Consider the following 144179-nt stretch of genomic DNA (forward strand, 5'->3'; position numbering starts at 1 on the left):
GAGTTCCCAATGGGACATGCTTGTATGAGTTTGCTTTTCAATATCGAGCAACATTTTAAGGAACGGAATCCAATATCATGGTGAATTGAGTAGGTTCACAGTAGGATTCGCATGTAATAAGTTTGTTATTCAAGATAGAGCAACGTTTTAACGAACTGAAACACTGTTTCTTTGTGAATTCAGTTAGTTCCTAGTAGCCTGCTCTTGTAATATGTGTACTTTTAAAGATTTATAAAAATTTGGAGAGCCGAATCTGAGTAACATGGTGAATTCGGTTAGTTCCCAATAGGCGGCAGTAGTAATAAGTGGACTGTTCGGGATATAGACTAATTTTCACGAATGGAATCAAAATTTCTAGGCGAGTTTGGTGAGTTCCCAATGGGACATGCTTGTATGAGTTTGCTTTTCAATATCGAGCAACATTTTAAGGAACGGAATCCAAGTATTATGGTGAATTGAGTAGGTTCCCAATAGGATTCGCATGTAATAAGCTTGTATTTCAAGATAGAGCAACTTTATAACGAACTGAAACACTGTTTCTTTGTGAATTCAGTTAGTTCCTAGTAGCCTGCTCTTGTAACATTTGTACTTTTAAAGATTTATAAAAATTTGGAGAGCCGAATCTGAGTAACATGGTGAATTCGGTTATTTCCCAATAGGCCGCAGTAGTAATAAGTGGACTGTTCGGGATATAGAAAAATTTTCACGAATGGAATCAAAATTTCTAGGGGAATTCAGTGAGTTCCCAATGGGACATGCTTGTATGAGTTTGCTTTTCATTATCGAGCAACATTTTAAGGAACGGACTCTAAGTATCATGGTGAATTGAGTAGGTTCCCAATAGGATTCGCATGTAATAAGCTTGTTATTCAAGATACAGCAACGTTTTAACGAACTGAAACACTGTTTCTTTGTGAATTCAGTTAGTTCCTAGTAGCCTGCTCTTGTAATATGTGTACTTTTAAAGATTTATAAAAATTTGGTGAGCCGAATCTGAGTATCATGGTGGATTCGATTAGTTCCCAATAGGCGGCGGTAGTAATAAGTGGACTGTTCGGGATATAGAAAAATTTTCACGAATGGAATCAAAATTTCTAGGCGAATTCAGTGAGTTCCCAATGGGACATGCTTGTATGAGTTTGCTTTTCAATATCGAGCAACATTTTAAGGAACAGAATCTAAGTACCATGGTGAATTGAGTAGGTTCCCAGTAGGATTCGCATGTAATAAGTTTGTTATTCAAGATAGAGCAACGTTTTAACGAACTGAAACACTGTTTCTTTGTGAATTCAGTTAGTTCCTAGTAGCCTGCTCTTGTAATATGTGTACTTTTAAAGATTTATAAAAATTTGGTGAGCCGAATCTGAGTAACATGGTGAATTCGGTTAGTTCCCAATAGGCCGCAGTAGTAATAAGTGGACTGTTCGGGATATAGAAAAATTTTCACGAATGGAATCAAAATTTCTAGGCGAATTCAGTGAGTTCCCAATGGGACATGCTTGTTTGAGTTTGCTTTTCAATATCGAGCAACATTTTAAGGAACGAGATCCAAGTATCATGGTGAATTGAGTAGGTTCCCAATAGGATTCGCATGTAATAAGCTTGTTATTCAAGATAGAGCAACGTTTTAACGAACTGAAACACTGTTTCTTTGTGAATTCAGTTAGTTCCTAGTAGCCTGCTCTTGTAATATGTGTACTTTTAAAGATTTATAAAAATTTGGTGAGCCGAATCTGAGTAACATGGTGAACTCGGTTAGTTCCCAATAGGCCGCAGTAGTAATAAGTGGACTGTTCGGGATATAGAAAAATTTTCACGAATGGAATCAAAATTTCTAGGCGAATTCAGTGAGTTCCCAATGGGACATGCTTGTATGAGTATGCTTTTCAATATCGAGCAACATTTTAAGGAACGGAATCCAAGTATCATGGTGAATTGAGTAGGTTCCCAGTAGGATTCGCATGTAATAAGCTTGTTATTCAAGATACAGCAACGTTTTAACGAACTGAAACACTGTTTCTTTGTGAATTCAGTTAGTTCCTAGTAGCCTGCTCTTGTAATATGTGTACTTTTAAAGATTTATAAAAATTTGGTGAGCCGAATCTGAGTAACATGGTGAATTCGGTTAGTTCCCAATAGGCGGCAGTAGTAATAAGTGGACTGTTCGGGATATAGACTAATTTTCACGAATGGAATCAAAATTTCTAGGCGAGTTTGGTGAGTTCCCAATGGGACATGCTTGTATGAGTTTGCTTTTCAATATCGACCAACATTTTAAGGAACGGAATCCAAGTATAATGGTGAATTGAGTAGGTTCCCAACAGGATTCGCATGTAATAAGCTTGTTATTCAAGATAGAGCAACGTTTTAACGAACTGTAACACTGTTTCTTTGTGAATTCAGTTAGTTCCTAGTAGCCTGCTCTTGTAATATGTGTACTTTTAAAGATTTATAAAAATTTGGAGATCCGAATCTGAGTAACATGGTGAATTCGGTTAGTTCCCAATAGGCCGCATTAGTAATAAGTGGACTGTTCGGGATATAGAAAAATTTTCACGAATGGAATCAAAATTTCTAGGCGAATTCAGTGAGTTCCCAATGGGACATGCTTGTATGAGTTTGCTTTTCATTATCGAGCAACATTTTAAGGAACGGAATCTAAGTATCATGGTGAATTGAGTAGGTTCCCAATAGGATTTGCATGTAATAAGCTTGTTATTCAAGATACAGCAACGTTTTAACGAACTGAAACACTGTTTCTTTGTGAATTCAGTTAGTTCCTAGTAGCCTGCTCTTGTAATATGTGTACTTTTAAAGATTTATAAAAATTTGGTGAGCAGAATCTGAGTAACATGGTGAATTCGGTTAGTTCCCAATAGGCCGCAGTAGTAATAAGTGGACTGTTCGGGATATAGAAAAATTTTCACGAATGGAATCAAAATTTCTAGGCGAATTCAGTGAGTTCCCAATGGGACATGCTTGTTTGAGTTTGCTTTTCAATATCGAGCAACATTTTAAGGAACGGAATCCAAGTATAATGGTGAATTGAGTAGGTTCCCAACAGGATTTGCATGTAATAAGCTTGTTATTCAAGATAGAGCAACGTTTTAACGAACTGTAACACTGTTTCTTTGTGAATTCAGTTAGTTCCTAGTAGCCTGCTCTTGTAATATGTGTACTTTTAAAGATTTATAAAAATTTGGAGATCCGAATCTGAGTAACATGGTGAATTCGGTTAGTTCCCAATAGGCCGCAGTAGTAATAAGTGGACTGTTCGGGATATAGAAAAATTTTCACGAATGGAATCAAAATTTCTAGGCGAATTCAGTGAGTTCCCAATGGGACATGCTTGTATGAGTTTGCTTTTCATTATCGAGCAACATTTTAAGGAACGGAATCTAAGTATCATGGTGAATTGAGTAGGTTCCCAATAGGATTCGCATGTAATAAGCTTGTTATTCAAGATACAGCAACGTTTTAACGAACTGAAACACTGTTTCTTTGTGAATTCAGATAGTTCCTAGTAGCCTGCTCTTGTAATATGTGTACTTTTAAAGATTTATAAAAATTTGGTGAGCCGAATCTGAGTAACATGGTGAATTCGGTTAGTTCCCAATAGGCCGCAGTAGTAATAAGTGGACTGTTCGGGATATAGAAAAATTTTCACGAATGGAATCAAAATTTCTAGGCGAATTCAGTGAGTTCCCAATGGGACATGCTTGTTTGAGTTTGCTTTTCAATATCGAGCAACATTTTAAGGAACGAGATCCAAGTATCATGGTGAATTGAGTAGGTTCCCAATAGGATTCGCATGTAATAAGCTTGTTATTCAAGATAGAGCAACGTTTTAACGAACTGAAACACTGTTTCTTTGTGAATTCAGTTAGTTCCTAGTAGCCTGCTCTTGTAATATGTGTACTTTTAAAGATTTATAAAAATTTGGAGAGCCGAATCTGAGTAACATGGTGAATTCGGTTAGTTCCCAATAGGCGGCAGTAGTAATAAGTGGAGTGTTCGGGATATAGACTAATTTTCACGAATGGAATCAAAATTTCTAGGCGAGTTTGGTGAGTTCCCAATGGGACATGCTTGTATGAGTTTGCTTTTCAATATCGACCAACATTTTAAGGAACGGAATCCAAGTATTATGGTGAATTGAGTAGGTTCCCAATAGGATTCGCATGTAATAAGCTTGTAATTCAAGATAGAGCAACTTTATAACGAACTGAAACACTGTTTCTTTGTGAATGCAGTTAGTTCCTAGTAGCCTGCTCTTGTAATATGTGTACTTTTAAAGATTTATAAAAATTTGGAGAGCCGAATCTGAGTAACATGGTGAATTCGGTTAGTTCCCAATAGGCCGCAGTAGTAATAAGTGGACTGTTCGGGATATAGACTAATTTTCACGAATGGAATCAAAATTTCTAGGCGAGTTTGGTGAGTTCCCAATGGGACATGCTTGTATGAGTTTGCTTTTCAATATCGACCAACATTTTAAGGAACGGAATCCAAGTATAATGGTGAATTGAGTAGGTTCCCAACAGGATTCGCATGTAATAAGCTTGTTATTCAAGATAGAGCAACGTTTTAACGAACTGTAACACTGTTTCTTTGTGAATTCAGTTAGTTCCTAGTAGCCTGCTCTTGTAATATGTGTACTTTTAAAGATTTATAAAAATTTGGAGATCCGAATCTGAGTAACATGGTGAATTCGGTTAGTTCCCAATAGGCCGCAGTAGTAATAAGTGGACTGTTCGGGATATAGAAAAATTTTCACGAATGGAATCAAAATTTCTAGGCGAATTCAGTGAGTTCCCAATGGGACATGCTTGTATGAGTTTGCTTTTCATTATCGAGCAACATTTTAAGGAACGGAATCTAAGTATCATGGTGAATTGAGTAGGTTCCCAATAGGATTCGCATGTAATAAGCTTGTTATTCAAGATACAGCAACGTTTTAACGAACTGAAACACTGTTTCTTTGTGAATTCAGATAGTTCCTAGTAGCCTGCTCTTGTAATATGTGTACTTTTAAAGATTTATAAAAATTTGGTGAGCCAAATCTGAGTAACATGGTGAATTCGGTTAGTTCCCAATAGGCCGCAGTAGTAATAAGTGGACTGTTCGGGATATAGAAAAATTTTCAAGAATGGAATCAAAATTTCTAGGCGAATTCAGTGAGTTCCCAATGGGACATGCTTGTTTGAGTTTGCTTTTCAATATCGAGCAACATTTTAAGGAACGAGATCCAAGTATCATGGTGAATTGAGTAGGTTCCCAATAGGATTCGCATGTAATAAGCTTGTTATTCAAGATAGAGCAACGTTTTAACGAACTGAAACACTGTTTCTTTGTGAATTCAGTTAGTTCCTAGTAGCCTGCTCTTGTAATATGTGTACTTTTAAAGATTTATAAAAATTTGGTGAGCCGAATCTGAGTAACATGGTGAATTCGGTTAGTTCCCAATAGGCCGCAGTAGTAATAAGTGGACTGTTCAGGATATAGAAAAATTTTCACGAATGGAATCAAAATTTCTAGGCGAATTCAGTGAGTTCCCAATGGGACATGCTTGTATGAGTTTGCTTTTCAATATCGAGCAACATTTTAAGGAACGGAATCCAATATCATGGTGAATTGAGTAGGTTCACAGTAGGATTCGCATGTAATAAGTTTGTTATTCAAGATAGAGCAACGTTTTAACGAACTGAAACACTGTTTCTTTGTGAATTCAGTTAGTTCCTAGTAGCCTGCTCTTGTAATATGTGTACTTTTAAAGATTTATAAAAATTTGGAGAGCCGAATCTGAGTAACATGGTGAATTCGGTTAGTTCCCAATAGGCGGCAGTAGTAATAAGTGGACTGTTCGGGATATAGACTAATTTTCACGAATGGAATCAAAATTTCTAGGCGAGTTTGGTGAGTTCCCAATGGGACATGCTTGTATGAGTTTGCTTTTCAATATCGAGCAACATTTTAAGGAACGGAATCCAAGTATTATGGTGAATTGAGTAGGTTCCCAATAGGATTCGCATGTAATAAGCTTGTATTTCAAGATAGAGCAACTTTATAACGAACTGAAACACTGTTTCTTTGTGAATTCAGTTAGTTCCTAGTAGCCTGCTCTTGTAACATTTGTACTTTTAAAGATTTATAAAAATTTGGAGAGCCGAATCTGAGTAACATGGTGAATTCGGTTATTTCCCAATAGGCCGCAGTAGTAATAAGTGGACTGTTCGGGATATAGAAAAATTTTCACGAATGGAATCAAAATTTCTAGGGGAATTCAGTGAGTTCCCAATGGGACATGCTTGTATGAGTTTGCTTTTCATTATCGAGCAACATTTTAAGGAACGGACTCTAAGTATCATGGTGAATTGAGTAGGTTCCCAATAGGATTCGCATGTAATAAGCTTGTTATTCAAGATACAGCAACGTTTTAACGAACTGAAACACTGTTTCTTTGTGAATTCAGTTAGTTCCTAGTAGCCTGCTCTTGTAATATGTGTACTTTTAAAGATTTATAAAAATTTGGTGAGCCGAATCTGAGTATCATGGTGGATTCGATTAGTTCCCAATAGGCGGCGGTAGTAATAAGTGGACTGTTCGGGATATAGAAAAATTTTCACGAATGGAATCAAAATTTCTAGGCGAATTCAGTGAGTTCCCAATGGGACATGCTTGTATGAGTTTGCTTTTCAATATCGAGCAACATTTTAAGGAACAGAATCTAAGTACCATGGTGAATTGAGTAGGTTCCCAGTAGGATTCGCATGTAATAAGTTTGTTATTCAAGATAGAGCAACGTTTTAACGAACTGAAACACTGTTTCTTTGTGAATTCAGTTAGTTCCTAGTAGCCTGCTCTTGTAATATGTGTACTTTTAAAGATTTATAAAAATTTGGTGAGCCGAATCTGAGTAACATGGTGAATTCGGTTAGTTCCCAATAGGCCGCAGTAGTAATAAGTGGACTGTTCGGGATATAGAAAAATTTTCACGAATGGAATCAAAATTTCTAGGCGAATTCAGTGAGTTCCCAATGGGACATGCTTGTTTGAGTTTGCTTTTCAATATCGAGCAACATTTTAAGGAACGAGATCCAAGTATCATGGTGAATTGAGTAGGTTCCCAATAGGATTCGCATGTAATAAGCTTGTTATTCAAGATAGAGCAACGTTTTAACGAACTGAAACACTGTTTCTTTGTGAATTCAGTTAGTTCCTAGTAGCCTGCTCTTGTAATATGTGTACTTTTAAAGATTTATAAAAATTTGGTGAGCCGAATCTGAGTAACATGGTGAACTCGGTTAGTTCCCAATAGGCCGCAGTAGTAATAAGTGGACTGTTCGGGATATAGAAAAATTTTCACGAATGGAATCAAAATTTCTAGGCGAATTCAGTGAGTTCCCAATGGGACATGCTTGTATGAGTATGCTTTTCAATATCGAGCAACATTTTAAGGAACGGAATCCAAGTATCATGGTGAATTGAGTAGGTTCCCAGTAGGATTCGCATGTAATAAGCTTGTTATTCAAGATACAGCAACGTTTTAACGAACTGAAACACTGTTTCTTTGTGAATTCAGTTAGTTCCTAGTAGCCTGCTCTTGTAATATGTGTACTTTTAAAGATTTATAAAAATTTGGTGAGCCGAATCTGAGTAACATGGTGAATTCGGTTAGTTCCCAATAGGCGGCAGTAGTAATAAGTGGACTGTTCGGGATATAGACTAATTTTCACGAATGGAATCAAAATTTCTAGGCGAGTTTGGTGAGTTCCCAATGGGACATGCTTGTATGAGTTTGCTTTTCAATATCGACCAACATTTTAAGGAACGGAATCCAAGTATAATGGTGAATTGAGTAGGTTCCCAACAGGATTCGCATGTAATAAGCTTGTTATTCAAGATAGAGCAACGTTTTAACGAACTGTAACACTGTTTCTTTGTGAATTCAGTTAGTTCCTAGTAGCCTGCTCTTGTAATATGTGTACTTTTAAAGATTTATAAAAATTTGGAGATCCGAATCTGAGTAACATGGTGAATTCGGTTAGTTCCCAATAGGCCGCATTAGTAATAAGTGGACTGTTCGGGATATAGAAAAATTTTCACGAATGGAATCAAAATTTCTAGGCGAATTCAGTGAGTTCCCAATGGGACATGCTTGTATGAGTTTGCTTTTCATTATCGAGCAACATTTTAAGGAACGGAATCTAAGTATCATGGTGAATTGAGTAGGTTCCCAATAGGATTTGCATGTAATAAGCTTGTTATTCAAGATACAGCAACGTTTTAACGAACTGAAACACTGTTTCTTTGTGAATTCAGTTAGTTCCTAGTAGCCTGCTCTTGTAATATGTGTACTTTTAAAGATTTATAAAAATTTGGTGAGCAGAATCTGAGTAACATGGTGAATTCGGTTAGTTCCCAATAGGCCGCAGTAGTAATAAGTGGACTGTTCGGGATATAGAAAAATTTTCACGAATGGAATCAAAATTTCTAGGCGAATTCAGTGAGTTCCCAATGGGACATGCTTGTTTGAGTTTGCTTTTCAATATCGAGCAACATTTTAAGGAACGGAATCCAAGTATAATGGTGAATTGAGTAGGTTCCCAACAGGATTTGCATGTAATAAGCTTGTTATTCAAGATAGAGCAACGTTTTAACGAACTGTAACACTGTTTCTTTGTGAATTCAGTTAGTTCCTAGTAGCCTGCTCTTGTAATATGTGTACTTTTAAAGATTTATAAAAATTTGGAGATCCGAATCTGAGTAACATGGTGAATTCGGTTAGTTCCCAATAGGCCGCAGTAGTAATAAGTGGACTGTTCGGGATATAGAAAAATTTTCACGAATGGAATCAAAATTTCTAGGCGAATTCAGTGAGTTCCCAATGGGACATGCTTGTATGAGTTTGCTTTTCATTATCGAGCAACATTTTAAGGAACGGAATCTAAGTATCATGGTGAATTGAGTAGGTTCCCAATAGGATTCGCATGTAATAAGCTTGTTATTCAAGATACAGCAACGTTTTAACGAACTGAAACACTGTTTCTTTGTGAATTCAGATAGTTCCTAGTAGCCTGCTCTTGTAATATGTGTACTTTTAAAGATTTATAAAAATTTGGTGAGCCGAATCTGAGTAACATGGTGAATTCGGTTAGTTCCCAATAGGCCGCAGTAGTAATAAGTGGACTGTTCGGGATATAGAAAAATTTTCACGAATGGAATCAAAATTTCTAGGCGAATTCAGTGAGTTCCCAATGGGACATGCTTGTTTGAGTTTGCTTTTCAATATCGAGCAACATTTTAAGGAACGAGATCCAAGTATCATGGTGAATTGAGTAGGTTCCCAATAGGATTCGCATGTAATAAGCTTGTTATTCAAGATAGAGCAACGTTTTAACGAACTGAAACACTGTTTCTTTGTGAATTCAGTTAGTTCCTAGTAGCCTGCTCTTGTAATATGTGTACTTTTAAAGATTTATAAAAATTTGGAGAGCCGAATCTGAGTAACATGGTGAATTCGGTTAGTTCCCAATAGGCGGCAGTAGTAATAAGTGGAGTGTTCGGGATATAGACTAATTTTCACGAATGGAATCAAAATTTCTAGGCGAGTTTGGTGAGTTCCCAATGGGACATGCTTGTATGAGTTTGCTTTTCAATATCGACCAACATTTTAAGGAACGGAATCCAAGTATTATGGTGAATTGAGTAGGTTCCCAATAGGATTCGCATGTAATAAGCTTGTAATTCAAGATAGAGCAACTTTATAACGAACTGAAACACTGTTTCTTTGTGAATGCAGTTAGTTCCTAGTAGCCTGCTCTTGTAATATGTGTACTTTTAAAGATTTATAAAAATTTGGAGAGCCGAATCTGAGTAACATGGTGAATTCGGTTAGTTCCCAATAGGCCGCAGTAGTAATAAGTGGACTGTTCGGGATATAGAAAAATTTTCACGAATGGAATCAAAATTTCTAGGCGAATTCAGTGAGTTCCCAATGGGACATGCTTGTATGAGTTTGCTTTTCATTATCGAGCAACATTTTAAGGAACGGACTATAAGTATCATGGTGAATTGAGTAGGTTCCCAATAGGATTCGCATGTAATAAGCTTGTTATTCAAGATACAGCAACGTTTTAACGAACTGAAACACTGTTTCTTTGTGAATTCAGTTAGTTCCTAGTAGCCTGCTCTTGTAATATGTGTACTTTTAAAGGTTTATAAAAATTTGGTGGGCCGAATCTGAGTAACATGGTGGATTCGATTAGTTCCCAATAGGCGGCGGTAGTAATAAGTGGACTGTTCGGGATATAGAAAAATTTTCACGAATGGAATCAAAATTTCTAGGCGAATTCAGTGAGTTCCCAATGGGACATGCTTGTATGAGTTTGCTTTTCAATATCGAGCAACATTTTAAGGAACAGAATCTAAGTACCATGGTGAATTGAGTAGGTTCCCAGTAGGATTCGCATGTAATAAGTTTGTTATTCAAGATAGAGCAACGTTTTAACGAACTGAAACACTGTTTCTTTGTGAATTCAGTTAGTTCCTAGTAGCCTGCTCTTGTAATATGTGTACTTTTAAAGATTTATAAAAATTTGGTGAGCCGAATCTGAGTAACATGGTGAATTCGGTTAGTTCACAATAGGCCGCAGTGGTAATAAGTGGACTGTTCGGGATATAGAAAAATTTTCACGAATGGAATCAAAATTTCTAGGCGAATTCAGTGAGTTCCCAATGGGACATGCTTGTTTGAGTTTGCTTTTCAATATCGAGCAACATTTTAAGGAACGAGATCCAAGTATCATGGTGAATTGAGTAGGTTCCCAATAGGATTCGCATGTAATAAGCTTGTTATTCAAGATAGAGCAACGTTTTAACGAACTGAAACACTGTTTCTTTGTGAATTCAGTTAGTTCCTAGTAGCCTGCTCTTGTAATATGTGTACTTTTAAAGATTTATAAAAATTTGGTGTGCCGAATCTGAGTAACATGGTGAATTCGGTTAGTTCACAATAGGCCGCAGTAGTAATAAGTGGACTGTTCGGGATATAGAAAAATTTTCACGAATGGAATCAAAATTTCTAGGCGAATTCAGTGAGTTCCCAATGGGACATGCTTGTTTGAGTTTGCTTTTCAATATCGAGCAACATTTTAAGGAACGAGATCCAAGTATCATGGTGAATTGAGTAGGTTCCCAATAGGATTCGCATGTAATAAGCTTGTTATTCAAGATAGAGCAACGTTTTAACGAACTGAAACACTGTTTCTTTGTGAATTCAGTTAGTTCCTAGTAGCCTGCTCTTGTAATATGTGTACTTTTAAAGATTTATAAAAATTTGGTGAGCCGAATCTGAGTAACATGGTGAATTCGGTTAGTTCCCAATAGGCCGCAGTAGTAATAAGTGGACTGTTCGGGATATAGAAAAATTTTCACGAATGGAATCAAAATTTCTAGGCGAATTCAGTGAGTTCCCAATGGGACATGCTTGTATGAGTTTGCTTTTCAATATCGAGCAACATTTTAAGGAACGGAATCCAAGTATCATGGTGAATTGAGTAGGTTCCCAGTAGGATTCGCATGTAATAAGTTTGTTATTCAAGATAGAGCAACGTTTTAACGAACTGAAACACTGTTTCTTTGTGAATTCAGTTAGTTCCTAGTAGCCTGCTCTTGTAATATGTGTACTTTTAAAGATTTATAAAAATTTGGAGAGCCGAATCTGAGTAACATGGTGAATTCGGTTAGTTCCCAATAGGCGGCAGTAGTAATAAGTGGACTGTTCGGGATATAGACTAATTTTCACGAATGGAATCAAAATTTCTAGGCGAGTTTGGTGAGTTCCCAATGGGACATGCTTGTATGAGTTTGCTTTTCAATATCGACCAACATTTTAAGGAACGGAATCCAAGTATTATGGTGAATTGAGTAGGTTCCCAATAGGATTCGCATGTAATAAGCTTGTAATTCAAGATAGAGCAACTTTATAACGAACTGAAACACTGTTTCTTTGTGAATTCAGTTAGTTCCTAGTAGCCTGCTCTTGTAATATGTGTACTTTAAAAGATTTATAAAAATTTGGAGAGCCGAATCTGAGTAACATGGTGAATTCGGTTAGTTCCCAATAGGCCGCAGTATATATAAGTGGACTGTTCGGGATATAGAAAAATTTTCACGAATGGAATCAAAATTTCTAGGCGAATTCAGTGAGTTCCCAATGGGACATGCTTGTATGAGTTTGCTTTTCATTATCGAGCAACATTTTAAGGAACGGACTCTAAGTATCATGGTGAATTGAGTAGGTTCCCAATAGGATTCGCATGTAATAAGCTTGTTATTCAAGATAGAGCAACGTTTTAACGAACTGAAACACTGTTTCTTTGTGAATTCAGTTAGTTCCTAGTAGCCTGCTCTTGTCATATGTGTACTTTTAAAGATTTATAAAAATTTGGAGATCCGAATCTGAGTAACATGGTGGATTCGATTAGTTCCCAATAGGCGGCGGTAGTAATAAGTGGACTGTTCGGGATATAGAAAAATTTTCACGAATGGAATCAAAATTTCTAGGCGAATTCAGTGAGTTCCCAATGGGACATGCTTGTATGAGTTTGCTTTTCAATATCGAGCAACATTTTAAGGAACAGAATCTAAGTACCATGGTGAATTGAGTAGGTTCCCAGTAGGATTCGCATGTAATAAGTTTGTTATTCAAGATAGAGCAACGTTTTAACGAACTGAAACACTGTTTCTTTGTGAATTCAGATAGTTCCTAGTAGCCTGCTCTTGTAATATGTGTACTTTTAAAGATTTATAAAAATTTGTTGAGCCGAATCTGAGTAACATGGTGAATTCGGTTAGTTACCAATAGGCCGCAGTAGTAATAAGTGGACTGTTCGGGATATAGAAAAATTTTCACGAATGGAATCAAAATTTCTAGGCGAATTCAGTGAGTTCCCAATGGGACATGCTTGTTTGAGTTTGCTTTTCAATATCGAGCAACATTTTAAGGAACGAGATCCAAGTATCATGGTGAATTGAGTAGGTTCCCAATAGGATTCGCATGTAATAAGCTTGTTATTCAAGATAGAGCAACGTTTTAACGAACTGAAACACTGTTTCTTTGTGAATTCAGTTAGTTCCTAGTAGCCTGCTCTTGTAATATGTGTACTTTTAAAGATTTATAAAAATTTGGAGAGCCGAATCTGAGTAACATGGTGAATTCGGTTAGTTCCCAATAGGCGGCAGTAGTAATAAGTGGACTGTTCGGGATATAGACTAATTTTCACGAATGGAATCAAAATTTCTAGGCGAGTTTGGTGAGTTCCCAATGGGACATGCTTGTATGAGTTTGCTTTTCAATATCGACCAACATTTTAAGGAACGGAATCCAAGTATTATGGTGAATTGAGTAGGTTCCCAATAGGATTCGCATGTAATAAGCTTGTAATTCAAGATAGAGCAACTTTATAACGAACTGAAACACTGTTTCTTTGTGAATGCAGTTAGTTCCTAGTAGCCTGCTCTTGTAATATGTGTACTTTTAAAGATTTATAAAAATTTGGAGAGCCGAATCTGAGTAACATGGTGAATTCGGTTAGTTCCCAATAGGCCGCAGTAGTAATAAGTGGACTGTTCGGGATATAGAAAAATTTTCACGAATGGAATCAAAATTTCTAGGCGAATTCAGTGAGTTCCCAATGGGACATGCTTGTATGAGTTTGCTTTTCATTATCGAGCAACATTTTAAGGAACGGACTATAAGTATTCTGGTGAATTGAGTAGGTTCCCAATAGGATTCGCATGTAATAAGCTTGTTATTCAAGATACAGCAACGTTTTAACGAACTGAAACACTGTTTCTTTGTGAATTCAGTTAGTTCCTAGTAGCCTGCTCTTGTAATATGTGTACTTTTAAAGATTTATAAAAATTTGGTGGGCCGAATCTGAGTAACATGGTGGATTCGATTAGTTCCCAATAGGCGGCGGTAGTAATAAGTGGACTGTTCGGGATATAGAAAAATTTTCACGAATGGAATCAAAATTTCTAGGCGAATTCAGTGAGTTCCCAATGGGACATGCTTGTATGAGTTTGCTTTTCAATATCGAGCAACATTTTAAGGAACAGAATCTAAGTACCATGGTGAATTGAGTAGGTTCCCAGTAGGATTCGCATGTAATAAGTTTGTTATTCAAGATAGAGCAACGTTTTAACGAACTGAAACACTGTTTCTTTGTGAATTCAGTTAGTTCCTAGTAGCCTGCTCTTGTAATATGTGTACTTTTAAAGATTTATAAAAATTTGGTGAGCCGAATCTGAGTAACATGGTGAATTCGGTTAGTTCACAATAGGCCGCAGTAGTAATAAGTGGACTGTTCGGGATATAGAAAAATTTTCACGAATGGAAACAAAATTTCTAGGCGAATTCAGTGAGTTCCCAATGGGACATGCTTGTTTGAGTTTGCTTTTCAATATCGAGCAACATTTTAAGGAACGAGATCCAAGTATCATGGTGAATTGAGTAGGTTCCCAATAGGATTCGCATGTAATAAGCTTGTTATTCAAGATAGAGCAACGTTTTAACGAACTGAAACACTGTTTCTTTGTGAATTCAGTTAGTTCCTAGTAGCCTGCTCTTGTAATATGTGTACTTTTAAAGATTTATAAAAATTTGGTGAGCCGAATCTGAGTAACATGGTGAATTCGGTTAGTTCCCAATAGGCCGCAGTAGTAATAAGTGGACTGTTCGGGATATAGAAAAATTTTCACGAATGGAATCAAAATTTCTAGGCGAATTCAGTGAGTTCCCAATGGGACATGCTTGTATGAGTTTGCTTTTCAATATCGAGCAACATTTTAAGGAACGGAATCCAAGTATCATGGTGAATTGAGTAGGTTCCCAGTTGGATTCGCATGTAATAAGTTTGTTATTCAAGATAGAGCAACGTTTTAACGAACTGAAACACTGTTTCTTTGTGAATTCAGTTAGTTCCTAAGACTGCTCTTGTAATATGGGTACTTTTAAAGATTTATAAAAATTTGGTGAGCCGAATCTGAGTAACATGGTGAATTCGGTTAGTTCCCAATAGGCGGCAGTAGTAATAAGTGGACTGTTCGGGATATAGACTAATTTTCACGAATGGAATCAAAATTTCTAGGCGAGTTTGGTGAGTTCCCAATGGGACATGCTTGTATGAGTTTGCTTTTCAATATCGACCAACATTTTAAGGAACGGAATCCAAGTATAATGGTGAATTGAGTAGGTTCCCAATAGGATTCGCATGTAATAAGCTTGTAATTCAAGATAGAGCAACTTTATAACGAATTGAAACACTGTTTCTTCATGAATTCAGTTAGTTCCTAGTAGCCTGCTCTTGTAATATGTGTACTTTTAAAGATTTATAAAAATTTGGTGAGCCGAATCTGAGTAACATGGTGAATTCGGTTAGTTCCCAAAAGGCCGCAGTAGTAATAAGTGGACTGTTCGGGATATAGAAAAATTTTCACGAATGGAATCAAAATTTCTAGGCGAATTCAGTGAGTTCCCAATGGGACATGCTTGTTTGAGTTTGCTTTTCAATATCGAGCAACATTTTAAGGAACGAGATCCAAGTATCATGGTGAATTGAGTAGGTTCCCAATAGGATTCGCATGTAATAAGCTTGTTATTCAAGATAGAGCAACGTTTTAACGAACTGAAACACTGTTTCTTTGTGAATTCAGTTAGTTCCTAGTAGCCTGCTCTTGTAATATGTGTACTTTTAAAGATTTATAAAAATTTGGTGAGCCGAATCTGAGTAACATGGTGAATTCGGTTAGTTCCCAATAGGCCGCAGTAGTAATAAGTGGACTGTTCGGGATATAGAAAAAATTTCACGAATGGAATCAAAATTTCTAGGCGAATTCAGTGAGTTCCCAATGGGACATGCTTGTATGAGTTTGCTTTTCAATATCGAGCAACATTTTAAGGAACGGAATCCAAGTATCATGGTGAATTGAGTAGGTTCCCAGTAGGATTCGCATGTAATAAGTTTGTTATTCAAGATAGAGCAACGTTTTAACGAACTGAAACACTGTTTCTTTGTGAATTCAGTTAGTTCCTAGTAGCCTGCTCTTGTAATATGGGTACTTTTAAAGATTTATAAAAATTTGGTGAGCCGAATCTGAGTAACATGGTGAATTCGGTTAGTTCCCAATAGGCGGCAGTAGTAATAAGGGGACTGTTCGGGATATAGACTAATTTTCACGAATGGAATCAAAATTTCTAGGTGAGTTTGGTGAGTTCCCAATGGGACATGCTTGTATGAGTTTGCTTTTCAATATCGAGCAACATTTTAAGGAACAGAATCTAAGTACCATGGTGAATTGAGTAGGTTCCCAGTAGGATTCGCATGTAATAAGTTTGTTATTCAAGATAGAGCAACGTTTTAACGAACTGAAACACTGTTTCTTTGTGAATTCAGTTAGTTCCTAGTAGCCTGCTCTTGTAATATGTGTATTTTTAAAGATTTATAAAAATTTGGTGAGCCGAATCTGAGTAACATGGTGAATTCGGTTAGTTCACAATAGGCCGCTGTAGTAATAAGTGGACCGTTCGGGATATAGAAAAATTTTCACGAATGGAATCAAAATTTCTAGTCGAATTCAGTGAGTTCCCAATGGGACATGCTTGTTTGAGTTTGCTTTTCAATATCGAGCAACATTTTAAGGAACGAGATCCAAGTATCATGGTGAATTGAGTAGGTTCCCAATAGGATTCGCATGTAATAAGCTTGTTATTCAAGATAGAGCAACGTTTTAACGAACTGAAACACTGTTTCTTTGTGAATTCAGTTAGTTCCTAGTAGCCTGCTCTTGTAATATGTGTACTTTTAAAGATTTATAAAAATTTGGTGAGCCGAATCTGAGTAACATGGTGAATTCGGTTAGTTCCCAATAGGCCGCAGTAGTAATAAGTGGACTGTTCGGGATATAGAAAAATTTTCACGAATGGAATCAAAATTTCTAGGCGAATTCAGTGAGTTCCCAATGGGACATGCTTGTATGAGTTTGCTTTTCAATATCGAGCAACATTTTAAGGAACGGAATCCAAGTATCATGGTGAATTGAGTAGGTTCCCAGTAGGATTCGCATGTAATAAGTTTGTTATTCAAGATAGAGCAACGTTTTAACGAACTGAAACACTGTTTCTTTGTGAATTCAGTTAGTTCCTAGTAGCCTGCTCTTGTAATATGTGTACTTTTAAAGATTTATAAAAATTTGGTGAGCCGAATCTGAGTAACATGGTGAATTCGGTTAGTTCCCAATAGGCGGCAGTAGTAATAAGTGGACTGTTCGGGATATAGACTAATTTTCACGAATGGAATCAAAATTTCTAGGCGAGTTTGGTGAGTTCCCAATGGGACATGCTTGTATGAGTTTGCTTTTCAATATCGACCAACATTTTAAGGAACGGAATCCAAGTATAATGGTGAATTGAGTAGGTTCCCAATAGGATTCGCATGTAATAAGCTTGTAATTCAAGATAGAGCAACTTTATAACGAATTGAAACACTGTTTCTTCGTGAATTCAGTTAGTTCCTAGTAGCCTGCTCTTGTAATATGTGTACTTTTAAAGATTTATAAAAATTTGGAGAGCCGAATCTGAGTAACATGGTGAATTCGGTTAGTTCCCAATAGGCCGCAGTAGTAATAAGTGGACTGTTCGGGATATAGAAAAATTTTCACGAATGGAATCAAAATTTCTAGGCGAATTCAGTGAGTTCCCAATGGGACATGCTTGTATGAGTTTGCTTTTCAATATCGAGCAACATTTTAAGGAACGGAATCCAAGTATCATGGTGAATTGAGTAGGTTCCCAGTAGGATTCGCATGTAATAAGTTTGTTATTCAAGATAGAGCAACGTTTTAACGAACTGAAACACTGTTTCTTTGTGAATTCAGTTAGTTCCTAGTAGCCTGCTCTTGTAATATGTGTACTTTTAAAGATTTATAAAAATTTGGTGAGCCGAATCTGAGTAACATGGTGGATTCGATTAGTTCCCAATAGGCCGCAGTAGTAATAAGTGGACTGTTCGGGATATAGAAAAATTTTCACGAATGGAATCAAAATTTCTAGGCGAATTCAGTGAGTTCCCAATGGGACATGCTTGTTTGAGTTTGCTTTTCAATATCGAGCAACATTTTAAGGAACGGGATCCAAGTATCATTGTGAATTGAGTAGGTTCCAAATAGGATTCGCATGTAATAAGCTTGTTATTCAAGATAGAGCAACGTTTTAACGAACTGAAACACTGTTTCTTTGTGAATTCAGTTAGTTCCTAGTAGCCTGCTCTTGTAATATGTGTACTTTTAAAGATTTATAAAAATTTGCTGAGCCGAATCTGAGTAACATGGTGAATTCGGTTAGTTCCCAATAGGCCGCAGTAGTAATAAGTGGACTGTTCGGGATATAGAAAAATTTTCACGAATGGAATCAAAATTTCTAGGCGAATTCAGTGAGTTCCCAATGGGACATGCTTGTATGAGTTTGCTTTTCAATATCGAGCAACATTTTAAGGAACGGAATCCAAGTATCATGGTGAATTGAGTAGTTTCCCAGTAGGATTCGCATGTAATAAGTTTGTTATTCAAGATAGAGCAACGTTTTAACGAACTGTAACACTGTTTCTTTGTGAATTCAGTTAGTTCCTAGTAGCCTGCTCTTGTAATATGTGTACTTTTAAAGATTTATAAAAATTTGGAGAGCCGAATCTGAGTAACATGGTGAATTCGGTTAGTTCCCAATAGGCGGCAGTAGTAATAAGTGGACTGTTCGGGATATAGACTAATTTTCACGAATGGAATCAAAATTTCTAGGCGAATTCAGTGAGTTCCCAATGGGACATGCTTGTATGAGTTTGCTTTTCATTATCGAGCAACATTTTAAGGAACGGACTCTAAGTATCATGGTGAATTGAGTAGGTTCCCAATAGGATTCGCATGTAATAAGCTTGTTATTCAAGATACAGCAACGTTTTAACGAACTGAAACACTGTTTCTTTGTGAATTCAGTTAGTTCCTAGTAGCCTGCTCTTGTAATATGTGTACTTTTAAAGATTTATAAAAATTTGGTGAGCCGAATCTGAGTAACATGGTGGATTCGATTAGTTCCCAATAGGCGGCGGTAGTAATAAGTGGACTGTTCGGGATATAGAAAAATTTTCACGAATGGAATCAAAATTTCTAGGCGAATTCAGTGAGTTCCCAATGGGACATGCTTGTATGAGTTTGCTTTTCAATATCGAGCAACATTTTAAGGAACAGAATCTAAGTACCATGGTGAATTGAGTAGGTTCCCAGTAGGATTCGCATGTAATAAGTTTGTTATTCAAGATAGAGCAACGTTTTAACGAACTGAAACACTGTTTCTTTGTGAATTCAATTAGTTCCTAGTAGCCTGCTCTTGTAATATGTGTACTTTTAAAGATTTATAAAAATTTGGTGAGCCGAATCTGAGTAACATGGTGAATTCGGTTAGTTCACAATAGGCCGCAGTAGTAATAAGTGGACTGTTCGGGATATAGAAAAATTTTCACGAATGGAATCAAAATTTCTAGGCGAATTCAGTGAGTTCCCAATGGGACATGCTTGTTTGAGTTTGCTTTTCAATATCGAGCAACATTTTAAGGAACGAGATCCAAGTATCATGGTGAATTGAGTAGGTTCCCAATCGGAATCGCATGTAATAAGCTTGTTATTCAAGATAGAGCAACGTTTTAACGAACTGAAACACTGTTTCTTTGTGAATTCAGTTAGTTCCTAGTAGCCTGCTCTTGTAATATGTGTACTTTTAAAGATTTATAAAAATTTGGTGAGCCGAATCTAAGTAACATGGTGAATTCGGTTAGTTCCCAATAGGCCGCAGTAGTAATAAGTGGACTGTTCGGGATATAGAAAAATTTTCACGAATGGAATCAAAATTTCTAGGCGAATTCAGTGAGTTCCCAATGGGACATGCTTGTATGAGTTTGCTTTTCAATATCGAGCAACATTTTAAGGAACGGAATCCAAGTATCATGGTGAATTGAGTAGGTTCCCAGTAGGATTCGCATGTAATAAGTTTGTTATTCAAGATAGAGCAACGTTTTAACGAACTGAAACACTGTTTCTTTGTGAATTCAGTTAGTTCCTAGTAGCCTGCTCTTGTAATATGGGTACTTTTAAAGATTTATAAAAATTTGGTGAGCCGAATCTGAGTAACAAGGTGAATTCGGTTAGTTCCCAATAGGCGGCAGTAGTAATAAGTGGACTGTTCGGGATATAGACTAATTTTCACGAATGGAATCAAAATTTCTAGGCGAGTTTGGTGAGTTCCCAATGGGACATGCTTGTATGAGTTTGCTTTTCAATATCGAGCAACATTTTAAGGAACAGAATCTAAGTACCATGGTGAATTGAGTAGGTTCCTAGTAGGATTCGCATGTAATAAGTTTGTTATTCAAGATAGAGCAAGGTTTTAACGAACTGAAACACTGTTTCTTTGTGAATTCAGTTAGTTCCTAGTAGCCTGCTCTTGTAATATGTGTATTTTTAAAGATTTATAAAAATTTGGTGAGCCGAATCTGAGTAACATGGTGAATTCGGTTAGTTCACAATAGGCCGCTGTAGTAATAAGTGGACTGTTCGGGATATAGAAAAATTTTCACGAATGGAATCAAAATTTCTAGGCGAATTCAGTGAGTTCCCAATGGGACATGCTTGTTTGAGTTTGCTTTTCAATATCGAGCAACATTTTAAGGAACGAGATCCAAGTATCATGGTGAATTGAGTAGGTTCCCAATAGGATTCGCATGTAATAAGCTTGTTATTCAAGATAGAGCAACGTTTTAACGAACTGAAACACTGTTTCTTTGTGAATTCAGTTAGTTCCTATTAACCTGCTCTTGTAATATGTGTACTTTTAAAGATTTATAAAAATTTGGTGAGCCGAATCTGAGTAACATGGTGAATTCGGTTAGTTCCCAATAGGCCGCAGTAGTAATAAGTGGACTGTTTGGGATATAGAAAAATTTTCACGAATGGAATCAAAATTTCTAGGCGAATTCAGTGAGTTCCCAATGGGACATGCTTGTATGAGTTTGCTTTTCAATATCGAGCAACATTTTAAGGAACGGAATCCAAGTATCATGGTGAATTGAGTAGGTTCCCAGTAGGATTCGCATGTAATAAGTTTGTTATTCAAGATAGAGCAACGTTTTAACGAACTGAAACACTGTTTCTTTGTGAATTCAGTTAGTTCCTAGTAGCCTGCTCTTGTAATATGTGTACTTTTAAAGATTTATAAAAATTTGGTGAGCCGAATCTGAGTAACATGGTGAATTCGGTTAGTTCCCAATAGGCCGCAGTAGTAATAAGTGGACTGTTCGGGATATAGACTAATTTTCACGAATGGAATCAAAATTTCTAGGCGAGTTTGGTGAGTTCCCAATGGGACATGCTTGTATGAGTTTGCTTTTCATATCGACCAACATTTTAAGGAACGGAATCCAAGTATAATGGTGAATTGAGTAGGTTCCCAATAGGATTCGCATGTAATAAGCTTGTAATTCAAGATAGAGCAACTTTATAACGAACTGAAACACTGTTTCTTCGTGAATTCAGTTAGTTCCTAGTAGCCTGCTCTTGTAATATGTGTACTTTTAAAGATTTATAAAAATTTGGAGAGCCGAATCTGAGTAACATGGTGAATTCGGTTAGTTCCCAATAGGCCGCAGTAGTAATAAGTGGACTGTTCGGGATATAGAAAAATTTTCACGAATGGAATCAAAATTTCTAGGCGAATTCAGTGAGTTCCCAATGGGACATGCTTGTATGAGTTTGCTTTTCAATATCGAGCAACATTTTAAGGAACGGAATCCAAGTATCATGGTGAATTGAGTAGGTTCCCAGTAGGATTCGCATGTAATAAGTTTGTTATTCAAGATAGAGCAACGTTTTAACGAACTGAAACACTGTTTCTTTGTGAATTCAGTTAGTTCCTAGTAGTCTGCTCTTGTAATATGTGTACTTTTAAAGATTTATAAAAATTTGGTGAGCCGAATCTGAGTAACATGGTGGATTCGATTAGTTCCCAATAGGCGGCAGTAGTAATAAGTGGACTGTTCGGGATATAGAAAAATTTTCACGAATGGAATCAAACTTTCTAGGCGAATTCAGTGAGTTCCCAATGGGACATGCTTGTTTGAGTTTGCTTTTCATTATCGAGCAACATTTTAAGGAACGGACTCTAAGTATCATGGTGAATTGAGTAGGTTCCCAATAGGATTCGCATGTAATAAGCTTGTTATTCAAGATAGAGCAACGTTTTAACGAACTGAAACACTGTTTCTTTGTGAATTCAGATAGTTCCTAGTATCCTGCTCTTGTAATATGTGTACTTTTAAAGATTTATAAAAATTTGGTGAGCCGAATCTGAGTAACATGGTGAATTCGGTTAGTTCCCAATAGGCAGCAGTAGTAATAAGTGGACTGTTCGGGATATAGACTAATTTTCACGAATGGAATCAAAATTTCTAGGCGAGTTTGGTGAGTTCCCAATGGGACATGCTTGTATGAGTTTGCTTTTCAATATCGACCAACATTTTAAGGAACGGAATCCAAGTATAATGGTGAATTGAGTAGGTTCCCAATAGGATTCGCATGTAATAAGCTTGTAATTCAAGATAGAGCAACTTTATAACGAACTGAAACACTGTTTCTTTGTGAATTCAGTTAGTTCCTAGTAGCCTGCTCTTGTAATATGTGTACTTTTAAAGATGTATAAAAATTTGGAGAGCCGAATCTGAGTAACATGGTGAATTCGGTTAGTTCCCAATAGGCCGCAGTAGTAATAAGTGGACTGTTCGGGATATAGAAAAATTTTCACGAATGGAATCAAAATTTCTAGGCGAATTCAGTGAGTTCCCAATGGGACATGCTTGTATGAGTTTGCTTTTCAATATCGAGCAACATTTTAAGGAACGGAATCCAAGTATCATGGTGAATTGAGTAGGTTCCCAGTAGGATTCGCATGTAATAAGTTTGTTATTCAAGATAGAGCAACGTTTTAACGAACTGAAACACTGTTTCTTTGTGAATTCAGTTAGTTCCTAGTAGCCTGCTCTTGTAATATGTGTACTTTTAAAGATTTATAAAAATTTGGTGAGCCGAATCTGAGTAACATGGTGGATTCGATTAGTTCCCAATAGGCCGCAGTAGTAATAAGTGGACTGTTCGGGATATAGAAAAATTTTCACGAATGGAATCAAAATTTCTAGGCGAATTCAGTGAGTTCCCAATGGGACATACTTGTTTGAGTTTGCTTTTCAATATCGAGCAACATTTTAAGGAACGAGATCCAAGTATCATGGTGAATTGAGTAGGTTCCCAATAGGATTCGCATGTAATAAGCTTGTTATTCAAGATAGAGCAACGTTTTAACGAACTGAAACACTGTTTCTTTGTGAATTCAGTTAGTTCCTAGTAGCCTGCTCTTGTAATATGTGTACTTTTAAAGATTTATAAAAATTTGGTGAGCCGAATCTGAGTAACATGGTGAATTTGGTTAGTTCCCAATAGGCCGCAGTAGTAATAAGTGGACTGTTCGGGATATAGAAAAATTTTCACGAATGGAATCAAAATTTCTAGGCGAATTCAGTGAGTTCCCAATGGGATATGCTTGTATGAGTTTGCTTTTCAAAATCGAGCAACATTTTAAGGAACGGAATCCAAGTATCATGGTGAATTGAGTAGGTTCCCAATAGGATTCGCATGTAATAAGTTTGTTATTCAAGATAGAGCAACGTTTTAACGAACTGAAACACTGTTTCTTTGTGAATTCAGTTAGTTCCTAGTAGCCTGCTCTTGTAATATGTGTACTTTTAAAGATTTATAAAAATTTGGAGAGCCGAATCTGAGTAACATGGTGAATTCGGTTAGTTCCCAATAGGCGGCAGTAGTAATAAGTGGACTGTTCGGGATACAGACTAATTTTCAAGAATGGAATCAAAATTTCTAGGCGAGTTTGGTGAGTTCCCAATGGGACATGCTTGTATGAGTTTGCTTTTCAATATCGAGCAACATTTTAAGGAACGGAATCCAAGTATTATGGTGAATTGAGTAGGTTCCCAATAGGATTCGCATGTAATAAGCTTGTTATTCAAGATAGAGCAACTTTATAACGAACTGAAACACTGTTTCTTTGTGAATTCAGTTAGTTCCTAGTAGCCTGCTCTTGTAATATGTGTACTTTTAAAGATTTATAAAAATTTGGTGAGCCGAATCTGAGTAACATGGTGAATTCGGTTAGTTCCCAATAGGCCGCAGTAGTAATAAGTGGACTGTTCGGGATATAGAAAAATTTTCACGAATGGAATCAAAATTTCTAGGCGAATTCAGTGAGTTCCCAATGGGACATGCTTGTATGAGTTTGCTTTTCAATATCGAGCAACATTTTAAGGAACGGAATCTAAGTACCATGGTGAATTGCGTAGGTTCCCAGTAGGATTCGCATGTAATAAGTTTGTTATTCAAGATAGAGCAACGTTTTAACGAACTGAAACACTGTTTCTTTGTGAATTCAGTTAGTTCCTAGTAGCCTGCTCTTGTAATATGTGTACTTTTAAAGATTTATAAAAATTTGGTGAGCCGAATCTGAGTAACATGGTGAATTCGGTTAGTTCCCAATAGGCCGCAGTAGTAATAAGTGGACTGTTCGGGATATAGAAAAATTTTCACGAATGGAATCAAAATTTCTAGGCGAATTCAGTGAGTTCCCAATGGGACATGCTTGTATGAGTTTGCTTTTCAATATCGAGCAACATTTTAAGGAACAGAATCTAAGTACCATGGTGAATTGAGTAGGTTCCCAGTAGGATTCGCATGTAATAAGTTTGTTATTCAAGATAGAGCAACGTTTTAACGAACTGAAACACTGTTTCTTTGTGAATTCAGTTAGTTCCTAGTAGCCTGCTCTTGTAATATGTGTACTTTTAAAGATTTATAAAAATTTGGTGAGCCGAATCTGAGTAACATGGTGGATTCGGTTAGTTCCCAATAGGCGGCAGTAGTAATAAGTGGACTGTTCGGGATATAGAAAAATTTTCACGAATGGAATCAAAATTTCTAGGCGAATTCAGTGAGTTCCCAATGGGACATGCTTGTATGAGTTTGCTTTTCAATATCGAGCAACATTTTAAGGAACGGAATCCAAGTATCATGGTGAATTGAGTAGGTTCCCAGTAGGATTCGCATGTAATAAGTTTGTTATTCAAGATAGAGCAACGTTTTAACGAACTGAAACACTGTTTCTTTGTGAATTCAGTTAGTTCCTAGTAGCCTGCTCTTGTAATATGTGTACTTTTAAAGATTTATAAAAATTTGGTGAGCCGAATCTGAGTAACATGGTGAATTTGGTTAGTTCCCAATAGGCGGCAGTAGTAATAAGTGGACTGTTCGGGATATAGACTAATTTTCACGAATGGAATCAAAATTTCTAGGCGAGTTTGGTGAGTTCCCAATGGGACATGCTTGTATGAGTTTGCTTTTCAATATCGACCAACATTTTAAGGAACGGAATCCAAGTATAATGGTGAATTGAGTAGGTTCCCAATAGGATTCGCATGTAATAAGCTTGTAATTCAAGATAGAGCAACTTTATAACGAACTGAAACACTGTTTCTTTGTGAATTCAGTTAGTTCCTAGTAGCCTGCTCTTGTTATATGTGTACTTTTAAAGATTTATAAAAATTTGGAGAGCCGAATCTGAGTAACATGGTGAATTCGGTTAGTTCCCAATAGGCCGCAGTAGTAATAAGTGGACTGTTCGGGATATAGAAAAATTTTCACGAATGGAATCAAAATTTCTAGGTGAGTTTGGTGAGTTCCCAATGGGACATGCTTGTATGAGTTTGCTTTTCATTATCGAGCAACATTTTAAGGAACGGACTCTAAGTATCATGGTGAATTGAGTAGGTTCCCAATAGGATTCGCATGTAATAAGCTTGTTATTCAAGATACAGCAACGTTTTAAGGAACTGAAACACTGTTTCTTTGTGAATTCAGTTAGTTCCTAGTAGCCTGCTCTTGTAATATGTGTACTTTTAAAGATTTATAGAAATTTGGTGAGCCGAATCTGAGTAACATGGTGGATTCGATTAGTTCCCAATAGGCGGCGGTAGTAATAAGTGGACTGTTCGGGATATAGAAAAATTTTCACGAATGGAATCAAAATTTCTAGGCGAATTCAGTGAGTTCCCAATGGGACATGCTTGTATGAGTTTGCTTTTCAATATCGAGCAACATTTTAAGGAACAGAATCTAAGTACCATGGTGAATTGAGTAGGTTCCCAGTAAGATTCGCATGTAATAAGTTTGCTATTCAAGATAGAGCAACGTTTTCACGAACTGAAACACTGTTTCTTTGTGAATTCAGTTAGTTCCTAGTAGCCTGCTCTTGTAATATGTGTACTTTTAAAGATTTATAAAAATTTGGTGAGCCGAATCTGAGTAACATGGTGGATTCGGTTAGTTCCCAATAGGCGGCAGTAGTAATAAGTGGACTGTTCGGGATATAGAAAAATTTTCACGAATGGAATCAAAATTTCTAGGCGAATTCAGTGAGTTCCCAAAGGGACATGCTTGTTTGAGTTTGCTTTTCAATATCGAGCAACATTTTAAGGAACGAGATCCAAGTATCATGGTGAATTGAGTAGCTTCCCAATAGGATTCGCATGTAATAAGCTTGTTATTCAAGATAGAGCAACGTTTTAACGAACTGAAACACTGTTTCTTTGTGAATCCAGTTAGTTCCTAGTAGCCTGCTCTTGTAATATGTGTACTTTTAAAGATTTATAAAAATTTGGTGAGCCGAATCTGAGTAACATGGTGAATTCGGTTAGTTCCCAATAGGCCGCAGTAGTAATAAGTGGACTGTTCGGGATATAGAAAAATTTTCACGAATGGAATCAAAATTTCTAGGCGAATTCAGTGAGTTCCCAATGGGACATGCTTGTATGAGTTTGCTTTTCAATATCGAGCAACATTTTAAGGAACGGAATCCAAGTATCATGGTGAATTGAGTAGGTTCCCAGTAGGATTCGCATGTAATAAGTTTGTTATTCAAGATAGAGCAACGTTTTAACGAACTGAAACACTGTTTCTTTGTGAATTCAGTTAGTTCCAAGTAGCCTGCTCTTGTAATATGTGTACTTTTAAAGATTTATAAAAATTTGGAGAGCCGAATCTGAGTAACATGGTGAATTCGGTTAGTTCCCAATAGGCGGCAGTAGTAATAAGTGGACTGTTCGGGATATAGACTAATTTTCACGAATGGAATCAAAATTTCTAGGTGAGTTTGGTGAGTTCCCAATGGGACATGCTTGTATGAGTTTGCTTTTCAATATCGACCAACATTTTAAGGAACGGAATCCAAGTATTATGGTGAATTGAGTAGGTTCCCAATAGGATTCGCATGTAATAAGCTTGTAATTCAAGATAGAGCAACTTTATAACGAACTGAAACACTGTTTCTTTGTGAATTCAGTTAGTTCCTAGTAGCCTGCTCTTGTAATATGTGTACTTTTAAAGATTTATAAAAATTTGGAGAGCCGAATCTGAGTAACATGGTGAATTCGGTTAGTTCCCAATAGGCCGCAGTAGTAATAAGTGGACTGTTCGGGATATAGAAAAATTTTCACGAATGGAATCAAAATTTCTTGGCGAATTCAGTGAGTTCCCAATGGGACATGCTTGTATGAGTTTGCTTTTCAATATCGAGCAACATTTTAAGGAACGGAATCTAAGTACCATGGTGAATTGAGTAGGTTCCCAGTAGGATTCGCATGTAATAAGTTTGTTATTCAAGATAGAGCAACGTTTTAACGAACTGAAACACTGTTTCTTTGTGAATTCAGTTAGTTCCTAGTAGCCTGCTCTTGTAATATGTGTACTTTTAAAGATTTATAAAAATTTGGTGAGCCGAATCTGAGTAACATGGTGAATTCGGTTAGTTCCCAATAGGCCGCAGTAGTAATAAGTGGACTGTTCGGGATATAGAAAAATTTTCACGAATGGAATCAAAATTTCTTGGCGAATTCAGTGAGTTCCCAATGGGACATGCTTGTATGAGTTTGCTTTTCAATATCGACCAACATTTTAAGGAACGGAATCCAAGTATAATGGTGAATTGAGTAGGTTCCCAATAGGATTCGCATGTAATAAGCTTGTAATTCAAGATAGAGCAACTTTATAACGAACTGAAACACTGTTTCTTTGTGAATTCAGTTAGTTCCTAGTAGCCTGCTCTTGTAATATGTGTACTTTTAAAGATTTATAAAAATTTGGAGAGCCGAATCTGAGTAACATGGTGAATTCGGTTAGTTCCCAATAGGCCGCAGTAGTAATAAGTGGACTGTTCGGGATATAGAAAAATTTTCACGAATGGAATCAAAATTTCTAGGTGAGTTTGGTGAGTTCCCAATGGGACATGCTTGTATGAGTTTGCTTTTCATTATCGAGCAACATTTTAAGGAACGGACTCTAAGTATCATGGTGAATTGAGTAGGTTCCCAATAGGATTCGCATGTAATAAGCTTGTTATTCAAGATACAGCAACATTTTAAGGAACTGAAACACTGTTTCTTTGTGAATTCAGTTAGTTCCTAGTAGCCTGCTCTTGTAATATGTGTACTTTTAAAGATTTATAGAAATTTGGTGAGCCGAATCTGAGTAACATGGTGGATTCGATTAGTTCCCAATAGACGGCGGTAGTAATAAGTGGACTGTTCGGGATATAGAAAAATTTTCACGAATGGAATCAAAATTTCTAGGCGAATTCAGTGAGTTCCCAATGGGACATGCTTGTATGAGTTTGCTTTTCAATATCGAGCAACATTTTAAGGAACAGAATCAAAGTACCATGGTGAATTGAGTAGGTTCCCAGTAAGATTCGCATGTAATAAGTTTGTTATTCAAGATAGAGCAATGTTTTCACGAACTGAAACACTGTTTCTTTGTGAATTCAGTTAGTTCCTAGTAGCCTGCTCTTGTAATATGTGTACTTTTAAAGATTTATAAAAATTTGGTGAGCCGAATCTGAGTAACATGGTGGATTCGGTTAGTTCCCAATAGGCGGCAGTAGTAATAAGTGGACTGTTCGGGATATAGAAAAATTTTCACGAATGGAATCAAAATTTCTAGGCGAATTCAGTGAGTTCCCAAAGGGACATGCTTGTTTGAGTTTGCTTTTCAATATCGAGCAACATTTTAAGGAACGAGATCCAAGTATCATGGTGAATTGAGTAGCTTCCCAATAGGATTCGCATGTAATAAGCTTGTTATTCAAGATAGAGCAACGTTTTAACGAACTGAAACACTGTTTCTTTGTGAATCCAGTTAGTTCCTAGTAGCCTGCTCTTGTAATATGTGTACTTTTAAAGATTTATAAAAATTTGGTGAGACGAATCTGAGTAACATGGTGAATTCGGTTAGTTCCCAATAGGCCGCAGTAGTAATAAGTGGACTGTTCGGGATATAGACTAATTTTCACGAATGGAATCAAAATTTCTAGGTGAGTTTGGTGAGTTCCCAATGGGACATGCTTGTATGAGTTTGCTTTTCAATATCGAGCAACATTTTAAGGAACAGAATCTAAGTACCATGGTGAATTGAGTAGGTTCCCAGTAGGATTCGCATGTAATAAGTTTGTTATTCAAGATAGAGCAACGTTTTAACGAACTGAAACACTGTTTCTTTGTGAATTCAGTTAGTTCCTAGTAGCCTGCTCTTGTAATATGTGTACTTTTAAAGATTTATAAAAATTTGGTGAGCCGAATCTGAGTAACATGGTGAATTCGGTTAGTTCCCAATAGGCCGCAGTAGTAATAAGTGGACTGTTCAGGATATAGAAAAATTTTCACGAATGGAATCAAAATTTCTTGGCGAATTCAGTGAGTTCCCAATGGGACATGCTTGTATGAGTTTGCTTTTCAATATCGACCAACATTTTAAGGAACGGAATCCAAGTATAATGGTGAATTGAGTAGGTTCCCAATAGGATTCGCATGTAATAAGCTTGTAATTCAAGATAGAGCAACTTTATAACGAACTGAAACACTGTTTCTTTGTGAATTCAGTTAGTTCCTAGTAGCCTGCTCTTGTAATATGTGTACTTTTAAAGATTTATAAAAATTTGGAGAGCCGAATCTGAGTAACATGGTGAATTCGGTTAGTTCCCAATAGGCCGCAGTAGTAATAAGTGGACTGTTCGGGATATAGAAAAATTTTCACGAATGGAATCAAAATTTCTAGGTGAGTTTGGTGAGTTCCCAATGGGACATGCTTGTATGAGTTTGCTTTTCATTATCGAGCAACATTTTAAGGAACGGACTCTAAGTATCATGGTGAATTGAGTAGGTTCCCAATAGGATTCGCATGTAATAAGCTTGTTATTCAAGATACAGCAACATTTTAAGGAACTGAAACACTGTTTCTTTGTGAATTCAGTTAGTTCCTAGTAGCCTGCTCTTGTAATATGTGTACTTTTAAAGATTTATAGAAATTTGGTGAGCCGAATCTGAGTAACATGGTGGATTCGATTAGTTCCCAATAGACGGCGGTAGTAATAAGTGGACTGTTCGGGATATAGAAAAATTTTCACGAATGGAATCAAAATTTCTAGGCGAATTCAGTGAGTTCCCAATGGGACATGCTTGTATGAGTTTGCTTTTCAATATCGAGCAACATTTTAAGGAACAGAATCAAAGTACCATGGTGAATTGAGTAGGTTCCCAGTAAGATTCGCATGTAATAAGTTTGTTATTCAAGATAGAGCAACGTTTTCACGAACTGAAACACTGTTTCTTTGTGAATTCAGTTAGTTCCTAGTAGCCTGCTCTTGTAATATGTGTACTTTTAAAGATTTATAAAAATTTGGTGAGCCGAATCTGAGTAACATGGTGGATTCGGTTAGTTCCCAATAGGCGGCAGTAGTAATAAGTGGACTGTTCGGGATATAGAAAAATTTTCACGAATGGAATCAAAATTTCTAGGCGAATTCAGTGAGTTCCCAAAGGGACATGCTTGTTTGAGTTTGCTTTTCAATATCGAGCAACATTTTAAGGAACGAGATCCAAGTATCATGGTGAATTGAGTAGCTTCCCAATAGGATTCGCATGTAATAAGCTTGTTATTCAAGATAGAGCAACGTTTTAACGAACTGAAACACTGTTTCTTTGTGAATCCAGTTAGTTCCTAGTAGCCTGCTCTTGTAATATGTGTACTTTTAAAGATTTATAAAAATTTGGTGAGACGAATCTGAGTAACATGGTGAATTCGGTTAGTTCCCAATAGGCCGCAGTAGTAATAAGTGGACTGTTCGGGATATAGACTAATTTTCACGAATGGAATCAAAATTTCTAGGTGAGTTTGGTGAGTTCCCAATGGGACATGCTTGTATGAGTTTGCTTTTCAATATCGAGCAACATTTTAAGGAACAGAATCTAAGTACCATGGTGAATTGAGTAGGTTCCCAGTAGGATTCGCATGTAATAAGTTTGTTATTCAAGATAGAGCAACGTTTTAACGAACTGAAACACTGTTTCTTTGTGAATTCAGTTAGTTCCTAGTAGCCTGCTCTTGTAATATGTGTACTTTTAAAGATTTATAAACATTTGGTGAGCCGAATCTGAGTAACATGGTGAATTTGGTTAGTTCCCAATAGGCGGCAGTAGTAATAAGTGGACTGTTCGGGATATAGACTAATTTTCACGAATGGAATCAAAATTTCTAGGCGAGTTTGGTGAGTTCCCAATGGGACATGCTTGTATGAGTTTGCTTTTCAATATCGACCAACATTTTAAGGAACGGAATCCAAGTATAATGGTGAATTGAGTAGGTTCCCAATAGGATTCGCATGTAATAAGCTTGTAATTCAAGATAGAGCAACTTTATAACGAACTGAAACACTGTTTCTTTGTGAATTCAGTTTGTTCCTAGTAGCCTGCTCTTGTAATATGTGTACTTTTAAAGATTTATAAAAATTTGGAGAGCCGAATCTGAGTAACATGGTGAATTCGGTTAGTTCCCAATAGGCCGCAGTAGTAATAAGTGGACTGTTCGGGATATAGAAAAATTTTCACGAATGGAATCAAAATTTCTAGGCGAATTCAGTGAGTTCCCAATGGGACATGCTTGTATGAGTTTGCTTTTCATTATCGAGCAACATTTTAAGGAACGGACTCTAAGTATCATGGTGAAATGAGTAGGTTCCCAATAGGAATCGCATATAATAAGCTTGTTATTCAAGATACAGCAACCTTTTAACGAACTGAAACACTGTTTCTTTGTGAATTCAGTTAGTTCCTAGTAGCCTGCTCTTGTAATATGTGTACTTTTAAAGATTTATAAAAATTTGGTGAGCCGAATCTGAGTAACATGGTGGATTCGGTTAGTTCCCAATAGGCGGCAGTAGTAATAAGTGGACTGTTCGGGATATAGAAAAATTTTCACGAATGGAATCAAAATTTCTAGGCGAATTCAGTGAGTTCCCAATGGGACATGCTTGTATGAGTTTGCTTTTCAATATCGAGCAACATTTTAAGGAACAGAATCTAAGAACCATGGTGAATTGAGTAGGTTCCCAGTAGGATTCGCATGTAATAAGTTTGTTATTCAAGATAGAGCAACGTTTTAACGAACTGAAACACTGTTTCTTTGTGAATTCAGTTAGTTCCTAGTATCCTGCTCTTGTAATATGTGTACTTTTAAAGATTTATAAAAATTTGGTGAGCCGAATCTGAGTAACATGGTGAATTCGGTTAGTTCCCAATAGGCGGCAGTAGTAATAAGTGGACTGTTCGGGATATAGACTAATTTTCACGAATGGAATCAAAATTTCTAGGTGAGTTTGGTGAGTTCCCAATGGGACATGCTTGTATGAGTTTGCTTTTCAATATCGACCAACATTTTAAGGAACGGAATCCAAGTATTATGGTGAATTGAGTAGGTTCCCAATAGGATTCGCATGTAATAAGCTTGTAATTCAAGATAGAGCAACTTTATAACGAACTGAAACACTGTTTCTTTGTGAATTCAGTTAGTTCCTAGTAGCCTGCTCTTGTAATATGTGTACTTTTAAAGATTTATAAAAATTTGGAGAGCCGAATCTGAGTAACATGGTGAATTCGGTTAGTTCCCAATAGGCCGCAGTAGTAATAAGTGGACTGTTCGGGATATAGAAAAATTTTCACGAATGGAATCAAAATTTCTTGGCGAATTCAGTGAGTTCCCAATGGGACATGCTTGTATGAGTTTGCTTTTCAATATCGAGCAACATTTTAAGGAACGGAATCTAAGTACCATGGTGAATTGAGTAGGTTCCCAGTAGGATTCGCATGTAATAAGTTTGTTATTCAAGATAGAGCAACGTTTTAACGAACTGAAACACTGTTTCTTTGTGAATTCAGTTAGTTCCTAGTAGCCTGCTCTTGTAATATGTGTACTTTTAAAGATTTATAAAAATTTGGTGAGCCGAATCTGAGTAACATGGTGAATTCGGTTAGTTCCCAATAGGCCGCAGTAGTAATAAGTGGACTGTTCGGGATATAGAAAAATTTTCACGAATGGAATCAAAATTTCTTGGCGAATTCAGTGAGTTCCCAATGGGACATGCTTGTATGAGTTTGCTTTTCAATATCGACCAACATTTTAAGGAACGGAATCCAAGTATAATGGTGAATTGAGTAGGTTCCCAATAGGATTCGCATGTAATAAGCTTGTAATTCAAGATAGAGCAACTTTATAACGAACTGAAACACTGTTTCTTTGTGAATTCAGTTAGTTCCTAGTAGCCTGCTCTTGTAATATGTGTACTTTTAAAGATTTATAAAAATTTGGAGAGCCGAATCTGAGTAACATGGTGAATTCGGTTAGTTCCCAATAGGCCGCAGTAGTAATAAGTGGACTGTTCGGGATATAGAAAAATTTTCACGAATGGAATCAAAATTTCTAGGTGAGTTTGGTGAGTTCCCAATGGGACATGCTTGTATGAGTTTGCTTTTCATTATCGAGCAACATTTTAAGGAACGGACTCTAAGTATCATGGTGAATTGAGTAGGTTCCCAATAGGATTCGCATGTAATAAGCTTGTTATTCAAGATACAGCAACATTTTAAGGAACTGAAACACTGTTTCTTTGTGAATTCAGTTAGTTCCTAGTAGCCTGCTCTTGTAATATGTGTACTTTTAAAGATTTATAGAAATTTGGTGAGCCGAATCTGAGTAACATGGTGGATTCGATTAGTTCCCAATAGACGGCGGTAGTAATAAGTGGACTGTTCGGGATATAGAAAAATTTTCACGAATGGAATCAAAATTTCTAGGCGAATTCAGTGAGTTCCCAATGGGACATGCTTGTATGAGTTTGCTTTTCAATATCGAGCAACATTTTAAGGAACAGAATCAAAGTACCATGGTGAATTGAGTAGGTTCCCAGTAAGATTCGCATGTAATAAGTTTGTTATTCAAGATAGAGCAACGTTTTCACGAACTGAAACACTGTTTCTTTGTGAATTCAGTTAGTTCCTAGTAGCCTGCTCTTGTAATATGTGTACTTTTAAAGATTTATAAAAATTTGGTGAGCCGAATCTGAGTAACATGGTGGATTCGGTTAGTTCCCAATAGGCGGCAGTAGTAATAAGTGGACTGTTCGGGATATAGAAAAATTTTCACGAATGGAATCAAAATTTCTAGGCGAATTCAGTGAGTTCCCAAAGGGACATGCTTGTTTGAGTTTGCTTTTCAATATCGAGCAACATTTTAAGGAACGAGATCCAAGTATCATGGTGAATTGAGTAGCTTCCCAATAGGATTCGCATGTAATAAGCTTGTTATTCAAGATAGAGCAACGTTTTAACGAACTGAAACACTGTTTCTTTGTGAATCCAGTTAGTTCCTAGTAGCCTGCTCTTGTAATATGTGTACTTTTAAAGATTTATAAAAATTTGGTGAGACGAATCTGAGTAACATGGTGAATTCGGTTAGTTCCCAATAGGCCGCAGTAGTAATAAGTGGACTGTTCGGGATATAGACTAATTTTCACGAATGGAATCAAAATTTCTAGGTGAGTTTGGTGAGTTCCCAATGGGACATGCTTGTATGAGTTTGCTTTTCAATATCGAGCAACATTTTAAGGAACAGAATCTAAGTACCATGGTGAATTGAGTAGGTTCCCAGTAGGATTCGCATGTAATAAGTTTGTTATTCAAGATAGAGCAACGTTTTAACGAACTGAAACACTGTTTCTTTGTGAATTCAGTTAGTTCCTAGTAGCCTGCTCTTGTAATATGTGTACTTTTAAAGATTTATAAAAATTTGGTGAGCCGAATCTGAGTAACATGGTGAATTCGGTTAGTTCCCAATAGGCCGCAGTAGTAATAAGTGGACTGTTCAGGATATAGAAAAATTTTCACGAATGGAATCAAAATTTCTTGGCGAATTCAGTGAGTTCCCAATGGGACATGCTTGTATGAGTTTGCTTTTCAATATCGACCAACATTTTAAGGAACGGAATCCAAGTATAATGGTGAATTGAGTAGGTTCCCAATAGGATTCGCATGTAATAAGCTTGTAATTCAAGATAGAGCAACTTTATAACGAACTGAAACACTGTTTCTTTGTGAATTCAGTTAGTTCCTAGTAGCCTGCTCTTGTAATATGTGTACTTTTAAAGATTTATAAAAATTTGGAGAGCCGAATCTGAGTAACATGGTGAATTCGGTTAGTTCCCAATAGGCCGCAGTAGTAATAAGTGGACTGTTCGGGATATAGAAAAATTTTCACGAATGGAATCAAAATTTCTAGGTGAGTTTGGTGAGTTCCCAATGGGACATGCTTGTATGAGTTTGCTTTTCATTATCGAGCAACATTTTAAGGAACGGACTCTAAGTATCATGGTGAATTGAGTAGGTTCCCAATAGGATTCGCATGTAATAAGCTTGTTATTCAAGATACAGCAACATTTTAAGGAACTGAAACACTGTTTCTTTGTGAATTCAGTTAGTTCCTAGTAGCCTGCTCTTGTAATATGTGTACTTTTAAAGATTTATAGAAATTTGGTGAGCCGAATCTGAGTAACATGGTGGATTCGATTAGTTCCCAATAGACGGCGGTAGTAATAAGTGGACTGTTCGGGATATAGAAAAATTTTCACGAATGGAATCAAAATTTCTAGGCGAATTCAGTGAGTTCCCAATGGGACATGCTTGTATGAGTTTGCTTTTCAATATCGAGCAACATTTTAAGGAACAGAATCAAAGTACCATGGTGAATTGAGTAGGTTCCCAGTAAGATTCGCATGTAATAAGTTTGTTATTCAAGATAGAGCAACGTTTTCACGAACTGAAACACTGTTTCTTTGTGAATTCAGTTAGTTCCTAGTAGCCTGCTCTTGTAATATGTGTACTTTTAAAGATTTATAAAAATTTGGTGAGCCGAATCTGAGTAACATGGTGGATTCGGTTAGTTCCCAATAGGCGGCAGTAGTAATAAGTGGACTGTTCGGGATATAGAAAAATTTTCACGAATGGAATCAAAATTTCTAGGCGAATTCAGTGAGTTCCCAAAGGGACATGCTTGTTTGAGTTTGCTTTTCAATATCGAGCAACATTTTAAGGAACGAGATCCAAGTATCATGGTGAATTGAGTAGCTTCCCAATAGGATTCGCATGTAATAAGCTTGTTATTCAAGATAGAGCAACGTTTTAACGAACTGAAACACTGTTTCTTTGTGAATCCAGTTAGTTCCTAGTAGCCTGCTCTTGTAATATGTGTACTTTTAAAGATTTATAAAAATTTGGTGAGACGAATCTGAGTAACATGGTGAATTCGGTTAGTTCCCAATAGGCCGCAGTAGTAATAAGTGGACTGTTCGGGATATAGACTAATTTTCACGAATGGAATCAAAATTTCTAGGTGAGTTTGGTGAGTTCCCAATGGGACATGCTTGTATGAGTTTGCTTTTCAATATCGAGCAACATTTTAAGGAACAGAATCTAAGTACCATGGTGAATTGAGTAGGTTCCCAGTAGGATTCGCATGTAATAAGTTTGTTATTCAAGATAGAGCAACGTTTTAACGAACTGAAACACTGTTTCTTTGTGAATTCAGTTAGTTCCTAGTAGCCTGCTCTTGTAATATGTGTACTTTTAAAGATTTATAAACATTTGGTGAGCCGAATCTGAGTAACATGGTGAATTTGGTTAGTTCCCAATAGGCGGCAGTAGTAATAAGTGGACTGTTCGGGATATAGACTAATTTTCACGAATGGAATCAAAATTTCTAGGCGAGTTTGGTGAGTTCCCAATGGGACATGCTTGTATGAGTTTGCTTTTCAATATCGACCAACATTTTAAGGAACGGAATCCAAGTATAATGGTGAATTGAGTAGGTTCCCAATAGGATTCGCATGTAATAAGCTTGTAATTCAAGATAGAGCAACTTTATAACGAACTGAAACACTGTTTCTTTGTGAATTCAGTTTGTTCCTAGTAGCCTGCTCTTGTAATATGTGTACTTTTAAAGATTTATAAAAATTTGGAGAGCCGAATCTGAGTAACATGGTGAATTCGGTTAGTTCCCAATAGGCCGCAGTAGTAATAAGTGGACTGTTCGGGATATAGAAAAATTTTCACGAATGGAATCAAAATTTCTAGGCGAATTCAGTGAGTTCCCAATGGGACATGCTTGTATGAGTTTGCTTTTCATTATCGAGCAACATTTTAAGGAACGGACTCTAAGTATCATGGTGAAATGAGTAGGTTCCCAATAGGAATCGCATATAATAAGCTTGTTATTCAAGATACAGCAACCTTTTAACGAACTGAAACACTGTTTCTTTGTGAATTCAGTTAGTTCCTAGTAGCCTGCTCTTGTAATATGTGTACTTTTAAAGATTTATAAAAATTTGGTGAGCCGAATCTGAGTAACATGGTGGATTCGGTTAGTTCCCAATAGGCGGCAGTAGTAATAAGTGGACTGTTCGGGATATAGAAAAATTTTCACGAATGGAATCAAAATTTCTAGGCGAATTCAGTGAGTTCCCAATGGGACATGCTTGTATGAGTTTGCTTTTCAATATCGAGCAACATTTTAAGGAACAGAATCTAAGAACCATGGTGAATTGAGTAGGTTCCCAGTAGGATTCGCATGTAATAAGTTTGTTATTCAAGATAGAGCAACGTTTTAACGAACTGAAACACTGTTTCTTTGTGAATTCAGTTAGTTCCTAGTATCCTGCTCTTGTAATATGTGTACTTTTAAAGATTTATAAAAATTTGGTGAGCCGAATCTGAGTAACATGGTGAATTCGGTTAGTTCCCAATAGGCGGCAGTAGTAATAAGTGGACTGTTCGGGATATAGACTAATTTTCACGAATGGAATCAAAATTTCTAGGTGAGTTTGGTGAGTTCCCAATGGGACATGCTTGTATGAGTTTGCTTTTCAATATCGACCAACATTTTAAGGAACGGAATCCAAGTATTATGGTGAATTGAGTAGGTTCCCAATAGGATTCGCATGTAATAAGCTTGTAATTCAAGATAGAGCAACTTTATAACGAACTGAAACACTGTTTCTTTGTGAATTCAGTTAGTTCCTAGTAGCCTGCTCTTGTAATATGTGTACTTTTAAAGATTTATAAAAATTTGGAGAGCCGAATCTGAGTAACATGGTGAATTCGGTTAGTTCCCAATAGGCCGCAGTAGTAATAAGTGGACTGTTCGGGATATAGAAAAATTTTCACGAATGGAATCAAAATTTCTTGGCGAATTCAGTGAGTTCCCAATGGGACATGCTTGTATGAGTTTGCTTTTCAATATCGAGCAACATTTTAAGGAACGGAATCTAAGTACCATGGTGAATTGAGTAGGTTCCCAGTAGGATTCGCATGTAATAAGTTTGTTATTCAAGATAGAGCAACGTTTTAACGAACTGAAACACTGTTTCTTTGTGAATTCAGTTAGTTCCTAGTAGCCTGCTCTTGTAATATGTGTACTTTTAAAGATTTATAAAAATTTGGTGAGCCGAATCTGAGTAACATGGTGAATTCGGTTAGTTCCCAATAGGCCGCAGTAGTAATAAGTGGACTGTTCGGGATATAGAAAAATTTTCACGAATGGAATCAAAATTTCTTGGCGAATTCAGTGAGTTCCCAATGGGACATGCTTGTATGAGTTTGCTTTTCAATATCGACCAACATTTTAAGGAACGGAATCCAAGTATAATGGTGAATTGAGTAGGTTCCCAATAGGATTCGCATGTAATAAGCTTGTAATTCAAGATAGAGCAACTTTATAACGAACTGAAACACTGTTTCTTTGTGAATTCAGTTAGTTCCTAGTAGCCTGCTCTTGTAATATGTGTACTTTTAAAGATTTATAAAAATTTGGAGAGCCGAATCTGAGTAACATGGTGAATTCGGTTAGTTCCCAATAGGCCGCAGTAGTAATAAGTGGACTGTTCGGGATATAGAAAAATTTTCACGAATGGAATCAAAATTTCTAGGTGAGTTTGGTGAGTTCCCAATGGGACATGCTTGTATGAGTTTGCTTTTCATTATCGAGCAACATTTTAAGGAACGGACTCTAAGTATCATGGTGAATTGAGTAGGTTCCCAATAGGATTCGCATGTAATAAGCTTGTTATTCAAGATACAGCAACATTTTAAGGAACTGAAACACTGTTTCTTTGTGAATTCAGTTAGTTCCTAGTAGCCTGCTCTTGTAATATGTGTACTTTTAAAGATTTATAGAAATTTGGTGAGCCGAATCTGAGTAACATGGTGGATTCGATTAGTTCCCAATAGACGGCGGTAGTAATAAGTGGACTGTTCGGGATATAGAAAAATTTTCACGAATGGAATCAAAATTTCTAGGCGAATTCAGTGAGTTCCCAATGGGACATGCTTGTATGAGTTTGCTTTTCAATATCGAGCAACATTTTAAGGAACGGAATCCAAGTATCATGGTGAATTGAGTAGGTTCCCAGTAGGATTCGCATGTAATAAGTTTGTTATTCAAGATAGAGCAACGTTTTAACGAACTGAAACACTGTTTCTTTGTGAATTCAGTTAGTTCCTGGTAGCCTGCTCTTGTAATATGTGTACTTTTAAAGATTTATAAAAATTTGGTGAGCCGAATCTGAGTAACATGGTGAATTCGGTTAGTTCCCAATAGGCGGCAGTAGTAATAAGTGGACTGTTCGGGATATAGACTAATTTTCACGAATGGAATCAAAATTTCTAGGCGAGTTTGGTGAGTTCCCAATGGGACATGCTTGTATGAGTTTGCTTTTCAATATCGACCAACATTTTAAGGAACGGAATCCAAGTACAATGGTGAATTGAGTAGGTTCCCAATAGGATTCGCATGTAATAAGCTTGTAATTCAAGATAGAGCAACTTTATAACGAACTGAAACACTGTTTCTTTGTGAATTCAGTTAGTTCCTAGTAGCCTGCTCTTGTAATATGTGTACTTTTAAAGATTTATAAAAATTTGGAGAGCCGAATCTGAGTAACATGGTGAATTCGGTTAGTTCCCAATAGGCCGCAGTAGTAATAAGTGGACTGTTCGGGATATAGAAAAATTTTCACGAATGGAATCAAAATTTCTAGGCGAATTCAGTGAGTTCCCAATGGGACATGCTTGTATGAGTTTGCTTTTCATTATCGAGCAACATTTTAAGGAACGGACTCTAAGTATCATGGTGAATTGAGTAGGTTCCCAATAGGATTCGCATGTAATAAGCTTGTTTTTCAAGATACAGCAACGTTTTAACGAACTGAAACACTGTTTCTTTGTGAATCCAGTTAGTTCCTAGTAGCCTGCTCTTGTAATATGTGTACTTTTAAAGATTTATAAAAATTTGGTGAGCCGAATCTGACTAACATGGTGGATTCGTTTAGTTCCCAATAGGCCGCAGTAGTAATAAGTGGACTGTTCGGGATATAGAAAAATTTTCACGAATGGAATCAAAATTTCTAGGCGAATTCAGTGAGTTCCCAATGGGACATGCTTGTATGAGTTTGCTTTTCAATATCGAGCAACATTTTAAGGAACAGAATCTAAGTACCATGGTGAATTGAGTAGGTTCCCAGTAGGATTCGCATGTAATAAGTTTGTTATTCAAGATAGAGCAACGTTTTAAAGAACTGAAACACTGATTTTTTGTGAATTCAGTTAGTTCCTAGTAGCCTGCTCTTGTAATATGTGTACTTTTAAAGATTTATAAAAATTTGGTGAGCCGAATCTGAGTAACATGGTGAATTCGGTTAGTTCCCTATAGGCCGCAGTAGTAATAAGTGGACTGTTCGGGATATAGAAAAATTTTCACGAATGGAATCAAAATTTCTAGGCGTATTCAGTGAGTTCCCAATGGGACATGCTTGTATGAGTTTGCTATTCAATATCGAGCACCATTTTAAGGAACAGAATCTAAGTACCATGGTGAATTGAGTAGGTTCCCAGTAGGATTCGCATGTAATAAGTTTGTTATTCAAGATAGAGCAACGTTTTAACGAACTGAAACACTATTTCTTTGTGAATTCAGTTAGTTCCTAGTAGCCTGCTCTTGTAATATGTGTACTTTTAAAGATTTATAAAAATTTGGTGAGCCGAATCTGAGTAACATGGTGAATTCGGTTAGTTCACAATAGGCCGCAGTAGTAATAAGTGGACTGTTCGGGATATAGAAAAATTTTCACGAATGGAATCAAAATTTCCAGGCGAATTCAGTGAGTTCCCAATGGGACATGCTTGTTTGAGTTTGCTTTTCAATATCGAGCTACATTTTAAGGAACGGAAATCAAGTATCATGGTGAATTGAGTAGGTTCCCAATAGGATTCGCATGTAATAAGCTTGTTATTCAAGATAGAGCAACGTTTTAACGAACTGAAACACTGTTTCTTTGTGAATTCAGTTAGTTCCTAGTAGCCTGCTCTTGTAATATGTGTACTTTTAAAGATTTATAAAAATTTGGTGAGCCGAATCTGAGTAACATGGTGAATTCGGTTAGTTCCCAATAGGCCGCAGTAGTAATAAGTTGACTGTTCGGGATATAGAAAAATTTTCACGAATGGAATCAAAATTTCTAGGCGAATTCACTGAGTTCCCAATGGGACATGCTTGTATGAGTTTGCTTTTCAATATCGAGCAACATTTTAAGGAACGGAATCCAAGTATCATGGTGAATTGAGTAGGTTCCCAATAGGATTCGCATGTAATAAGTTTGTTATTCAAGATAGAGCAACGTTTTAACGAACTGAAACACTGTTTCTTTGTGAATTCAGTTAGTTCCTAGTAGCCTGCTCTTGTAATATGTGTACTTTTAAAGATTTATAAAAATTTGGTGAGCCGAATCTGAGTAACATGGTGAATTTGGTTAGTTCCCAATAGGCGGCAGTAGTAATAAGTGGACTGTTCGGGATATAGACTAATTTTCACGAATGGAATCAAAATTTCTAGGCGAGTTTGGTGAGTTCCCAATGGGACATGCTTGTATGAGTTTGCTTTTCAATATCGAGCAACATTTTAAGGAACAGAATCTAAGTACCATGGTGAATTGAGTAGGTTCCCAGTAGGATTCGCATGTAATAAGTTTGTTATTCAAGATAGAGCAACGTTTTAACGAACTGAAACACTGTTTCTTTGTGAATTCAGTTAGTTCCTAGTATCCTGCTCTTGTAATATGTGTACTTTTAAAGATTTATAAAAATTTGGTGAGCCGAATCTGAGTAACATGTTGAATTCGGTTAGTTCCCAATAGGCCGCAGTAGTAATAAGTGGACTCTTCGGGATATAGAAAAATTTTCACGAATGGAATCAAAATTTCTAGGCGAATTCAGTGAGTTCCCAATGGGACATGCTTGTATGAGTTTGCTCTTCAATATCGAGCAACATTTTAAGGAACGGAAATCAAGTATCATGGTGAATTGAGTAGGGTTCCCAATAGGATTCGCATGTAATAAGCTTGTTATTCAAGATAGAGCAACGTTTTAACGAACTGAAACACTGTTTCTTTGTGAATTCAGTTAGTTCCTAGTAGCCTTTCTTGTAATATGTGTACTTTTAAAGATTTATAAAAATTTGGTGAGCCGAATCTGAGTAACATGGTGAATTCGGTTAGTTCCCAATAGGCCGCCGTAGTAATAAGTGGACTGTTCGGGATATAGAAAAATTTTCACGAATGGAATCAAAATTTCTAGGCGAATTCAGTGAGTTCCCAATGGGACATGCTTGTATGAGTTTGCTTTTCAATATCGACCAACATTTTATGGAACGGAATCCAAGTACAATGGTGAATTGAGTAGGTTCCCAATAGGATTCGCATGTAATAAGCTTGTAATTCAAGATAGAGCAACTTTACAACGAACTGAAACACTGTTTCTTTGTGAATTCAGTTAGTTCCTAGTAGCCTGCTCTTGTAATATGTGTACTTTTAAAGATTTATAAAAATTTGGAGAGCCGAATCTGAGTAACATGGTGAATTCGGTTAGTTCCCAATAGGCCGCAGTAGTAATAAGTGGACTGTTCGGGATATAGAAAAATTTTCACGAATGGAATCAAAATTTCTAGGCGAATTCAGTGAGTTCCCAATGGGACATGCTTGTATGAGTTTGCTTTTCATTATCGAGCAACATTTTAAGGAACGGACTCTAAGTATCATGATGAATTGAGTAGGTTCCCAATAGGATTCGCATGTAATAAGCTTGTTTTTCAAGATACAGCAACGTTTTAACGAACTGAAACACTGTTTCTTTGTGAATTCAGTTAGTTCCTAGTAGCCTGCTCTTGTAATATGTGTACTTTTAAAGATTTATAAAAATTTGGTGAGCCGAATCTGAGTAACATGGTGGATTCGGTTAGTTCCCAATAGGCCGCAGTAGTAATAAGTGGACTGTTCGGGATATAGAAAAATTTTCACGAATGGAATCAAAATTTCTAGGCGAATTCAGTGAGTTCCCAATGGGACATGCTTGTATGAGTTTGCTTTTCAATATCGAGCAACATTTTAAGGAACATAATCTAAGTACCATGGTGAATTGAGTAGGTTCCCAGTAGGATTCGCATGTAATAAGTTTGTTATTCAAGATAGAGCAACGTTTTAACGAACTGAAACACTGTTTCTTTGTGAATTCAGTTAGTTCCTAGTAGCCTGCTCTTGTAATATTGTACTTTTAAAGATTTATAAAAATTTGGTGAGCCGAATCTGAGTAACATGGTGAATTCGGTTAGTTCCCAATAGGCGGCAGTAGTAATAAGTGGACTGTTCGGGATATAGACTAATTTTCACGAATGGAATCAAAATTTCTAGGCGAGTTTGGTGAGTTCCCAATGGGACATGCTTGTATGAGTTTGCTTTTCAATATCGACCAACATTTTAAGGAACGGATTCCAAGTATAATGGTGAATTGAGTAGGTTCCCAATAGGATTCGCATGTAATAAGCTTGTAATTCAAGATAGAGCAACTTTATAACGAACTGAAACACTGTTTCTTTGTGAATTCAGTTAGTTCCTAGTAGCCTGCTCTTGTAATATGTGTACTTTTAAAGATTTATAAAAATTTGGAGAGCCGAATCTGAGTAACATGGTGAATTCGGTTAGTTCCCAATAGGCCGCAGTAGTAATAAGTGGACTGTTCGGGATATAGAAAAATTTTCACGAATGGAATCAAAATTTCTAGGTGAATTCAGTGAGTTCCCAATGGGACATGCTTGTATGAGTTTGCTTTTCATTATCGAGCAACATTTTAAGGAACGGACTCTAAGTATCATGGTGAATTGAGTAGGTTCCCAATAGGATTCGCATGTAATAAGCTTGTTATTCAAGATACAGCAACGTTTTAACGAACTGAAACACTGTTTCTTTGTGAATTCAGTTAGTTCCTAGTAGCCTGCTCTTGTAATATGTGTACTTTTAAAGATTTATAAAAATTTGGTGAGCCGAATCTGAGTAACATGGTGGATTCGGTTAGTTCCCAATAGGCGGCAGTAGTAATAAGTGGACTGTTCGGGATATAGAAAAATTTTCACGAATGGAATCAAAATTTCTAGGCGAATTCAGTGAGTTCCCAATGGGACATGCTTGTATGAGTTTGCTTTTCAATATCGAGCAACATTTTTAGGAACAGAATCTAAGTACCATGGTGAATTGAGTAGGTTCCCAGTAGGATTCGCATGTAATAAGTTTGTTATTCAAGATAGAGCAACGTTTTAACGAACTGAAACACTGTTTCTTTGTGAATTCAGTTAGTTCCTAGTATCCTGCTCTTGTAATATGTGTACTTTTAAAGATTTATAAAAATTTGGTGAGCCGAATCTGAGTAACATTGTGAATTCGGTTAGTTCCCAATAGGCCGCAGTAGTAATAAGTGGACTCTTCGGGATATAGAAAAATTTTCACGAATGGAATCAAAATTTCTAGGCGAATTCAGTGAGTTCCCAATGGGACATGCTTGTATGAGTTTGCTCTTCAATATCGAGCAACATTTTAAGGAAGGGAATCCAAGTATCATGGTGAATTGAGTAGGTTCCCAATAGGATTCGCATGTAAGAAGCTTGTTATTCAAGATAGAGCAACGTTTTAACGAACTGAAACACTGTTTCTGTGTGAATTCAGTTAGTTCCTAGTAGCCTTTATTGTAATATGTGTACTTTTAAAGATTTATAAAAATTTGGTGAGACGAATCTGAGTAACAGGGTGGATTCGGTTAGTTCCCAATAGGCGGCAGTAGTAATAAGTGGACTGTTCGGGATATAGAAAAATTTTCACGAATGGAATCAAAATTTCTAGGCGAATTCAGTGAGTTCCCAATGGGACATGCTTGTATGAGTTTGATTTTCAATATCGAGCAACATTTTAAGGAACAGAATCTAAGTACCATTGTGAATTGAGTAGGTTCCCAGTAGGATTCGCATGTAATAAGTTTGTTATTCAAGATAGAGCAACGTTTTAACGAACTGAAACACTGTTTCTTTGTGAATTCAGTTAGTTCCTAGTAGCCTGCTCTTGTAATATGTGTACTTTTAAAGATTTATAAAAATTTGGTGAGCCGAATCTGAGTAACATGGTGAATTCGGTTAGTTCCCAATAGGCCGCAGTAGTAATAACTGGACTGTTCGGGATATAGAAAAATTTTCACGAATGGAATCAATATTATTAGGCGAATTCAGTGAGTTCCCAATGGGACATGCTTGTGTAAGTTTGCTCTTCAATATCGAGCAACATTTTAAGGAACGGAATCCAAGTATCATGGTGAATTGAGTAGGTTCCCAATAGGATTCGCATGTAATAAGCTTGTTATTCAAGATACAGCAACGTTTTAACGAACTGAAACACTGTTTCTTTGTGAATTCATTTAGTTCCTAGTAGCCTGCTCTTGTAATATGTGTACTTTTAAATATTTATAAAAATTTGGTTAGCCGAATCTGAGTAACATGGTGGATTCGGTTAGTTCCCAATAGGCGGCAGTAGTAATAAGTGGACTGTTCGGGATATAGAAAAATTTTCACGAATGGAATCAAAATCTCTAGGCGAATTCAGTGAGTTCCCAATGGGACATGCTTGTATGAGTTTGCTTTTCAATATCGAGCAACATTTTAAGGAACAGAATCTAAGTACCATGGTGAATTGAGTAGGTTCCCAGTAGGATTCGCATGTAATAAGTTTGTTATTCAAGATAGAGCAACGTTTTAACGAACTGAAACACTGTTTCTTTGTGAATTCAGTTAGTTCCTAGTAGCCTGCTCTTGTAATATGTGTACTTTTAAAGATTTATAAAAATTTGGTGAGCCGAATCTGAGTAACATGGTGAATTCGGTTAGTTCCCAATAGGCCGCAGTAGTAATAAGTGTACTGTTCGGGACATAGAAAAATTTTCACGAATGGAATCAAAAGTTCTAGGCGAATTCAGTGAGTTCCCAATGGGACATGCTTGTATGAGTTTGCTTTTCAATATCGACCAACATTTTAAGGAACGGAATCCAAGTATAATGGTGAATTGAGTAGGTTCCCAATAGGATTCGCATGTAATAAGCTTGTAATACAAGATAGAGCAACTTTATAACGAACTGAAACACTGTTTCTTTGTGAATTCAGTTAGTTCCTAGTATCCTGCTCTTGTAATATGTGTACTTTTAAAGATTTATAAAAATTTGGAGAGCCGAATCTGAGTAACATGGTGAATTCGGTTAGTTCCCAATAGGCCGCAGTAGTAATAAGTGGACTGTTCGGGATATAGAAAAATTTTCACGAATGGAATCAAAATTTCTAGGCGAATTCAGTGAGTTCCCAATGGGACATGCTTGTATGAGTTTGCTTTTCATTATCGAGCAACATTTTAAGGAACGGACTCTAAGTATCATGGTGAATTGAGTAGGTTCCCAATAGGATTCGCATGTAATAAGCTTGTTATTCAAGATACAGCAACGTTTTAACGAACTGAAACACTGTTTCTTTGTGAATTCAGTTAGTTCCTAGTAGCCTGCTCTTGTAATATGTGTACTTTTAAAGATTTATAAAAATTTGGTGAGCCGAATCTGAGTAACATGGTGGATTCGGGTAGTTCCCAATAGGCGGCAGTAGTAATAAGTGGACTGTTCGGGATATAGAAAAATTTTCACGAATGGAATCAAAATTTCTAGGCGAATTCAGTGAGTTCCCAATGGGACATGCTTGTATGAGTTTGCTTTTCAATATCGAGCAACATTTTAAGGAACAGAATCTGAGTAACATGGTGGATTCGGTTAGTTCCCAATAGGCGGCAGTAGTAATAAGTGGACTGTTCGGGATATAGAAAAATTTTCACGAATGGAATCAAAATTTCTAGGCGAATTCAGTGAGTTCCCAATGGGACATGCTTGTATGAGTTTGCTTTTCAATATCGAGCAACATTTTAAGGAACAGAATCTAAGTACCATGGTGAATTGAGTAGGTTCCCAGTAGGATTCGCATGTAATAAGTTTGTTATTCAAGATAGAGCAACGTTTTAACGAACTGAAACACTGTTTCTTTGTGAATTCAGTTAGTTCCTAGTAGCCTGCTCTTGTAATATGTGTACTTTTAAAGATTTATAAAAATTTGGTGAGCCGAATCTGAGTAACATGGTGAATTCGGTTAGTTCCCAATAGGCCGCAGTAGTAATAAGTGGACTGTTCGGGATATAGAAAAATTTTCACGAATGGAATCAAAATTTCCAGGCGAATTCAGTGAGTTCCCAATGGGACATGCTTGTTTGAGTTTGCTTTTCAATATCGAGCTACATTTTAAGGAACGGAAATCAAGTATCATGGTGAATTGAGTAGGTTCCCAATAGGATTCGCATGTAATAAGCTTGTTATTCAAGATAGAGCAACGTTTTAACGAACTGAAACACTGTTTCTTTGTGAATTCAGTTAGTTCCTAGTAGCCTGCTCTTGTAATATGTGTACTTTTAAAGATTTATAAAAATTTGGTGAGCCGAATCTGAGTAACATGGTGAATTCGGTTAGTTCCCAATAGGCCGCAGTAGTAATAAGTTGACTGTTCGGGATATAGAAAAATTTTCACGAATGGAATCAAAATTTCTAGGCGAATTCACTGAGTTCCCAATGGGACATGCTTGTATGAGTTTGCTTTTCAATATCGAGCAACATTTTAAGGAACGGAATCCAAGTATCATGGTGAATTGAGTAGGTTCCCAATAGGATTCGCATGTAATAAGTTTGTTATTCAAGATAGAGCAACGTTTTAACGAACTGAAACACTGTTTCTTTGTGAATTCAGTTAGTTCCTAGTAGCCTGCTCTTGTAATATGTGTACTTTTAAAGATTTATAAAAATTTGGTGAGCCGAATCTGAGTAACATGGTGAATTTGGTTAGTTCCCAATAGGCGGCAGTAGTAATAAGTGGACTGTTCGGGATATAGACTAATTTTCACGAATGGAATCAAAATTTCTAGGCGAGTTTGGTGAGTTCCCAATGGGACATGCTTGTATGAGTTTGCTTTTCAATATCGAGCAACATTTTAAGGAACAGAATCTAAGTACCATGGTGAATTGAGTAGGTTCCCAGTAGGATTCGCATGTAATAAGTTTGTTATTCAAGATAGAGCAACGTTTTAACGAACTGAAACACTGTTTCTTTGTGAATTCAGTTAGTTCCTAGTATCCTGCTCTTGTAATATGTGTACTTTTAAAGATTTATAAAAATTTGGTGAGCCGAATCTGAGTAACATGTTGAATTCGGTTAGTTCCCAATAGGCCGCAGTAGTAATAAGTGGACTCTTCGGGATATAGAAAAATTTTCACGAATGGAATCAAAATTTCTAGGCGAATTCAGTGAGTTCCCAATGGGACATGCTTGTATGAGTTTGCTCTTCAATATCGAGCAACATTTTAAGGAACGGAAATCAAGTATCATGGTGAATTGAGTAGGGTTCCCAATAGGATTCGCATGTAATAAGCTTGTTATTCAAGATAGAGCAACGTTTTAACGAACTGAAACACTGTTTCTTTGTGAATTCAGTTAGTTCCTAGTAGCCTTTCTTGTAATATGTGTACTTTTAAAGATTTATAAAAATTTGGTGAGCCGAATCTGAGTAACATGGTGAATTCGGTTAGTTCCCAATAGGCCGCCGTAGTAATAAGTGGACTGTTCGGGATATAGAAAAATTTTCACGAATGGAATCAAAATTTCTAGGCGAATTCAGTGAGTTCCCAATGGGACATGCTTGTATGAGTTTGCTTTTCAATATCGACCAACATTTTATGGAACGGAATCCAAGTACAATGGTGAATTGAGTAGGTTCCCAATAGGATTCGCATGTAATAAGCTTGTAATTCAAGATAGAGCAACTTTATAACGAACTGAAACACTGTTTCTTTGTGAATTCAGTTAGTTCCTAGTAGCCTGCTCTTGTAATTTGTGTACTTTTAAAGATTTATAAAAATTTGGAGAGCCGAATCTGAGTAACATGGTGAATTCGGTTAGTTCCCAATAGGCCGCAGTAGTAATAAGTGGACTGTTCGGGATATAGAAAAATTTTCACGAATGGAATCAAAATTTCTAGGCGAATTCAGTGAGTTCCCAATGGGACATGCTTGTATGAGTTTGCTTTTCATTATCGAGCAACATTTTAAGGAACGGACTCTAAGTATCATGATGAATTGAGTAGGTTCCCAATAGGATTCGCATGTAATAAGCTTGTTTTTCAAGATACAGCAACGTTTTAACGAACTGAAACACTGTTTCTTTGTGAATTCAGTTAGTTCCTAGTAGCCTGCTCTTGTAATATGTGTACTTTTAAAGATTTATAAAAATTTGGTGAGCCGAATCTGAGTAACATGGTGGATTCGGTTAGTTCCCAATAGGCCGCAGTAGTAATAAGTGGACTGTTCGGGATATAGAAAAATTTTCACGAATGGAATCAAAATTTCTAGGCGAATTCAGTGAGTTCCCAATGGGACATGCTTGTATGAGTTTGCTTTTCAATATCGAGCAACATTTTAAGGAACATAATCTAAGTACCATGGTGAATTGAGTAGGTTCCCAGTAGGATTCGCATGTAATAAGTTTGTTATTCAAGATAGAGCAACGTTTTAACGAACTGAAACACTGTTTCTTTGTGAATTCAGTTAGTTCCTAGTAGCCTGCTCTTGTAATATTGTACTTTTAAAGATTTATAAAAATTTGGTGAGCCGAATCTGAGTAACATGGTGAATTCGGTTAGTTCCCAATAGGCGGCAGTAGTAATAAGTGGACTGTTCGGGATATAGACTAATTTTCACGAATGGAATCAAAATTTCTAGGCGAGTTTGGTGAGTTCCCAATGGGACATGCTTGTATGAGTTTGCTTTTCAATATCGACCAACATTTTAAGGAACGGATTCCAAGTATAATGGTGAATTGAGTAGGTTCCCAATAGGATTCGCATGTAATAAGCTTGTAATTCAAGATAGAGCAACTTTATAACGAACTGAAACACTGTTTCTTTGTGAATTCAGTTAGTTCCTAGTAGCCTGCTCTTGTAATATGTGTACTTTTAAAGATTTATAAAAATTTGGAGAGCCGAATCTGAGTAACATGGTGAATTCGGTTAGTTCCCAATAGGCCGCAGTAGTAATAAGTGGACTGTTCGGGATATAGAAAAATTTTCACGAATGGAATCAAAATTTCTAGGTGAATTCAGTGAGTTCCCAATGGGACATGCTTGTATGAGTTTGCTTTTCATTATCGAGCAACATTTTAAGGAACGGACTCTAAGTATCATGGTGAATTGAGTAGGTTCCCAATAGGATTCGCATGTAATAAGCTTGTTATTCAAGATACAGCAACGTTTTAACGAACTGAAACACTGTTTCTTTGTGAATTCAGTTAGTTCCTAGTAGCCTGCTCTTGTAATATGTGTACTTTTAAAGATTTATAAAAATTTGGTGAGCCGAATCTGAGTAACATGGTGGATTCGGTTAGTTCCCAATAGGCGGCAGTAGTAATAAGTGGACTGTTCGGGATATAGAAAAATTTTCACGAATGGAATCAAAATTTCTAGGCGAATTCAGTGAGTTCCCAATGGGACATGCTTGTATGAGTTTGCTTTTCAATATCGAGCAACATTTTTAGGAACAGAATCTAAGTACCATGGTGAATTGAGTAGGTTCCCAGTAGGATTCGCATGTAATAAGTTTGTTATTCAAGATAGAGCAACGTTTTAACGAACTGAAACACTGTTTCTTTGTGAATTCAGTTAGTTCCTAGTATCCTGCTCTTGTAATATGTGTACTTTTAAAGATTTATAAAAATTTGGTGAGCCGAATCTGAGTAACATTGTGAATTCGGTTAGTTCCCAATAGGCCGCAGTAGTAATAAGTGGACTCTTCGGGATATAGAAAAATTTTCACGAATGGAATCAAAATTTCTAGGCGAATTCAGTGAGTTCCCAATGGGACATGCTTGTATGAGTTTGCTCTTCAATATCGAGCAACATTTTAAGGAAGGGAATCCAAATATCATGGTGAATTGAGTAGGTTCCCAATAGGATTCGCATGTAAGAAGCTTGTTATTCAAGATAGAGCAACGTTTTAACGAACTGAAACACTGTTTCTGTGTGAATTCAGTTAGTTCCTAGTAGCCTTTATTGTAATATGTGTACTTTTAAAGATTTATAAAAATTTGGTGAGACGAATCTGAGTAACAGGGTGGATTCGGTTAGTTCCCAATAGGCGGCAGTAGTAATAAGTGGACTGTTCGGGATATAGAAAAATTTTCACGAATGGAATCAAAATTTCTAGGCGAATTCAGTGAGTTCCCAATGGGACATGCTTGTATGAGTTTGATTTTCAATATCGAGCAACATTTTAAGGAACAGAATCTAAGTACCATTGTGAATTGAGTAGGTTCCCAGTAGGATTCGCATGTAATAAGTTTGTTATTCAAGATAGAGCAACGTTTTAACGAACTGAAACACTGTTTCTTTGTGAATTCAGTTAGTTCCTAGTAGCCTGCTCTTGTAATATGTGTACTTTTAAAGATTTATAAAAATTTGGTGAGCCGAATCTGAGTAACATGGTGAATTCGGTTAGTTCCCAATAGGCCGCAGTAGTAATAACTGGACTGTTCGGGATATAGAAAAATTTTCACGAATGGAATCAATATTATTAGGCGAATTCAGTGAGTTCCCAATGGGACATGCTTGTGTAAGTTTGCTCTTCAATATCGAGCAACATTTTAAGGAACGGAATCCAAGTATCATGGTGAATTGAGTAGGTTCCCAATAGGATTCGCATGTAATAAGCTTGTTATTCAAGATACAGCAACGTTTTAACGAACTGAAACACTGTTTCTTTGTGAATTCATTTAGTTCCTAGTAGCCTGCTCTTGTAATATGTGTACTTTTAAATATTTATAAAAATTTGGTTAGCCGAATCTGAGTAACATGGTGGATTCGGTTAGTTCCCAATAGGCGGCAGTAGTAATAAGTGGACTGTTCGGGATATAGAAAAATTTTCACGAATGGAATCAAAATCTCTAGGCGAATTCAGTGAGTTCCCAATGGGACATGCTTGTATGAGTTTGCTTTTCAATATCGAGCAACATTTTAAGGAACAGAATCTAAGTACCATGGTGAATTGAGTAGGTTCCCAGTAGGATTCGCATGTAATAAGTTTGTTATTCAAGATAGAGCAACGTTTTAACGAACTGAAACACTGTTTCTTTGTGAATTCAGTTAGTTCCTAGTAGCCTGCTCTTGTAATATGTGTACTTTTAAAGATTTATAAAAATTTGGTGAGCCGAATCTGAGTAACATGGTGAATTCGGTTAGTTCCCAATAGGCCGCAGTAGTAATAAGTGGACTGTTCGGGACATAGAAAAATTTTCACGAATGGAATCAAAAGTTCTAGGCGAATTCAGTGAGTTCCCAATGGGACATGCTTGTATGAGTTTGCTTTTCAATATCGACCAACATTTTAAGGAACGGAATCCAAGTATAATGGTGAATTGAGTAGGTTCCCAATAGGATTCGCATGTAATAAGCTTGTAATACAAGATAGAGCAACTTTATAACGAACTGAAACACTGTTTCTTTGTGAATTCAGTTAGTTCCTAGTATCCTGCTCTTGTAATATGTGTACTTTTAAAGATTTATAAAAATTTGGAGAGCCGAATCTGAGTAACATGGTGAATTCGGTTAGTTCCCAATAGGCCGCAGTAGTAATAAGTGGACTGTTCGGGATATAGAAAAATTTTCACGAATGGAATCAAAATTTCTAGGCGAATTCAGTGAGTTCCCAATGGGACATGCTTGTATGAGTTTGCTTTTCATTATCGAGCAACATTTTAAGGAACGGACTCTAAGTATCATGGTGAATTGAGTAGGTTCCCAATAGGATTCGCATGTAATAAGCTTGTTATTCAAGATACAGCAACGTTTTAACGAACTGAAACACTGTTTCTTTGTGAATTCAGTTAGTTCCTAGTAGCCTGCTCTTGTAATATGTGTACTTTTAAAGATTTATAAAAATTTGGTGAGCCGAATCTGAGTAACATGGTGGATTCGGTTAGTTCCCAATAGGCGGCAGTAGTAATAAGTGGACTGTTCGGGATATAGAAAAATTTTCACGAATGGAATCAAAATTTCTAGGCGAATTCAGTGAGTTCCCAATGGGACATGCTTGTATGAGTTTGCTTTTCAATATCGAGCAACATTTTAAGGAACAGAATCTAAGTACCATGGTGAATTGAGTAGGTTCCCAGTAGGATTCGCATGTAATAAGTTTGTTATTTAAGATAGAGCAACGTTTTAACGAACTGAAACACTGTTTCTTTGTGAATTCAGTTAGTTCCTAGTATCCTGCTCTTGTAATATGTGTACTTTTAAAGATTTATAAAAATTTGGTGAGCCGAATCTGAGTAACATGGTGAATTCGGTTAGTTCCCAATAGGCCGCAGTAGTAATAAGTGGACTCTTCGGGATATAGAAAAATTTTCACGAATGGAATCAAAATTTCTAGGCGAATTCAGTGAGTTCCCAATGGGACATGCTTGTATGAGTTTGCTCTTCAATATCGAGCAACATTTTAAGGAACGGAATCCAAGTATCATGGTGAATTGAGTAGGTTCCCAATAGGATTCGCATGTAATAAGCTTGTTATTCAAGATACAGCAAAGTTTTAACGAACTGAAACACTGTTTCTTTGTGAATTCAGTTAGTTCCTAGTAGCCTGCTCTTGTAATATGTGTACTTTTAAAGATTTATAAAAATTTGGTGAGCCGAATCTGAGCAACATGGTGAATTCGGTTAGTTCCCAATAGGCCGCCGTAGTAATAAGTGGACTGTTCGGGATATAGAAAAATTTTCACGAATGGAATCAAAATTTCTAGGCGAATTCAGTGAGTTCCCAATGGGACATGCTTGTATGAGTTTGCTTTCAATATCGAGCAACATTTTAAGGAACGGAATCCAAGTATCATGGTGAATTGAGTAGGTTCCCAGTAGGATTCGCATGTAATAAGTTTGTTATTCAAGATAGAGCAACGTTTTAACGAACTGAAACACTGTTTCTTTGTGAATTCAGTTAGTTCCTAGTATCCTGCTCTTGTAATATGTGTACTTTTAAAGATTTATAAAAATTTGGTGAGCCGATTCTGAGTAACATGGTGAATTCGGTTAGTTCCCAATAGGCGGTAGTAGTAATAAGTGGACTGTTCGTGATATAGACTAATTTTCACGAATGGAATCAAAATTTCTAGGCGAGTTTGGTGAGTTCCCAATGGGACATGCTTGTATGAGTTTGCTTTTCAATATCGACCAACATTTTAAGGAACGGAATCCAAGTATAATGGTGAATTGAGTAGGTTCCCAATAGGATTCGCATGTAATAAGCTTGTAATTCAAGATAGAGCAACTTTATAACGAACTGAAACACTGTTTCTTTGTGAATTCAGTTAGTTCCTAGTAGCCTGCTCTTGTAATATGTGTACTTTTAAAGATTTATAAAAATTTGGAGAGCCGAATCTGAGTAACATGGTGAATTCGGTTAGTTCCCAATAGGCCGCAGTAGTAATAAGTGGACTGTTCGGGATATAGAAAAATTTTCACGAATGGAATCAAAATTTCTAGGCGAATTCAGTGAGTTCCCAATGGGACATGCTTGTATGAGTTTGCTTTTCATTATCGAGCAACATTTTAAGGAACGGACTCTAAGTATCATGGTGAATTGAGTAGGTTCCCAATAGGATTCGCATGTAATAAGCTTGTTATTCAAGATACAGCAACGTTTTAACGAACTGAAACACTGTTTCTTTGTGAATTCAGTTAGTTCCTAGTAGCCTGCTCTTGTAATATGTGTACTTTTAAAGATTTATAAAAATTTTGTGAGCCGAATCTGAGTAACATGGTGAATTCGGTTAGTTCCCAATAGGCGGCAGTAGTAATAAGTGGACTGTTCGGGATATAGAAAAATTTTCACGAATGGAATCAAAATTTCTAGGCGAATTCAGTGAGTTCCAAATGGGACATGCTTGTATGAGTTTGCTTTTCAATATCGAGCAACATTTTAAGGAACGAGATCCAAGTATCATGATGAATTGAGTAGGTTCCCAATAGGATTCGCATGTAATAAGCTTGTTATTCAAGATAGAGCAACGTTTTAACGAACTGAAACACTGTTTCTTTGTGAATTCAGTTAGTTCCTAGTAGCCTGCTCTTGTAATATGTGTACTTTTAAAGATTTATAAAAATTTGGTGAGCCGAATCTGAGTAACATGGTGAATTCGGTTAGTTCCCAATAGGCGGCAGTAGTAATAAGTGGACTGTTCGGGATATAGACTAATTTTCACGAATGGAATCAAAATTTCTAGGCGAGTTTGGTGAGTTCCCAATGGGACATGCTTGTATGAGTTTGCTTTTCAATATCGACCAACATTTTAAGGAACGGAATCAGAGTATCATGGTGAATTGAGTAGGTTCCCAATAGGATTCGCATGTAATAAGCTTGTAATTCAAGATAGAGCAACTTTATAACGAACTGAAACACTGTTTCTTTGTGAATTCAGTTAGTTCCTAGTAGCCTGCTCTTGTAATATGTGTACTTTTAAAGATTTATAAAAATTTGGTGAGCCGAATCTGAGTAACATGGTGGATTTGGTTAGTTCCCAATAGGCGGCAGTAGTAATAAGTGGACTGTTCGGGATATAGAAAAATTTTCACGAATGGAATAAAAATTTCTAGGCGAATTCAGTGAGTTCCCAATGGGACATGCTTGTATGAGTTTGCTTTTCAATATCGAGCAACATTTTAAGGAACAGAATCTAAGTACCATGGTGAATTGAGTAGGTTCCCAGTAGGATTCGCATGTAATAAGTTTGTTATTCAAGATAGAGCAACGTTTTAACGAACTGAAACACTGTTTCTTTGTGAATTCAGTTAGTTCCTAGTAGCCTGCTCTTGTAATATGTGTACTTTTAAAGATTTATAAAAATTTGGTGAGCCGAATCTAAGTAACATGGTGAATTCGGTTAGTTCCCAATAGGCCGCAGTAGTAATAAGTGGACTGTTCGGGATATAGAAAAATTTTCACGAATGGAATCAAAATTTCTAGGCGAATTCAGTGAGTTCCCAATGGGACATGCTTGTATGAGTTTGCTTTTCAATATCGAGCAACATTTTAAGGAACAGAATCTAAGTACCATGGTGAATTGAGTAGGTTCCCAGTAGGATTCGCATGTAATAAGTTTGTTATTCAAGATAGAGCAACGTTTTAACGAACTGAAACACTGTTTCTTTGTGAATTCAGTTAGTTCCTAGTAGCCTGCTCTTGTAATATGTGTACTTTTAAAGATTTATAAAAATTTGGTGAGCCGAATCTGAGTTACATGGTGAATTCGGTTAGTTCACAATAGGCCGCAGTAGTAATAAGTGGACTGTTCGGGATATAGAAAAATTTTCACGAATGGAATCAAAATTTCTAGGCGAATTCAGTGAGTTCCCAATGGGACATGCTTGTATGAGTTTGCTTTTCATTATCGAGCAACATTTTAAGGAACGGACTCTAAGTATCATGGTGAATTGAGTAGGTTCCCAGTAGGATTCGCATGTAATAAGCTTGTTATTCAAGATACAGCAACGTTTTAACGAACTGAAACACTGTTTCTTTGTGAATTCAGTTAGTTCCTAGTAGCCTGCTCTTGTAATATGTGTACTTTTAAAGATTTATAAAAATTTGGTGGGACGAATCTGAGTAACAGGGTGGATTCGGTTAGTTCCCAATAGGCGGCAGTAGTAATAAGTGGACTGTTCGGGATATAGAAAAATTTTCACGAATGGAATCAAAATTTCTAGGCGAATTCAGTGAGTTCCCAATGGGACATGCTTGTATGAGTTTGCTTTTCAATATCGAGCAACATTTTAAGGAACAGAATCTAAGTACCATGGTGAATTGAGTAGGTTCCCAGTAGGATTCGCATGTAATAAGTTTATTATTCAAGATAGAGCAACGTTTTAACGAACTGAAACACTGTTTCTTTGTGAATTCAGTTAGTTCCTAGTAGCCTGCTCTTGTAATATGTGTACTTTTAAAGATTTATAAAAATTTGGTGAGCCGAATCTGAGTAACATGGTGAATTCGGTTAGTTCCCAATAGGCCGCAGTAGTAATAAGTGGACTCTTCGGGATATAGAAAAATTTTCACGAATGGAATCAAAATTATTAGGCGAATTCAGTGAGTTCCCAATGGGACATGCTTGTATAAGTTTGCTCTTCAATATCGAGCAACATTTTAAGGAACGGAATCCAAGTATCATGGTGAATTGAGTAGGTTCCCAATAGGATTCGCATGTAATAAGCTTGTTATTCAAGATACAGCAACGTTTTAACGAACTGAAACACTGTTTCTTTGTGAATTCAGTTAGTTCCTAGTAGCCTGCTCTTGTAATATGTGTACTTTTAAAGATTTATAAAAATTTGGTGAGCCGAATCTGAGTAACATTGTGGATTCGGTTAGTTCCCAATAGGCGGCAGTAGTAATAAGTGGACTGTTCGGGATATAGAAAAATTTTCACGAATGGAATCAAAATTTCTAGGCGAATTCAGTGAGTTCTCAATGGGACATGCTTGTATGAGTTTGCTTTTCATTATCGAGCAACATTTTAAGGAACGGACTCTAAGTATCATGGTGAATTGAGTAGGTTCCCAATAGGATTCGCATGTAATAAGTTTGTTATTCAAGATACAGCAACGTTTTAACGAACTGAAACACTGTTTCTTTGTGAATTCAGTTAGTTCCTAGTAGCCTGCTCTTGTAATATGTGTACTTTTAAAGATTTATAAAAATTTGGTGAGCCGAATCTGAGTAACATGGTGGATTTGGTTAGTTCCCAATAGGCGGCAGTAGTAATAAGTGGACTGTTCGGGATATAGAAAAATTTTCACGAATGGAATAAAAATTTCTAGGCGAATTCAGTGAGTTCCCAATGGGACATGCTTGTATGAGTTTGCTTTTCAATATCGAGCAACATTTTAAGGAACAGAATCTAAGTACCATGGTGAATTGAGTAGGTTCCCAGTAGGATTCGCATGTAATAAGTTTATTATTCAAGATAGAGCAACGTTTTAACGAACTGAAACACTGTTTCTTTGTGAATTCAGTTAGTTCCTAGTAGCCTGCTCTTGTAATATGTGTACTTTTAAAGATTTATAAAAATTTGGTGAGCCGAATCTGAGTAACATGGTGAATTCGGTTAGTTCCCAATAGGCCACAGTAGTAATAAGTGGACTGTTCGGGATATAGAAAAATTTTCACGAATGGAAACAAAATTTCTAGGCGAATTCAGTGAGTTCCCAATGGGACATGCTTGTATGAGTTTGCTTTTCAATATCGAGCAACATTTTAAGGAACAGAATCTAAGTACCATGGTGAATTGAGTAGGTTCCCAGTAGGATTCGCATGTAATAAGTTTGTTATTCAAGATAGAGCAACGTTTTAACGAACTGAAACACTGTTTCTTTGTGAATTCAGTTAGTTCCTAGTAGCCTGCTCTTGTAATATGTGTACTTTTAAAGATTTATAAAAATTTGGTGAGCCGAATCTGAGTAACATGGTGAATTCGGTTAGTTCACAATAGGCCGCAGTAGTAATAAGTGCACTGTTCGGGATATAGAAAAATTTTCACGAATGGAATCAAAATTTCTAGGCGAATTCAGTGAGTTCCCAATGGGACATGCTTGTATGAGTTTGCTTTTCATTATCGAGCAACATTTTAAGGAACGGACTCTAAGTATCATGGTGAATGAGTAGGTTCCCAGTAGGATTCGCATGTAATAAGCTTGTTATTCAAGATACAGCAACGTTTTAACGAACTGAAACACTGTTTCTTTGTGAATTCAGTTAGTTCCTAGTAGCCTGCTCTTGTAATATGTGTACTTTTAAAGATTTATAAAAATTTGGTGAGACGAATCTGAGTAACAGGGTGGATTCGGTTAGTTCCCAATAGGCGGCAGTAGTAATAAGTGGACTGTTCGGGATATAGAAAAATTTTCACGAATGGAATCAAAATTTCTAGGCGAATTCAGTGAGTTCCCAATGGGACATGCTTGTATGAGTTTGCTTTTCAATATCGAGCAACATTTTAAGGAACAGAATCTAAGTACCATGGTGAATTGAGTAGGTTCCCAGTAGGATTCGCATGTAATAAGTTTATTATTCAAGATAGAGCAACGTTTTAACGAACTGAAACACTGTTTCTTTGTGAATTCAGTTAGTTCCTAGAGGCCTGCTCTTGTAATATGTGTACTTTTAAAGATTTATAAAAATTTGGTGAGCCGAATCTGAGTAACATGGTGAATTCGGTTAGTTCCCAATAGGCCGCAGTAGCAATAAGTGGACTGTTCGGGATATAGAAAAATTTTCACGAATGGAATCAAAATTATTAGGCGAATTCAGTGAGTGCCCAATGGGACATGCTTGTATAAGTTTGCTCTTCAATATCGAGCAACATTATAAGGAACGGAATCCAAGTATCATGTTGAATTGAGTAGGTTCCCAATAGGATTCGCATGTAATAAGCTTGTTATTCAAGATACAGCAACGTTTTAACGAACTGAAACACTGTTTCTTTGTGAATTCAGTTAGTTCCTAGTAGCCTGCTCTTGTAATATGTGTACTTTTAAAGATTTATAAAAATTTGGTGAGCCGAATCTGAGTAACATTGTGGATTCGGTTAGTTCCCAATAGGCGGCAGTAGTAATAAGTGGACTGTTCGGGATATAGAAAAATTTTCACGAATGGAATAAAAATTTCTAGGCGAATTCAGTGAGTTCCCAATGGGTCATGCTTGTATGAGTTTGCTTTTCAATATCGAGCAACATTTTAAGGAACAGAATCTAAGTACCATGGTGAATTGAGTAGGTTCCCAGTAGGATTCGCATGTAATAAGTTTGTTATTCAAGATAGAGCAACGTTTTAACGAACTGAAACACTGTTTCTTTGTGAATTCAGTTAGTTCCTAGTAGCCTGCTCTTGTAATATGTGTACTTTTAAAGATTTATAAAAATTTGGTGAGCCGAATCTGAGTAACATGGTGAATTCGGTTAGTTCCCAATAGGCCGCAGTAGTAATAAGTGGACTGTTCGGGATATAGAAAAATTTTCACGAATGGAATCAAAATTTCTAGGCGAATTCAGTGAGTTCCCAATGGGACATGCTTGTATGAGTTTGCTTTTCAATATCGAGCAACATTTTAAGGAACAGAATCTAAGTAACATGGTGAATTGAGTAGGTTCCCAGTAGGATTCGCATGTAATAAGTTTGTTATTCAAGATAGAGCAACGTTTTAACGAACTGAAACACTGTTTCTTTGTGAATTCAGTTAGTTCCTAGTAGCCTGCTCTTGTAATATGTGTACTTTTAAAGATTTATAAAAATTTGGTGAGCCGAATCTGAGTAACATGGTGAATTCGGTTAGTTCCCAATAGGCCGCAGTAGTAATAAGTGGACTGTTCGGGATATAGAAAAATTTTCACGAATGGAATCAAAATTTCTAGGCGAATTCAGTGAGTTCCCAATGGGACATGCTTGTATGAGTTTGCTTTTCATTATCGAGCAACATTTTAAGGAACGGACTCTAAGTATCATGGTGAATTGAGTAGGTTCCCAGTAGGATTCGCATGTAATAAGCTTGTTATTCAAGATACAGCAACGTTTTAACGAACTGAAACACTGTTTCTTTGTGAATTCAGTTAGTTCCTAGTAGCCTGCTCTTGTAATATGTGTACTTTTAAAGATTTATAAAAATTTGTTGAGACGAATCTGAGTAACAGGGTGGATTCGGTTAGTTCCCAATAGGCGGCAGTAGTAATAAGTGGACTGTTCGGGATATAGAAAAATTTTCACGAATGGAATCAAAATTTCTAGGCGAATTCAGTGAGTTCCCAATGGGACATGCTTGTATGAGTTTGCTTTTCAATATCGAGCAACATTTTAAGGAACAGAATCTAAGTACCATGGTGAATTGAGTAGGTTCCCAGTAGGATTCGCATGTAATAAGTTTACTATTCAAGATAGAGCAACGTTTTAACGAACTGAAACACTGTTTCTTTGTGAATTCAGTTAGTTCCTAGTAGCCTGCTCTTGTAATATGTGTACTTTTAAAGATTTGTAAAAATTTGGTGAGCCGAATCTGAGTAACATGGTGAATTCGGTTAGTTCCCAATAGGCCGCAGTAGTAATAAGTGGACTGTTCGGGATATAGAAAAATTTTCACGAATGGAATCAAAATTATTAGGCGAATTCAGTGAGTTCCCAATGGGACATGCTTGTATAAGTTTGCTCTTCAATATCGAGCAACATTTTAAGGAACGGAATCCAAGTATCATGGTGAATTGAGTAGGTTCCCAATAGGATTCGCATGTAATAAGCTTGTTATTCAAGATACAGCAACGTTTTAACGAACTGAAACACTGTTTCTTTGTGAATTCAGTTAGTTCCTAGTAGCCTGCTCTTGTAATATGTGTACTTTTAAAGATTTATAAAAATTTGGTGAGACGAATCTGAGTAACAGGGTGGATTCGGTTAGTTCCCAATAGGCGGCAGTAGTAATAAGTGGACTGTTCGGGATATAGAAAAATTTTCACGAATGGAATCAAAATTTCTAGGCGAATTCAGTGAGTTCCCAATAGGACATGCTTCTATGAGTTTGCTTTTCAATATCGAGCAACATTTTAAGGAACAGAATCTAAGTACCATGGTGAATTGAGTAGGTTCCCAGTAGGATTCGCATGTAATAAGTTTATTATTCAAGATAGAGCAACGTTTTAACGAACTGAAACACTGTTTCTTTGTGAATTCAGTTAGTTCCTAGTAGCCTGCTCTTGTAATATGTGTACTTTTAAAGATTTATAAAAATTTGGTGAGCCGAATCTGAGTAACATGGTGAATTCGGTTAGTTCTCAATAGGCCGCAGTAGTAATAAGTGGACTGTTCGGGATATAGAAAAATTTTCACGAATGGAATCAAAATTATTAGGCGAATTCAGTGAGTTCCCAATGGGACATGCTTGTATAAGTTTGCTCTTCAATATCGAGCAACATTTTAAGGAACGGAATCCAAGTATCATGGTGAATTGAGTAGGTTCCCAATAGGATTCGCATGTAATAAGCTTGTTATTCAAGATACAGCAACGTTTTAACGAACTGAAACACTGTTTCTTTGTGAATTCAGTTAGTTCCTAGTAGCCTGCTCTTGTAATATGTGTACTTTTAAAGATTTATAAAAATTTGGTGAGCCGAATCTGAGTAACATGGTGGATTCGGTTAGGTCCCAATAGGCGGCAGTAGTAATAAGTGGACTGTTCGGGATATAGAAAAATTTTCACGAATGGAATCAAAATCTCTAGGCGAATTCAGTGAGTTCCCAATGGGACATGCTTGTATGAGTTTGCTTTTCAATATCGAGCAACATTTTAAGGAACAGAATCTAAGTACCATCGTGAATTGAGTAGGTTCCCAGTAGGATTCGCATGTAATAAGTTTGTTATTCAAGATAGAGCAACGTTTTAACGAACTGAAACACTGTTTCTTTGTGAATTCAGTTAGTTCCTAGTAGCCTGCTCTTGTAATATGTGTACTTTTAAAGATTTATAAAAATTTGGTGAGCCTAATCTGAGTAACATGGTGAATTCGGTTAGTTCCCAATAGGCCGCAGTAGTAATAAGTGGACTGTTCGGGATATAGAAAAATTTTCACGAATGGAATCAAAATTTCTAGGCGAATTCAGTGAGTTCCCAATGGGACATGCTTGTATGAGTTTGCTTTTCAATATCGAGCAACATTTTAAGGAACAGAATCTAAGTACCATGGTGAATTGAGTAGGTTCCCAGTAGGATTCGCATGTAATAAGTTTGTTATTCAAGATAGAGCAACGTTTTAACGAACTGAAACACTGTTTCTTTGTGAATTCAGTTAGTTCCTAGTAGCCTGCTCTTGTAATATGTGTACTTTTAAAGATTTATAAAAATTTGGTGAGCCGAATCTGAGTAACATGGTGAATTCGGTTAGTTCACAATAGGCCGCAGTAGTAATAAGTGGACTGTTCGGGATATAGAAAAATTTTCACGAATGGAATCAAAATTTCTAGGCGAATTCAGTGAGTTCCCAATGGGACATGCTTGTATGAGTTTGCTTTTCATTATCGAGCAACATTTTAAGGAACGGACTCTAAGTATCATGGTGAATTGAGTAGGTTCCCAGTAGGATTCGCATGTAATAAGCTTGTTATTCAAGATACAGCAACGTTTTAACGAACTGAAACACTGTTTCTTTGTGAATTCAGTTAGTTCCTAGTAGCCTGCTCTTGTAATATGTGTACTTTTAAAGATTTATAAAAATTTGGTGAGCCGAATCTGAGTAACATGGTGAATTCGGTTAGTTCCCAATAGGCCGCAGTAGTAATAAGTGGACTGTTCGGGATATAGAAAAATTTTCACGAATGGAATCAAAATTTCTAGGCGAATTCAGTGAGTTCCCAATGGGACATGCTTGTATGAGTTTGCTTTTCAATATCGAGCAACATTTTAAGGAACGGAATCCAAATAACTTGGTGAATTGAGTAGGTTCCCAATAGGATTCGCATGTAATAAGCTTGTTATTCAAGATAGAGCAACGTTTTAACGAACTGAAACACTGTTTCTTTGTGAATTCAGTTTGTTCCTAGTAGCCTGCTCTTGTAATATGTGTACTTCTAAAGATTTATAAAAATTTGGTGAGCCGAATCTGAGTAACATGGTGAATTCGGTTAGTTCCCAATAGGCGGCAGTAGTAATAAGTGGACTGTTCGGGATATAGAAAAATTTTCACGAATGGAATCAAAATCTCTAGGCGAATTCAGTGAGTTCCCAATAGGACATGCTTGTATGAGTTTGCTTTTCAATATCGAGCAACATTTTAAGGAACAGAATCTAAGTACCATCGTGAATTGAGTAGGTTCCCAGTAGGATTCGCATGTAATAAGTTTGTTATTCAAGATAGAGCAACGTTTTAACGAACTGAAACACTGTTTCTTTGTGAATTCAGTTAGTTCCTAGTAGCCTGCTCTTGTAATATGTGTACTTTTAAAGATTTATAAAAATTTGGTGAGCCGAATCTGAGTAACATGGTGAATTCGGTTAGTTCCCAATAGGCCGCAGTAGTAATAAGTGGACTGTTCGGGATATAGAAAAATTTTCACGAATGGAATAAAAATTTCTAGGCGAATTCAGTGAGTTCCCAATGGGACATGCTTGTATGAGTTTGCTTTTCAATATCGAGCAACATTTTAAGGAACAGAATCTAAGTACCATGGTGAATTGAGTAGGTTCCCAGTAGGATTCGCATGTAATAAGTTTGTTATTCAAGATAGAGCAACGTTTTAACGAACTGAAACACTGTTTCTTTGTGAATTCAGTTAGTTCCTAGTAGCCTGCTCTTGTAATATGTGTACTTTTAAAGATTTATAAAAATTTGGTGAGCCGAATCTGAGTAACATGGTGAATTCGGTTAGTTCCCAATAGGCCGCAGTAGTAATAAGTGGACTGTTCGGGATATAGAAAAATTTTCACGAATGGAATCAAAATTTCTAGGCGAATTCAGTGAGTTCCCAATGGGACATGCTTGTATGAGTTTGCTTTTCAATATCGAGCAACATTTTAAGGAACAGAATCTAAGTAACATGGTGAATTGAGTAGGTTCCCAGTAGGATTCGCATGTAATTAGTTTGTTATTCAAGATAGAGCAACGTTTTAACGAACTGAAACACTGTTTCTTTGTGAATTCAGTTAGTTCCTAGTAGCCTGCTCTTGTAATATGTGTACTTTTAAAGATTTATAAAAATTTGGTGAGCCGAATCTGAGTAACATGGTGAATTCGGTTAGTTCACAATAGGCCGCAGTAGTAATAAGTGGACTGTTCGGGATATAGAAAAATTTTCACGAATGGAATCAAAATTTCTAGGCGAATTCAGTGAGTTCCCAATGGGACATGCTTGTATGAGTTTGCTTTTCATTATCGACCAACATTTTAAGGAACGGACTCTAAGTATCATGGTGAATTGAGTAGGTTCCCAGTAGGATTCGCATGTAATAAGCTTGTTATTCAAGATACAGCAACGTTTTAACGAACTGAAACACTGTTTCTTTGTGAATTCAGTTAGTTCCTAGTAGCCTGCTCTTGTAATATGTGTACTTTTAAAGATTTATAAAAATTTGGTGAGACGAATCTGAGTAACAGGGTGGATTCGGTTAGTTCCCAATAGGCGGCAGTAGTAATAAGTGGACTGTTCGGGATATAGAAAAATTTTCACGAATGGAATCAAAATTTCTAGGCGAATTCAGTGAGTTCCCAATGGGACATGCTTGTATGAGTTTGCTTTTCAATATCGAGCAACATTTTAAGGAACAGAATCTAAGTACCATGGTGAATTGAGTAGGTTCCCAGTAGGATTCGCATGTAATAAGTTTATTATTCAAGATAGAGCAACGTTTTAACGAACTGAAACACTGTTTCTTTGTGAATTCAGTTAGTTCCTAGTAGCCTGCTCTTGTAATATGTGTACTTTTAAAGATTTATAAAAATTTGGTGAGCCGAATCTGAGTAACATGGTGAATTCGGTTAGTTCCCAATAGGCCGCAGTAGTAATAAGTGGACTGTTCGGGATATAGAAAAATTTTCACGAATGGAATCAAAATTTCTAGGCGAATTCAGTGAGTTCCCAATGGGACATGCTTGTATGAGTTTGCTTTTCAATATCGAGCAACATTTTAAGGAACAGAATCTAAGTACCATGGTGAATTGAGTAGGTTCCCAGTAGGATTCGCATGTAATAAGTTTGTTATTCAAGATAGAGCAACGTTTTAACGAACTGAAACACTGTTTCTTTGTGAATTCAGTTAGTTCCTAGTAGCCTGCTCTTGTAATATGTGTACTTTTAAAGATTTATAAAAATTTGGTGAGCCGAATCTGAGTAACATGGTGAATTCGGTTAGTTCACAATAGGCCGCAGTAGTAATAAATGGACTGTTCGGGATATAGAAAAATTTTCACGAATGGAATCAAAATTTCTAGGCGAATTCAGTGAGTTCCCAATAGGACATGCTTGTATGAGTTTGCTTTTCAATATCGAGCAACATTTTAAGGAACAGAATCGAAGTACCATGGTGAATTGAGTAGGTTCCCAGTAGGATTCGCATGTAATAAGTTTATTATTCAAGATAGAGCAACGTTTTAACGAACTGAAACACTGTTTCTTTGTGAATTCAGTTAGTTCCTAGTAGCCTGCTCTTGTAATATGTGTACTTTTAAAGATTTATAAAAATTTGGTGAGCCGAATCTGAGTAACATGGTGAATTCGGTTAGTTCTCAATAGGCCGCAGTAGTAATAAGTGGACTGTTCGGGATATAGAAAAATTTTCACGAATGGAATCAAAATTATTAGGCGAATTCAGTGAGTTCCCAATGGGACATGCTTGTATAAGTTTGCTCTTCAATATCGAGCAACATTTTAAGGAACGGAATCCAAGTATCATGGTGAATTGAGTAGGTTCCCAATAGGATTCGCATGTAATAAGCTTGTAATTCAAGATACAGCAACGTTTTAACGAACTGAAACACTGTTTCTTTGTGAATTCAGTTAGTTCCTAGTAGCCTGCTCTTGTAATATGTGTACTTTTAAAGATTTATAAAAATTTGGTGAGCCGAATCTGAGTAACATGGTGGATTCGGTTAGGTCCCAATAGGCGGCAGTAGTAATAAGTGGACTGTTCGGGATATAGAAAAATTTTCACGAATGGAATCAAAATCTCTAGGCGAATTCAGTGAGTTCCCAATGGGACATGCTTGTATGAGTTTGCTTTTCAATATCGAGCAACATTTTAAGGAACAGAATCTAAGTACCATGGTGAATTGAGTAGGTTCCCAGTAGGATTCGCATGTAATAAGTTTGTTATTCAAGATAGAGCAACGTTTTAACGAACTGAAACACTGTTTCTTTGTGAATTCAGTTAGTTCCTAGTAGCCTGCTCTTGTAATATGTGTACTTTTAAAGATTTATAAAAATTTGATGAGCCGAATCTGAGTAACATGGTGAATTCGGTTAGTTCCAAATAGGCCGCAGTAGTAATAAGTGGACTGTTCGGGATATAGAAAAATTTTCACGAATGGAATCAAAATTATTAGGCGAATTCAGTGAGTTCCCAATGGGACATGCTTGTATAAGTTTGCTCTTCAATATCGAGCAACATTTTAAGGAACGGAATCCAAGTATCATGGTGAATTGAGTAGGTTCCCAATAGGATTGGCATGTATTAAGCTTGTTATTCAAGATACAGCAACGTTTTAACGAACTGAAACACTGTTTCTTTGTGAATTCAGTTAGATCCTAGTAGCCTGCTCTTGTAATATGTGTACTTTTAAAGATTTATAAAAGTTTTGTGAGCCGAATCTGAGTAACATGGTGGAATCGGTTAGTTCCCAATAGGCGGCAGTAGTAATAAGTGGACTGTTCGGGATATAGAAAAATTTTCACGAATGGAATCAAAATCTCTAGGCGAATTCAGTGAGTTCCCAATGGGACATGCTTGTATGAGTTTGCTTTTCAATATCGAGCAACATTTTAAGGAACAGAATCTAAGTACCATGGTGAATTGAGTAGGTTCCCAGTAGAATTCGCATGTAATAAGTTTGTTATTCAAGATAAAGCAACGTTTTAACGAACTGAAACACTGTTTCTTTGTGAATTCAGTTAGTTCCTAGTAGCCTGCTCTTGTAATATGTGTACTTTTAAAGATTTATAAAAATTTGGTGAGCCGAATCTGAGTAACATGGTGAATTCGGTTAGTTCCCAATAGGCCGCAGTAGTAATAAGTGGACTGTTCGGGATATAGAAAAATTTTCACGAATGGAATCAAAATTATTAGGCGAATTCAGTGAGTTCCCAATGGGACATGCTTGTATAAGTTTGCTCTTCAACATCGAGCAACATTTTAAGGAACGGAATCCAAGTATCATGGTGAATTGTGTAGGTTCCCAATAGGATTCGCATGTAATAAGCTTGTTATTCAAGATACAGCAACGTTTTAACGAACTGAAACACTGTTTCTTTGTGAATTCAGTTAGTTCTTAGTAGCCTGCTCTTGTAATATGTGTACTTTTAAAGATTTATAAAAATTTGGTGAGCCGAATCTGAGTAACATGGTGGATTCGGTTAGTTCCCAATAGGCGGCAGTAGTAATAAGTGGACTGTTCGGGATATAGAAAAATTTTCACGAATGGAATCAAAATCTCTAGGCGAATTCAGTGAGTTCCCAATGGGACATGCTTGTATGAGTTTGCTTTTCATTATCGAGCAACATTTTAAGGAACGTACTCTAAGTATCATTGTGAATTGAGTAGGTTCCCAATAATATTCGCATGTAATAAGCTTGTTATTCAAGATACAGCAACGTTTTAACGAACTGAAACACTGTTTCTTTGTGAATTCAGTTAGTTCCTAGTAGCCTGCTCTTGTAATATGTGTACTTTTAAAGATTTATAAAAATTTGGTGAGCCGAATCTGAGTAACATGGTGGATTCGCTTAGTTCCCAATAGGCGGCAGTAGTAATAAGTGGACTGTTCGGGATATAGAAAAATTTTCACGAATGGAATCAAAATTTCTAGGCGAATTCAGTGAGTTCGCAATGGGACATGCTTGTATGAGTTTGCTTTTCAATATCGAGCAACATTTTAAGGAACAGAATCTAAGTACCATGGTGAATTGAGTAGGTTCCCAGTAGGATTCGCATGTAATAAGTTTATTATTCAAGATAGAGCAACGTTTTAACGAACTGAAACACTGTTTCTTTGTGAATTCAGTTAGTTCCTAGTAGCCTGCTCTTGTAATATGTGTACTTTTAAAGATTTATAAAAATTTGGTGAGCCGAATCTGAGTAACATGGTGAATTCGGTTAGTTCCCAATAGGCCGCAGTAGTAATAAGTGGACTGTTCGGGATATAGAAAAATTTTCACGAATGGAATCAAAATCTCTAGGCGAATTCAGTGAGTTCCCAATGGGACATGCTTGTATGAGTTTGCTTTTCAATATCGAGCAACATTTTAAGGAACAGAATCTAAGTACCATGGTGAATTGAGTAGGTTCCCAGTAGGATTCGCATGTAATAAGTTTGTTATTCAAGATAGAGCAACGTTTTAACGAACTGAAACACTGTTTCTTTGTGAATTCAGTTAGTTCCTAGTATCCTGCTCTTGTAATATGTGTACTTTTAAAGATTTATAAAAATTTGGTGAGCCGAATCTGAGTAACATGGTGAATTCGGTTAGTTCCCAATAGGCCGCAGTAGTAATAAGTGGACTCTTCGGGATATAGAAAAATTTTCACGAATGGAATCAAAATTTCTAGGCGAATTCAGTGAGTTCCCAATGGGACATGCTTGTATGAGTTTGCTCTTCAATATCGAGCAACATTTTAAGGAACGGAATCCAAGTATCATGGTGAATTAAGTAGGTTCCCAATAGGATTCGCATGTAATAAGCTTGTTATTCAAGATACAGCAACGTTTTAACGAACTGAAACACTGTTTCTTTGTGAATTCAGTTAGTTCCTAGTAGCCTGCTCTTGTAATATGTGTACTTTTAAAGATTTATAAAAATTTGGTGAGCCGAATCTGAGTAACATGGTGGATTCGGTTAGTTCCCAATAGGCGGCAGTAGTAATAAGTGGACTGTTCGGGATATAGAAAAATTTTCACGAATGGAATCAAAATCTCTAGGCGAATTCAGTGAGTTCCCAATGGGACATGCTTGTATGAGTTTGCTTTTCAATATCGAGCAACATTTTAAGGAACAGAATCTAAGTAACATGGTGAATTGAGTAGGTTCCCAGTAGGATTCGCATGTAATAAGTTTGTTATTCAAGATAGAGCAACGTTTTAACGAACTGAAACACTGTTTCTTTGTGAATTCAGTTAGTTCCTAGTAGCCTGCTCTTGTAATATGTGTACTTTTAAAGATTTATAAAAATTTGGTGAGCCGAATATGAGTAACATGGTGAATTCGGTTAGTTCCCAATAGGCCGCAGTAGTAATAAGTGGACTGTTCGGGATATAGAAAAATTTTCACGAATGGAATCAAAATTTCTAGGCGAATTCAGTGAGTTCCCAATGGGACATGCTTGTATGAGTTTGCTTTTCAATATCGACCAACATTTTAAGGAACGGAATCCAAGTATAATGGTGAATTGAGTAGGTTCCCAATAGGATTCGCATGTAATAAGCTTGTAATTCAAGATAGAGCAACTTTATAACGAACTGAAACACTGTTTCTTTGTGAATTCAGTTAGTTCCTAGTAGCCTGCTCTTGTAATATGTGTACTTTTAAAGATTTATAAAAATTTGGAGAGCCGAATCTGAGTAACATGGTGAATTCGGTTAGTTCCCAATAGGCCGCAGTAGTAATAAGTGGACTGTTCGGGATATAGAAAAATTTTCACGAATGGAATCAAAATTTCTAGGCGAATTCAGTGAGTTCCCAATGGGACATGCTTGTATGAGTTTGCTTTTCATTATCGAGCAACATTTTAAGGAACGGACTCTAAGTATCATGGTGAATTGAGTAGGTTCCCAATAGGATTCGCATGTAATGAGCTTGTTATTCAAGATACAGCAACGTTTTAACGAACTGAAACACTGTTTCTTTGTGAATTCAGTTAGTTCCAAGTAGCCTGCTCTTGTAATATGTGTACTTTTAAAGATTTATAAAAATTTGGTGAGCCGAATCTGAGTAACATGGTGGATTCGGTTAGTTCCCAATAGGCAGCAGTAGTAATCAGTGGACTGTTCGGGATATAGAAAAATTTTCACGAATGGAATCAAAATTTCTAGGCGAATTCAGTGAGTTCCCAATGGGACATGCTTCTATGAGTTTGCTTTTCAATATCGAGCAACATTTTAAGGAACAGAATCTAAGTACCATGGTGAATTGAGTAGGTTCCAAGTAGGATTCGCATGTAATAAGTTTGTTATTCATGATAGAGCAACGTTTTAACGAACTGAAACACTGTTTCTTTGTGAATTCAGTTAGTTCCTAGTATCCTGCTCTTGTAATATGTGTACTTTTAAAGATTTATAAAAATTTGGTGAGCCGAATCTGAGTAACATGGTGAATTCGGTTAGTTCCCAATAGGCCGCAGTAGTAATAAGTGGACTCTTCGGGATATAGAAAAATTTTCACGAATGGAATCAAAATTTCTAGGCGAATTCAGTGAGTTCCCAATGGGACATGCTTGTATGAGTTTGCTCTTCAATATCGAGCAACATTTTAAGGAACGGAATCCAAGTATCATGGTGAATTGAGTAGGTTCCCAATAGGATTCGCATGTAAGAAGCTTGTTATTCAAGATAGAGCAACGTTTTAACGAACTGAAACACTGTTTCTTTGTGAATTCAGTTAGTTCCTAGTAGCCTTTCTTGTAATATGTGTACTTTTAAAGATTTATAAAAATTTGGTGAGCCGAATCTGAGCAACATGTTGAATTCGGTTAGTTCCCAATAGGCCGCCGTAGTAATAAGTGGACTGTTCGGGATATAGAAAAATTTTCACGAATGGAATCAAAATTTCTAGGCGAATTCAGTGAGTTCCCAATGTGACATGCTTGTATGAGTTTGCTTTTCAATATCGAGCAACATTTTAAGGAACGGAATCCAAGTATCATGGTGAATTGAGTAGGTTCCCAGTAGGATTCGCATGTAATAAGTTTGTTATTCAAGATAGAGCTACGTTTTAACGAACTGAAACACTGTTTCTTTGTGAATTCAGTTAGTTCCTAGTAGCCTGCTCTTGTAATATGTGTACTTTTAAAGATTTATAAAAATTTGTTGAGCCGAATCTGAGTAACATGGTGAATTTGGTTAGTTCCCAATAGGCCGCAGTAGTAATAAGTGGACTGTTCGGGATATAGAAAAATTTTCACGAATGGAATCAAAATTTCTAGGCGAATTCATTGAGTTCCCAATGGGACATGCTTGTATGAGTTTGCTTTTCAATACTGACCAACATTTTAAGGAACTGAATCCAAGTATCATGGTGAATTGAGTAGATTCCCAATAGGATTCGCATGTAATAAGCTTGTTATTCCAGATAGAGCAACGTTTTAACGAACTGAAACACTGTTTCTTTGTGAATTCAGTTAGTTCCTAGTAGCCTGCTCTTGTAATATGTGTACTTTTAAAGATTTATAAAAATTTGGTGAGCCGAATCTGAGCAACATGGTGAATTTGGTTAGTTCCGAATAGGCCGCAGTAGTAATAAGTGGACTGTTCGGGATATAGAAAAATTTTGACGAATGGAATCAAAATTTCTAGGCAAATTCAGTGAGTTCCCAATGGGACATTCTTGTATGAGTTTGCTTTTCAATACTGACCAACATTTTAAGGAAATGAATCCAAGTATCATGGTGAATTGAGTAGGTTCCCAATAGGATTCGCATGTAATAAGCTTGTTATTCAAGATAGAGCAACGTTTTAACGAACTGAAACACTGTTTCTTTGTGAATTCAGTTAGTTCCTAGTAGCCTGCTCTTGTAATATGTGTACTTTTAAAGATTTATAAAAATTTGGAGAGCCGAATCTGAGTAACATGGTGAATTCGGTTAGTTCCCAATAGGCCGCAGTAGTAATAAGTGGACTGTTCGGGATATAGAAAAATTTTCACGAATGGAATCAAAATTTCTAGGCGAATTCAGTGAGTTCCAAATGGGACATGCTTGTATGAGTTTGCATTTCATTATCGAGCAACATTTTAAGGAACGGAATCCAAGTATAATGGTGAATTGAGTAGGTTCCCAATAGGATTTGCATGTAATAAGCTTGTTATTCAAGATAGAGCAACGTTTTAACGAACTGAAACACTGTTTCTTTGTGAATTCAGTTAGTTCCTAGTAGCCTGCTCTTGTAATATGTGTACTTTTAAAGATTTATAAAAATTTGGTGAGCCGAATCTGAGTAACGTGGTGAATTCCGTTAGTTCCCAAGAGGCCGCAGTAGTAATAAGTGGACTGTTCGGGATATAGAAAAATTTTCACGAATGGAATCAAAATTTCTAGGCGAATTCAGTGAGTTCCCAATGGGACATGCTTGTATGAGTTTGCTTTTCAATATCGAGCAACATTTTTAGGAACGGAATCCAAGTATCATGGTGAATTGAGTAGGTTCCCAATAGGATTCGCATGTAATAAGCTTGTTATTCAAGATAGAGCAACGTTTTAACGAACTGAAACACTGTTTCTTTGTGAATTCAGTTAGTTCCTAGTAGCCTGCTCTTGTAATATGGGTACTTTTAAAGATTTATAAAAATTTGGAGAGCCGAATCTGAGTAACATGGTGAATTCGGTTAGTTCCCAATAGGCCGCAGTAGTAATAAGTGGACTGTTCGGGATATAGAAAAATTTTCACGAATGGAATCAAAATTTCTAGGCGAATTCAGTGAGTTCCAAATGGGACATGCTTGTATGAGTTTGCATTTCATTATCGAGCAACATTTTAAGGAACGGAATCCAAGTATAATGGTGAATTGAGTAGGTTCCCAATAGGATTTGCATGTAATAAGCTTGTTATTCAAGATAGAGCAACGTTTTAACGAACTGAAACACTGTTTTTTTGTGAATTCAGTTAGTTCCTAGTAGCCTGCTCTTGTAATATGTGTACTTTTAAAGATTTATAAAAATTTGGTGAGCCGAATCTGAGCAACATGGTGAATTTGGTTAGTTCCCAATAGGCCGCAGTAGTAATAAGTGGACTGTTCGGGATATAGAAAAATTTTCACGAATGGAATCAAAATTTCTAGGCGAATTCAGTGAGTTCCCAATGGGACATGCTTGTATGAGTTTGCTTTTCAATATCGAGCAACATTTTTAGGAACGGAATCCAAGTATCATGGTGAATTGAGTAGGTTCCCAATAGGATTTGCATGTAATAAGCTTGTTATTCAAGATAGAGCAACGTTTTAACGAACTGAAACACTGTTTCTTTGTGAATTCAGTTAGTTCCTAGTAGCCTGCTCTTGTAATATGTGTACTTTTAAAGATTTATAAAAATTTGGTGAGCCGAATCTGAGTAACATGGTGAATTTGGTTAGTTCCCAATAGGCCGCAGTAGTAATAAGTGGACTGTTCGGGATATAGAAAAATTTTCACGAATGGAATCAAAATTTCTAGGCGAATTCAGTGAGTTCCAAATGGGACATGCTTGTATGAGTTTGCATTTCATTATCGAGCAACATTTTAAGGAACGGAATCCAAGTATAATGGTGAATTGAGTAGGTTCCCAATAGGATTTGCATGTAATAAGCTTGTTATTCAAGATAGAGCAACGTTTTAACGAACTGAAACACTGTTTCTTTGTGAATTCAGTTAGTTCCTAGTAGCCTGCTCTTGTAATATGTGTACTTTTAAAGATTTATAAAAATTTGGTGAGCCGAATCTGAGTAACGTCGTGAATTCCGTTAGTTCCCAAGAGGCCGCAGAGGTAATAAGTGGACTGTTCGGGATATAGAAAAATTTTCACGAATGGAATCAAAATTTCTAGGCGAATTCAGTGAGTTCCCAATGGGACATGCTTGTATGAGTTTGCTTTTCAATATCGAGCAACATTTTTAGGAACGGAATCCAAGTATCATGGTGAATTGAGTAGGTTCCCAATAGGATTCGCATGTAATAAGCTTGTTATTCAAGATAGAGCAACGTTTTAACGAACTGAAACACTGTTTCTTTGTGAATTCAGTTAGTTCCTAGTAGCCTGCTCTTGTAATATGGGTACTTTTAAAGATTTATAAAAATTTGGAGAGCCGAATCTGAGTAACATGGTGAATACGGTTAGTTCCCAATAGGCCGCAGTAGTAATAAGTGGACTGTTCGGGATATAGAAAAATTTTCACGAATGGAATCAAAATTTCTAGGCGAATTCAGTGAGTTCCAAATGGGACATGCTTGTATGAGTTTGCATTTCATTATCGAGCAACATTTTAAGGAACGGAATCCAAGTATCATGGTGAATTGAGTAGGTTCCCAATAGGATTTGCATGTAATAAGCTTGTTATTCAAGATAGAGCAACGTTTTAACGAACTGAAACACTGTTTCTTTGTGAATTCAGTTAGTTCCTAGTAGCCTGCTCTTGTAATATGTGTACTTTTAAAGATGTATAAAAATTTGGTGAGCCGAATCTGAGCAACATGGTGAATTTGGTTAGATCCCAATAGGCCGCAGTAGTAATAAGTGGACTGTTCGGGATATAGAAAAATTTTCACGAATGGAATCAAAATTTTCAGGCGAATTCAGTGAGTTCCCAATGGGACATGCTTGTATGAGTTTGCTTTTCAATACTGACCAACATTTTAAGGAACTTAATCCAAGTATCATGGTGAATTGAGTAGGTTCCCAATAGGATTTGCATGTAATAAGCTTGTTATTCAAGATAGAGCAACGTTTTAACGAACTGAAACACTGTTTCTTTGTGAATTCAGTTAGTTCCTAGTAGCCTGCAATTGTAATATGTGTACTTTTAAAGATTTATAAAAATTTGGTGAGCCGAATCTGAGCAACATGGTGAATTTGGTTAGTTCCGAATAGGCCGCAGTAGTAATAAGTGGACTGTTCGGGATATAGAAAAATTTTGACGAATGGAATCAAAATTTCTAGGCGAATTCAGTGAGTTCCCAATGGGACATTCTTGTATGAGTTTGCTTTTCAATACTGACCAACATTTTAAGGAACTGAATCCAAGTATCATGGTGAATTGAGTAGGTTCCCAATAGGATTCGCATGTAATAAGCTTGTTATTCAAGATAGAGCAACGTTTTAACGAACTGAAACACTGTTTCTTTGTGAATTCAGTTAGTTCCTAGTAGCCTGCTCTTGTAATATGTGTACTTTTAAAGATTTATAAAAATTTGGAGAGCCGAATCTGAGTAACATGGTGAATTCGGTTAGTTCCCAATAGGCCGCAGTAGTAATAAATGGACTGTTCGGGATATAGAAAAATTTTCACGAATGGAATCAAAATTTCTAGGCGAATTCAGTGAGTTCCAAATGGGACATGCTTGTATGAGTTTGCATTTCATTATCGAGCAACATTTTAAGGAACGGAATCCAAGTATAATGGTGAATTGAGTAGGTTCCCAATAGGATTTGCATGTAATAAGCTTGTTATTCAAGATAGAGCAACGTTTTAACGAACTGAAACACTGTTTCTTTGTGAATTCAGTTAGTTCCTAGTAGCCTGCTCTTGTAATATGTGTACTTTTAAAGATTTATAAAAATTTGGTGAGCCGAATCTGAGCAACATGGTGAATTTGGTTAGTTCCCAATAGGCCGCAGTAGTAATAAGTGGACTGTTCGGGATATAGAAAAATTTTCAGGAATGGAATCAAAATTTCTAGGCGAATTCAGTGAGTTCCCAATGGGACATGCTTGTATGAGTTTGCTTTTCAATATCGAGCAACATTTTTAGGAACGGAATCCAAGTATCATGGTGAATTGAGTAGGTTCCCAATAGGATTCGCATGTAATAAGCTTGTTATTCAAGATAGAGCAACGTTTTAACGAACTGAAACTCTGTTTCTTTGTGAATTCAGTTAGTTCCTAGTAGCCTGCTCTTGTAATATGTGTACTTTTAAAGATTTATAAAAATTTGGAGAGCCGAATCTGAGTAACATGGTGAATTCGGTTAGTTCCCAATAGGCCGCAGTAGTAATAAGTGGACTGTTCGGGATATAGAAAAATTTTCACGAATGGAATCAAAATTTCTAGGCGAATTCAGTGAGTTCCAAATGGGACATGCTTGTATGAGTTTGCATTTCATTATCGAGCAACATTTTAAGGAACGGAATCCAAGTATAATGGTGAATTGAGTAGGTTCCCAATAGGATTTGCATGTAATAAGCTTGTTATTCAAGATAGAGCAACGTTTTAACGAACTGAAACACTGTTTCTTTGTGAATTCAGTTAGTTCCTAGTAGCCTGCTCTTGTAATATGTGTACTTTTAAAGATTTATAAAAATTTGGTGAGCCGAATCTGAGCAACATGGTGAATTTGGTTAGTTCCCAATAGGCCGCAGTAGTAATAAGTGGACTGTTCGGGATATAGAAAAATTTTCAGGAATGGAATCAAAATTTCTAGGCGAATTCAGTGAGTTCCCAATGGGACATGCTTGTATGAGTTTGCTTTTCAATATCGAGCAACATTTTTAGGAACGGAATCCAAGTATCATGGTGAATTGAGTAGGTTCCCAATAGGATTTGCATGTAATAAGCTTGTTATTCAAGATAGAGCAACGTTTTAACGAACTGAAACACTGTTTCTTTGTGAATTCAGTTAGTTCCTAGTAGCCTGCTCTTGTAATATATGTACTTTTAAAGATTTATAAAAATTTGGTGAGCCGAATCTGAGTAACATGGTGAATTTGGTTAGTTCCCAATAGGCCGCAGTAGTAATAAGTGGACTGTTCGGGATATAGAAAAATTTTCACGAATGGAATCAAAATTTCTAGGCGAATTCCGTGAGTTCCCAATGGGACATGCTTGTATGAGTTTGCTTTTCAATACTGACCAACATTTTAAGGAACTGAATCCAAATATCATGATGAATTGAGTAGGTTCCCAATAGGATTCGCATGTAATAAGCTTGTTATTCAAGATAGAGCAACGTTTTAACAAACTGAAACACTGTTTCTTTGTGAATTCAGTTAGTTCCTAGTAGCCTGCTCTTGTAATATGTGTACTTTTAAAGATTTATAAAAATTTGGTGAGCCGAATCTGAGTAACGTGGTGAATTCGGTTAGTTCCCAAGAGGCCGCAGTAGTAATAAGTGGACTGTTCGGGATATAGAAAAATTTTCACGAATGGAATCAAAATTTCTAGGCGAATTCAGTGAGTTCCCAATGGGACATGCTTGTATGAGTTTGCTTTTCAATACTGACCAACATTTTAAGGAACTGAATCCAAGTATCATGGTGAATTGAGTAGGTTCCCAATAGGATTCGCATGTAATAAGCTTGTTATTCAAGATACAGCAACGTTTTAACGAACTGAAACACTGTTTCTTTGTGAATTCAGTTAGTTCCTAGTAGCCTGCTCTTGTAATATGTGTACTTTTAAAGATTTATAAAAATTTGGTGAGCCGAATCTGAGTAACGTGGTGAATTCGGTTAGTTCCCAAGAGGCCGCAGTAGTAATAAGTGGACTGTTCGGGATATAGAAAAATTTTCACGAATGGAATCAAAATTTCTAGGCGAATTCTGTGAGTTCCCAATGGGACATGCTTGTATGAGTTTGCTTTTCAATATCGAGCAACATTTTAAGGAACGGAATCCAAGTATCATGGTGAATTGAGTAGGTTCCCAATAGGATTCGCATGTAATAAGCTTGTTATTCAAGATAGAGCAACGTTTTAACGAACTGAAACACTGTTTCTTTGTGAATTCAGTTAGTTCCTAGTAGCCTGCTCTTGTAATATGTGTACTTTTAAAGATTTATAAAAATTTGGTGAGCCGAATCTGAGTAACGTGGTGAATTCGGTTAGTTCCCAAGAGGCCGCAGTAGTAATAAGTGGACTGTTCGGGATATAGAAAAATTTTCACGAATGGAATCAAAATTTCTAGGCGAATTCTGTGAGTTCCCAATGGGACATGCTTGTATGAGTTTGCTTTTCAATATCGAGCAACATTTTAAGGAACGGAATCCAAGTATCATGGTGAATTGAGTAGGTTCCCAATAGGATTCGCATGTAATAAGCTTGTTATTCAAGATAGAGCAACGTTTTAACGAACTGAAACACTGTTTCTTTGTGAATTCAGTTAGTTCCTAGTAGCCTGCTCTTGTAATATGGGTACTTTTAAAGATTTATAAAAATTTGGAGAGCCGAATCTGAGTAACATGGTGAATTCGGTTAGTTCCCAATAGGCCGCAGTAGTAATAAGTGGACTGTTCGGGATATAGAAAAATTTTCAGGAATGGAATCAAAATTTCTAGGCGAATTCAGTGAGTTCCCAATGGGACATGCTTGTATGAGTTTGCTTTTCAATACTGACCAACATTTTAAGGAACTGAATCCAAGTATCATGGTGAATTGAGTAGGTTCCCAATAGGATTTGCATGTAATAAGCTTGTTATTCAAGATAGAGCAACGTTTTAACGAACTGAAACACTGTTTCTTTGTGAATTCAGTTAGTTCCTAGTAGCCTGCTCTTGTAATATGTGTACTTTTAAAGATTTATAAAAATTTGGTGAGCCGAATCTGAGCAACATGGTGAATTTGGTTAGTTCCCAATAGGCCGCAGTAGTAATAAGTGGACTGTTCGGGATATAGAAAAATTTTCACGAATGGAATCAAAATTTCTAGGCGAATTCAGTGAGTTCCCAATGGGACATGCTTGTATGAGTTTGCTTTTCAATACTGACCAACATTTTAAGGAACTGAATCCAAGTATCATGGTGAATTGAGTAGGTTCCCAATAGGATTCGCATGTAATAAGCTTGTTATTCAAGATACAGCAACGTTTTAACGAACTGAAACACTGTTTCTTTGTGAATTCAGTTAGTTCCTAGTAGCCTGCTCTTGTAATATGTGTACTTTTAAAGATTTATAAAAATTTGGTGAGCCGAATCTGAGTAACGTGGTGAATTCGGTTAGTTCCCAAGAGGCCGCAGTAGTAATAAGTGGACTGTTCGGGATATAGAAAAATTTTCACGAATGGAATCAAAATTTCTAGGCGAATTCAGTGAGTTCCCAATGGGACATGCTTGTATGAGTTTGCTTTTCAATATCGAGCAACATTTTTAGGAACGGAATCCAAGTATCATGGTGAATTGAGTAGGTTCCCAATAGGATTCGCATGTAATAAGCTTGTTATTCAAGATAGAGCAACGTTTTAACGAACTGAATCACTGTTTCTTTGTGAATTCAGTTAGTTCCTAGTAGCCTGCTCTTGTAATACGTGTACTTTTAAAGATTTATAAAAATTTGGTGAGCCGAATCTGAGTAACATGGTGAATTTGGTTAGTTCCCAATAGGCCGCAGTAGTAATAAGTGGACTGTTCGGGATATAGAAAAATTTTCACGAATGGAATCAAAATTTCTAGGCGAAATCAGTGAGTTCCCAATGGGACATGCTTGTATGAGTTTGCTTTTCAATACTGACCAACATTTTAAGGAACTGAATCCAAGTATCATGGTGAATTGAGTAGGTTCCCAATAGGATTCGCATGTAATAAGCTTGTTATTCAAGATAGAGCAACGTTTTAACGAACTGAAACACTGTTTCTTTGTGAATTCAGTTAGTTCCTAGTAGCCTGCTCTTGTAATATGTGTACTTTTAAAGATTTATAAAAATTTGGTGAGCCGAATCTGAGTAACGTGGTGAATTCGGTTAGTTCCCAAGAGGCCGCAGTAGTAATAAGTGGACTGTTCGGGATATAGAAAAATTTTCACGAATGGAATCAAAATTTCTAGGCGAATTCTGTGAGTTCCCAATGGGACATGCTTGTATGAGTTTGCTTTTCAATATCGAACAACATTTTAAGGAACGGAATCCAAGTATCATGGTGAATTGAGTAGGTTCCCAATAGGATTCGCATGTAATAAGCTTGATATTCAAGATAGAGCAACGTTTTAACGAACTGAAACACTGTTTCTTTGTGAATTCAGTTAGTTCCTAGTAGCCTGCTCTTGTAATATGGGTACTTTTAAAGATTTATAAAAATTTGGAGAGCCGAATCTGAGTAACATGGTGAATTCGGTTAGTTCCCAATAGGCCGCAGTAGTAATAAGTGGACTGTTCGGGATAAAGAAAAATTTTCACGAATGGAATCAAAATTTCTAGGCGAATTCAGTGAGTTCCAAATGGGACATGCTTGTATGAGTTTGCATTTCATTATCGAGCAACATTTTAAGGAACGGAATCCAAGTATAATGGTGAATTGAGTAGGTTCCCAATAGGATTTGCATGTAATAAGCTTGTTATTCAAGATAGAGCAACGTTTTAACGAACTGAAACACTGTTTCTTTGTGAATTCAGTTAGTTCCTAGTAGCCTGCTCTTGTAATATGTATACTTTTAAAGATTTATAAAAATTTGGTGAGCCGAATCTGAGCAACATGGTGAATTTGGTTAGTTCCCAATAGGCCGCAGTAGTAATAAGTGGACTGTTCGGGATATAGAAAAATTTTCAGGAATGGAATCAAAATTTCTAGGCGAATTCAGTGAGTTCCCAATGGGACATGCTTGTATGAGTTTGCTTTTCAATACTGACCAACATTTTAAGGAACTGAATCCAAGTATCATGGTGAATTGAGTAGGTTCCCAATAGGATTTGCATGTAATAAGCTTGTTATTCAAGATAGAGCAACGTTTTAACGAACTGAAACACTGTTTCTTTGTGAATTCAGTTAGTTCCTAGTAGCCTGCTCTTGTAATATGTGTACTTTTAAAGATTTATAAAAATTTGGTGAGCCAAATCTGAGCAACATGGTGAATTTGGTTAGTTCCCAATAGGCCGCAGTAGTAATAAGTGGACTGTTCGGGATATAGAAAAATTTTCACGAATGGAATCAAAATTTCTAGGCGAATTCAGTGAGTTCCCAATGGGACATGCTTGTATGAGTTTGCTTTTCAATACTGACCAACATTTTAAGGAACTGAATCCAAGTATCATGGTGAATTGAGTAGGTTCCCAATAGGATTCGCATGTAATAAGCTTGTTATTCAAGATACAGCAACGTTTTAACGAACTGAAACACTGTTTCTTTGTGAATTCAGTTAGTTCCTAGTAGCCTGCTCTTGTAATATGTGTACTTTTAAAGATTTATAAAAATTTGGTGAGCCGAATCTGAGTAACGTGGTGAATTCGGTTAGTTCCCAAGAGGCCGCAGTAGTAATAAGTGGACTGTTCGGGATATAGAAAAATTTTCACGAATGGAATCAAAATTTCTAGGCGAATTCAGTGAGTTCCCAATGGGACATGCTTGTATGAGTTTGCTTTTCAATATCGAGCAACATTTTTAGGAACGGAATCCAAGTATCATGGTGAATTGAGTAGGTTCCCAATAGGATTTGCATGTAATAAGCTTGTTATTCAAGATAGAGCAACGTTTTAACGAACTGAAACACTGTTTCTTTGTGAATTCAGTTAGTTCCTAGTAGCCTGCTCTTGTAATATGTGTACTTTTAAAGATTTATAAAAATTTGGTGAGCCGAATCTGAGTAACATGGTGAATTTGGTTAGTTCCCAATAGGCCGCAGTAGTAATAAGTGGACTGTTCGGGATATAGAAAAATTTTCACGAATGGAATCAAAATTTCTAGGCGAATTCAGTGAGTTCCCAATGGGACATGCTTGTATGAGTTTGCTTTTCAATATCGAGCAACATTTTAAGGAACAGAATCCAAGTATCATGGTGAATTGAGTAGGTTCCCAATAGGATTCGCATGTAATAAGCTTGTTATTCAAGATAGAGCAACGTTTTAACGAACTGAAACACTGTTTCTTTGTGAATTCAGTTAGTTCCTAGTAGCCTGCTCTTGTAATATGTGTACTTTTAAAGATTTATAAAAATTTGGTGAGCCGAATCTGAGTAACGTGGTGAATTCGGTTAGTTCCCAAGAGGCCGCAGTAGTAATAAGTGGACTGTTCGGGATATAGAAAAATTTTCACGAATGGAATCAAAATTTCTAGGCGAATTCTGTGAGTTCCCAATGGGACATGCTTGTATGAGTTTGCTTTTCAATATCGAGCAACATTTTAAGGAACGGAATCCAAGTATCATGGTGAATTGAGTAGGTTCCCAATAGGATTCGATGTAATAAGCTTGTTATTCAAGATAGAGCAACGTTTTAACGAACTGAAACACTGTTTCTTTGTGAATTCAGTTAGTTCCTAGTAGCCTGCTCTTATAATATGGGTACTTTTAAAGATTTATAAAAATTTGGAGAGCCGAATCTGAGTAACATGGTGAATTCGGTTAGTTCCCAATAGGCCGCAGTAGTAATAAGTGGACTGTTCGGGATATAGAAAAATTTTCACGAATGGAATCAAAATTTCTAGGCGAATTCTGTGAGTTCCCAATGGGACATGCTTGTATGAGTTTGCTTTTCAATATCGAGCAACATTTTAAGGAACGGAATCCAAGTATCATGGTGACTTGAGTAGGGTCCCAATGGGATTCGCATGTAATAAGTTTGTTATTCAAGATAGAGCAACGTTTTAAGGAACTGAAACACTGTTTCTTTGTGAATTCAGTTAGTTCCTAGTAGCCTGCTCTTGCAATATGTGTACTTTTAAAGATTTATAAAAATTTGGTGGGCCGAATCTGAGTAACATGGTGAATTCGCTAGTTCCCAATAGGCGGCAGTAGTAATAAGTGGACTGTTCGGGATATAGAAAAATTTTCACGAATGGAATAAAAATTTCTAGGCGAATTCAGTGAGTTCCCAATGGGACATGCTTGTAAGAGTTTGCTTTTCAATATCGAGCAACATTTTAAGGAACTTAATCCAAGTATCATGGTGAATTGAGTAGGTTCCCAATAGGATTTGCATGTAATAAGCTTGTTATTCAAGATAGAGCAACGTTTTAACGAACTGAAACACTGTTTCTTTGTGAATTCAGTTAGTTCCTAGTAGCCTGCTCTTGTAATATGTGTACTTTTAAAGATTTATAAGAATTTGGTGAGCCGAATCTGAGTAACATGGTGAATTTGGTTAGTTCCCAATAGGCCGCAGTAGTAATAAGTGGATGTTCGGGATATAGAAAAATTTTCACGAATGGAATCAAAATTTCTAGGCGAATTCAGTGAGTTCCCAATGGGACATGCTTGTATGAGTTTGCTTTTCAATATCGACCAACATTTTAAGGAACGGAATCCAAGTATCATGGTGAATTGAGTAGGTTCCCAATAGGATTCGCATGTAATAAGCTTGTTATTCAAGATAGAGCAACGTTTTAACGAACTGAAACACTGTTTCTTTGTGAATTCAGTTAGTTCCTAGTAGCCTGCTCTTGTAATATGTGTACTTTTAAAGATTTATAAAAATTTGGTGAGCCGAATCTGAGTAACGTGGTGAATTCGGTTAGTTCCCAATAGGCCGCAGTAGTAATAAGTGGACTGTTCGGGATATAGAAAAATTTTCACGAATGGAATCAAAATTTCTAGGCGAATTCTGTGAGTTCCCAATGGGACATGCTTGTATGAGTTTGCTTTTCAATATCGAGCAACATTTTAAGGAACGGAATCCAAGTATCATGGTGAATTGAGTAGGTTCCCAATAGGATTCGCATGTAATAAGCTTGTATTCAAGATAGAGCAACGTTTTAACGAACTGAAATACTGTTTCTTTGTGAATTCAGTTAGTTCCTAGTAGCCTGCTCTTGTAATATGTGTACTTTTAAAAATTTATAAAAATTTGGAGAGCCGAATCTGAGTAACATGGTGAATTCGGTTAGTTCCCAATAGGCCGCAGTAGTAATAAGTGGACTGTTCGGGATATAGAAAAATTTTCACGAATGGAATCAAAATTTCTAGGCGAATTCAGTGAGTTCCCAATGGGACATGCTTGTATGAGTTTGCTTTTCATTATCGAGCAACATTTTAAGGAAAGGACTCTAAGTATCATGGTGAATTGAGTAGGTTCCCAATAGGATTCGCATGTAATAAGCTTGTTATTCAAGATACAGCAACGTTTTAACGAACTGAAACACTGTTTCTTTGTGAATTCAGTTAGTTCCTAGTAGCCTGCTCTTGTAATATGTGTACTTTTAAAGATTTATAAAAATTTGGTGAGCCGAATCTGAGTAACATGGTGAATTCGGTTAGTTCCCAATAGGCGGCAGTAGTAATAAGTGGACTGTTCGGGATATAGACTAATTTTCACGAATGGAATCAAAATTTCTAGGCGAATTTGGTGAGTTCCCAATGGGACATGCTTGTATGAGTTTGCTTTTCAATATCGACCAACATTTTAAGGAACGGAATCCAAGTATCATGGTGAATTGAGTAGGTTCCCAATAGGATTCGCATTTAATAAGCTTGTTATTCAAGATACAGCAACGTTTTAACGAACTGAATCACTGTTTCTTTGTGAATTCAGTTAGTTCCTAGTAGCCTGCTCTTGTAATATGTATACTTTTAAAGATTTATAAAAATTTGGTGAGCCGAATCTGAGTAACATGGTGGATTCGGTTAGTTCCCAATAGGCGGCAGTAGTAATAAGTGGACTGTTCGGGATATAGAAAAATTTTCAAGAATGGAATCAAAATTTCTAGGCGAATTCAGTGAGTTCCCAATGGGACATGCTTGTTTGAGTTTGCTTTTCAATATCGAGCAAATTTTAAGGAACGGAATCCAAGTATCACTGTGAATTGAGTAGGTTCCCAATGGGATTCGCATCTAATAAGTTTGTTATTCAAGATAGAGCAACGTTTTAACGAACTGAAACACTGTTTCTTTGTGAATTCAGTTAGTTCCTAGTAGCCTGCTCTTGTAATATGTGTACTTTTAAAGATTTATAAAAATTTGGTGAGCCGAATCTGAGTAACATGGTGAATTCGCTAGTTCCCAATAGGCGGCAGTAGTAATAAGTGGACTGTTCGGGATATAGAAAAATTTTCACGAATGGAATCAAAATTTCTAGGCGAATTCAGTGAGTTCCCAATGGGACATGCTTGTAAGAGTTTGCTTTTCAATATCGAGCAACATTTTAAGGAACTTAATCCAAGTATCATGGTGAATTGAGTAGGTTCCCAATAGGATTTGCAGGTAATAAGCTTGTTATTCAAGATAGAGCAACGTTTTAACGAACTGAAACACTGTTTCTTTGTGAATTCAGTTAGTTCCTAGTAGCCTGCTCTTTAATATGTGTACTTTTAAAGATTTATAAAAATTTGGTGAGCCGAATCTGAGTAACATGGTGAATTTGGTTAGTTCCCAATAGGCCGCAGTAGTAATAAGTGGACTGTTCGGGATATAGAAAAATTTTCAGGAATGGAATCAAAATTTCTAGGCGAATTCAGTGAGTTCCCAATGGGACATGCTTGTATGAGTTTGCTTTTCAATATCGACCAACATTTTAAGGAACGGAATCCAAGTATAATGGTGAATTGAATAGGTTCCCAATAGGATTCGCATGTAATAAGCTTGTTATTCAAGATAGAGCAACGTTTTAACGAACTGAAACACAGTTTCTTTGTGAATTCAGTTAGTTCCTAATAGCCTGCTCTTGTAATATGTGTACTTTTAAAGATTTATAAAAATTTGGTGAGCCGAATCTGAGTAACGTGGTGAATTCGGTTAGTTCCCAAGAGGCCGCAGAGGTAATAAGTGGACTGTTCGGGATATAGAAAAATTTTCACGAATGGAATCAAAATTTCTAGGCGAATTCTGAGTTCCCAATGGGACATGCTTGTATGAGTTTGCTTTTCAATATCGAGCAACATTTTAAGGAACGGAATCCAAGTATCATGGTGAATTGAGTAGGTTCCCAATAGGATTCGCATGTAATAAGCTTGTTATTCAAGATAGAGCAAAGTTTTAACGAACTGAAACACTGTTTCTTTGTGAATTCAGTTAATTCCTAGTAGCCTGCTCTTTTAATATGTGTACTTTTAAAGATTTATAAATATTTGGTGAGCCGAATCTGAGTAACATGGTGAATTCGGTTAGTTCCCAATAGGCCGCAGTAGTAATAAGTGGACTGATCGGGATATAGAAAAATTTTCACAAATGGAATCAAAATTTCTAGGCGAATTCAGTGAGTTCCCAATGGGACATGCGTGTATGAGTTTGCTTTTCATTATCGAGCAACATTTTAAGGAACGGACTCTAAGTATCATGGTGAATTGAGTAGGTTCCCAGTAGGATTCGCATGTAATAAGCTTGTTATTCAAGATACAGCAACGTTTTAACGAACTGAAACACTGTTTCTTTGTGAATTCAGTTAGTTCCTAGTAGCCTGCTCTTGTAATATGTGTACTTTTAAAGATTTATAAAATTTGGTGAGACGAATCTGAGTAACAGGGTGGATTCGGTTAGTTCCCAATAGGCGGCAGTAGTAATAAGTGGACTGTTCGGGATATAGAAAAATTTTCACGAATGGAATCAAAATTTCTAGGCGAATTCAGTGAGTTCCCAATGGGACATGCTTGTATGAGTTTGCTTTTCAATATCGAGCAACATTTTAAGGAACAGAATCTAAGTACCATGGTGAATTGAGTAGGTTCCCAGTAGGATTCGCATGTAATAAGTTTATTATTCAAGATAGAGCAACGTTTTAACGAACTGAAACACTGTTTCTTTGTGAATTCAGTTAGTTCCTAGTAGCCTGCTCTTGTAATATGTGTACTTTTAAAGATTTATAAAAATTTGGTGAGCCGAATCTGAGTAACATGGTGAATTCGGTTAGTTCCCAATAGGCCGCATTAGTATTAAGTGGACTGTTCGGGATATAGAAAAATTTTCACGAATGGAATCAAAATTATTAGGCGAATTCAGTGAGTTCCCAATGGGACATGCTTGTATAAGTTTGCTCTTCAATATCGAGCAACATTTTAAGGAACGGAATCCAAGTATCATGGTGAATTGAGTAGGTTCCCAATAGGATTTGCATGTAATAAGCTTGTTATTCAAGATACAGCAACGTTTTAACGAACTGAAACACTGTTTCTTTGTGAATTCTGTTAGTTCCTAGTAGCCTGCTCTTGTAATATGTGTACTTTTAAAGATTTATAAAAATTTGGTGAGCCGAATCTGAGTAACATGGTGGATTCGGTTAGTTCCCAATAGGCGGCAGTAGTAATAAGTGGACTGTTCGGGATATAGAAAAATTTTCACGAATGGAATCAAAATCTCTAGGCGAATTCAGTGAGTTCCCAATGGGACATGCTTGTATGAGTTTGCTTTTCAATATCGAGCAACATTTTAAGGAACTTAATCCAAGTATCATGGTGAATTGAGTAGGTTCCCAATAGGATTTGCATGTAATAAGCTTGTTATTCAAGATAGAGCAACGTTTTAACCAACTGAAACACTGTTTCTTTGTGAATTCAGTTAGTTCCTAGTAGCCTGCTCTGTAATATGTGTACTTTTAAAGATTTATAAAAATTTGGTGAGCCGAATCTGAGTAACATGGTGAATTTGGTTAGTTCCCACTAGGCCGCAGTAGTAATAAGTGGACTGTTCGGGGTATAGAAAAATTTTCACGAATGGAATCAAAATTATTAGGCGAATTCAGTGAGTTCCCAATGGGACATGCTTGTATGAGTTTGCTTTTCAATATCGACCAACATTTTAAGGAACTGAATCCAAGTATCATGGTGAATTGAGTAGGTTCCCAATAGGATTCGCATGTAATAAGCTTGTTATTCAAGATAGAGCAACGTTTTAACGAACTGAAACACTGTTTCTTTGTGAATTCAGTTAGTTCCTAGTAGCCTGCTCTTGTAATATGTGTACTTTCAAAGATTTATAAAAGTTTGGTGTGCCGAATCTGAGTAACGTGGTGAATTCGGTTAGTTCCCAAGAGGCCGCAGTAGTAATAAGTGGACTGTTCGGGATATAGAAAAATTTTCACGAATGGAATCAAAATTTCTAGGCGAATTCAGTGATTTCCCAATGGGACATGTTTGTATGAGTTTGCTTTTCAATATCGAGCAACATTTTAAGGAACGGAATCCAAGTATCATGGTGAATTGAGTAGGTTCCCAATAGGATTTGCATGTAATAAGCTTGTTATTCAAGATAGAGCAACGTTTTAACCAACTGAAACACTGTTTCTTTGTGAATTCAGTTAGTTCCTAGTAGCCTGCTCTTGTAATATGTGTACTTTTAAAGATTTATAAAAATTTGGTGAGCCGAATCTGAGTAACATGGTGAATTCGGTTAGTTCCCAATAGGCCGCAGTAGAAATAAGTGGACTGTTCGGGATATAGAAAAATTTTCACGAATGGAATCAAAATTTCTAGGCGAATTCAGTGAGTTCCCAATGGGACATGCTTGTATGAGTTTGCTTTTCAATATCGACCAACATTTTAAGGAACTGAATCCAAGTATCATGGTGAATTGAGTAGGTTCCCAATAGGATTCGCATGTAATAAGCTTGTTATTCAAGATAGAGCAACGTTTTAACGAACTGAAACACTGTTTCTTTGTGAATTCAGTTAGTTCCTAGTAGCCTGCTCTTGTAATATGTGTACTTTTAAAGATTTATAAAAATTTGGTGTGCCGAATCTGAGTAACGTGGTGAATTCGGTTAGTTCCCAAGAGGCCGCAGTAGTAATAAGTGGACTGTTCGGGATATAGAAAAATTTTCACGAATGGAATCAAAATTTCTAGGCGAATTCAGTGAGTTCCCAATGGGACATGTTTGTATGAGTTTGCTTTTCAATATCGAGCAACATTTTAAGGAACGGATTCTAAGTATCATGGTGAATTGAGTAGGTTCCCAATAGGATTCGCATGTAATAAGCTTGTTATTCTAGATACAGCAACGTTTTAACGAACTGAAACACTGTTTCTTTGTGAATTCAGTTAGTTCCTAGTAGCCTGCTCTTGTAATATGTGTACTTTTAAAGATTTATAAAAATTTGGTGAGCCGAATCTGAGTAACAGGGTGGATTCGGTTAGTTCCCAATAGGCGGCAGTAGTAATAAGTGGACTGTAAGGGATATAAAAATTTTCACGAATGGAATCAAAATTTCTAGGCGAATTCAGTGAGTTCCCAATGGGACATGCTTGTATGAGTTTGCTTTTCAATATCGACCAACATTTTAAGGAACTGAATCCAAGTATCATGGTGAATTGAGTAGGTTCCCAATAGGATTCGCATGTAATAAGCATGTTATTCAAGATAGAGCAACGTTTTAACGAACTGAAACACTGTTTCTTTGTGAATTCAGTTAGTTCCTAGTAGCCTGCTCTTGTAATATGTGTACTTTTAAAGATTTATAAAAATTTGGTGAGCCGAATCTGAGTAACATGGTGAATTCGGTTAGTTCCCAAGAGGCCGCAGTAGTAATAAGTGGACTGTTCGGGATATAGAAAAATTTTCACGAATGGATTCAAAATGTCTAGGCGAATTCAGTGAGTTCCCAATGGGACATGCTTGTATGAGTTTGCTTTTCAATATCGAGCAACATTTTAAGGAACGGAATCCAAGTATCATGGTGAATTGAGTAGGTTCCCAATAGGATTCTATGTAATAAGCATGTTATTCAAGATAGAGCAACGTTTTAACGAACTGAAACACTGTTTCTTTGTGAATTCAGTTAGTTCCTAGTAGCCTGCTCTTGTAATATGTGTACTTTTAAAGATTTATAAAAATTTGGAGAGCCGAATCTGAGTAACATCGTGAATTCGGTTAGTGCCCAATAGGCCGCAGTAGTAATAAGTGGACTGTTCGGGATATAGAAAAATTTTCACGAATGGAATCAAAATTTCTAGGCGAATTCAGTGAGTTCCCAATGGGACATGCTTGTATGAGTTTGCTCTTCAATATCGAGCAACATTTTAAGGAACGGAATCCAAGTATCATGGTGAATTGAGTAGGTTCCCAATAGGATACGCATGTAATAAGCTTGTTATTCAAGATACAGCAACGTTTTAACGAACTGAAACACTGTTTCTTTGTGAATTCAGTTAGTTCCTAGTAGCCTGCTCTTGTAATATGTGTACTTTTAAAGATTTATAAAAGTTTGGTGAGCCGAATCTGAGTAACATGTTGGATTCGGTTAGTTCCCAATAGGCGGCAGTAGTAATAAGTGGACTGTTCGGGATATAGAAAAATTTTCACGAATGGAATCAAAATTTCTAGGCGAATTCAGTGAGTTCCCAATGGGACATGCTTGTATGAGTTTGCTTTTCAATATCGAGCAACATTTTAAGTAACAGAATCTAAGTACCATGCTGAATTGAGTAGGTTCCCAGTAGGATTCGCATGTAATAAGCTTGTTATTCAAGATAGAGCAACGTTTTAACAAACTGAAACACTGTTTCTTTGTGAATTCAGTTAGTTCCTAGTAGCCTGCTCTTGTAATATGTGTACTTTTAAAGATTTATAAAAATTTGATGAGCCGAATCTGAGTAACATGGTGAATTCGGTTAGTTCCCAATAGGCCGCAGTAGTAATAAGTGGACTGTTCGGGATATAGAAAAATTTTCAAGAAAGGAATCAAAATTTCTAGGCGAATTCAGTGAGTTCCCAATGGGACATGCTTGTATGAGTTTGCTCTTCAATATCGAGCAACATTTTAAGGAACGGAATCCAAGTATCATGGGGAATTGAGTAGGTTCCCAATAGGATTCGCATGTAATAAGCTTGTTATTCAAGATACAGCAACGTTTTAACGAACTGAAACACTGTTTCTTTGTGAATTCACTTAGTTCCTAGTAGCCTGCTCTTGTAATATGTGTACTTTTAAAGATTTATAAAAATTTGGTGAGCCGAATCTGAGTAACGTGTTGAATTCGGTTAGTTCCCAATAGGCCGCAGTAGTAATAAGTGGACTGTTCGGTATATAGAAAATTTTTCACGAATGGAATCAAAATTTCCAGGCGAATTCAGTGAGTTCCCAAAGGGACATGCTTGTATGAGTTTGCTTTTCAATATCGAGCAAATTTTAAGGAACGGAATCCAAGTATCATGGTGAATTGAGTAGGTTCCCAGTAGGATTCGCATGTAATAAGTTTGTTATTCAAGATAGAGCAAAGTTTTAACGAACTGAAACACTGTTTCTTTGTGAATTCAGTTAGTTCCTAGTAGCCTGCTCTCATAATATGTGTACTTTTAAAGATTTATAACAATTTGGTGAGCCGAATCTGAGTAACATGGTGGATTCGGTTAGTTCCCAATAGGCCGCAGTAGTAATAAGTGGACTGTTCGGGATATAGAAAAATTTTCACGAATGGAATCAAAATTTCTGGGCGAATTCAGTGAGTTCCCAATGGGACATGCTTGTTTGAGTTTACTTTTCAATATCGAGCAAATTTTAAGGAACGGAATCCAAGTATCATGGTGAATTGAGTAGGTTCCCAATGGGATCGCATGTAATAAGTTTGTTATTCAAGATAGAGCAACGTTTTAACGAACTGAAACACTGTTTCTTTGTGAATTCAGTTAGTTCCTAGTAGCCTGCTCTTGTAATATGTGTACTTTTAAAGATTTATAAAAATTTGGTGAGCCGAATCTGAGTAACATGGTGAATTCGGTTAGTTCCCAATAGGCCGCAGTAGTAATAAGTGGACTGTTCGGGATATAGAAAAATTTTCACGAATGGAATCAAAATTTCTAGGCGAATTCAGTGAGTTCCCAATGGGACATGCTTGTATGAGTTTGCTCTTCAATATCGAGCAACATTTTAAGGAACGGAATCCAAGTATCATGGTGAATTGAGTAGGTTCCCAATAGGATACGCATGTAATAAGCTTGTTATTCAAGATAGAGCAAAGTTTTAACGAACTGAAACACTGTTTCTTTGTGAATTCAGTTAATTCCTAGTAGCCTGCTCTTTTAATATGTGTACTTTTAAAGATTTATAAATATTTGGTGAGCCGAATCTGAGTAACATGGTGAATTCGGTTAGTTCCCAATAGGCCGCAGTAGTAATAAGTGGACTGATCGGGATATAGAAAAATTTTCACGAATGGAATCAAAATTTCTAGGCGAATTCAGTGAGTTCCCAATGGGACATGCGTGTATGAGTTTGCTTTTCATTATCGAGCAACATTTTAAGGAACGGACTCTAAGTATCATGGTGAATTGAGTAGGTTCCCAGTAGGATTCGCATGTAATAAGCTTGTTATTCAAGATACAGCAACGTTTTAACGAACTGAAACACTGTTTCTTTGTGAATTCAGTTAGTTCCTAGTAGCCTGCTCTTGTAATATGTGTACTTTTAAAGATTTATAAAATTTGGTGAGACGAATCTGAGTAACAGGGTGGATTCGGTTAGTTCCCAATAGGCGGCAGTAGTAATAAGTGGACTGTTCGGGATATAGAAAAATTTTCACGAATGGAATCAAAATTTCTAGGCGAATTCAGTGAGTTCCCAATGGGACATGCTTGTATGAGTTTGCTTTTCAATATCGAGCAACATTTTAAGGAACAGAATCTAAGTACCATGGTGAATTGAGTAGGTTCCCAGTAGGATTCGCATGTAATAAGTTTATTATTCAAGATAGAGCAACGTTTTAACGAACTGAAACACTGTTTCTTTGTGAATTCAGTTAGTTCCTAGTAGCCTGCTCTTGTAATATGTGTACTTTTAAAGATTTATAAAAATTTGGTGAGCCGAATCTGAGTAACATGGTGAATTCGGTTAGTTCCCAATAGGCCGCATTAGTATTAAGTGGACTGTTCGGGATATAGAAAAATTTTCACGAATGGAATCAAAATTATTAGGCGAATTCAGTGAGTTCCCAATGGGACATGCTTGTATAAGTTTGCTCTTCAATATCGAGCAACATTTTAAGGAACGGAATCCAAGTATCATGGTGAATTGAGTAGGTTCCCAATAGGATTTGCATGTAATAAGCTTGTTATTCAAGATACAGCAACGTTTTAACGAACTGAAACACTGTTTCTTTGTGAATTCTGTTAGTTCCTAGTAGCCTGCTCTTGTAATATGTGTACTTTTAAAGATTTATAAAAATTTGGTGAGCCGAATCTGAGTAACATGGTGGATTCGGTTAGTTCCCAATAGGCGGCAGTAGTAATAAGTGGACTGTTCGGGATATAGAAAAATTTTCACGAATGGAATCAAAATCTCTAGGCGAATTCAGTGAGTTCCCAATGGGACATGCTTGTATGAGTTTGCTTTTCAATATCGAGCAACATTTTAAGGAACTTAATCCAAGTATCATGGTGAATTGAGTAGGTTCCCAATAGGATTTGCATGTAATAAGCTTGTTATTCAAGATAGAGCAACGTTTTAACCAACTGAAACACTGTTTCTTTGTGAATTCAGTTAGTTCCTAGTAGCCTGCTCTGTAATATGTGTACTTTTAAAGATTTATAAAAATTTGGTGAGCCGAATCTGAGTAACATGGTGAATTTGGTTAGTTCCCACTAGGCCGCAGTAGTAATAAGTGGACTGTTCGGGGTATAGAAAAATTTTCACGAATGGAATCAAAATTATTAGGCGAATTCAGTGAGTTCCCAATGGGACATGCTTGTATGAGTTTGCTTTTCAATATCGACCAACATTTTAAGGAACTGAATCCAAGTATCATGGTGAATTGAGTAGGTTCCCAATAGGATTCGCATGTAATAAGCTTGTTATTCAAGATAGAGCAACGTTTTAACGAACTGAAACACTGTTTCTTTGTGAATTCAGTTAGTTCCTAGTAGCCTGCTCTTGTAATATGTGTACTTTCAAAGATTTATAAAAGTTTGGTGTGCCGAATCTGAGTAACGTGGTGAATTCGGTTAGTTCCCAAGAGGCCGCAGTAGTAATAAGTGGACTGTTCGGGATATAGAAAAATTTTCACGAATGGAATCAAAATTTCTAGGCGAATTCAGTGATTTCCCAATGGGACATGTTTGTATGAGTTTGCTTTTCAATATCGAGCAACATTTTAAGGAACGGAATCCAAGTATCATGGTGAATTGAGTAGGTTCCCAATAGGATTTGCATGTAATAAGCTTGTTATTCAAGATAGAGCAACGTTTTAACCAACTGAAACACTGTTTCTTTGTGAATTCAGTTAGTTCCTAGTAGCCTGCTCTTGTAATATGTGTACTTTTAAAGATTTATAAAAATTTGGTGAGCCGAATCTGAGTAACATGGTGAATTCGGTTAGTTCCCAATAGGCCGCAGTAGAAATAAGTGGACTGTTCGGGATATAGAAAAATTTTCACGAATGGAATCAAAATTTCTAGGCGAATTCAGTGAGTTCCCAATGGGACATGCTTGTATGAGTTTGCTTTTCAATATCGACCAACATTTTAAGGAACTGAATCCAAGTATCATGGTGAATTGAGTAGGTTCCCAATAGGATTCGCATGTAATAAGCTTGTTATTCAAGATAGAGCAACGTTTTAACGAACTGAAACACTGTTTCTTTGTGAATTCAGTTAGTTCCTAGTAGCCTGCTCTTGTAATATGTGTACTTTTAAAGATTTATAAAAATTTGGTGTGCCGAATCTGAGTAACGTGGTGAATTCGGTTAGTTCCCAAGAGGCCGCAGTAGTAATAAGTGGACTGTTCGGGATATAGAAAAATTTTCACGAATGGAATCAAAATTTCTAGGCGAATTCAGTGAGTTCCCAATGGGACATGTTTGTATGAGTTTGCTTTTCAATATCGAGCAACATTTTAAGGAACGGATTCTAAGTATCATGGTGAATTGAGTAGGTTCCCAATAGGATTCGCATGTAATAAGCTTGTTATTCTAGATACAGCAACGTTTTAACGAACTGAAACACTGTTTCTTTGTGAATTCAGTTAGTTCCTAGTAGCCTGCTCTTGTAATATGTGTACTTTTAAAGATTTATAAAAATTTGGTGAGCCGAATCTGAGTAACAGGGTGGATTCGGTTAGTTCCCAATAGGCGGCAGTAGTAATAAGTGGACTGTAAGGGATATAAAAATTTTCACGAATGGAATCAAAATTTCTAGGCGAATTCAGTGAGTTCCCAATGGGACATGCTTGTATGAGTTTGCTTTTCAATATCGACCAACATTTTAAGGAACTGAATCCAAGTATCATGGTGAATTGAGTAGGTTCCCAATAGGATTCGCATGTAATAAGCATGTTATTCAAGATAGAGCAACGTTTTAACGAACTGAAACACTGTTTCTTTGTGAATTCAGTTAGTTCCTAGTAGCCTGCTCTTGTAATATGTGTACTTTTAAAGATTTATAAAAATTTGGTGAGCCGAATCTGAGTAACATGGTGAATTCGGTTAGTTCCCAAGAGGCCGCAGTAGTAATAAGTGGACTGTTCGGGATATAGAAAAATTTTCACGAATGGATTCAAAATGTCTAGGCGAATTCAGTGAGTTCCCAATGGGACATGCTTGTATGAGTTTGCTTTTCAATATCGAGCAACATTTTAAGGAACGGAATCCAAGTATCATGGTGAATTGAGTAGGTTCCCAATAGGATTCTATGTAATAAGCATGTTATTCAAGATAGAGCAACGTTTTAACGAACTGAAACACTGTTTCTTTGTGAATTCAGTTAGTTCCTAGTAGCCTGCTCTTGTAATATGTGTACTTTTAAAGATTTATAAAAATTTGGAGAGCCGAATCTGAGTAACATCGTGAATTCGGTTAGTGCCCAATAGGCCGCAGTAGTAATAAGTGGACTGTTCGGGATATAGAAAAATTTTCACGAATGGAATCAAAATTTCTAGGCGAATTCAGTGAGTTCCCAATGGGACATGCTTGTATGAGTTTGCTCTTCAATATCGAGCAACATTTTAAGGAACGGAATCCAAGTATCATGGTGAATTGAGTAGGTTCCCAATAGGATACGCATGTAATAAGCTTGTTATTCAAGATACAGCAACGTTTTAACGAACTGAAACACTGTTTCTTTGTGAATTCAGTTAGTTCCTAGTAGCCTGCTCTTGTAATATGTGTACTTTTAAAGATTTATAAAAGTTTGGTGAGCCGAATCTGAGTAACATGTTGGATTCGGTTAGTTCCCAATAGGCGGCAGTAGTAATAAGTGGACTGTTCGGGATATAGAAAAATTTTCACGAATGGAATCAAAATTTCTAGGCGAATTCAGTGAGTTCCCAATGGGACATGCTTGTATGAGTTTGCTTTTCAATATCGAGCAACATTTTAAGTAACAGAATCTAAGTACCATGCTGAATTGAGTAGGTTCCCAGTAGGATTCGCATGTAATAAGCTTGTTATTCAAGATAGAGCAACGTTTTAACAAACTGAAACACTGTTTCTTTGTGAATTCAGTTAGTTCCTAGTAGCCTGCTCTTGTAATATGTGTACTTTTAAAGATTTATAAAAATTTGATGAGCCGAATCTGAGTAACATGGTGAATTCGGTTAGTTCCCAATAGGCCGCAGTAGTAATAAGTGGACTGTTCGGGATATAGAAAAATTTTCAAGAAAGGAATCAAAATTTCTAGGCGAATTCAGTGAGTTCCCAATGGGACATGCTTGTATGAGTTTGCTCTTCAATATCGAGCAACATTTTAAGGAACGGAATCCAAGTATCATGGGGAATTGAGTAGGTTCCCAATAGGATTCGCATGTAATAAGCTTGTTATTCAAGATACAGCAACGTTTTAACGAACTGAAACACTGTTTCTTTGTGAATTCACTTAGTTCCTAGTAGCCTGCTCTTGTAATATGTGTACTTTTAAAGATTTATAAAAATTTGGTGAGCCGAATCTGAGTAACGTGTTGAATTCGGTTAGTTCCCAATAGGCCGCAGTAGTAATAAGTGGACTGTTCGGTATATAGAAAATTTTTCACGAATGGAATCAAAATTTCCAGGCGAATTCAGTGAGTTCCCAAAGGGACATGCTTGTATGAGTTTGCTTTTCAATATCGAGCAAATTTTAAGGAACGGAATCCAAGTATCATGGTGAATTGAGTAGGTTCCCAGTAGGATTCGCATGTAATAAGTTTGTTATTCAAGATAGAGCAAAGTTTTAACGAACTGAAACACTGTTTCTTTGTGAATTCAGTTAGTTCCTAGTAGCCTGCTCTCATAATATGTGTACTTTTAAAGATTTATAACAATTTGGTGAGCCGAATCTGAGTAACATGGTGGATTCGGTTAGTTCCCAATAGGCCGCAGTAGTAATAAGTGGACTGTTCGGGATATAGAAAAATTTTCACGAATGGAATCAAAATTTCTGGGCGAATTCAGTGAGTTCCCAATGGGACATGCTTGTTTGAGTTTACTTTTCAATATCGAGCAAATTTTAAGGAACGGAATCCAAGTATCATGGTGAATTGAGTAGGTTCCCAATGGGATCGCATGTAATAAGTTTGTTATTCAAGATAGAGCAACGTTTTAACGAACTGAAACACTGTTTCTTTGTGAATTCAGTTAGTTCCTAGTAGCCTGCTCTTGTAATATGTGTACTTTTAAAGATTTATAAAAATTTGGTGAGCCGAATCTGAGTAACATGGTGAATTCGGTTAGTTCCCAATAGGCCGCAGTAGTAATAAGTGGACTGTTCGGGATATAGAAAAATTTTCACGAATGGAATCAAAATTTCTAGGCGAATTCAGTGAGTTCCCAATGGGACATGCTTGTATGAGTTTGCTCTTCAATATCGAGCAACATTTTAAGGAACGGAATCCAAGTATCATGGTGAATTGAGTAGGTTCCCAATAGGATACGCATGTAATAAGCTTGTTATTCAAGATACAGCAACGTTTTAACGAACTGAAACACTGTTTCTTTGTGAATTCAGTTAGTTCCTAGTAGCCTGCTCTTGTAATATGTGTACTTTTAAAGATTTATAAAAGTTTGGTGAGCCGAATCTGAGTAACATGTTGGATTCGGTTAGTTCCCAATAGGCGGCAGTAGTAATAAGTGGACTGTTCGGGATATAGAAAAATTTTCACGAATGGAATCAAAATTTCTAGGCGAATTCAGTGAGTTCCCAATGGGACATGCTTGTATGAGTTTGCTTTTCAATATCGAGCAACATTTTAAGTAACAGAATCTAAGTACCATGCTGAATTGAGTAGGTTCCCAGTAGGATTCGCATGTAATAAGCTTGTTATTCAAGATAGAGCAACGTTTTAACAAACTGAAACACTGTTTCTTTGTGAATTCAGTTAGTTCCTAGTAGCCTGCTCTTGTAATATGTGTACTTTTAAAGATTTATAAAAATTTGATGAGCCGAATCTGAGTAACATGGTGAATTCGGTTAGTTCCCAATAGGCCGCAGTAGTAATAAGTGGACTGTTCGGGATATAGAAAAATTTTCAAGAAAGGAATCAAAATTTCTAGGCGAATTCAGTGAGTTCCCAATGGGACATGCTTGTATGAGTTTGCTCTTCAATATCGAGCAACATTTTAAGGAACGGAATCCAAGTATCATGGGGAATTGAGTAGGTTCCCAATAGGATTCGCATGTAATAAGCTTGTTATTCAAGATACAGCAACGTTTTAACGAACTGAAACACTGTTTCTTTGTGAATTCACTTAGTTCCTAGTAGCCTGCTCTTGTAATATGTGTACTTTTAAAGATTTATAAAAATTTGGTGAGCCGAATCTGAGTAACGTGTTGAATTCGGTTAGTTCCCAATAGGCCGCAGTAGTAATAAGTGGACTGTTCGGTATATAGAAAATTTTTCACGAATGGAATCAAAATTTCCAGGCGAATTCAGTGAGTTCCCAAAGGGACATGCTTGTATGAGTTTGCTTTTCAATATCGAGCAAATTTTAAGGAACGGAATCCAAGTATCATGGTGAATTGAGTAGGTTCCCAGTAGGATTCGCATGTAATAAGTTTGTTATTCAAGATAGAGCAAAGTTTTAACGAACTGAAACACTGTTTCTTTGTGAATTCAGTTAGTTCCTAGTAGCCTGCTCTCATAATATGTGTACTTTTAAAGATTTATAACAATTTGGTGAGCCGAATCTGAGTAACATGGTGGATTCGGTTAGTTCCCAATAGGCCGCAGTAGTAATAAGTGGACTGTTCGGGATATAGAAAAATTTTCACGAATGGAATCAAAATTTCTGGGCGAATTCAGTGAGTTCCCAATGGGACATGCTTGTTTGAGTTTACTTTTCAATATCGAGCAAATTTTAAGGAACGGAATCCAAGTATCATGGTGAATTGAGTAGGTTCCCAATGGGATCGCATGTAATAAGTTTGTTATTCAAGATAGAGCAACGTTTTAACGAACTGAAACACTGTTTCTTTGTGAATTCAGTTAGTTCCTAGTAGCCTGCTCTTGTAATATGTGTACTTTTAAAGATTTATAAAAATTTGGTGAGCCGAATCTGAGTAACATGGTGAATTCGGTTAGTTCCCAATAGGCCGCAGTAGTAATAAGTGGACTGTTCGGGATATAGAAAAATTTTCACGAATGGAATCAAAATTTCTAGGCGAATTCAGTGAGTTCCCAATGGGACATGCTTGTATGAGTTTGCTCTTCAATATCGAGCAACATTTTAAGGAACGGAATCCAAGTATCATGGTGAATTGAGTAGGTTCCCAATAGGATACGCATGTAATAAGCTTGTTATTCAAGATACAGCAACGTTTTAACGAACTGAAACACTGTTTCTTTGTGAATTCAGTTAGTTCCTAGTAGCCTGCTCTTGTAATATGTGTACTTTTAAAGATTTATAAAAGTTTGGTGAGCCGAATCTGAGTAACATGTTGGATTCGGTTAGTTCCCAATAGGCGGCAGTAGTAATAAGTGGACTGTTCGGGATATAGAAAAATTTTCACGAATGGAATCAAAATTTCTAGGCGAATTCAGTGAGTTCCCAATGGGACATGCTTGTATGAGTTTGCTTTTCAATATCGAGCAACATTTTAAGTAACAGAATCTAAGTACCATGCTGAATTGAGTAGGTTCCCAGTAGGATTCGCATGTAATAAGCTTGTTATTCAAGATAGAGCAACGTTTTAACAAACTGAAACACTGTTTCTTTGTGAATTCAGTTAGTTCCTAGTAGCCTGCTCTTGTAATATGTGTACTTTTAAAGATTTATAAAAATTTGATGAGCCGAATCTGAGTAACATGGTGAATTCGGTTAGTTCCCAATAGGCCGCAGTAGTAATAAGTGGACTGTTCGGGATATAGAAAAATTTTCAAGAAAGGAATCAAAATTTCTAGGCGAATTCAGTGAGTTCCCAATGGGACATGCTTGTATGAGTTTGCTCTTCAATATCGAGCAACATTTTAAGGAACGGAATCCAAGTATCATGGGGAATTGAGTAGGTTCCCAATAGGATTCGCATGTAATAAGCTTGTTATTCAAGATACAGCAACGTTTTAACGAACTGAAACACTGTTTCTTTGTGAATTCACTTAGTTCCTAGTAGCCTGCTCTTGTAATATGTGTACTTTTAAAGATTTATAAAAATTTGGTGAGCCGAATCTGAGTAACGTGTTGAATTCGGTTAGTTCCCAATAGGCCGCAGTAGTAATAAGTGGACTGTTCGGTATATAGAAAATTTTTCACGAATGGAATCAAAATTTCCAGGCGAATTCAGTGAGTTCCCAAAGGGACATGCTTGTATGAGTTTGCTTTTCAATATCGAGCAAATTTTAAGGAACGGAATCCAAGTATCATGGTGAATTGAGTAGGTTCCCAGTAGGATTCGCATGTAATAAGTTTGTTATTCAAGATAGAGCAAAGTTTTAACGAACTGAAACACTGTTTCTTTGTGAATTCAGTTAGTTCCTAGTAGCCTGCTCTCATAATATGTGTACTTTTAAAGATTTATAACAATTTGGTGAGCCGAATCTGAGTAACATGGTGGATTCGGTTAGTTCCCAATAGGCCGCAGTAGTAATAAGTGGACTGTTCGGGATATAGAAAAATTTTCACGAATGGAATCAAAATTTCTGGGCGAATTCAGTGAGTTCCCAATGGGACATGCTTGTTTGAGTTTACTTTTCAATATCGAGCAAATTTTAAGGAACGGAATCCAAGTATCATGGTGAATTGAGTAGGTTCCCAATGGGATCGCATGTAATAAGTTTGTTATTCAAGATAGAGCAACGTTTTAACGAACTGAAACACTGTTTCTTTGTGAATTCAGTTAGTTCCTAGTAGCCTGCTCTTGTAATATGTGTACTTTTAAAGATTTATAAAAATTTGGTGAGCCGAATCTGAGTAACATGGTGAATTCGGTTAGTTCCCAATAGGCCGCAGTAGTAATAAGTGGACTGTTCGGGATATAGAAAAATTTTCACGAATGGAATCAAAATTTCTAGGCGAATTCAGTGAGTTCCCAATGGGACATGCTTGTATGAGTTTGCTTTTCAATATCGAGCAACATTTTAAGGAACTTAATCCAAGTGTCATGGTGAATTGAGTAGGTTCCCAATAGGATTCGTATGTAATAAGCTTGTTATTCAAGATACAGCAACGTTTTAAGGAACTGAAACACTATATCTTTGTGAATTCAGTTAGTTCCTAGTAGCCTGCTCTTGTAATATGTGTACTTTTAAAGATTTATAAAAATTTGGTGAGCCGAATCAGAGTAACATGGTGGATTCGGTTAGTTCACAATAGGCCGCTGTAGTAATAAGTGGACTGTTCGGGATATAGAAAAATTTTCACGAATGGAATCAAAATTTCTAGGCGAATTAAGTGAGTTCCCAATGGGACATGCTTGTATGAGTTTGCTTTTCATTACCGAGCAACATTTTAAGGAACGGACTCTATGTATCATGGTGAATTGAGTAGGTTCCCAATAGGATTCGCATGTAATAAGCTTGTTATTCAAGAGAGAGCAACGTTTTAACGAACTGAAACACTGTCTCTTTTTGAATTCCGTTAGTTCCTAGTAGCCTGCTCTTGTAATATGTGTACTTTTAAAGATTTATAAAAATTTGGTGAGCCGAATCTGAGTAACATGGTGGATTCGGATAGTTCCCAATAGGCGGCAGTAGTAATAAGTGGACTGTTCGGGATATAGAAAAATTTTCACGAATGGAATCAAAATTTCTAGGCGAATTCAGTGAGTTCCCAATGGGACATGCTTGTATGAGTTTGCTTTTCAATATCGAGCAACATTTTAAGGAACTTAATCCAAGTATCATGGTGAATTGAGTAGGTTCCCAATAGGATTCGCATGTAATAAGCTTGTTATTCAAGATAGAGCAACGTTTTAACGAACTGAAACACTGTTTCTTTGTGAATTCAGTTAGTTCCTAGTAGCCTGCTCTTGTAATATGTGTACTTTTAAAGATTTATAAAAATTTGGAGAGCCGAATCTGAGTAACATGGTGAATTCGGTTAGTTCCCAATAGGCCGCAGTAGTAATAAGTGGACTGTTCGGGATATAGAAAAATTTTCACGAATGGAATCAAAATTTCCAGGCGAATTCAGTGAGTTCCCAATGGGACATGCTTGTATGAGTTTGCTTTTCAATATCGAGCAACATTTTAAGGAACGGAATCCAAGTATCTTGGTGAATTGAGTAGGTTCCCAATAGGATTCGCATGTAATAAGCTTGTTATTCAAGATAGAGCAACGTTTTAACGAACTGAAACACTGTCTCTTTTTGAATTCAGTTAGTTCCTAGTACCCTCTCTTGTAATATGTGTACTTTTAAAGATTTATAAAAATTTGGTGAGCCGAATCTGAGTAACATGGTGGATTCGGTTAGTTCCCAATAGGCCGCAGTAGTAATAAGTGGACTGTTCGGGATATAGAAAATTTTTCACGAATGGAATCAAAATTTCTAGGCGAATTCAGTGAGTTCCCAATGGGACATGCTTCTTTGAGTTTGCTTTTCAATATCGAGCAAATTTTAAGGAACGGAATCCAAGTATCATGGTGAATTGAGTAGGTTCCCAGTAGGATTCGCATGTAATAAGTTTGTTATTCAAGATAGAGCAAAGTTTTAACGAACTGAAACACTGTTTCTTTGTGAATTCAGTTAGTTCCTAGTAGCCTGCTCTCATAATATGTGTACTTTTAAAGATTTATAACAATTTGGTGAGCCGAATCTGAGTAACATGGTGGATTCGGTTAGTTCCCAATAGGCCGCAGTAGTAATAAGTGGACTGTTCGGGATATAGAAAAATTTTCACGAATGGAATCAAAATTTCTGGGCGAATTCAGTGAGTTCCCAATGGGACATGTTTGTTTGAGTTTGCTTTTCAATATCGAGCAAATTTTAAGGAACGGAATCCAAGTATCATGGTGAATTGAGTAGGTTCCCAATGGGATCGCATGTAATAAGTTTGTTATTCAAGATAGAGCAACGTTTTAACGAACTGAAACACTGTTTCTTTGTGAATTCAGTTAGTTCCTAGTAGCCTGCTCTTCTAATATGTGTACTTTTAAAGATTTATAAAAATTTGGTGAGCCGAATCTGAGTAACATGGTGAATTCGGTTAGTTCCCAATAGGCCGCAGTAGTAATAAGTGGACTGTTCGGGATATAGAAAAATTTTCACGAATGGAATCAAAATTTCTAGGCGAATTCAGTGAGTTCCCAATGGGACATGCTTGTATGAGTTTGCTTTTCAATATCGAGCAACATTTTAAGGAACTTAATCCAAGTGTCATGGTGAATTGAGTAGGTTCCCAATAGGATTCGTATGTAATAAGCTTGTTATTCAAGATACAGCAACGTTTTAAGGAACTGAAACACTGTATCTTTGTGAATTCAGTTAGTTCCTAGTAGCCTGCTCTTGTAATATGTGTACTTTTAAAGATTTATAAAAATTTGGTGAGCCGAATCAGAGTAACATGGTGGATTCGGTTAGTTCACAATAGGCCGCAGTAGTAATAAGTGGACTGTTCGGGATATAGAAAAATTTTCACGAATGGAATCAAAATTTCTAGGCGAATTCAGTGAGTTCCCAATGGGACATGCTTGTATGAGTTTGCTTTTCATTACCGAGCAACATTTTAAGGAACGGACTCTATGTATCATGGTGAATTGAGTAGGTTCCCAATAGGATTCGCATGTAATAAGCTTGTTATTCAAGAGAGAGCAACGTTTTAACGAACTGAAACACTGTCTCTTTTTGAATTCAGTTAGTTCCTAGTAGCCTGCTCTTGTAATATGTGTACTTTTAAAGATTTATAAAAATTTGGTGAGCCGAATCTGAGTAACATGGTGGATTCGGATAGTTCCCAATAGGCGGCAGTAGTAATAAGTGGACTGTTCGGGATATAGAAAAATTTTCACGAATGGAATCAAAATTTCTAGGCGAATTCAGTGAGTTCCCAATGGGACATGCTTGTATGAGTTTGCTTTTCAATATCGAGCAACATTTTAAGGAACGGAATCCAAGTATCATGGTGAATTGAGTATGTTCCCAATAGGATTCGCATGTAATAAGCTTGTTATTCAAGATAGAGCAACGTTTTAACGAACTGAAACACTGTTTCTTTGTGAATTCAGTTAGTTCCTAGTAGCCTGCTCTTGTAATATGTGTACTTTTAAAGATTTATAAAAATTTGGAGAGCCGAATCTGTGTAACATGGTGAATTCGGTTAGTTCCCAATAGGCCGCAGTAGTAATAAGTGGACTGTTCGGGATATAGAAAAATTTTCACGAATGGAATCAAAATTTCCAGGCGAATTCAGTGAGTTCCCAATGGGACATGCTTGTATGAGTTTGCTTTTCAATATCGAGCAACATTTTAAGGAACGGAATCCAAGTATCGTGGTGAATTGAGTATGTTCCCAATAGGATTCGCATGTAATAAGCTTGTTATTCAAGATAGAGCAACGTTTTAACGAACTGAAACACTGTCTCTTTTTGAATTCAGTTAGTTCCTAGTACCCTCTCTTGTAATATGTGTACTTTTAAAGATTTATAAAAATTTGGTGAGCCGAATCTGACTAACATGGTGGATTCGGTTAGTTCCCAATAGGCCGCAGTAGTAATAAGTGGACTGTTCGGGATATAGAAAAATTTTCACGAATGGAATCAAAATTTCTAGGCGAATTCAGTGAGTTCCCAATGGGACATGCTTCTTTGAGTTTGCTTTTCAATATCGAGCAAATTTTAAGGAACGGAATCCAAGTATCATGGTGAATTGAGTAGGTTCCCAGTAGGATTCGCATGTAATAAGTTTGTTATTCAAGATAGAGCAAAGTTTTAACGAACTGAAACACTGTTTCTTTGTGAATTCAGTTAGTTCCTAGTAGCCTGCTCTCGTAATATGTGTACTCTAAAGATTTATAAAAATTTGGTGAGCTGAATCTGAGTAACATGGTGAATTCGGTTAGTTCCCAATAGGCCGCGGTAGTAATAAGTGGACTGTTCGGGATATAGAAAAATTTTCACGAATGGAATCAAAATTTCTAGGCGAATTCAGTGAGTTCCCAATGGGACATTCTTGTATGAGTATGCTCTTCAATATCGAGCAACATTTTAAGGAACGGAATCCAAGTATCATGGTGAATTGAGTAGGTTCCCAATAGGATTCGCATGTAATAAGCTTGTTATTCAAGATAGAGCAACGTTTTAAGGAACTGAAACACTGTTTCTTTGTGACTACAGTTAGTTCCCTGTAGCCTGCTCTTGTAATATGTGTACTTTTAAAGATTTATAAAAATTTGGTGAGCCGAATCTGAGTAACATGGTGAATTCTGTTAGTTCCCAATAGGCCGCAGTAGTAATAAGTGGACTGTTCGGGATATAGAAAAATTTTCACGAATGGAATCAAAATTTCTAGGCGAATTCAGTGAGTTCCCAATGGGACATGCTTGTATGAGTTTGCTTTTCAATATCGAGCAACATTTTAAGGAACTTAATCCAAGTGTCATGGTTAATTGAGTAGGTTCCCAATAGGATTCGTATGTAATAAGCTTGTTATTCAAGATACAGCAACGTTTTAAGGAACTGAAACACTGTTTCTTTGTGAATTCAGTTAGTTCCTAGTAGCCTGCTCTTGTAATATGTGTACTTTTAAAGATTTATAAAAATTTGGTGAGCCGAATCTGAGTAACATGGTGAATTCGGTTTGTTCCCAATAGGCCGCAGAGGTAATAAGTGGACTGTTCGGGATATAGGAAAATTTTCACGAATGGAATCAAAATTTCTAGGCGAATTCAGTGAGTTCCCAATGGGACATGCTTGTATGAGTTTGCTTTTCAATATCGAGCAACATTTTAAGGAACGGAATCCAAGTATCATGGTGAATTGAGTAGGTTCCCAATAGGATTCGCATGTAATAAGCTTGTTATTCAAGATAGAGCAACGTTTTAACGAACTGAAACACGATTTCTTTGTGAATTCAGTTAGTTCCTAGTAGCCTGCTCTCGTAATATGTGTACTTTTAAAGATTTATAAAAATTTGGTGAGCCGAATCTAAGTAACAGGGTGAATTCGGTTAGTTCCCTATAGGCCGCAGTAGTAATAAGTGGACTGTTCGGGATATAGAAATATTTTCACGAATGGAATCAAAATTACTAGGCGAATTCAGTGAGTTCCCAATGAGACATGCTTGTATGAGTTTGCTTTTCAATATCGACCAACATTTTAAGGAACGGAATCCAAGTATCATGGTGAATTGAGTAGGTTCCCAATAGGATTCGCATGTAATAAACTTGTTATTCAAGATAGAGCAACGTTTTAACGAACTGAAACACTGTTTCTTTGTGAATTCAGTTAGTTCCTAGTAGCCTGCTCTTGTAATATGTGTACTTTTAAAGATTTATAAAAATTTGGTGAGCCGAATCTGAGTAACATGGTGAATTCGGTTAGTTCCCAAGAGGCCGCAGAGGTAATAAGTGGACTGTTCGGGATATAGAAAAATTTTCAAGAATGGAATCAAAATTTCCAGGCGAATTCAGTGAGTTCCCAATGGGACATGCTTGTATGAGTTTGGTTTTCAATATCGAGCAACATTTTAAGGAACGGAATCCAAGTATCATGGTGAATTGAGTAGGTTCCCAATAGGATTCGCATGTAATAAGCTTGTTATTCAAGATAGAGCAACGTTTTAACGAACTGAAACACTGTTTCTTTGTGAATTCAGTTAGTTCCTAGTAGCCTGCTCTTGTAATATGTGTACTTTTAAAGATTTATAAAAATTTGGTGAGCCGAATCTGAGTAACATGGTGAATTCGGTTAGTTCCCAAGGCCGCAGTAGTTATAAGTGGACTGTTCGGGATATAGAAAAATTTTCACGATTGGAATCAAAATTTCTAGGCGAATTCAGTGAGTTCCCAATGAGACATGCTTGTATGAGTTTGCTTTTCAATATCGAGCAACACTTTAAGGAACAGAATCTAAGTACCATGGTGAATTGAGTAGGTTCCCAGTAGGATTCGCATGTAATAAGTTTGTTATTCAAGATAGAGCAACGTTTTAACGAACTGAAACACTGTTTCTTTGTGAATTCAGTTAGTTCCTAGTAGCCTGCTCTCGTAACATGTGTACTTTTAAAGATTTATAAAAATTTGGTGAGCCGAATCTGAGTAACATGGTGAATTCGGTTAGTTCCCAATAGGCCGCAGTAGTAATAAGTGGACTGTTCGGGATATAGAAAAATTTTCACGAATGGAATCAAAATTTCTAGGCGAATTCAGTGAGTTCCCAATGGGACATGCTTGTATGAGTTTGCTCTTCAATATCGAGCAACATTTTAAGGAACGGAATCCAAGTATCATGGTGAATTGAGTAGGTTCCCAATAGGATTCGCATGTAATAAGCTTGTTATTCAAGATAGAGCAACGTTTTAACGAACTGAAACACTGTTTCTTTGTGAATTCAGTTAGTTCCTAGTACCTGCTCATGTAATATGTGTACTTTTAAAGATTTATAAAAATTTGGTGAGCCGAATCTGAGTAACATGGTTTATTCGGTTAGTTCCCAATAGGCCGCAGGAGTAATAAGTGGACTGTTCGGGATATAGAAAAATTTTCACGAATGGAATGAAAATTTCTAGGCGAATTCAGTGAGTTCCCAATGGGACATGCTTGTATGAGTTTGCTTTTCAATATCGAGCAACATTTTAAGGAACTTAATCCAAGTATCATGGTGAATTGAGTAGGTTCCCAATAGGATTCGCATGTAATAAGCTTGTTATTCAAGATAGAGCAACGTTTTAACGAACTGAAACACTGTTTCTTTGTGAATTCAGTTAGATCCTAGTAGCCTGCTCTTGTAATATGTGTACTTTTAAAGATTTATAAAAATTTGGAGAGCCGAATCTGAGTAACATGGTGAATTCGGTTAGTTCCCAATAGGCCGCAGTAGTAATAAGTGGAGTGTTCGGGATATAGAAAAATTTTCACGAATGGAATCAAAATTTCTAGGCGAATTCAGTGAGTTCTCAATGGGACATGCTTGTATGAGTTTGCTTTTCAATATCGACCAACATTTTAAGGAACGGAATCCAAGTATCATGGTGAATTGAGTAGGTTCCCAATAGGATTCGCATGTAATAAGCTTGTTATTCAGGATAGAGCAAGGTTTTAACGAACTGAAACACTGTTTCTTTGTGAATTCAGTTAGTTCCTAGTAGCCTGCTCTCGTAATATGTGTACTTTTAAAGATTTATAAAAATTTGGTGAGCCGAATCTGAGTGACGTGGTGAATTCGGTTAGTTCCCAGTAGGCCGCAGTAGTAATAAGTGGACTGTTCGGGATATAGAAAAATTTTCACGAATGGAATCAAAATTTCTAGGCGAATTCAGTGAGTCCCCAATGAGACATGCTTGTATGAGTTTGCTTTTCAATATCGAGCAACATTTTAAGGAACGGAATCCAAGTATCATGGTGAATTGAATAGGTTCCCAATAGGGTTCGCATGTAATAAGCTTGTTATTCAAGATAGAGCAACGTTTTAACGAACTGAAACACTGTTTCTTTGGGAATTCAGTTAGTTGCTAGTAGCCTGCTCTTGTAATATGTGTACTTTTAAAGATTTATAAAAATTTGGTGAGCCGAATCTGAGTAACATGGTGAATTCGATTAGTTCCAAATAGGCCGCAGTAGTAATAAGTGGACTGTTCGGTATATAGAAAAATTTTCACGAATGGAATCAAAATTTCTAGGCGAATTCAGTGAGTTCCCAATGGCACATGCTTGTATGAGTTTGCTCTTCAATATCGAGCAACATTTTAAGGAACGGAATCCAAGTATCATGGTGAATTGAGTAGGTTCCCAATAGGATTCGAATGTAATAAGCTTGTTATTCAAGATAGAGCAACGTTTTACCAAACTCAGACACTGTTTCTTTTTGAATTCAGTTAGTTCCTAGTAGCCTGCTCTTGTAATATGTGTACTTTTAAAGATTTGTAAAAATTTGGTGAGCCGAATCTGAGTAACATGGTGAATTCGGTTAGTTCCCAATAGGCCACAGTAGTAATAAGTGGACTGTTCGGGATATAGAAAAATTTTCACGATTGGAATCAAAATTTCTAGGCGAATTCAGTGAGTTCCCAATGAGACATGCTTGTATGAGTGTGCTTTTCAATATCGAGCAACACTTTAAGGAACAGAATCTAAGTACCATGGTGAATTGAGTAGGTTCCCAGTAGGATTCGCATGTAATAAGTTTGTTATTCAAGATAGAGCAACGTTTTAACGAACTGAAACACTGTTTCTTTGTGAATTCAGTTAGTTCCTAGTAGCCTGCTCTCGTAATATGTGTACTTTTAAAGATTTATAAAAATTTGGTGAGCCGAATCTGAGTAACATGGTGAATTCGGTTAGTTCCCAATAGGCCGCAGTAGTAATAAGTGGACTGTTCGGGATATAGAAAAATTTTCACGAATGGAATCAAAATTTCTAGGCGAATTCAGTGAGTTCCCAATGGGACATGCTTGTATGAGTTTGCTCTTCAATATCGAGCAACATTTTAAGGAACGGAATCCAAGTATCATGGTGAATTGAGTAGGTTCCCAATAGGATTCGCATGTAATAAGCTTGTTATTCAAGATAGAGCAACGTTTTAACGAACTGAAACACTGTTTCTTTGTGAATTCAGTTAGTTCCTAGTACCTGCTCATGTAATATGTGTACTTTTAAAGATTTATAAAAATTTGGTGAGCCGAATCTGAGTAACATGGTGTATTCGGTTAGTTCCCAATAGGCCGCAGGAGTAATAAGTGGACTGTTCGGGATATAGAAAAATTTTCACGAATGGAATGAAAATTTCTAGGCGAATTCAGTGAGTTCCCAATGGGACATGCTTGTATGAGTTTGCTTTTCAATATCGAGCAACATTTTAAGGAACTTAATCCAAGTATCATGGTGAATTGAGTAGGTTCCCAATAGGATTCGCATGTAATAAGCTTGTTATTCAAGATAGAGCAACGTTTTACCAAACTCAGACACTGTTTCTTTTTGAATTCAGTTAGTTCCTAGTAGCCTGCTCTTGTAATATGTGTACTTTTAAAGATTTGTAAAAATTTGGTGAGCCGAATCTGAGTAACATGGTGAATTCGGTTAGTTCCCAATAGGCCACAGTAGTAATAAGTGGACTGTTCGGGATATAGAAAAATTTTCACGATTGGAATCAAAATTTCTAGGCGAATTCAGTGAGTTCCCAATGAGACATGCTTGTATGAGTGTGCTTTTCAATATCGAGCAACACTTTAAGGAACAGAATCTAAGTACCATGGTGAATTGAGTAGGTTCCCAGTAGGATTCGCATGTAATAAGTTTGTTATTCAAGATAGAGCAACGTTTTAACGAACTGAAACACTGTTTCTTTGTGAATTCAGTTAGTTCCTAGTAGCCTGCTCTCGTAATATGTGTACTTTTAAAGATTTATAAAAATTTGGTGAGCCGAATCTGAGTAACATGGTGAATTCGGTTAGTTCCCAATAGGCCGCAGTAGTAATAAGTGGACTGTTCGGGATATAGAAAAATTTTCACGAATGGAATCAAAATTTCTAGGCGAATTCAGTGAGTTCCCAATGGGACATGCTTGTATGAGTTTGCTCTTCAATATCGAGCAACATTTTAAGGAACGGAATCCAAGTATCATGGTGAATTGAGTAGGTTCCCAATAGGATTCGCATGTAATAAGCTTGTTATTCAAGATAGAGCAACGTTTTAACGAACTGAAACACTGTTTCTTTGTGAATTCAGTTAGTTCCTAGTACCTGCTCATGTAATATGTGTACTTTTAAAGATTTATAAAAATTTGGTGAGCCGAATCTGAGTAACATGGTGTATTCGGTTAGTTCCCAATAGGCCGCAGGAGTAATAAGTGGACTGTTCGGGATATAGAAAAATTTTCACGAATGGAATGAAAATTTCTAGGCGAATTCAGTGAGTTCCCAATGGGACATGCTTGTATGAGTTTGCTTTTCAATATCGAGCAACATTTTAAGGAACTTAATCCAAGTATCATGGTGAATTGAGTACGTTCCCAATAGGATTTGCATGTAATAAGCTTGTTATTCAAGATAGAGCAACGTTTTAACGAACTGAAACACTGTTTCTTTGTGAATTCAGTTAGATCCTAGTAGCCTGCTCTTGTAATATGTGTACTTTTAAAGATTTATAAAAATTTGGAGAGCCGAATCTGAGTAACATGGTGAATTCGGTTAGTTCCCAATAGGCCGCAGTAGTAATAAGTGGAGTGTTCGGGATATAGAAAAATTTTCACGAATGGAATCAAAATTTCTAGGCGAATTCAGTGAGTTCTCAATGGGACATGCTTGTATGAGTTTGCTTTTCAATATCGACCAACATTTTAAGGAACGGAATCCAAGTATCATGGTGAATTGAGTAGGTTCCCAATAGGATTCGCATGTAATAAGCTTGTTATTCAGGATAGAGCAAGGTTTTAACGAACTGAAACACTGTTTCTTTGTGAATTCAGTTAGTTCCTAATAGCCTGCTCTTGTAATATGTGTACTTTTAAAGATTTATAAAAATTTGGTGAGCCGAATCTGAGTGACGTGGTGAATTCGGTTAGTTCCCAGTAGGCCGCAGTAGTAATAAGTGGACTGTTCGGGATATAGAAAAATTTTCACGAATGGAATCAAAATTTCCAAGTGAATTCAGTGAGTTCCCAATGGGACATGCTTGTATGAGTTTGCTTTTCAATATCGAGCAATATTTTAAGGAACAGTATCTAAGTACCATGGTGAATTGAGTACGTTCCGAGTAGGATTCGCATGTAATAAGTTTTTTTTTCAAGATAGAGCAACGTTTTAACGAACTGAAACACTGTTTCTTTGTGAATTCAGTTATTTCCTAGTAGCCTGCTCTTGTAATATGTGTACTTTTAAAGATTTGTAAAAATTTGGTGATCTGAATCTGAGTAACATGGTGGATTCGTTTAGTTCCCAATAGGCGGCAGTAGTAATAAGTGGACTGTTCGGGATATAGAAGAATTTTCACTAATGGAATCAAAATTTCTAGGCGAATTTGGTGAGTTCCCAATGGGACATGCTTGTATGAGATTGCTTTTCAATATCGACCAACATTTTAAGGAACGGAATGCAAGTAAAATGGTGAATTGAGTAGGTTCCCAATAGGATTCGCATGTAATAAGCTTGTTATTCAAGATAGAGCAACGTTTTAACGAACTGAAACACTGTTTCTTTGTGAATTCAGTTAGTTCCTAGTAGCCTGCTCTTGTAATATGTGTACTTTTAAAGATTTATAAAAATTTGGTGAGCCGAATCTGAGTAACATGGTGAATTCGGTTTGTTCCCAATAGGCCGCAGTAGTAATAAGTGGACTGTTCAGGATATAGAAAAATTTTCACGAATGGAATCTAAATTTCTAGGCGAATTCAGTGAGTTCCCAATGGGACATGCTTGTATGAGTTTGCTTTTCAATATCGAGCAACATTTTAAGGAACGGAATCCAAGTATCATGGTGAATTGAGTAGGTTCAAAATAGGATTCGCATGTAATAAGCTTGTTATTCAAGCTAGAGCAACGTTTTAACGAACTGAAACACTGTTTCTTTGTGAATTCAGTTAGTTCCTAGTAGCCTGCTCTTGTAATATGTGTACTTTTAAAGATTTATAAAAATTTGGTGAGCCGAATCTGAGTAACATGGTGAATTCGGTTAGTTCCCAATAGGCCGCAGTAGTTATAAGTGGACTGTTCGGGATATAGAAAAATTTTCACGAATGGAATCAAAATTTCTAGGAGAATTCAGTGAGTTCCCAATGGGACATGCTTGTATGAGTTTGCTTTTCATTATCGAGCAACATTTTAAGAACAGAATCCAAGTATCATGGTGAATTGAGTAGGTTCCCAATAGGATTCGCATGTAATAAACTTGTTATTCAAGATAGAGCAACGTTTTAACGAACTGAAACACTGTTTCTTTGTGAATTCAGTTACTTCCTAGTAGCCTGCTCTTGTAATATGTGTACTTTTAAAGATTTATAAAAATTTGGTGAGCCGAATCTGAGTAACATGGTGAATTCGGTTAGTTCCCAATAGGCCGCCGTAGTAATAAGTGGACTGTTCGGGATATAGAAAGATTTTCACGAATGGAATGAAAATTTCTAGGCGAATTCACTGAGTTCCTAATGGGACATGCTTGTATGAGTTTGCTTTTCAATATCGAGCAACATTTTAAGGAACTTAATCCAAGTATCATGGTGAATTGAGTAGGTTCCCAATAGGATTTGCATGTAATAAGCTTGTTATTCAAGATAGAGCAACGTTTTAACGAACTGAAACACTGTTTCTTTGTGAATTCAGTTAGATCCTAGTAGCCTGCTCTTGTAATATGTGTACTTTTAAAGATTTATAAAAATTTGGTGAGCCGAATCTGAGTAACATGGTGGATTCGGTTAGTTCCCAATAGGCCGCAGTAGTATTAAGTGGACTGTTCGGGATATAGAAAAATTTTCACGAATGGAATCAAAATTTCTAGGCGAATTCAGTGAGTTCCCAATGGGACATGCTTGTTTGAGTTTGCTTTTCAATATCGAGCAAATTTTAAGGAACGGAATCCAAGTATCATGGTGAATTGAGTAGGTTCCCAATGGGATCGCATGTAATAAGTTTGTTATTCAAGATAGAGCAACGTATTAACGAACTGAAACACTGTTTCTTTGTGAATTCTGTTAGTTCCCTGTAGCCTGCTCTTGTAATATGTGTACTTTTAATGATTTATAAAAATTTGGTGAGCCGAATCTGAGTAACATGGTGAATTCGGTTAGTTCCCAATAGTATCCGCAGTAGTAATAAGTGGACTGTTCGGGATATAGAAAAATTTTCACGAATGGAATCAAAATTTCTAGGCGAATTCAGTGAGTTCCCAATGGGACATGCTTGTATGAGTTTGCTATTCAATATCGAGCAACATTTAAAGAACTTAATCCAAGTGTCATGGTGAATAGAGTAGGTTCCCAATAGGATTCGTATGTAATAAGCTTGTTATTCAAGATACAGCAACGTTTTAAGGAACTGAAACACTCTTTCTTTGTGAATTCAGTTAGTTCCTAGTAGCCTGCTCTTGTAATATGTGTACTTTTAAAGATTTATAAAAATTTGGTGAGCCGAATCTGAGTAACATGGTGGATTCGGTTAGTTCACAATAGGCCGCAGTAGTAATAAGTGGACTGTTCAGGATATAGAAAAATTTTCACGAATGGAATCAAAATTTCTAGGCGAATTCAGTGAGTTCCCAATGGGACATGCTTGTATGAGTTTGCTTTTCATTACCGAGCAACATTTTAAGGAACGGACTCTATGTATCATGGTGAATTGAGTAGGTTCCCAATAGGATTCGCATGTAATAAGCTTGTTATTCAAGAGAGAGCAACGTTTTAACGAACTGAAACACTGTCTCTTTTTGAATTCAGTTAGTTCCTAGTAGCCTGCTCTTGTAATATGTGTACTTTTAAAGATTTATAAAAATTTGGAGAGCCGAATATGAGTAACATGGTGAATTCGATTAGTTCCCAATAGGCCGCAGTAGTAATAAGTGGACTGTTAGGGATATAGAAAAATTTTCACGAATGGAATCAAAATTTCCAGACGAATTCAGTGATTTCCCAATGTGACATGCTTGTATGAGTTTGCTTTTCAATATCGAGCAACATTTTAAGGAACGGAATCCAAGTATCATGGTGAATTGAGTAGGTTCCCAATAGGATTCGCATGTAATAAGCTTGTTATTCAAGATAGAGCAACGTTTTATGGAAGTGAAACACTGTTTCTTTGTGAATTCAGTTAGTTCCTAGTAGCCTGCTCTTGTAATATGTGTACTTTTAAAGATTTATAAAAATTTGGTGAGCCGAATCTGAGTAACATTGTGAATTCGGTTAGTTCCCAATAGGCCGCAGTAGTAATAAGTGGACTGTTCGGGATATAGAAAAATTTTCACGAATGGAATCAAAATTTCTAGGCGAATTCAGTGAGTTTCCAATGGGACAGGCTTGTATGCGTTTGCTTTTCATTACCGAGCAACATTTTAAGGAACGGACTCTATGTATCATGGTGAATTGTGTAGGTTCCCAATAGGATTCGCATGTACTAAGCTTGTTATTCAAGAGAGGTCAACGTTTTAACGAACTGAAACACTGTCTCTTTTTGAATTCAGTTAGTTCCTAGTAGCCTGCTCTTGTAATATGTGTACTTTTAAAGATTTATAAAAATTTGGTGAGCCGAATCTGAGTAACATGGTGGATTCGGTTAGTTCCCAATAGGCCACAGTAGTAATAAGTGGACTGTTCGGGATATAGAAAAATTTTCACGAATGGAATCAAAATTTCTAGGCGAATTCAGTGAGTTCCCAATGGGACATGCTTGTTTGAGTTTGCTTTTCAATATCGAGCAAATTTTAAGGAACGGAATCCAAGTATCATGGTGAATTGAGTAGGTTCCCAATAGGATTCGCATGTAATAAGTTTGTTATTCAAGATAGAGCAACGTATTAAGGAACTGAAACACTGTTTCTTTGTGAATTCAGTTAGTTCCTAGTAGCCTGCTCTTGTAATATGTGTACTTTTAAAGATTTATGAAAATTTGGTGAGCCGAATCTGAGTAACATGGTGAATTCGGTTAGTTCCCAATAGGCCGCAGTAGTAATAAGTGGACTGTTCGGGATATAGAAAAATTTTCACGAATGGAATCAAAATTTCTAGGCGAATTCAGTGAGTTCCCAATGGGACATGCTTTTATGAGTTTGCTTTTCAATATCGAGCAACATTTTAAGGAACTTAATCCAAGTATCATGGTGAATTGAGTAGGTTCCCAATAGGATTTGCCTGTAATAAGTTTGTTATTCAAGATAGAGCAACGTTTTAACGAACTGAAACACTGTTTCTTTGTGAATTCAGTTAGTTCCTAGTAGCCTGCTCTTGTAATATGTGTACTTTTAAAGATTTATAAAAATTTGGTGAGCCGAATCTGAGTAACATGGTGAATTCGGTTAGTTCCCAATAGGCCGCAGTAGTAATAAGTGGACTGTTCGGGATATAGAAAAATTTTCACGAATGGAATCAAAATTTCTAGGCGAATTCAGTGAGTTCCCAATGGGACATGCTTGTATGAGTTTGCTTTTCAATATCGACCGACATTTTAAGGAACGAAATCCAAGTATCCTGGTGAATTGAGTAGGTTTCCAATAGGATTCGCATGTAATAAGCTTGTTATTCAAGATAGAGCAACGTTTTAACGAACTGAAACACTGTTTCTTTGTGAATTCAGTTAGTTACTAGTAGCCTGCTCTTGTAATATGTGTACTTTTAAAGATTTATAAAAATTTGGTGAGCCGAATCTGAGTAACATGGTGAATTCGGTTAGTTTCCAATAGGCCGCAGTAGTAATAAGTGGACTGTTCGGGATATAGAAAAATTTTCACGAATGGAATCAAAATTTCTAGGCGAATTCAGTGAGTTCCCAATGGGACATGCTTGTATGAGTTTGCTTTTCAATAATGAGCAACTTTTTAAGGAACAGAATCTAAGTACCATGGTGAATTGAGTGGGTTCCCAGTAGGATTCTCATGTAATACGTTTGTTATTCAAGATAGAGCAAAGTTTTAACGAACTGAAACACTGTTTCTTTGTGAATTCAGTTAGTTCCTAGTAGCCTGCTCTCGTAATATGTGTACTTTTAAAGATTTATAAAAATTTGGTGAGCCGAATCTGAGTAACATGGTGAATTCGGTTAGTTCCCAATAGGCCGCAGTAGTAATAAGTGGACTGTTCGGGATTTAGAAAAATTTTCACGAATGGAATCAAAATTTCTAGGCGAATTCAGTGAGTTCCCAATGGGACATGCTTGTATGAGTTTGCTCTTCAAGATCGAGCAACATTTTAAGGAACGGAATCCAAGTATCATGGTGAATTGAGTAGGTTCCCAATAGGATTCGCATGTAATAAGCTTGTTATTCAAGATAGAGCAACGTTTTAACGAACTGAAACACTGTTTCTTTGTGAATTCAGTTAGTTCCCAGTAGCCTGCTCTTGTAATATGTGTACTTTAAAGATTTATAAAAATTTGGTGAGCCGAATCTGAGTAACATTGTGAATTCGGTTAGTTCCCAATAGGCCGCAGTAGTAATAAGTGGACTGTTCGGGATATAGAAAAATTTTCACGAATGGAATCAAAATTTCTAGGCGAATTCAGTGAGTTCCCAATGGGACATGCTTGTATGAGTTTGCTTTTCAATATCGAGCAACATTTTAAGGAACGGAATCCAAGTATCATGGGGAATTGAGTAGGTTCCCAATAGGATTCGCATGTAATAAGCTTGTTATTCAAGATAGAGCAAAGTTTTAACGAACTGAAACACTATTTCTTTGTGAATTCAGTTAGTTCCTAGTAGCCTGCTCTCGTAATATGTGTACTTTTAAAGATTTATAAAAATTTGGTGAGCCGAATCTAAGTAACAGGGTGAATTCGGTTAGTTCCCAATAGGCCGCAGTAGTAATAAGTGGACTGTTCGGGATATAGAAATATTTTCACGAATGGAATCAAAATTACTAGGCGAATTCAGTGAGTTCCCAATGAGACATGCTTGTATGAGTTTGCTTTTCAATATCGAGCAACATTTTAAGGAACGGAATCCAAGTATCATGGTGAATTGAGTAGGTTCCCAATAGGATTCGCATGTAATAAACTTGTTATTCAAGATAGAGCAACGTTTTAACGAACTGAAACACTGTTTCTTTGTGAATTCAGTTAGTTCCTAGTAGCCTGCTCTTGTAATATGTGTACTTTTAAAGATTTATAAAAATTTGGTGAGCCGAATCTGAGTAACGTGGTGAATTCGGTTAGTTCCCAATAGGCCGCAGTAGTAATAAGTGGACTGTTCAGGATATAGAAAAATTTTCACGAATGGAATCAAAATTTCTAGGCGAATTCTGTGAGTTCCCAATGGGACATGCTTGTATGAGTTTGCTTTTCAATATCGAGCAACATTTTAAGGAACGGAATCCAAGTATCATGGTGAATTGAGTAGGTTCCCAATAGGATTCGATGTAATAAGCTTGTTATTCAAGATAGAGCAACGTTTTAACGAACTGAAACACTGTTTCTTTGTGAATTCAGTTAGTTCCTAGTAGCCTGCTCTTGTAATATGTGTACTTTTAAAGATTTATAAAAATTTGGAGAGCCGAATCTGAGTAACATCGTGAATTCGGTTTGTTCCCAATAGGCCGCAGTAGTAATAAGTGGACTGTTCGGGATATAGAAAATTTTTCACGAATGCAATCAAAATTTCTAGGCGAATTCAGTGAGTTCCCAATGGGACATGCTTGTATGAGTTTGCTTTTCATTATCGAGCAACATTTTAAGGAACGGAATCCAAGTATAATGGTGAATTGAGTAGGTTCCCAATAGGATTCGCATGTAATAAGCTTGTTATTCAAGATAGAGCAACGTTTTAACGAACTGAATCACTGTTTCTTTGTGAATTCAGTTAGTTCCTAGTAGCCTGCTCTTGTAATATGTGTACTTTTAAAGATTTATAAAAATTTGGTGAGCCGAATCTGAGTAACATGGTGGATTCGGTTAGTTCCCAATAGGCGGCAGTAGTAATAGGTGGACTGTTCGGGATATAGAAAAATTTTCACGAATGGAATCAAAATTTCTAGGCGAATTCAGTGAGTTCCCAATGGGACATGCTTGTTTGAGTTTGCTTTTCAATATCGAGCAAATTTTAAGGAACGGAATCCAAGTATCATGGTGAATTGAGTAGGTTCCCAATGGGATTCGCATGTAATAAGTTTGTTATTCAAGATGGAGCAACGTTTTAACGAACTGAAACACTGTTTCTTTGTGAATTCAGTTAGTTCCTAGTAGCCTGCTCTTGTAATATGTGTACTTTTAAAGATTTATAAAAATTTGCTGAGCCGAATCTGAGTAACATGGTGAATTCGCTAGTTCCCAATAGGCGGCAGTAGTAATAAGTGGACTGTTCGGGATATAGACTAATTTTCACGAATGGAATCAAAATTTCTAGGCGAATTTGGTGAGTTCCCAATGGGACATGCTTGTATGAGTTTGCTTTTCAATATCGACCAACATTTTAAGGAACGGAATCCAAGTATAATGGTGAATTGAGTAGGTTCCCAATAGGATTCGCATGTAATAAGCTTGTTATTCAAGATAGAGCAACGTTTTAACGAACTGAATCACTGTTTCTTTGTGAATTCAGTTAGTTCCTAGTAGCCTGCTCTTGTAATATGTGTACTTTTAAAGATTTATAAAAATTTGGTGAGCCGAATCCGAGTAACATGGTGAATTAGCTAGTTCCCAATAGGCGGCAGTAGTAATAAGTGGACTTTTCGGGATATAGAAAAATTTTCACGAATGGAATCAAAATTTCTAGGCGAATTCAGTGAGTTCCCAATGGGACATGCTTGTAAGAGTTTGCTTTTCAATATCGAGCAACATTTTAAGGAACTTAATCCAAGTAACATGGTGAATTGAGTAGGTTCCCAATAGGATTTGCATGTAATAAGCTTGTTATTCAAGATAGAGCAACGTTTTAACGAACTGAAACACTGTTTCTTTGTGAATTCAGTTAGTTCCTAGTAGCCTGCTCTTGTAATATGTGTACTTTTAAAGATTTATAAAAATTTGGTGAGCCGAATCTGAGTAACATGGTGAATTTGGTTAGTTCCCAATAGGCCGCAGTAGTAATAAGTGGACTGTTCGGGATATAGAAAAATTTTCACGAATGGAATCAAAATTTCTAGGCGAATTCAGTGATTTCCCAATGGGACATGCTTGTATGAGTTTGCTTTTCAATATCGACCAACATTTAAAGGAACGGAATCCAAGTATCATGGTGAATTGAGTAGGTTCCCAATAGGATTCGCATGTAATAAGCTTGTATTCAAGATAGAGCAACGTTTTAACGAACTGAAACACTGTTTCTTTGTGAATTCAGTTAGTTCCTAGTAGCCTGCTCTTGTAATATGTGTACTTTTAAAGATTTATAAAAATTTGGTGAGCCGAATCTGAGTAACGTGGTGAATTCGGTTAGTTCCCAAGAGGCCGCAGTAGTAATAAGTGGACTGTTCGGGATATAGAAAAATTTTCACGAATGGAATCAAAATTTCTAGGCGAATTCAGTGAGTTCCCAATGGGACATGCTTGTATGAGTTTGCTTTTCAATATCGAGCAACATTTTAAGGAACGGAATCCAAGTATCATGGGGAATTGAGTAGGTTCCCAATAGGATTCGCATGTAATAAGCTTGTTATTCAAGATAGAGCAAAGTTTTAACGAACTGAAACACTATTTCTTTGTGAATTCAGTTAGTTCCTAGTAGCCTGCTCTCGTAATATGTGTACTTTTAAAGATTTATAAAAATTTGGTGAGCCGAATCTAAGTAACAGGGTGAATTCGGTTAGTTCCCAATAGGCCGCAGTAGTAATAAGTGGACTGTTCGGGATATAGAAATATTTTCACGAATGGAATCAAAATTACTAGGCGAATTCAGTGAGTTCCCAATGAGACATGCTTGTATGAGTTTGCTTTTCAATATCGAGCAACATTTTAAGGAACGGAATCCAAGTATCATGGTGAATTGAGTAGGTTCCCAATAGGATTCGCATGTAATAAACTTGTTATTCAAGATAGAGCAACGTTTTAACGAACTGAAACACTGTTTCTTTGTGAATTCAGTTAGTTCCTAGTAGCCTGCTCTTGTAATATGTGTACTTTTAAAGATTTATAAAAATTTGGTGAGCCGAATCTGAGTAACGTGGTGAATTCGGTTAGTTCCCAATAGGCCGCAGTAGTAATAAGTGGACTGTTCAGGATATAGAAAAATTTTCACGAATGGAATCAAAATTTCTAGGCGAATTCTGTGAGTTCCCAATGGGACATGCTTGTATGAGTTTGCTTTTCAATATCGAGCAACATTTTAAGGAACGGAATCCAAGTATCATGGTGAATTGAGTAGGTTCCCAATAGGATTCGATGTAATAAGCTTGTTATTCAAGATAGAGCAACGTTTTAACGAACTGAAACACTGTTTCTTTGTGAATTCAGTTAGTTCCTAGTAGCCTGCTCTTGTAATATGTGTACTTTTAAAGATTTATAAAAATTTGGAGAGCCGAATCTGAGTAACATCGTGAATTCGGTTTGTTCCCAATAGGCCGCAGTAGTAATAAGTGGACTGTTCGGGATATAGAAAATTTTTCACGAATGCAATCAAAATTTCTAGGCGAATTCAGTGAGTTCCCAATGGGACATGCTTGTATGAGTTTGCTTTTCATTATCGAGCAACATTTTAAGGAACGGAATCCAAGTATAATGGTGAATTGAGTAGGTTCCCAATAGGATTCGCATGTAATAAGCTTGTTATTCAAGATAGAGCAACGTTTTAACGAACTGAATCACTGTTTCTTTGTGAATTCAGTTAGTTCCTAGTAGCCTGCTCTTGTAATATGTGTACTTTTAAAGATTTATAAAAATTTGGTGAGCCGAATCTGAGTAACATGGTGGATTCGGTTAGTTCCCAATAGGCGGCAGTAGTAATAGGTGGACTGTTCGGGATATAGAAAAATTTTCACGAATGGAATCAAAATTTCTAGGCGAATTCAGTGAGTTCCCAATGGGACATGCTTGTTTGAGTTTGCTTTTCAATATCGAGCAAATTTTAAGGAACGGAATCCAAGTATCATGGTGAATTGAGTAGGTTCCCAATGGGATTCGCATGTAATAAGTTTGTTATTCAAGATGGAGCAACGTTTTAACGAACTGAAACACTGTTTCTTTGTGAATTCAGTTAGTTCCTAGTAGCCTGCTCTTGTAATATGTGTACTTTTAAAGATTTATAAAAATTTGCTGAGCCGAATCTGAGTAACATGGTGAATTCGCTAGTTCCCAATAGGCGGCAGTAGTAATAAGTGGACTGTTCGGGATATAGACTAATTTTCACGAATGGAATCAAAATTTCTAGGCGAATTTGGTGAGTTCCCAATGGGACATGCTTGTATGAGTTTGCTTTTCAATATCGACCAACATTTTAAGGAACGGAATCCAAGTATAATGGTGAATTGAGTAGGTTCCCAATAGGATTCGCATGTAATAAGCTTGTTATTCAAGATAGAGCAACGTTTTAACGAACTGAATCACTGTTTCTTTGTGAATTCAGTTAGTTCCTAGTAGCCTGCTCTTGTAATATGTGTACTTTTAAAGATTTATAAAAATTTGGTGAGCCGAATCCGAGTAACATGGTGAATTAGCTAGTTCCCAATAGGCGGCAGTAGTAATAAGTGGACTTTTCGGGATATAGAAAAATTTTCACGAATGGAATCAAAATTTCTAGGCGAATTCAGTGAGTTCCCAATGGGACATGCTTGTAAGAGTTTGCTTTTCAATATCGAGCAACATTTTAAGGAACTTAATCCAAGTAACATGGTGAATTGAGTAGGTTCCCAATAGGATTTGCATGTAATAAGCTTGTTATTCAAGATAGAGCAACGTTTTAACGAACTGAAACACTGTTTCTTTGTGAATTCAGTTAGTTCCTAGTAGCCTGCTCTTGTAATATGTGTACTTTTAAAGATTTATAAAAATTTGGTGAGCCGAATCTGAGTAACATGGTGAATTTGGTTAGTTCCCAATAGGCCGCAGTAGTAATAAGTGGACTGTTCGGGATATAGAAAAATTTTCACGAATGGAATCAAAATTTCTAGGCGAATTCAGTGATTTCCCAATGGGACATGCTTGTATGAGTTTGCTTTTCAATATCGACCAACATTTAAAGGAACGGAATCCAAGTATCATGGTGAATTGAGTAGGTTCCCAATAGGATTCGCATGTAATAAGCTTGTATTCAAGATAGAGCAACGTTTTAACGAACTGAAACACTGTTTCTTTGTGAATTCAGTTAGTTCCTAGTAGCCTGCTCTTGTAATATGTGTACTTTTAAAGATTTATAAAAATTTGGTGAGCCGAATCTGAGTAACGTGGTGAATTCGGTTAGTTCCCAAGAGGCCGCAGTAGTAATAAGTGGACTGTTCGGGATATAGAAAAATTTTCACGAATGGATTCAAAATGTCTAGGCTAATTCTGTGAGTTCCCAATTAGACATGCTTGTATGAGTTTGCTTTTCAATATCGAGCAACATTTTAAGGAACGGAATCCAAGTACCATGGTGAATTGAGTAGGTTCCCAATAGGATTCGATGTAATAAGCTTGTTATTCAAGATAGAGCAACGTTTTAACGAACTGAAACACTGTTTCTTTGTGAATTCAGTTAGTTCCTAGTAGCCTGCTCTTGTAATATGTGTACTTTTAAAGATTTATAAAAATTTGGAGAGCCGAATCTGAGTAACATCGTGAATTCGATTAGTTCCCAATAGGCCGCAGTAGTAATAAGTGGACTGTTGGGATATAGAAAAATTTTCACGAATGGAATCAAATTTCTAGGCGAATTCAGTGAGTTCCCAATGGGACATGCTTGTATGAGTTTGCTTTTCATTATCGAGCAACATTTTAAGGAACGGACTCTAAGTATCATGGTGAATTGAGTAGGTTCCCAATAGGATTCGCATGTAATAAGCTTGTTATTCAAGATAGAGCAAAGTTTTAACGAACTGAAACACTATTTCTTTGTGAATTCAGTTAGTTCCTAGTAGCCTGCTCTCGTAATATGTGTACTTTTAAAGATTTATAAAAATTTGGTGAGCCGAATCTAAGTAACAGGGTGAATTCGGTTAGTTCCCAATAGGCCGCAGTAGTAATAAGTGGACTGTTCGGGATATAGAAATATTTTCACGAATGGAATCAAAATTACTAGGCGAATTCAGTGAGTTCCCAATGAGACATGCTTGTATGAGTTTGCTTTTCAATATCGAGCAACATTTTAAGGAACGGAATCCAAGTATCATGGTGAATTGAGTAGGTTCCCAATAGGATTCGCATGTAATAAACTTGTTATTCAAGATAGAGCAACGTTTTAACGAACTGAAACACTGTTTCTTTGTGAATTCAGTTAGTTCCTAGTAGCCTGCTCTTGTAATATGTGTACTTTTAAAGATTTATAAAAATTTGGTGAGCCGAATCTGAGTAACGTGGTGAATTCGGTTAGTTCCCAATAGGCCGCAGTAGTAATAAGTGGACTGTTCAGGATATAGAAAAATTTTCACGAATGGAATCAAAATTTCTAGGCGAATTCTGTGAGTTCCCAAAGGGACATGCTTGTATGAGTTTGCTTTTCAATATCGAGCAACATTTTAAGGAACGGAATCCAAGTATCATGGTGAATTGAGTAGGTTCCCAATAGGATTCGATGTAATAAGCTTGTTATTCAAGATAGAGCAACGTTTTAACGAACTGAAACACTGTTTCTTTGTGAATTCAGTTAGTTCCTAGTAGCCTGCTCTTGTAATATGTGTACTTTTAAAGATTTATAAAAATTTGGAGAGCCGAATCTGAGTAACATCGTGAATTCGGTTTGTTCCCAATAGGCCGCAGTAGTAATAAGTGGACTGTTCGGGATACAGAAAATTTTTCACGAATGCAATCAAAATTTCTAGGCGAATTCAGTGAGTTCCCAATGGGACATGCTTGTATGAGTTTGCTTTTCATTATCGAGCAACATTTTAAGGAACGGAATCCAAGTATAATGGTGAATTGAGTAGGTTCCCAATAGGATTCGCATGTAATAAGCTTGTTATTCAAGATAGAGCAACGTTTTAACGAACTGAATCACTGTTTCTTTGTGAATTCAGTTAGTTCCTAGTAGCCTGCTCTTGTAATATGTGTACTTTTAAAGATTTATAAAAATTTGGTGAGCCGAATCTGAGTAACATGGTGGATTCGGTTAGTTCCCAATAGGCGGCAGTAGTAATAAGTGGACTGTTCGGGATATAGAAAAATTTTCACGAATGGAATCAAAATTTCTAGGCGAATTCAGTGAGTTCCCAATGGGACATGCTTGTTTGAGTTTGCTTTTCAATATCGAGCAAATTTTAAGGAACGGAATCCAAGTATCATGGTGAATTGAGTAGTTTCCCAATGGGATTCGCATGTAATAAGTGTGTTATTCAAGATGGAGCAACGTTTTAACGAACTGAAACACTGTTTCTTTGTGAATTCAGTTAGTTCCTAGTAGCCTGCTCTTGTAATATGTGTACTTTTAAAGATTTATAAAAATTTGCTGAGCCGAATCTGAGTAACATGGTGAATTCGCTAGTTCCCAATAGGCGGCAGTAGTAATAAGTGGACTGTTCGGGATATAGACTAATTTTCACGAATGGAATCAAAATTTCTAGGCGAATTTGGTGAGTTCCCAATGGGACATGCTTGTATGAGTTTGCTTTTCAATATCGACCAACATTTTAAGGAACGGAATCCAAGTATAATGGTGAATTGAGTAGGTTCCCAATAGGATTCGCATGTAATAAGCTTGTTATTCAAGATAGAGCAACGTTTTAACGAACTGAATCACTGTTTCTTTGTGAATTCAGTTAGTTCCTAGTAGCCTGCTCTTGTAATATGTGTACTTTTAAAGATTTATAAAAATTTGGTGAGCCGAATCCGAGTAACATGGTGAATTAGCTAGTTCCCAATAGGCGGCAGTAGTAATAAGTGGACTTTTCGGGATATAGAAAAATTTTCACGAATGGAATCAAAATTTCTAGGCGAATTCAGTGAGTTCCCAATGGGACATGCTTGTAAGAGTTTGCTTTTCAATATCGAGCAACATTTTAAGGAACTTAATCCAAGTAACATGGTGAATTGAGTAGGTTCCCAATGGGATTTGCATGTAATAAGCTTGTTATTCAAGATAGAGCAACGTTTTAACGAACTGAAACACTGTTTCTTTGTGAATTCAGTTAGTTCCTAGTGGCCTGCTCTTGTAATATGTGTACTTTTAAAGATTTATAAAAATTTGGTGAGCCGAATCTGAGTAACATGGTGAATTTGGTTAGTTCCCAATAGGCCGCAGTAGTAATAAGTGGACTGTTCGGGATATAGAAAAATTTTCACGAATGGAATCAAAATTTCTAGGCGAATTCAGTGATTTCCCAATGGGACATGCTTGTATGAGTTTGCTTTTCAATATCGACCAACATTTAAAGGAACGGAATCCAAGTATCATGGTGAATTGAGTAGGTTCCCAATAGGATTCGCATGTAATAAGCTTGTTATTCAAGATAGAGCAACGTTTTAACGAACTGAAACACTGTTTCTTTGTGAATTCAGTTAGTTCCTAGTAGCCTGCTCTTGTAATATGTGTACTTTTAAAGATTTATAAAAATTTGGTGAGCCGAATCTGAGTAACGTGGTGAATTCGGTTAGTTCCCAAGAGGCCGCAGTAGTAATAAGTGGACTGTTCGGGATATAGAAAAATTTTCACGAATGGATTCAAAATGTCTAGGCTAATTCTGTGAGTTCCCAATTAGACATGCTTGTATGAGTTTGCTTTTCAATATCGAGCAACATTTTAAGGAACGGAATCCAAGTATCATGGTGAATTGAGTAGGTTCCCAATAGGATTCGATGTAATAAGCTTGTTATTCAAGATAGAGCAACGTTTTAACGAACTGAAACACTGTTTCTTTGTGAATTCAGTTAGTTCCTAGTAGCCTGCTCTTGTAATATGTGTACTTTTAAAGATTTATAAAAATTTGGAGAGCCGAATCTGAGTAACATCGTGAATTCGATTAGTTCCCAATAGGCCGCAGTAGTAATAAGTGGACTGTTGGGATATAGAAAAATTTTCACGAATGGAATCAAATTTCTAGGCGAATTCAGTGAGTTCCCAATGGGACATGCTTGTATGAGTTTGCTTTTCATTATCGAGCAACATTTTAAGGAACGGACTCTAAGTATCATGATGAATTGAGTAGGTTCCCAATAGGATTCGCATGTAATAAGCTTGTTATTCAAGATAGAGCAACGTTTTAACGAACTGAAACACTGTTTCTTTGTGAATTCAGTTAGTTCCTAGTAGCCTGCTCTTGTAATATGTGTACTTTTAAAGATTTATAAAAGTTTGGTGAGCCGAATCTGAGTAACATGGTGGATTCGGTTAGTTCCCAATAGGCGGCAGTAGTAATAAGTGGACTGTTCGGGATATAGAAAAATTTTCACGAATGGAATCAAAATTTCTAGGCGAATTCAGTGAGTTCCCAATGGGACATGCTTGTATGAGTTTGCTTTTCAATATCGAGCAACATTTTAAGGAACAGAATCTAAGTACCATGGTGAATTGAGTAGGTTCCCAGTAGGATTCGCATGTAATAAGCTTGTTATTCAAGATAGAGCAACGTTTTAACGAACTGAAACACTGTTTCTTTGTGAATTCAGTTAGTTCCTAGTAGACTGCTCTTGTAATATGTGTACTTTTAAAGATTTATAAAAATTTGATGAGCCGAATCTGAGTAACATGGTGAATTCGGTTAGTTCCCAATAGGCCGCAGTAGTAATAAGTGGACTGTTCGGGATATAGAAAAATTTTCACGAATGGAATCAAAATTTCTAGGCGAATTCAGTGAGTTCCCAATGGGACATGCTTGTATGAGTTTGCTCTTCAATATCGAGCAACATTTTAAGGAACGGAATCCAAGTATCATGGGGAATTGAGTAGGTTCCCAATAGGATTCGCATGTAATAAGCTTGTTATTCAAGATACAGCAACGTTTTAACGAACTGAAACACTGTTTCTTTGTGAATTCAGTTAGTTCCTAGTAGCCTGCTCTTGTAATATGTGTACTTTTAAAGATTTATACAAATTTGGTGAGCCGAATCTGAGTAACATGGTGGATTCGGTTAGTTCCCAATAGGTGGCAGTAGTAATAAGTGGACTGTTCGGGATATAGAAAAATTTTCACGAATGGAATCAAAATTTCTAGGCGAATTCAGTGAGTTCCCAATGGGACATGCTTGTATGAGTTTGCTTTTCAATATCGAGCAACATTTTAAGGAACAGAATCTAAGTACCATGGTGAATTGAGTAGGTTCCCAGTAGGATTCGCATGTAATAAGTTTGTTATTCAAGATAGAGCAACGTTTTAACGAACTGAAACATTGTTTCTTTGTGAATTCACTTAGTTCCTAGTAGCCTGCTCTTGTAATATGTGTACTTTTAAAGATTTATAAAAATTTGGTGAGCCGAATCTGAGTAACGTGTTGAATTCGGTTAGTTCCCAAAGGGCCGCAGTAGTAATAAGTGGACTGTTCGGGATATCGAAAATTTTTCACGAATGGAATCAAAATTTCTAGGCGAATTCAGTGAGTTCCCAAAGGGACATGCTTGTATGAGTTTGCTTTTCAATATCGAGCAACATTTTAAGGAACGGTTTCCAAGTATCATGGTGAATTGAGTAGGTTCCCAATAGGATTCACATGTAATAAGCTCGTTATTCAAGATAGAGCAACGTTTTAACGAACTGAAACACTGTTTCTTTGTGAATTCAGTTAGTTCCTAGTAGCCTGCTCTTGTAATATGTGTACTTTTAAAGATTTATAAAAATTTGGTGAGCCGAATCTGAGTAACATGGTGAATTCGGTTAGTTCCCAATAGGCCGCAGTAGTAATAAGTGGACTGTTCGGGATATAGAAAAATTTTCACGAATGGAATCAAAATTTCTAGGCGAATTCAGTGAGTTCCCAATGGGACATGCTTGTATGAGTTTGCTTTTCAATATAGACCTACATTTTAAGGAACTGAATCCAAGTATCATGGTGAATTGAGTAGGTTCCCAATAGGATTCGCATGTAATAAGCTTGTTATTCAAGATAGAGCAACGTTTTAACGAACTGAAACACTGTTTCTTTGTGAATTCAGTTAGTTCCTAGTAGCCTGCTCTTGTAATATGTGTACTTTTAAAGATTTATAAAAATTTGGTGAGCCGAATCTGAGTAACGTGGTGAATTCGGTTAGTTCCCAAGAGGCCGCAGTAGTAATAAGTGGACTGTTCGGGATATAGAAAAATTTTCACGAATGGAATCAAAATTTCTAGGCGAATTCTGTGAGTTCCCAATGGGACATGCTTGTATGAGTTTGCTTTTCAATATCGAGCAACATTTTAAGGAACGGAATCCAAGTATCATGGTGAATTGAGTAGGTTCCCAATAGGATTCGATGTAATAAGCTTGTTATTCAAGATAGAGCAACGTTTTAACGAACTGAAACACTGTTTGTTTGTGAATTCAGTTAGTTCCTAGTAGCCTGCTCTTGTAATATGTGTACTTTTAAAGATTTATAAAAATTTGGAGAGCCGAATCTGAGTAACATCGTGAATTCGGTTAGTTCCCAATAGGCCGCAGTAGTAATAAGTGGACTGTTCTGGATATAGAAAAATTTTCACGAATGGAATCAAAATTTCTAGGCGAATTCAGTGAGTTCCCAATGGGACATGCTTGTATGAGTTTGCTTTTCAATATCGGGCAATTTTAAAGAACGGAATCCAAGTATCATGGTGAATTGAGTAGGTTCCCAATAGGATTCGCATGTAATAAGCCTGTTATTCAAGATAGAGCAACGTTTTAACGAACTGAAACACTGTTTCTTTGTGAATTCAGTTAGTTCCTAGTAGCCTGCTCTTGTAATATGTGTACTTTTAAAGATTTATAAAAATTTGGTGAGCCGAATCTGAGTAACATGGTGAATTCGGTTAGTTCCCAATAGGCCGCAGTAGTAATAAGTGGACTGTTCGGGATATAGAAAAATTTTCACGAATGGAATCAAAATTTCTAGGCGAATTCAGTGAGTTCCCAATGGGACATGCTTGTTTGAGTTTGCTTTTCAATATCGAGCAAATTTTAAGGAACGGAATCCAAGTATCATGGTGAATTGAGTAGGTTCCCAATAGGATTTGCATGAAATAAGTTTGTTATTCAAGAAAGAGCAACGTTTTAACGAACTGAAACACTGTTTCTTTGTGAATTCAGTTAGTTCCTAGTAGCCTGCTCTTGTAATATGTGTACTTTTAAAGATTTATAAAAATTTGGTGAGCCGAATCTGAGTAACATGGTGAATTCGGTTAGTTCCCAATAGGCCGCAGTCGTAATAAGTGGACTGTTCGGGATATAGAAAAATTTTCACGAATGGAATCAAAATTTCTAGGCGAATTCAGTGAGTTCCCAATGGGACATGCTTTTATGAGTTTGCTTTTCAATATCAAGCAACATTTTAAGGAACTTAATCCAAGTATCATGGTGAATTGAGTAGGTTCCCAATAGGATTTGCATGTAATAAGTTTGTTATTCAAGATAGAGCAACGTTTTAAGGAACTGAAACACTGTTCCTTTGTGAATTCAGTTAGTTCCTAGTAGCCTGCTCTTGTAATATGTGTACTTTTAAAGATTTATAAAAATTTGGTGAGTCGAATCTGAGTAACATGGTGAATTCGGCTAGTTCCCAATAGGCCGCAGTAGTAATAAGTGGACTGTTCGGGATATAGAAAAATTTTCACGAATGGAATCAAAATTTCTAGGCGAATTCAGTGAGTTCCCAGTGGGACAGGCTTTTATGAGTTTGCTTTTCATTACCGAGCAACATTTTAAGGAACGGACTCTATGTATCATGGTGAATTGAATAGGTTCCCAATAGGATTCGCATGTAATAAGCTTGTTATTCAAGAGAGAGCAACGTTTTAACGAACTGAAACCCTGTCTCTTTTTGAATTCAGTTAGTTCCTAGTAGCCTGCTCTTGTAATATGTGTACTTTTAAAGATTTATAAAAATTTGGTGAGCCGAATCTGAGTAACATGGTGGATTCGGTTAGTTCCCAATAGGCCGCAGTAGTAATAAGTGGACTGTTCGTGATATAGAAAAATTTTCACGAATGGAATCAAAATTTCTAGGCGAATTCAGTGAGTTCCCAATGGGACATGCTTGTTTGAGTTTGCTTTTCAATATCGAGCAAATTTTAAGGAACGGAATCCAAGTATCATGGTGAATTGAGTAGGTTCCCAATAGGATTTGCATGAAATAAGTTTGTTATTCAAGAAAGAGCAACGTTTTAACGAACTGAAACACTGTTTCTTTGTGAATTCAGTTAGTTCCTAGTAGCCTGCTCTTGTAATATGTGTACTTTTAAAGATTTATAAAAATTTGGTGAGCCGAATCTGAGTAACATGGTGAATTCGGTTAGTTCCTAATAGGCCGCAGTAGTAATAAGTGGACTTTTCGGGATATAGAAAAATTTTCACGAATGGAATCAAAATTTCTAGGCGAATTCAGTGAGTTCCCAATGGGACATGCTTGTATGAGTTTGCTTTTCAATATCGACCTACATTTTAAGGAACTGAATCCAAGTATCATGGTGAATTGAGTAGGTTCCCAATAGGATTCGCATGTAATAAGCTTGTTATTAAAGATAGAGCAACGTTTTAACGAACTGAAACACTCTTTCTTTGTGAATTCAGTTAGTTCCTATTAGCCTGCTCTTGTAATATGTGTACTTTTAAAGATTTATAAAAATTTGGTGAGCCGAATCTGAGTAACGTGGTGAATTCGGTTAGTTCCCAAGAGGCCGCAGTAGTAATAAGTGGACTGTTCGGGATATAGAAAAATTTTCACGAATGGAATCAAAATTTCTAGGCGAATTCTGTGAGTTCCCAATGGGACATGCTTGTATGAGTTTGCTTTTCAATATCGAGCAACATTTTAAGGAACGGAATCCAAGTATCATGGTGAATTGAGTAGGTTCCAAATAGGATTCGATGTAATAAGTTTGTTATTCAAGATAGAGCAACGTTTTAACGAACTGAAACACTGTTTCTTTGTGAATTCAGTTAGTTCCTAGTAGCCTGCTCTTGTAATATGTGTACTTTTAAAGATTTATAAAAATTTGGAGAGCCGAATCTGAGTAACATCGTGAATTCGGTTAGTTCCCAATAGGCCGCAGTAGTAATAAGTGGACTGTTCTGGATATAGAAAAATTTTCACGAATGGAATCAAAATTTCTAGGCGAATTCAGTGAGTTCCCAATGGGACATGCTTGTATGAGTTTGCTTTTCAATATCGGGCAATTTTAAAGGAACGGAATCCAAGTATCATGGTGAATTGAGTAGGTTCCCAATAGGATTCGCATGTAATAAGCTTGTTATTCAAGATAGAGCAACGTTTTAACGAACTGAAACACTGTTTCTTTGTGAATTCAGTTAGTTCCTAGTAGCCTGCTCTTGTAATATGTGTACTTTTAAAGATTTATAAAAATTTGGTGAGCCGAATCTGAGTAACATGGTGAATTCGGTTAGTTCCCAATAGGCCGCAGTAGTAATAAGTGGACTGTTCGGGATATAGAAAAATTTTCACGAATGGAATCAAAATTTCTAGGCGAATTCAGTGAGTTCCCAATGGGACATGCTTGTTTGAGTTTGCTTTTCAATATCGAGCAAATTTTAAGGAACGGAATCCAAGTATCATGGTGAATTGAGTAGGTTCCCAATAGGATTCGCATGAAATAAGTTTGTTATTCAAGAAAGAGCAACGTTTTAACGAACTGAAACACTGTTTCTTTGTGAATTCAGTTAGTTCCTAGTAGCCTGCTCTTGTAATATGTGTACTTTTAAAGATTTATAAAAATTTGGTGAGCCGAATCTGAGTAACATGGTGAATTCGGTTAGTTCCCAATAGGCCGCAGTAGTAATAAGTGGACTGTTCGGGATATAGAAAAATTTTCACGAATGGAATCAAAATTTCTAGGCGAATTCAGTGAGTTCCCAATGGGACATGCTTTTATGAGTTTGCTTTTCAATATCGAGCAACATTTTAAGGAACTTAATCCAAGTATCATGGTGAATTGAGTAGGTTCCCAATAGGATTTGCATGTAATAAGTTTGTTATTCAAGATAGAGCAACGTTTTAAGGAACTGAAACACTGTTCCTTTGTGAATTCAGTTAGTTCCTAGAGGCCTGCTCTTGTAATATGTGTACTTTTAAAGATTTATAAAAATTTGGTGAGCCGAATCTGAGTAACATGGTGAATTCGGCTAGTTCCCAATAGGCCGCAGTAGTAAAAAGTGGACTGTTCGGGATATAGAAAAATTTTCACGAATGGAATCAAAATTTTTAGGCGAATTCAGTGAGTTCCCAATGGGACAGGCTTGTATGAGTTTGCTTTTCATTACCGAGCAACATTTTAAGGAACGGACTCTATGTATCATGGTGAATTGAATAGGTTCCCAATAGGATTCGCATGTAATAAGCTTGTTATTCAAGAGAGAGCAACGTTTTAACGAAATGAAACACTGTCTCTTTTTGAATTCAGTTAGTTCCTAGTAGCCTGCTCTTGTAATATGTGTACTTTTAAAGATTTATAAAAATTTGGTGAGCCGAATCTGAGTAACATGGTGGATTCGGTTAGTTCCCAATAGGCCGCAGTAGTAATAAGTGGACTGTTCGGGATATAGAAAAATTTTCACGAATGGAATCAAAATTTCTAGGCGAATTCAGTGAGTTCCCAATGGGACATGCTTGTTTGAGTTTGCTTTTCAATATCGAGCAAATTTTAAGGAACGGAATCCAAGTATCATGGTGAATTGAGTAGGTTCCCAATAGGATATGCATGAAATAAGTTTGTTATTCAAGAAAGAGCAACGTTTTAACGAACTGAAACACTGTTTCTTTGTGAATTCAGTTAGTTCCTAGTAGCCTGCTCTTGTAATATGTGTACTTTTAAAGATTTATAAAAATTTGGTGAGCCGAATCTGAGTAACATGGTGAATTCGGTTAGTTCCCAATAGGCCGCAGTAGTAATAAGTGGACTGTTCGGGATATAGAAAAATTTTCACGAATGGAATCAAAATTTCTAGGCGAATTCAGTGAGTTCCCAATGGGACATGCTTTGATGAGTTTGCTTTTCAATATCGAGCAACATTTTAAGGAACTTAATCCAAGTATCATGGTGAATTGAGTAGGTTCCCAATAGGATTTGCATGTAATAAGTTTGTTATTCAAGATAGAGCAACGTTTTAAGGAACTGAAACACTGTTTCTTTGTGAATTCAGTTAGTTCCTAGTAGCCTGCTCTTGTAATATGTGTACTTTTAAAGATTTATAATAATTTGGTGAGCCGAATCTGAGTAACATGGTGAATTCGGTTAGTTCCCAATAGGCCGCAGTAGTAATAAGTGGACTGTTCGGGATATAGAAAAATTTTCACGAATGGAATCAAAATTTCTAGGCGAATTCAGTGAGTTCCCAATGGGACATGCTTGTTTGAGTTTGCTTTTCAATATCGAGCAAATTTTAAGGAACGGAATCCAAGTATCATGGTGAATTGAGTAGGTTCCCAATAGGATTCGCATGAAATAAGTTTGTTATTCAAGAAAGAGCAACGTTTTAACGAACTGAAACACTGTTTCTTTGTGAATTCAGTTAGTTCCTAGTAGCCTGCTCTTGTAATATGTGTACTTTTAAAGATTTATAAAAATTTGGTGAGCCGAGTCTGAGTAACATGGTGAATTCGGTTAGTTCCCAATAGGCCGCAGTAGTAATAAGTGGACTGTTCGGGATATAGAAAAATTTTCACGAATGGAATCAAAATTTCTAGGCGAATTCAGTGAGTTCCCAATGGGACATGCTTTGATGAGTTTGCTTTTCAATATCGAGCAACATTTTAAGGAACTTAATCCAAGTATCATGGTGAATTGAGTAGGTTCCCAATAGGATTTGCATGTAATAAGTTTGTTATTCAAGATAGAGCAACGTTTTAAGGAACTGAAACACTGTTTCTTTGTGAATTCAGTTAGTTCCTAGTAGCCTGCTCTTGTAATATGTGTACTTTTAAAGATTTATAATAATTTGGTGAGCCGAATCTGAGTAACATGGTGAATTCGGTTAGTTCCCAATAGGCCGCAGTAGTAATAAGTGGACTGTTCGGGATATAGAAAAATTTTCACGAATGGAATCAAAATTTCTAGGCGAATTCAGTGAGTTCCCAATGGGACATTCTTGTATGAGTTTGCTCTTCAATATCGAGCAACATTTTAAGGAACGGAATCCAAGTATCATGGTGAATTGAGTAGGTTCCCAATAGGATTCGCATGTAATAAGCTTGTTATTCAAGATAGAGCAAAGTTTTAAGGAACTGAAACACTGTTTCTTTGTGACTTCAGTTAGTTCCCTGTAGCCTGCTCTTGTAATATGTGTACTTTTAAAGATTTATAAAAATTTGGTGAGCCGAATCTGAGTAACATGGTGAAATCTGTTAGTTCCCAATAGGCCGCAGTAGTAATAAGTTGACTGTTCGGGATATAGAAAAATTTTCACGAATGGAATCAAAATTTCTAGGCGAATTCAGTGAGTTTCCAATGGGACATGCTTGTATGAGTTTGCTTTTCAATATCGAGCAACATTTTAAGGAACTTAATCCAAGTGTCATGGTGAATTGAGTAGGTTCCCAATAGGATTCGTATGTAATAAGCTTGTTATTCAAGATACAGCAACGTTTTGAGGAACTGAAACACTGTTTCTTTGTGAATTCAGTTAGTTCCTAGTAGCCTGCTCTTGTAATATGTGTACTTTTAAAGATTTATAAAAATTTGGTGAGCCGAATCTGAGTAACATGGTGGATTCGGATAGTTCCCAATAGGCGGCAGTAGTAATAAGTGGACTGTTCGGTATATAGAAAAATTTTCACGAATGGAATCAAAATTTCTAGGCGAATTCAGTGAGTTCCCAATGGGACATGCTTGTATGAGTTTGCTTTTCAATATCGAGCAACATTTTAAGGAACGGAATCCAAGTATCATGGTGAATTGTGTAGGTTCCCAATAGGATTCGCATGTAATAAGCTTGTTATTCGAGATAGAGCAACGTTTTAACGAACTGAAACACTGTTTCTTTGTGAATTCAGTTAGTTCCTAGTAGCCTGCTCTTGTAATATGTGTACTTTTAAAGATTTATAAAAATTTGGAGAGCCGAATCTGAGTAACATGGTGAATTCGGTTAGTTCCCAATAGGCGGCAGTAGTAATAAGTGGACTGTTCGGGATATAGAAAAATTTTCACGAATGGAATCAAAATTTCCAGGCGAATTCAGTGAGTTCCCAATGGGACATGCTTGTATGTGCTTGCTTTTCAATATCGAGCAACATTTTAAGGAACGGAATCCAAGTATCATGGTGAATTGAGTAGGTTCCCAATAGGATTCGCATGTAATAAGCTTGTTTTTCAAATAGAGCAACGTTTTAAGGAACTGAAACACTGTTTCTTTGTGAATTCAGTTAGTTCCTAGTAGCCTGCTCTTGTAATATGTGTACTTTTAAAGATTTATAAAAATTTGGTGAGCCGAATCTGAGTAACATGGTGAATTCGGTTAGTTCCCAATAGGCCGCAGTAGTAATAAGGGGACTGTTCGGGATATAGAAAAATTTTCACGAATGGAATCAAAATTTCTAGGCGAATTCAGTGAGTTTCCAATGGGACAGGCTTGTATGAGTTTGCTTTTCATTACCGAGCAACATTTTAAGGAACGGAATCCAAGTATCATGGTGAATTGAGTAGGTTCCCAATAGGATTCGCATGTAATAAGTTTGTTATTCAAGATAGAGCAACGTTTTAACGAACTGAAACACTGTTTCTTTGTGAATTCAGTTAGATCCTAGTAGCCTGCTCTTGTAATATGTGTACTTTTAAAGATTTATAAAAATTTGGTGAGCCGAATCTGAGTAACATGGTGAATTCGGTTAGTTCCCAATAGGCCGCGGTAGTAATAAGTGGACTGTTCGGGATATAGAAAAATTTTCACGAATGGAATCAAAATTTCTAGGCGAATTCAGTGAGTTCCCAATGGGACATGCTTTTATGAGTTTGCTTTTCAATATCGAGCAACATTTTAAGGAACTTAATCCAAGTATCATGGTGAATTGAGTAGGTTCCCAATAGGATTTGCATGTAATAAGTTTGTTATTCAAGATAGAGCAACGTTTTAACGAACTGAAACACTGTTTCTTTGTGAAATCAGTTAGTTCCTAGTAGCCTGCTCTTGTAATATGTGTACTTTTAAAGATTTATAAAAATTTGGTGAGCCGAATCTGAGTAACATGGTGAATTCGGTTAGTTCCCAATAGGCCGCAGTAGAAATAAGTGGACTGTTCGGGATATAGAAAAATTTTCACGAATGGAATCAAAATTTCTAGGCGAATTCAGTGAGTTCCCAATGGGACAGGCTTGTATGAGTTTGCTTTTCATTACCGAGCAACATTTTAAGGAACGGACTCTATGTATCATGGTGAATTGAGTAGGTTCCCAATAGGATTCGCATGTAATAAGCTTGTTATTCAAGAGAGAGCAACGATTTAACGAACTGAAACACTGTCTCTTTTTGAATTCAGTTAGTTCCTAGTAGCCTGCTCTTGTAAAATGTGTACTTTTAAAGATTTATAAAAATTTGGTGAGCCGAATCTGAGTAACTTGGTGGATTCGGTTAGTTCCCAATAGGCCGCAGTAGTAATAAGTGGACTGTTCGGGATATAGAAAAATTTTCAGGAATGGATTCAAAATTTCTAGGCGAATTCAGTGAGTTCCCAATGGGACATGCTTGTTTGAGTTTGCTTTTCAATATCGAGCAAATTTTAAGGAACGGAATCCAAGTATCATGGTGAATTGAGTAGGTTCCCAATAGGATTTGCATGAAATTAGTTTGTTATTCAAGAAAGAGCAACGTTTTAACGAACTGAAACACTGTTTCTTTGTGAATTCAGTTAGTTCCTAGTAGCCTGCTCTTGTAATATGTGTACTTTTAAAGATTTATAAAAATTTGGTGAGCCGAATCTGAGTAACATGGTGAATTCGGTTAGTTCCCAATAGGCCGCAGTAGTAATAAGTGGACTGTTCGGGATATAGAAAAATTTTCACGAATGGAATCAAAATTTCTAGGCGAATTCAGTGAGTTCCCAATGGGACATGCTTTTATGAGTTTGCTTTTCAATATCGAGCAACATTTTAAGGAACTTAATCCAAGTATCATGGTGAATTGAGTAGGTTCCCAATAGGATTTGCATGTAATAAGTTAGTTATTCAAGATAGAGCAACGTTTTAAGGAACTGAAACACTGTTTCTTTGTGAATTCAGTTAGTTCCTAGTAGCCTGCTCTTGTAATATGTGTACTTTTAAAGATTTATAAAAATTTGGTGAGCCGAATCTGAGTAACATGGTGAATTCGGTTAGTTCCCAATAGGCCGAAGTAGTAATAAGTGGACTGTTCGGGATATAGAAAAATTTTCACGAATGGAATCAAAATTTCTAGGCGAATTCAGTGAGTTCCCAATGGGACATTCTTGTATGAGTTTGCTCTTCAATATCGAGCAACATTTTAAGGAACGGAATCCAAGTATCATGGTGAATTGAGTAGGTTCCCAATAGGATTCGCATGTAATAAGCTTGTTATTCAAGATAGAGCAACGTTTTAAGGAACTGAAACACTGTTTCTTTGTGAATTCAGTTAGTTCCCTGTAGCCTGCTCTTGTAATATGTGTACTTTTAAAGATTTATAAAAATTTGGTGAGCCGAATCTGAGTAACATGGTGAATTCGGTTAGTTCCCAATAGGCCGCAGTAGTAATAAGGGGACTGTTCGGGATATAGAAAAATTTTCACGAATGGAATCAAAATTTCTAGGCGAATTCAGTGAGTTTCCAATGGGACAGGCTTGTATGAGTTTGCTTTTCATTACCGAGCAACATTTTAAGGAACGGAATCCAAGTATCATGGTGAATTGAGTAGGTTCCCAATAGGATTTGCATGTAATAAGTTTGTTATTCAAGATAGAGCAACGTTTTAAGGAACTGAAACACTGTTCCTTTGTGAATTCAGTTAGTTCCTAGAGGCCTGCTCTTGTAATATGTGTACTTTTAAAGATTTATAAAAATTTGGTGAGCCGAATCTGAGTAACATGGTGAATTCGGCTAGTTCCCAATAGGCCGCAGTAGTAATAAGTGGACTGTTCGGGATATAGAAAAATTTTCACGAATGGAATCAAAATTTTTAGGCGAATTCAGTGAGTTCCCAATGGGACAGGCTTGTATGAGTTTGCTTTTCATTACCGAGCAACATTTTAAGGAACGGACTCTATGTATCATGGTGAATTGAATAGGTTCCCAATAGGATTCGCATGTAATAAGCTTGTTATTCAAGAGAGAGCAACGTTTTAACGAAATGAAACACTGTCTCTTTTTGAATTCAGTTAGTTCCTAGTAGCCTGCTCTTGTAATATGTGTACTTTTAAAGATTTATAAAAATTTGGTGAGCCGAATCTGAGTAACATGGTGGAATCGGTTAGTTCCCAATAGGCCGCAGTAGTAATAAGTGGACTGTTCGGGATATAGAAAAATTTTCACGAATGGAATCAAAATTTCTAGGCGAATTCAGTGAGTTCCCAATGGGACATGCTTGTTTGAGTTTGCTTTTCAATATCGAGCAAATTTTAAGGAACGGAATCCAAGTATCATGGTGAATTGAGTAGGTTCCCAATAGGATTTGCATGAAATAAGTTTGTTATTCAAGAAAGAGCAACGTTTTAACGAACTGAAACACTGTTTCTTTGTGAATTCAGTTAGTTCCTAGTAGCCTGCTCTTGTAATATGTGTACTTTTAAAGATTTATAAAAATTTGGTGAGCCGAATCTGAGTAACATGGTGAATTCGGTTAGTTCCCAATAGGCCGCAGTAGTAATAAGTGGACTGTTCGGGATATAGAAAAATTTTCACGAATGGAATCAAAATTTCTAGGCGAATTCAGTGAGTTCCCAATGGGACATGCTTTGATGAGTTTGCTTTTCAATATCGAGCAACATTTTAAGGAACTTAATCCAAGTATCATGGTGAATTGAGTAGGTTCCCAATAGGATTTGCATGTAATAAGTTTGTTATTCAAGATAGAGCAACGTTTTAAGGAACTGAAACACTGTTTCTTTGTGAATTCAGTTAGTTCCTAGTAGCCTGCTCTTGTAATATGTGTACTTGTAAAGATTTATAATAATTTGGTGAGCCGAATCTGAGTAACATGGTGAATTCGGTTAGTTCCCAATAGGCCGCAGTAGTAATAAGTGGACTGTTCGGGATATAGAAAAATTTTCACGAATGGAATCAAAATTTCTAGGCGAATTCAGTGAGTTCCCAATGGGACATTCTTGTATGAGTTTGCTCTTCAATATCGAGCAACATTTTAAGGAACGGAATCCAAGTATCATGGTGAATTGAGTAGGTTCCCAATAGGATTCGCATGTAATAAGCTTGTTATTCAAGATAGAGCAAAGTTTTACGGAACTGAAACACTGTTTCTTTGTGACTTCAGTTAGTTCCCTGTAGCCTGCTCTTGTAATATGTGTACTTTTAAAGATTTATAAAAATTTGGTGAGCCGAATCTGAGTAACATGGTGAATTCTGTTAGTTCCCAATAGGCCGCAGTAGTAATAAGTGGACTGTTCGGGATATAGAAAAATTTTCACGAATGGAATCAAAATTTCTAGGCGAATTCAGTGAGTTTCCAATGGGACATGCTTGTATGAGTTTGCTTTTCAATATCGAGCAACATTTTAAGGAACTTAATCCAAGTGTCATGGTGAATTGAGTAGGTTCCCAATAGGATTCGTATGTAATAAGCTTGTTATTCAAGATACAGCAACGTTTTAAGGAACTGAAACACTGTTTCTTTGTGAATTCAGTTAGTTCCTAGTAGCCTGCTCTTGTAATATGTGTACTTTTAAAGATTTATAAAAATTTGGTGAGCCGAATCTGAGTAACATGGTGGATTCGGATAGTTCCCAATAGGCGGCAGTAGTAATAAGTGGACTGTTCGGTATATAGAAAAATTTTCACGAATGGAATCAAAATTTCTAGGCGAATTCAGTGAGTTCCCAATGGGACATGCTTGTATGAGTTTGCTTTTCAATATCGAGCAACATTTTAAGGAACGGAATCCAAGTATCATGGTGAATTGTGTAGGTTCCCAATAGGATTCGCATGTAATAAGCTTGTTATTCGAGATAGAGCAACGTTTTAACGAACTGAAACACTGTTTCTTTGTGAATTCAGTTAGTTCCTAGTAGCCTGCTCTTGTAATATGTGTACTTTTAAAGATTTATAAAAATTTGGAGAGCCGAATCTGAGTAACATGGTGAATTCGGTTAGTTCCCAATAGGCCGCAGTAGTAATAAGTGGACTGTTCGGGATATAGAAAAATTTTCACGAATGGAATCAAAATTTCCAGGCGAATTCAGTGAGTTCCCAATGGGACATGCTTGTATGTGCTTGCTTTTCAATATCGAGCAACATTTTAAGGAACGGAATCCAAGTATCATGGTGAATTGAGTAGGTTCCCAATAGGATTCGCATGTAATAAGCTTGTTTTTCAAATAGAGCAACGTTTTAAGGAACTGAAACACTGTTTCTTTGTGAATTCAGTTAGTTCCTAGTAGCCTGCTCTTGTAATATGTGTACTTTTAAAGATTTATAAAAATTTGGTGAGCCGAATCTGAGTAACATGGTGAATTCGGTTAGTTCCCAATAGGCCGCAGTAGTAATAAGGGGACTGTTCGGGATATAGAAAAATTTTCACGAATGGAATCAAAATTTCTAGGCGAATTCAGTGAGTTTCCAATGGGACAGGCTTGTATGAGTTTGCTTTTCATTACCGAGCAACATTTTAAGGAACGGAATCCAAGTATCATGGTGAATTGAGTAGGTTCCCAATAGGATTCGCATGTAATAAGTTTGTTATTCAAGATAGAGCAACGTTTTAACGAACTGAAACACTGTTTCTTTGTGAATTCAGTTAGATCCTAGTAGCCTGCTCTTGTAATATGTGTACTTTTAAAGATTTATAAAAATTTGGTGAGCCGAATCTGAGTAACATGGTGAATTCGGTTAGTTCCCAATAGGGCGCGGTAGTAATAAGTGGACTGTTCGGGATATAGAAAAATTTTCACGAATGGAATCAAAATTTCTAGGCGAATTCAGTGAGTTCCAAATGGGACATGCTTTTATGAGTTTGCTTTTCAATATCGAGCAACATTTTAAGGAACTTAATCCAAGTATCATGGTGAATTGAGTAGGTTCCCAATAGGATTTGCATGTAATAAGTTTGTTATTCAAGATAGAGCAACGTTTTAACGAAC

This window comes from Rattus norvegicus, chromosome 11, assembly GCF_021556685.1.
Source record: "Rattus norvegicus strain SHRSP/BbbUtx chromosome 11, alternate assembly SHRSP_T2T, whole genome shotgun sequence".
Classification (NCBI taxonomy): Eukaryota; Metazoa; Chordata; class Mammalia; order Rodentia; family Muridae; genus Rattus; species Rattus norvegicus.